The sequence below is a fragment of the Camelus bactrianus genome, chromosome 11 (genome assembly GCF_048773025.1).
Source record: "Camelus bactrianus isolate YW-2024 breed Bactrian camel chromosome 11, ASM4877302v1, whole genome shotgun sequence".
In the NCBI taxonomy this organism is placed as follows: Eukaryota; Metazoa; Chordata; class Mammalia; order Artiodactyla; family Camelidae; genus Camelus; species Camelus bactrianus.
In genome coordinates, this window is record NC_133549.1 from 28570904 (window position 1) to 28715082 (window position 144179).

Here is a 144179-nt window from a genome sequence, read left to right on the forward strand (position 1 = left end):
GTAGCTTTGTGACCTTCTGCATGTTGCTTAGCCTCTCTGTGCTTCCATTTCCTCTCTGTAAAATGAGAATTCTGTCTTTACCTCAGTTTTCATTTGAGCACCTAACCCATTGTAGGTACTTTTGTTTTTTTTTTTAAAAAAAAGGCTTTTAAAAGGCATTTATGAGTAATATATCTTAGTGATTTTTTTTCCTGACTTAAAAAAAATAGTGTTAGCATTTTCTGCAGATCAGTATCCTATCCTTCTTTCATTAGTTGTTTCATTTTGATGTATTTATCATTAAGTTACTTGTCAAAGTACTTCCTGAAACTCTACTATCAATCAGGAAATAAAGAATTAAGACATTTGATTGTTACATACTTTGTTATTGAACAACTGTGGTTCTACCATTGCTTAGCAAAAGCATGTAGCGTGCAGAGTCAGAATGAGGACACAGAGCTGAAGAACCCCATTCTTCTGATGCGTGGGGGTCAGTACGGGTCAGTGAGGGCACGAGGCACTGTACATCTCCTTGGCTCAAAATTTTCTTTTAAGGTCCTATTCATCCCAGGGAATCTCTGGGGGGTTAAGTAGAAGTCTTTGTTACAATGCAGATATTTCTGAGGCATCAACAGCACATGCACAGTAATGATTAAATTCAGTTGTCTTTGACATTTTGCCAGCTTTCAGTCAGGTTTTCGATTTTTTAAGAAGTTTTGCCATTGTGAAGCCATATTTGTCAATGTAGAGGGAGAAGAGAACTTTAACAGCTTGATGTATAATTTTCAAACATGTTAAGCATTTGCACTCTAGCCCTGACCCCACATTTTAAGGATGGGCCTGATTGCTTCAATCGAATAATCAGATTGTTCTTTTTCTAAAATTTACCTAATAAAACCTTATCAACAGTAAGTATGTGTCAGACTTCTTATAAAGTACTTTCTACATATTACCTTATTAAATCCTCCCATAGCCCCCATGTCATCTGTAATTTTATTATCCTTGTTTTACAGAGGGGACACTGAAGCTTGGAGAGTTTAAGTGACTTGTTCAAGGTTATGTAACCATGAAGTCCTGGAGCTGGGATCTGACCCCAGAAGGCCCGAGTAACTTTGGGAAAGGGCACTTAAGGAGGGCTCACTTTGACGCGCATCCCTGTGGGGAACTTGGACTTGAGGAAGGAGCTGCAGGAGCACCAGGGTGTTGGGAGAAGGGGCTGCGCGGGCAAGTTCCCGCCGACTCTGCAGTCAGACTGGAGCTTTGATGCCACCTCCAGGGAGCATCCCCAAGCACCAAAGGCCACCAGAGGCCTGAGCAGGTGCAGAGGAGTGCCAGTGCTGCCAGTTCTTCATGTCCTCCTGATCTAACAACACACTGGTGAGAAGAACGCCCTGTTTATTTTTGTTATTCTTGGATGCTCATTTAACAGGAAAATTCAGAGGACTGATTCCTTCTTTCCTTCCTTTCTCCTTCCATTCCGCTCTCCCTCTTTCTCTCTCCTCTTTTCCACCCATCCATCCCTCCCTCCTTTCTCTCTCTCTTCCCCTCTTTCTCTTTCTTCCAGGAAATACATACTGAGCAACTACTATGCACTAAGCACTATGCCAAGTACTGAACAAAACAGACAGGGCCTCAGCCTTATGCCTAGGAGGGAGACAGACAGCAAATTAACACAAAAAGACTGAAAATTACAACCAAGATACAAAATGCCATGAAAGAGGGGTAGGTGCACTAGGAAAGTGTGTACTAAGGGAATCTGGCCCGGTCTCCGGGTATCAGGGAAGACTTCCCCAAGGAAGTGACATCTGAGCAATGACCTAGGTGTTAGCAGGCATTAACTATACAAAGGTTCAAGAGAATGTATCAGGCTGGGAGCCCTGTGAGGGAGGGACCCTGCGGGTTGGATCATGAAGATTCTAAGAGGAGGCCAGTGAGGCTAGACTATGAATAGGGGGCAAGGTTCCAGACCTTCCAGATCTGGAAGTAGGCAAATTATGGCCCCCTGCCTATTTTCATAAATAAAGTTTTTTTGGAACATAGCCACACTTGTTTGTTTACCTACTGCCTGTGGCTGCATTTGGCTACAGTGGCAGAGTTGAGTACTTACAATAGAGAACTTACGGCCTGCAAAACCTAAAATATTTGCTCTCAGTCCTTTACAGAAAAAACCTGCAAAGCCCTGATGCAGACCATGGAGGTCAGGCCTTGCAGGACAGTTGAGGATCGTGGTCTTTATCCTAACAGCCATGGGGAGTCATCGAAGTGTTTTAAGAGGGAAGGGGGTGGGGAATAATATTTTTCCAAAGAACATTCAGGAACCAAATGTATACTTACATTTTCAGGGTGTCCCAGGCTATGCCCTCCAAAGCCCCTTCTGAGGGTATCTTGGCAATTATCCCTGAAGAATTGGGTTCTAAGAATCGGGGCAGGTGACCTCATCAGTTTCTTCCTACCTAAGTCCTGTGTTAGCCAGACTTCTTTGGGAACAAGTGACAGAAACACAACGTAAGCCTGCTATAAAGCAGGCAGGGAATGGATTGGTTCACCCAGCTGGGAAGGGCAGTAGGATGGCTCATATAAAGCAAGAGAGATTGACAGAAAACAGAGCCTGCAGCACATGAACCAGGGGCTCATCATTGCCAGGACCATCTCTCCATTCCCTCCTCATCTTTGCTTGATTCTTCTTAGCTTCCTACACAAACAAGCATCGTCCACTGGACAATTCCAGGTTTATGTTCTCCCAGCCTTAGCCACCCAGCAGAAAGAGAGCATTTCCTTTCTATAGCCTGTATATTCTTGGGGTTGGATTCTGATGGATCCTGCTTAAGTCCTATGTCCTCCCTTCCTAGAACAATCATTGTTGTCTAAGGGATTGCGTGTGTAAATTGTCCAGACATGGGTCATGTGCCTATCCTCGGGGCCAGGGGGTAGAGCCTGGAATTGAGAACTCCAGGAGAACAACCTAGAAGGGGGAGTTCCCAAATGAAAGTAATGGTATGCAGATCCCCTCAAAAGATCCAAACAACATAATAGACCTGCTATAGCTGCCAGGCTGGTACCCACAAGCTTTGCAGAGGAAGCCACCTCTGCTCTTGTGGCCAGAGTGGACCAGAGATCAGTCGCAGAGCAGCCTGGAACACCTGTCAGCTGGACACAAGGGAGGCTGATCAATGCTGAGGTGACTCAGCACAGATGTCAGGGTGGGGGCCCGGGGGGCTATTCACTGAGTGGAGCTAACCAGTCAGACCTTCTCTTTTGGAAATACAAATGCCTGGTTTCCAAAATGAGGAGGGCCGTTTGCACTCAGATTGACATTGCCAACAACACTCAGAAATGTGTCCTGGTTTCTGTGTAGCTCACTCTACGTCCCAGGGCATAAACAGGAATCCATACAGTAAACCCCCTTGGCTCAAGGAAAGCCAGCCCTGACTTTCCCCCTAAGGAATTTGCCTGTCTTGATCACTACAATCTGATGCCCTGGGAGTATCTTCCTCTGCCTTTTAAAGGGAAAATGTTTCTGTCCTTGAATTTCACACAGCAAGAAATGAGCTACTCTTCTGGCAAGGAATAATCTGGTCAAAAGAAAGATTCCCTCATTGGAAGAGAATTTAAACACTTCAGCAGGTGACTGGGGGAGGTGTAACCACCAGACTTTCTGGGGGAGGAAGCTGAAGTAAAAGCTCAACACCATGGATTTAACAACCTGCTGGTGGCTGGGCAGGAGTCCTGAGTTCAAGTTCCTCCTGGGGCACCAGGGGGAGTCACTTCTTTCTTCTGCAAAATGAAGTTTCTTTCATTCCTTTTACAAAGCTATAGATTAATGGCTGGATCAAGAGAGCAGTGTGGCTGAAGGGTGAGTGAGGTGGAAAGTGAGAGATGAGGCCCGCAAGGTCATAGAGGCCAGGTCATTCAGAACGTTGGACTTCACTTTTGAACTTCAGCTTTCACCTTGCACCAGATAGGGAACTGTATTAGTGCCTTGTTGCTGTAATTACAAATTACCATAAATTTAGTGGCTTAAAACAACACAAACTGATTATCTTACAGTTATGGAGGGCAAAAGCCCAACCTCCAGCTCATCTCATTGGGCTGAAATTAAAGTGTTGGCAGGGCTGTATTCCTTTCTGGAGGCTCTTTGCCTTTTCCAGCTCCTGGAAGCTGCCCATATTTCTTACTCCCAGCTCCCTTCCATCTTCAAAGCCAGTAGTAGTGGGTTGAGTCTTTCTTACAACACATCACTCTGATCTTTCTCCCTCTTCCGCTTTTAAGGACTCTTGGGATCACATTGGCACAACTGGATAACCCAAAATAATATCCCTTTCATAAGGTGAGCTGAGGAGCAACCTTAATTCCATCTGCAACGTTAATTCCCCTTTGTCATACAACACAGCATACTCATGGGTTCTGGCAATCAGGATATAGACATCTTTGGGGGCCACTGTCCTGCCCACCACAGGAACCGTTGGTGGTTTGGGGCAGATGAGTGGTAAATCAGACTTGGGCTTTAAGGCAGTCAAGGTGGCATCTGTGTTTAAACAGGCATCAAGGTGGCGAGGGAAGAAGCAGAAGGGCCAGTGAAGAGGCCAGTTAAGAGACCACTCCAAAAATCCAGGCCCAACGTGGTGCTTGAGCCGCGATGGTGGACGTGCTAAGAAGTGATTTAATTCCATATACATTCTGAAGATGGAGCCAACAGGATTTTCAACAGGTATGAGAAAAAAGAAGGAGGTGTCAAGGACAACAGAAGACTTGGGGTTAGACAGAGTTTGTTCAAATCTCCACTCCTCCACTTTCTAACTTAGTGACCATTGGCAAGTTATTTATCTGCATTAAGTATCTGTTTCCTCATCTATAAACAGGAGATGATAGTACCTACCCCAAAGGGCAAGTGTGAGACTGTGACTGCTTCTGCAGCGCTTAGCACGGTGGGCCCCCATTCCTGTGCTCTTGATCTATGATAGCCATTCTTATGAACAGGACTGCAGGGAGCCACTGAAGAATTTTTAGCAACAAAGTGACAAGATCATATTTGTACTGGAGAAAGATCATTATTGCGACAGTGTGGAGAATGATTATAGGAGGCAAGAAAGGCAGAGTGACTAGGTAGGAAGTAATGAAGAATTAAAACCATTGCAAGAGAAAAGAAGAGGGCCTGAAAAAAGGGCCAGGTAGGAGGGCTAGAGCAGTGGGGACACACTTGGGATATACTAAAGAGACAGAATTAAAAGAATGTGGGGGAGTATGGAGGGCTAGGAAAGTTTGGACAGGTGGCTGAATGGCAGGGAACATAGAGGATTAAGTTCAACCAAATATAACAGAAAATCCAGGGCTGCTATGGTACCTCCAAAATGTCATTAGGGATCCAGGCATCTATCTGTCTCTTCTGCCATCTTTAGCATATGGCTTCCATCATCAGAATTACCTCAAGGTCCAAAATAGCTGCTGGAGCTCCAGAAATCCTGACTGCATTTCAGACAGCTGGAGGTAGGAACAAACAGGGGAAAGCAAAATGGTGTAGCTTCCGGCTGAGTCAATTCCCTTTAAGAGACTTCCAGAAGGTCCTACACAACACTTCTTACATATCAGAAACCAGTCACATGGACACATCCAGGTGTAAGGGAGATTGGGAAATACGTGTCTTTTATCTCGATGCATTGACATTCATGAAAAATGGGAGTTCTGTTACTAGTGAAGAATGGAAGAATGGACACTGGGCAGGCAACCAGCACTGTTTGCCAGAAGGAAGACATTCAGTTTTGGTCAAGTCGAATTGGAGACATCTTAAGGATGGGCAGGGGAGGAGGTAGCTGGAGAGATGAGTGGAAGCCTTTGAAATGGATGTCATCATCCCAGGTAAATGATGTAGAGTAAAAATAGAGGAGGACCAAAAAGAGAATCATGGAGTCACTCAAAATTTTATGGGCTTGTATAGGAAGAGTAGCCATAAAAACCAAACCAAAACAAACCAAAACAGAGAAAGGAAAACAGGAGAAGAAATAATTTTAGTAATGTTTATTCACTTATGGGTACAAAATAATATAGAGGTTTTTTTTAGGGATCAATCAATAACACTCCTCTTCCTTACCTGCGTTCTGAACCAATTAAGAGCGAGTCATTGCCAGCTAGGATAATGGAGAAAAATGTCTGGGTTGCCTTAAGGACCTGATGAGAACAAAGACCATGAATTTATAGAAGCAAGAGGGGAGGATGGTTGGATTGATCCAGAGCTGAGGTTTTGCAGCCGGAAATGATGGAAGGAAAAGGATTAGTGCCACGCTCTTGGTTAAAAACCTTTGGAGACTTTATAAAGACTGCAAAATAGAAGCCAAACTTGTCCTGATAGTCACACCTTCCATGATTTGCTCATAATTTGTCTTACCTCCATCTCTCTTCCTCTTGGCACTGACCCTATTCATACCATCCTGCAACCATCCTGGTTCCAAGTGCCCTAAACTCTGTTAGATTCCTAACTTCTGAACTTTACCCTTCCAATCATAAAAGCCCAATACAAATTCCACTTGCTGCAAGAAGCTTCCTACCTTCCCCAGCTGGAATTAACCCTTCATATCCTATTAAACTAGAATTGCCCATCTATGCTCATTCTCAATCCTCTCTCTCCTTGGAGAAGTTGCCTCACCCACCAGCAGCCCAGAAGAGGCAAGCCTCTTGGGCATAAATAATAGGATTAGCAGAGCCCATCTGGAGTGTCTCTCCTAGCACTTGAAATTGAAATAGCAGGTCACATTAGGTACCAGAAACATAGGACCCTGTAGATGTGGATGCAGAACTGGTGCCTTCCAAAGCTGCCTGCATGCTGAGGTTATGCAGAAGTAGGAACCAAGAGCCCTTTAGGAGAGGGGAAAGGACAGAGACTTGCAGAGAGATGTAGAGACAAGATACTGGGTGGCAACAGGGCCAGAAGGAATGAGAGAAAGAGCCCTCTTACCTCCAGGTTTCTGAGAGAACCCCAGCTGAGCATCTTGGGGTTCCTGAAGCTATCCAATCTCAGTTAACTTGAGGCAGTTTCTGTTCCTTGTAATCAATTGTCCCTACCCCTGAACCAGAAGGCTCCGTTCCCACAAGGTGCTAGGTACTGTCTTTTAACATCAGTTATGCAGATGTGTTTCTGCTTCCACATGGGCCTGGCACCCCCAAGGGCAGGGACTCTGTCCTATTCATTCAGTATCTCTGGAGCCTGGCACACGTGGGATGCTCAAAAAAGTTGCTGGATTTGAATTCTGACAGTTCACAAAATGGTTTAATGTATCATTTTTAGGCAATCATTCTAAACTTCTCTATCTCTTCTCCATATTTTGTGATACTTGCATTATCGTAAATCATTTTTAATAAAATTGGTTTGCGCTACTCCTAAACTCTCCATATTCACATGCTTTGGCTTTCTCATCCTATTTGGTGGTCACCAGGAGGGATTCAGAATTTAACAGCAGAAGTGGTCCATGCCTCTCTCCACCTGGTAAGAATGCTAGTCTTATATGTACCCCATTTTCCAGTATTCAATTGCCTTTCCCCTTGAAATGGATACTTCCCATGAAGCCTGTTTGGGCAGCTTAATTTCAATGATGTCACTTAAGACTCATTTAAAGGTCAGCAGGTAAGCTAAGTATTTCTTCCTTCAAAAATTTACTCAGAATCATAAATGTTCAGAGCTGGGGGCCAAGGCTTCTCAGACTTCTGAATTTCTGTGAACTAGCATTAATATTTTTTAAAAGGTCGCTGAATTTATATAGTTCCAGGGAATGCTTTTATTAACACAGCATCATATTCTGCAATGCACAGGACAGCCCTCATAACAAAGAATTTTCCAGCCAAATGGCAATAGTGCTAATGTTCAGAAACCCTGAGTTAGCTGAATGACCTAGTGAAAGGCAAAATGGAAAGCCCCCAACCTGGCAGATATTTGCAGATTGAAATGTGGGGGTGGATTGGCTAGGTGGGCTGTGATGAGGTCAGCCAGCCAGGGGCTGGACTGGCTACCCACACCTGGGTAGGATGGAGGGACAGGGCCAACATTCATGGACATTTTGATTTTTAAATGGGATAAGGCACATAAAATGCCTAACATTGTGCCTGGCATGCAGTTGATTCCCTATAAATATAAAATAATTTTAATTATAAATATTAAATATAATAATAATTGTTATTGTAAGTGTTCAATAAATGTTGGACATTTTTAACACAAGGGGAAAATATTCACACCAAAAGGTATGCTGAGCTCCTTCATGGATTTGGAGTGCACTCCTCAGGGGACAAGTTTTGCTGGGGACCCGAATAACCCTGCGTAATAGATTGAGAAGATGTGGGATTCCCAGAGGTAATCTGAGGAGTAAGGAAGAGGCAGGAGAAGGGAAGAAGACGGAGGAACCTGCAAGATGGAGAGTGAGGCTGAGAACTCACTTCCAGGAAAATCACCAACTTCCCTTCTAGGGGAGGGAGGTGGTTGAAGAATATTTTAAGATGCAGAATGGATTAATATACAGTTTGAGGATTTGGTATCTCAGTAATGTTAAAGTTACTCAGATAATCTTCCACCCCACCTCCAGCTTCTGTGACATTTACTACAATGGTACAGGAGTGGTATGAGTAAGACTTTTGGTGGCTATTGAGGAAGAGTCTACATTTCCCATTTGCGTTGAAACAGTGTAGAACTGAGACAGCAGCCCAGAAGCAGAGGCCAGGAGCCAGAGGTGACCACAAGAAAAGAAGTTGCCTGGAGCTCCCAGATATCCCGGCAGGGCTCTGGACTTCCATAGGATGTGGAATATGGTTTTGAGCCTGGTTCCCTCAGCAGGCTTACATTTTCATAGCAAAGGAGCCATTTAGGTCTCACATCTGGGCATGAATAAGATTAGATTAGCCTAGTTGCAAAGTTCTATACCTGCTCCAGCTGGGTCAGAACAGGGCCGAACTCTGTTTTAGTTCTAGAATCACTCCGACTCAGGACAGTCACTGGCTTGGAGATCTTCCAAGGCTAGAGAGGAACACTGCCCTGGCCCCTTAAGACCAGCCAGAACCAGCCTAACTTTCAGGTATGGAATATCTGACCCCTGTGGGAGTAGGGATAGGTTGTTGTGGTGTCTGGTGGTTGGAGCACATAAGCATTTATGATGTAACCAGAGGGCAGGAGGAGTAACATTATTGCTGGGCAACCTGGCTTCATTAACTCTATGGCTTTGGTCAAGGTGCTGCCCTGTGCAAAATTTCCTGACGTCTTTCCTCACCGCACCTCCCCCCTCAACTCCCCTTTTCTGTGCACCATGGAACCAATAAGCTCCCTTCCAGCTCTAGCAACCTTGGCATCATAGTACAGAGTAGTGACCAAGGGTTAAGGGTTTAGTTTTAGAGAAACCAAGTTCCATTGCGTGACCTTAGGCAACCTAAGTTCCTACGCCAGTGTTTGCATCTGTAAAATGGATGACAGCTAACTATAAATGTCTCTTAAATGGACTAAATATAGTAATACACTCAGGGGGCTTAAAGCACTGCAAGAGCTTCGCAGTGAGTCACTATTCATCTTCCAATCATCTGGCAAATTCATCTCACACATCATTCCTCATACCGGCTCTTTTACGTTCTTCTGATTTAAATCTCGGATTATCTACCTAGGTGGTAAAGTTAGTCCGCATCTGACGCCTTTTTTCTGTCCCTCCTTCTCAGGGCCCACCCTCCGCGGACGCAGAGTCTGCTGGTCAGACTGATGGTGGGCGACGGCGGTTCTCTTAAGGCAGTCCAGTCTTGCCCTCGGCTTAGGAAGTCTCCGAACGGCCAGCTCAGATCCTCTGCGGCGCAGCCCTGCCGGGAAAGCCGCCAGACCATCCTCAGGGGCGCGAGTGGAAGAATCACACTGCAGCAGAGGTAACAGGGACCACGGCCAATGATGGGGGATGGGCGCATTAGAAGATAAGGGATCAAGAATGCGCCACGCCATCTCTGCTCGGCCTCCTTAGCCTCCAAGCAGTGGCTCCGGTTATCCTCCCAGATTCCAACAGACTTCAGAAGTGACAGCCACGTGGAACGCGGGGAACTGGAATGTTGGGCGTGGGAGGCGGGGCTGGAAGGGCGCCCGAGAGGTGAAGGACCCGCGTACGCGTGCCCGGGCGCCGGCTGCCAGGCGACGCCGCCGGGAGCGAGTACGTTCCTGACGTCACGCGACGTTCGTCCAATAAGCGGAGGCTGCAGATGGCGCCGTTCCGCCCCCTCCCGCCCCCTCCCGCCCCCGCCGCCGCCGCCACAGCGGCCGCCTCCGGGAGTGTCTGGGGAGGCGCGGGCCGCCGCAGGCTCAGGCGCTGCAGCGCTCCGGCTGGAGCCGGCGGACTAGGCCCAGGGATACGCTCGCCCCGACTCCGCCGCCCGATGTCCTCAAGATGGAGGCAGCGGGGAGGGCGGCGTGAAGAAAGCGGCGCTGTGGGCGCGGGAGCAGGGACCCGGGCGCCCAGGGCGGAGGCGGTGGCGGGATGGGGCTGCTGCTCATGATCCTTGCGTCGGCCGTGCTGGGCTCCTTCCTCACGCTCCTCACCCAGTTCCTGCTGCTTTACCGCAAACAGCCCGAACTGCCGCCGGACGAGGCCTCCCGCGCGGGCGACGGCTTCCGCTACATCAAGCCGGTGCCGGGCCTGGCCCTGCGCGAGTACCTTTATGGCGGCGGCGGGGCTGAGGAGCCCTCCGGCGGGCCCCCCGAGGGCGGCGCGACCCCGACCCCGGCCTCCGAGACCCCCGCTCCGCCGACGCGGGAGACCTGCTACTTTCTGAACGCCACTATCCTGTTCCTGTTCCGGGAGCTGCGGGACACCGCGCTGGCCCGCCGCTGGGTCACCAAGAAGATCAAGGTGGAGTTCGAGGAGCTGCTGCAGACCAAGACGGCCGGGCGCCTGCTGGAGGGGCTGAGCCTGCGGGATGTGTTTCTGGGCGAGACCGTGCCCTTCATCAAGACCATCCGGCTCCTCCGGCCCGTGGTACCCGCGGCCACCGGGGAGCCCGACGGCCCCGAGGGGGAGGCGCTGCCCGCCACCTCCCCCGAGGAGCTGGCCTTCGAAGCGGAGGTGGAGTACAACGGGGGCTTCCACCTGGCCATCGACGTGGACTTGGTCTTCGGCAAGTCCGCCTACCTGTTCGTCAAGCTGTCCCGGGTGGTGGGGAGGCTGCGCTTCGTCCTCACCCGCGTGCCCTTCACCCACTGGTTCTTCTCCTTCGTGGAAGACCCGCTGATCGACTTCGAGGTGCGCTCCCAGTTTGAAGGGCGGCCCATGCCCCAGCTCACCTCCATCATCGTCAACCAGCTCAAGAAAATCATCAAGCGCAAGCACACTCTTCCGAGTTACAAAATCAGGTGAGAGAGGTGCGGGGACAAGTCGCCCACCGGCACGGGGGCCTGGGGTGCTGGGAACCCGGGCCTGGCGGGACGCTGCCGCCGGCGTTGGGTGGAAGGGCGAAGACTTATTCCCAGCCCCTGCTTTCCGGGGCTCTTCCCAACCCTGGCAGAGCCCTAGATAGAGGCAAGTAGGGCCCACGTTCTTTGCTTCCGAAAGACATTAATAGGAGGTAGGAACCTTTTCTAAGGTGCTGTCAGCAGCATATTGAACATGGAAGGCAAGTCCACCCTCCTTCCCGGAGTCGGCCCTGGGGCTGTTGAGAAACTGTTCCTGTACGTGGTTGCTGCATCGAGGGCAGCTTTGCAGCATCACCTTAGCCACGTTGAGAAATTCTTCCTTGATACAAAGTACAGGCATGAGGAGTGCTGGTATCCCAGGGCTGTTATATTGTGCAACTTTGATGGTTTGGCAACTTTGAGGGCAGAGGGAGGATCTATTTGAAAGGAGTACTTTCCCATAGCAAGCTGGAAACGAGTTAGGAGCCTGTACATAGTGCAGTTCTCTGTACACTTTATGTTAATGTCATCTGCTCTTTTGGGGGAGGTTCTACAGCACCAACCCAGACTCTGTCCCTCGTGTGTCAACTCCATGACCGCAAGTTCCTCCCACAGTACCTGAAATTGCCCTGCAGGTAGTATTTTAAAGTATTTAATGTATTTTAAAGATAGGTAATGATTTTAACCTTTTAAAGAAGCCTTCCTATGTCTGGCAGCTTGTTTCTATGTAGGATACTATTTTGATTAACGTACAGGTTTCTTTTCTGTCTGTCTGTCTTTCTTTTAATATAGCCCTGGAAGGGGAAAGGAAGTTTTGCAGGGCTAGAAGTTTCATCCACTTTGTTCTAGGAAGGCTTGTCGGTGTTGAAGCAGAAAGGGTCATCTATGGCTATTTCTTCTGAAACAAGTGAATTTTAAATTCTACTTTCAGACCTTTAATTTTGTGTTCATTAAAATGTTTGACCCTTTTGGATTTTGTTCTTTATTATAAAATTATGTCAGTCTGGTATTTGCCTTACCTAGTTCCCTTTAGTGGAAGTTACATATTTGTAGATCACTAATTTTCTACCGCAGTTTCAAGCATCAGTGACCCAGATGATTAAGAAATAGTTTATGTTTGCATTTGGGGTGGAGTATTGACTTACGTATGTGGTGGATTTACCTTACTAACTGTGTTTTGTTTAGGCTGATAGCACAGACTGACAGCTTAAAACTGTCAGGTGGCAGGGGAAAATTTTAATGGAAATATTTCCCTAGATTTGCGGTCGTTGGTGAACTGGTCATTCACTATGTTTGATTTCCTGTTCTGTGAAGTAGAATATACCTTAAAAAAACCACTCTTTCAGTTCTGGAATATAAGTGACTAAATCATAAATGAGTTCTGGTGTTTAAGCAGTGAGATATTTATAGCAGTGTGTTGCTGAGAAAGTCATGAGAGAAGGTTGTCATGGATTTTGATAATCTATCACAACTTCAATACTGATGTTTTCTGGGCGACTTTCAGATAGTAAAACTTGATTAAGTTATTGTTTGGGGGTTATTTGCAGAATAGCCAGTGGTAGTGAGATTACATGTCATTTTGACATGTAGACTTAGAATTCAGTTAAATCTGAACGAAATTATGATTAGGAGTTATGGAGCCATTAATAGGTTTATTTTGTTGAAGGAACTTTATCATCTATATCACTGAACAGCATCATCATTTAAAATACAGCAAAATTGCTTTCACTTACTGTATCCAAAGGGATTTTTAAAAAACAGCATGCATTTTGTTATGTATGATTTTCAACTTTTAAACCTTAAACATTAAATGATCACCTCCAGAAATACACATATTTGTGCTCTTTATATTTGAAGGCATTTCAGTGGTCAGTCAGTAAATATTGCACAGAATGTATCACTCAGTCTGTAAATATTTATTGTACACCTGCTATGTGCTTGTTGTAGGTGGTGGGGCTTCAATGCTGAACAGCCTCAACCCTTATAGAGGTTAGAGTTTAGTGAGAATTGAATAACCTGTATGTAATAAGATTTAAACTAGAATGTGATTGATGGGGTTGAAGTAACTAGGAGGCTGATTTTATGTTAGTAAAAGAAAAAATAGAAGTGTAAGGATGAAAAGGGCTGCTTCAGGAAGTGTTGGGTTCTCTCATCTGTGTGTAGCTGTTCTTTCTGCCAGGAATCTTAAACTACTGATGTGGAGCGGATTCAAGTTTCAGCTAAGAGAATGAATTAAATACATTTAAGATGTATAACAGTTCTCATAATGAGAAATAAAGTAGCTAGTGTTTATCCTTTTTCATAGTTGAAGGAATAGTGCTCAGAATAGTTAAGTAACTTGCTTAAAGTCACACAGCTGTCAAGTGGTGAAATCCAGCTCTGGTAAAGCCAGGCTCCCTTTTTTCTTAAACTATACTAAGTTGTTCTTAGGGAATTTTTTTTTAAGTATGCTATCAATATAATATATGTGGAGGTATCCTTCCAGATTAACTGAGAACTCTGAGAAGAGTATGACTATAAAGCTTTTTTTCCCTTTAAATTGGGAATTTTGAAAAAGTATCCTTTTAAGATTAAATCATAAGATTAAATCTCTGGGTGCTGCCCCACATAGCATTTCTTCTTTAATCCAGCAGATTTTATTTCCAAATAGAAGGGCTTGCTAGTTTACCCTTTTTAGCTATTTAATCTACTTAGTAGAGCTAAAGCAGTAAAGAAAATTGTATTGAGTCTTAGGAGCCTTCAGCACTTTAAATTATTATATGACAGAAATATCTTGCCAATTAACTTTGTTGTCACTTCCTCCTCCCTCTTCATTTGTTTTTCCATTTTCACGTTGCTAAAGTAAAGGGTCCATCGGGACTGCCAGTTTCTGATGTCTCATCGAGAGATGAGAAGGGAGCTCAGGGTTGCTTTCTAAGGACCCAGCTGATAGACACTTCATTTTACCCAACTAACACAGTTGGTAAAGCATTATATTTAATGAGTTATAATATGTATACATATTTTCTACATATTATAATTCTAATTTTACTAATATTCTCATTTCACCAGCTCAGTGTTAATTGTGTTGGTTTTTTTTTCTTAAAATGTATACTTTAAAATAGTAAATTAAAGTTGTAGGTTTTTTTTTTTTTATTATTCTGAACGAAAAATTAGTCTTCGAGACAGAGATTACCGCTAATGTTCTTGACCACGTGGGAAGATCCATCTGCAGCATGAAATCTGAATACTAGTCCTGAGGAGCTGAGGGTTTGGAAGTAAGATGTTTGAGATTCTTACTGATGCTTCTGTTCCGAGAGCATTATTGCTGGGTCGTTAGCACTGGTTGTATACTGAAAGGTCAGGATTCAGTTTGCGGGTGCTTTTAATTTGGCCCGCACTGGAGGTTTTATGTTTCTCAATTACCGACATTTAAAAATGGAAGAATTTGTATGATTTGGATTTCTGACTTCTCAGGAAAATTTAGACGATCTCGTAGCCCCAGACCTGCATTCATCCTAGTAGTAAGTAGTAAGATGGAGAGATGGAGTCTAGAGCAGCTGCCAGAGGCTCTTACATGTAGTTTATAGTCCCCACCCACTTTCTCTGCTTACTGATGGTACCTGCCTGGCCTCACATCATATGAATTTGAGAGACTTACTAAATGAGGAGCGTTACTGACACTCTTCATTAAAAATGGGAAGAGTTAATAGCTGAATAGTAGAGGGTGATCATTTTTACCACTCCTTAAACAGTTTATCTTTGAAGAGACTTTCACTGAGAAATTTTATTTTATAAAGGACATTATCATCATAATGTTGAATTTTAAGAAATCATTCTATTAGAAATCTTTTTAAAATCTCTTGAAATATTTTTTTGTTTCTCTGCAGTACAGTGATAGTAAGTAGATAGTGCCTACTTTTCCCTTGAGTTTGGTGGACTTCTTTAGTGCAGGGTATGGGTCCCTAATTAATTATATGTAAGCATTTACTTTTCTGATCTATAAATAAGGGAACAGCTACTTAGAGATAAAATTTGAATTCAATGAATGAGAATGGAACAAATATTTGGGAAAGATTTCACTTTCCAAGCTCATGGAATATCTTCTGAACATGACTATTTTTGTTATAACTGTTGTTCTTTTACTCAAAAATATTCTAATATATATTTGTGGAAATTGTTCACATATTCTTAATGACGAAATTGAGGAGGTGAGGACAGGGATGTATTTAGTTAGATAGGGTCTTTTAGTATCTTTATATTTATCTGTGTTTTCTCTAAATATATCATTAATTTCAGAGAACTAAATTAGGGTTGGTCTGGAAAGCCTCATACTCTGTAATGTGGTTTGTAATTGTGTTATTTCTTCCTTGGTCTTATGAGATGAGGAAGAAAAACATTTATTCATACTGTTAGTTATTGCTTTTTTAATTTTACTGATTATTCAAGGTAAAGACATGAAGTAATCCATATCTTAAAAACTTTCAAAGTAAATTCACTGAAAGCTGACAATGTCATTTGTAAAGTTAAGCATAATGTACTGTGTTTATTTGCTTACTCTGTAATACTTTTTTTTCTATATATGGACAGCTTTTAAAAGGTGTCTTTGCCTAGGCTGGAAAATACTTTAAAATAGCTACTAAAATTCCTTAGTGATTGTAGAAATCATAGTTTTACTTACTAATAGTAGGAAAGATAACTCACCTTTGATACTTTGGAGAGTGGAGACAAGGACACTGGGATATTACTCTAGCTCTTCCAGAGTAATGATGCAGTAGCTAATTTTTTAATCTATTGTGCTTTTTTTCTTGTACTCCTCCTCAGATGACTATCTCTATATAAACGTAATTGTAAGATCATGGTCTTAGATAAATAACTAAGTCATTTTTAAAATGGCCACTTATTTTCAGTAACTACTTCCTGAAGAATTCCATACCTGGTGTTGTGAGAGTATGATGAAGGTGATAAAAATGGTTATAACATAGTTCATGCTCTCAGGCTGGCTAGTCTTCCTGGGAAAAACAAAAAATAATTAAAGCTCATTATTACATTATGACATTATTATGACATTTGGATATATTTAAGACCTTCAGTTTTGTGAGAAACAGAAAGAGGAGAGGTCATTGTCTCGACTTTGTGTTGTGTAGTATTTTGTGGCCTTAGGTTTCTTGGTACACCTAAGTATATTCCAATTGGTGCTGATTTTACTTCTTGTAGGTTGGATTTTGTTAAGCTATTTTTAATTATTGTGATTTAGGCACTTAAAACACGTTAGGTGGAAAATGATATGTTGAAAATTAAGTCTTTCCTCTAGAAATTCGCTTTATACATTGAAGAGAGAAGAGTAATTATGAAGGTCCTGTTGAGTTCTGATCAGTAGTGTATACAGGTCTGTTGGCTGTCTGGGAAAGCCCCACTTTGTTCCTGGGAATAGCCAAAGCAGATCATTATAAAGTAGACTGTAGTGGAGGAGCATGGCTGATCAAACACTTCATACAGACTTACTAATGTTATTAATCTGTCATGAGGCAGAGGCACAGGTAATAAAATCAGTTTGCTGACTATATTTGCCAGGCAATATGTGTACAGATGCAAACATTTGCTGTCTCACTTAATAGTTACAGCTACTGTGTAGGAAAGGTTGGTATCTCATTTTTACAGATGTGGAAACTTGAGACTTAGAGGGGGTTAGTGTGTTTTTCAAAGTTAAAAAGTCCTGGACTCCCAAAGACGTGAGATAAATCAGTGGTTACGCTAAGTAAACCAGGAGTGTGCAAACAAGTTGATGTTAGGCCCACAAATTGGGAATGATTTTTACATTTTTAAACTTTACATTTAAAATAACTCAAAAAGAAAAAAGAAGAAGAATGTACAACAGACCATGTGCACCTACCAATTCAAAATACTTACTATCAGGCCCTTTGTTAAAAAGGTTTGTGAATTCCTGCTCTAAACCCTTAAACAAAAAGCCTTAAAAACCAAAAAACTATGCTTACGTGCCTACGAAAAAGAAACATGTATGCATGTAAGTTGATAGGTACTTTTAAACCTTTTTTTGAGGGTCCTATCTTTTTAGAAAGTTAATGAAAACCATGGATACTCTGCAGAAAATAAATGAACAGTTTAATTTTATAAAGTTTTTTGTCCTCTGGAAACCTGTCTGGGGTCCTTACACTCTAGGTTGAGTGGTAAATGCAGATAGAAGGACCCAATTTTCTTCCCATAAATATAACTAAAACTAACAGGCTAAAATAAATATGAAGCACTTCATACTGGCCTTCTTGTATGGCTTGTATGGCTCAGGCATTTCTAAAAAACCTCTCTATGCAAGGAAGTATATAATCTGTCTCTTCTTTTTTTTTTTCCTCTTAGTAAGATTCCCTATAGCAGGCTGAAACTTTCCAAATCAGTTGTTCAAAGAATATCTGGCATTTCATGTTAGTTTCTACCAATAAATACCTCATTTAGACTCAGCATTTCTTCCCTTCACATTCTCCATTTTCTAAGAACTGGGTCACCAGGCAACAAGTCCTATTAAATCCCTTTATTCCTTTCTGGAGCCATAGGACCTACCAACACTTTTGGCGTGGCATCAGAGACCATCACACTTCATTGGAAAGTTGTAAAGCAACTACCTGGTCATTAGCAGAAGTTGTACAGAGTAGTTTCCAAGTCTCTCTTGCCAAATTGCTAGGACTCCCATAAAACCACATACTTACCGTATTTGTACTAGGGGAAATGATGTGTAAGTTTTAATTATTTACCTTCAAATGAGTAGAGCTGCAGGTGCTAAGTAAAGACAACCCGTACTATGGAATTATTTCATTCTTTTTGGGTTGAGGCTATAGAGAAATGCTTAAATTACTATTCCAGTAAATAGAGCTTTGGATTAATGTGTACCTGAATTTAGCATTCTTTTGAGCAACAACCCTTGGACAAAAGGCCTTAATCTTCTCTTAGTCTGAGTTTCCATTATCTGTAAAATAGAAATGGAAACGATATCTAATTGGAGATAATAAATGTCACATATGTCTACCAAATAAATGTATCTTTCCTTTAGTAACTAATTGAATATACGCATTTATTGATTATCCTACCTTGGTCAGACATTTTGCTAGAGATATGTCAGACGTTTGCTGGGTGATACATTAAAAAAATTTTCCCTTTTCAAATGAGTGATAAACTCATTGTAAAAATTCAGTTAGAAAAATATGAGATGTCAAAGTGAAAAATCTCCTGTGATACGTTTTCTTAAAGCAAAGTGTTAAATTTGGAGACTATTCTTACATATTTTTTCTAAATGTATTCTAATTTGTTATTAATTTATAAAAACAGGATCATAGGTGATACCCCACTGTTAGCATCTTGCTTTTTTTTTTTTTTTTGCTTGTTTTACTCACTATATTTTAGTTTTTCAAATATACCTACTTTATTTGCTTTGACAAGTGGTTAGAATTATACTGATTGGAAGTACCGTAACTTAACCAATTCCTTGATTTTTTTTTCAGTTTTTCACTAGTACAAATAATGGTACCATAAACATCCTGTTTATATCTTTGTGTAGATACTAGGTTTTTTCTTTTGATGTTTTTAAGTTTGGTTTTTTTGTTTGGGGATTTGTTTTCCAGTTTTTTTGCAAATGTTCAACTATTATTTAGGAGCATTAAGAAGTTAAAAATGTACTTCTCTCTCTTTTAATTTTATTTTCCTGATGTATACCCAGTGTTAAGTTTGAGGTGTACACCTAACTCAATCCTCAAACACACATATACAGACCTCTTATATACTAAGGAGGTACCTGTTTTTCCCTCTGCCCTTCCCTATCCATCTCCCTCTCCTTTTCTCCTTAATAATAAAATGGGGAGTATAATATAAATGTGACTCAGAGAATTGGTTTGTAGGTATAACATGGACATTCTCCTCTATGCAGTATATATGGGTCTAACTCATTCACTGATTTACTCCACTCCTGGCAGTACTCTCTCGCTCTGAGCTTATTATCTTCTATAACTTTTCCTTCCAGTCTATTCTGGCCTCCTGGCTATTCTTACACTCCAAGCTTGTTCCCATCACAAAGCCTTTGCTAGTCTTTCTCCAGCAATGTTCTTCCCACAGATAGCCAAAGAGCTCACCCTGTCACTTTTCTGGTCCCTGCTTCCAAATCACCTTTTCAACTATCCTGTATAAAAAAGTATGTTAGCCTTTTAAAAGCAGAATTTTTTTTTTGCACAACCTTTTTATTAACACATAATGTGTGTGTGTGTTATGTTACCATGCGTGTATATAGACACTGCCCAAAACCTAGGTATAATCTGTCTCTTCTTTTTTTTTTCTTTTTTTTTTTTCCCCTCTTACTAAGATTCTTACTTATACTTAATAAATTTTCACAGAGTGAACTCAGCAATGTAACTAAAGTGCTGGGATTTTGAATTTAGTCTGTCTCAAGAATACCTGTTCATTGAATTTCTTAAGCAGAATGCATGGAACATATTTTAAGCCTTTTTTTTTTAATGGTTGAAAGTTTTCATTATAAACACAGACTGATAATATGTAACTCAATTCTTCCTGATTGTAAAATCAGTATTGAAGAGAAGTGCCTCCTCCTCACACACACACGCGCACGTGCCCACAAGCATAAATGATGCTGACTGAGGTCTCCAGCAGTACACAGTGCTGACTTCAAGGTCTGTCAGGCACCTTATGGACACCATCTCTCCTCTTCTCACTTCCACGTACAAAGACAAAACACAACTGTGTTTGCAGCCTTCTCTGACACTCCAGAAGCCTTGGTTTTTAATTTCACATTCTTAGGAAAGGTCAGTATCAATAAACTAGATTATCATCCTTCCCTTGGACTAATACAGAATAACAATAAAACTTATTTTCACTCTTTTGGTGCATAAATACCAGTTTTCATGAAATCAGTGAAATGCATTAGAACATGTATTTCTTCTCTAATCAGCATGACTTTATGCCTGTGAATTCTTCATGTATTGTAGGGAGAATGGCTGATGATAATGTAGGTGGAGTACTAAAGTGTCTGTGCTTTGATTTGCATAACTTTGATAACAAAAAAAAATGCTACACAATTTTCCACTCCCCAGCATAATTCTTCTTGATATATACTTGCAACAGAAATGCTGACTAGCACAGTAAAGATGTTTTAGTTGGGTTTATTCTTTTGTATAAAGTACCTGTTGCATATACGTGGTTCATTGGTAAGGTATGTGCCAGCTGAATTTGTATTTCTAACCTCGGTCTATTTAGAAATGGTATTTCTGCTAGGATCAATTCCATATCCTACCTGTATCAATGTGCAATTATAAGTGACTTGTTTTTTACTATAAAATTTTAAGTAGCAATGATAGGGGGATAATATTTCTGTTTAGTAGCTGGCTATAAGAATCTCTGTTTTGAAAAATGACTGTGCTGTGTTCTTAGATACAGCTGTTTCATGACATCAGTATCTACTAAATAGTGCATCTGGTGTTCATGTTGTATGCTAACTCATTGTCCTTTCCACACAATAGCCTTTCATAAATATTAGATTATACTCATACTCATTACTAAGGATGAATGTGGTTGCTGACTACACAGTCTTGCTGCCTTAGTTATTTGGTCAAGCAAGTAAATAATTCAAAGCTTTTAGTTCTATGAAACTTGCCATGGCTGAAGTAAGAGCCATTCTTCTATAGCTAATTTCACTGTATAATTATTTTTATAATACATTGAAAATCTTACTGTGTTCTTACCATTATTAAGTGTAGTATTATTTTCTGTAAAACTTAGGAAGATGATGTCTGGTCTATTTTAATACTTGGAAAAGTTGTTAGTTCTCAGTATTTAGCTTTGGATTTTAATCAGGACTATAATTGCAAAATCTTGACATGGGAAGAATTTAAGCAAATGTTTGTAGCAAAATATAGTTCCTTCTGTTTGCTAATGCTGGAGTGGTAGATGGCTGAATTTAGTTCAGATGTTTTGAAATTAGTGAAGTGTGAGGAGAAAACTCATGACATTCTTAGTCTGTAGTAAAGCCCGTGAATACAGTTTATCTAAATTATAGGCCGTTTTAATTGCTCAGTTAAAATATTTGAGTAAATTATTCAAAATATGTTAATATTTAGTACTATAGACTTAGGGTTTGGACTCATTCTGAGATTCATGCCAGTCAACAAGCACTTATTAGATCAGAATCTGTGGAGCGTCTGTGCTCTTAAGGTTTCTCTTGGAAGTAATTCAGGCTCTTGCCCTAAAACAGTAGGATTAGGGGATGAGGAATGTCTGTTTACTATGGATGTTTACTAAATCATTTCTTGACTTAGTGTATCCTTGGGCAAGACATACAACTTCTAATTTTTGATACTGAATGAAATAAAAATCTAAAGATTTTAAAGTCCTTAGAGAAAAGAATTACATAAATGTTAATGTCGTATTATTATTCACTTCTGTTATTTCTGCATAGGTCTAATGTAGGAATTTTTCCTAAATATGCAGGTACAAATCATCTTTAAAAATATTTTCATTTAGTAAGTTCCAACTTTAGTTAGTGGTTGATTAAGCACTAAGAGTAGAGGAAGATAGGAATAATACTAAAATCGTTTATACTTCAGAAGATGCTTTGCTACTTTTACTTGGATAGAGAAGAATGAGGGGCGAGCTGGACAGTTACAACCTTAAAGTATTAACTTTCACCTCATTTCTCTTGTTCCGATCTTTTGCTGTTTCTTACTTCATATCTGAGGTGGAGTTTTTGTCTGATACATCTGAGTGGCTTAAGAAGATAGACCTCTGTGTTATATACTTCACTGTTCGTGTCTTTACCATAGTAGGGAGTTAACAATTTTGCCTTAAGGTGTTTTCCCTCATCCACTAGACTTCAGAAGAGATTCAGTTTACCCAGTAAATGTTTGATACTATCTTTGTTCAGGACACTATGCACTGCAAAGAGAATTAGTGCAGTGAGGAAACAAAACTGTCCTTCCTTCCTTCAAGATTTTTAAAAAATCTAGTAGTGAGAAACAGTGTACTTAAAGTAAGATAGTAAGTTACAACTTGGAACTTAAGAAGAATTGTCAGACTAAGAAGAATTGCTAAGACTAAGAATTGCCAGACTCAGTGATTTTCAAAGTGTGGTGTGGGGACCCCTTTGGATCCAAGAGGAGCCTCCCAAGTCAAAAACTATTCTTATAATAATACAAAAATGTCATTTGCCTTTTTCACTGTCTGTCTCATAAGTGTGCAGTGGAGTGGAATGTGAGCTTGTATATTCTTATGTTTAAAAGTATTATTTATAATTTCTAATGTGGTAAATATCAATAGATGTAACCCACATAAACAACAGCTTTTTGAAGTCCTTAATTTTTTTGAATGTATAGAGGTCCTGTGAACAGAATCTTTGAGAACCACTGGTCTAACCTGAAGTTTATTTATTTTTTCCGTATGTAAAGGAGGTACCCCTATTGCCTCACTTTCTGAGTCAGCTGTAATGAATATTAAATACATACATTATTTTCCGTTGCTTTAGTATTGCTTGTACATACTGGTGTTGTAAGGAGTACAGGGCTGGGATGTCTTGCAGTTTTGACTGTACCATTTACTGTGTGATCACAGAAAGCCACTTGAATTGCCCCATATTTAGTTTTTTTCACATGTAAAATAAGACTTATAATGTACATTGTTACGAGTTACGAGAATCAAGGATGTATATGAAAGTATTATGTAATTTATAGACATACTAGAATTGTATAAAGTAATTTTTATATTCTCTTATTCAAAGGCATGTGTTGGGGAATCTGGTAGAGAGAAATAGGAATTTGGATTTGAGGACAATTATCATGGTTCTGCCCACCCACCTCCCCCCCCCTTTTTTTTAAACCTTTGTGAAAGCTGAGAGTTGCGGTTCAATTGACCATAGGCTATGGTAATGGACCTTCACATTGTGGGTCGTGATGAACATAAAAAGGTAGACTTATCAGACACGGTCAAGAGAACTACTTGGTTCCCTGAGCAACTTATCTCATTTGATACTTTCTCTCTCGTGCAGATGATATCAGTTAACACTGACTCATCTTTGAGTCACCAGCTATTGAGTTCTATTATGAGGGACCTGCAGCCTCTATTATCACTCTTTTGTTCAGTGCTTCAGAAAATTGTGAAGGAGTTTAGATGTAGATAATTCTGTGCGGAATTAAGAGTTTGGATAAAAGTGAAACTTTTATATTAGGTAGAGGGTATATGGATGAGCAGGGGCGGGGTTTTTTTTTGTAACAATATTTATTATCTTTGTTCTTATTAGTTACATAACTGTTCAGGAATATTTTTTTCTCCCTAGGAGTACAGAAATTAAAATAATTTTCCCAGATACGGACTTTGTCAGCCCAATGCACACCAAGGAATTCCATAAATAGAATAGTTCTCTATGGGTTTCCTTAAGTCGGTTGCTTAATATATTCAGTTTAATATAAGCCTTAGTTAAAAAGCTTAATGACACAGAAGGTGATACGTAAGGTAGGGAGGCATACTGACTGTTACTAATTTGTTTTCTTGCACTTACAAGTTCATATCCTCACAAAGAACACAATTAAAAAAAAAAATCAACTAGTATGGTGACTGAAATCATGGCCACCTGAAGTCCAAGGAAGACAAACAGCTATAACCATGAACATCAAACGTGGTAATGTTGAGCCCTGAACTGGTTCCTTGTGGAAGGGAAGAAATTTGCTGTCTCACATGTCTGTAGGAGACCAGCCTTCAAATAGATAAGTAGAAAGTTTGATAGGAAATATTTCTAGAGCACCTTACTGTGCTGAATGCTTTATGTGAATTTTCTCATCCAGTCCTTACAGTAACCCTGTAAGATAGGTGCTAATTATTATCCTACTTTTACAATGAAGAGACTGAGGCTCTCAAAGTTTAATTAGCTTGCCCAAGGTCTCAAAGCTCCTAAGTGCTGGACCCACAATTCAGAACCAAGTCCTGACTGCTGTAAACTACCTTGTCAAAAAGAAGCTGAGAAGTGAGGGGCGGTAAGAACTTTTCATTATTTCATGTAGTCCTTATAACAGCACTGTGAGGTGGGTGCAGTTATTATCCGCCTTCTGCATATGAGGAAACTGAGGCTTAAAGTCAAGAAGTTTGCTCAAGGTCATATTGCTGGGAAGTGGCGAAGTGGGATCCCAAGCCAAGCTGTCTGGCTCCAGAGTCTGCTCTTAACCACTCTTCTGTCCTGCCTGTCAGATATGTTTCCTCCTCAGGCAACTCCTTGTTCAGTGGGAGGCAGGGGTGGTGTGGGAGAGCTGGAGAGAGACAGACACGTAAAGATGGTGATTAGAGGCATCACAGAAGTGTGCGTGAAGTGCTTTTAGAACCCAGATGAGGAAGCAATGACCAGATGGGGGGGGGGATGGGGGGAAGGTTAGAGAGGAGGTGACTTTGAAGGAGAACTTGAATAGTGAAAAGAAGCTTACCTTGTGGGGCTAAGTACGGGATCAGGGTGATTAGCAGGCAGACCAATCTCTCAGAAAAAATAATATAGCCGTACTTGCTAAGTGTGGAGGGGCTCGGTGTGTGAGTTGTCTTTTTCATGTAATATCAGTTGAACTGTTTAAGTAAATTGAAAATTTGAAATTTAGGTTCATGGTTTACCAATATAGAAAATTAAGAGTATTTCTAACCACTTGTACTTTTTCTTTCTAGTTTTATGTAGTTTTGTATTAGTGTGCTGTATTTTGCATAATAACGTGTACCATACAAGTTACGGCTAGTAGAGGTTTGTGATGAAATTTAAATAGAGCAGGAGAACTCATTATTTAAAGGACTGCTGGGGTGCCTCAGAAGAATAATAAATGGAAACACATTTTGAAAACGATCATCGCTGATTTATCTAGTTTATACATCTAGTTTGCTAGTTCGTAATGTGCGAGAGCCAAGACTGTCGGACTGAAAGGCAGAAATGACACAGAACTCTCAATTGCCTGTTTGTATCTGCTTGTTCTCTCTTCCTCAGGCAGAATGTAGTGCTGTTTGTATCCTTGAGTCTGAAATAAGACTAGTCTCTGAGTGTCTGCCTGATTGGTCTCTCTATTCTTAGGTAAGAATTTTGTTGCATATTTGTTGAAGGGATGAGATGACATTTAAGCTGACTTTAAAGGATAGTATAGCTTTAGGCACAGGAAGATGAGATGAAAGTACAGTGTAGGTAGAAGAAATAACAAAGGAACAGAATCAGGACATTTATGATGTCTTTAGGGATTCAGTGAAGAAGCCAGTTAGGTGAGACTCAAGTGCAGAGAAGGAAGAAAACCAGAATTTGTGTGCCTGTTACATGACAGGAACTCTAGGTGCTTCACATGTGTGAACTCCCTAAATCTTTGGTATAGTCCTGTGAGGTAGCTTTTTACTAAAGAAAATAAAAGAGGCTTTAGAAATTACAAAATTCTAAGTGATCATTGAAAACCTGAACCAAGCCATTGGGAACACAGAAGAATAGTAGAAGAGACATTTTAGCAACATGAATTTGGGGGAATGGAGGTGGAACTGATTGGTTGTGAGAAGGGGAGGAGTAAAAGGTAACTTCAGGTTTCTAAGTGTCTGAAATGCCAAAAAGAGAAAACAGGAGAGGAGGAACAAGTTTGAAAGAAAGTGTTCCATTTACTTTTAAGCATAAATGTATGGAACATATAGAAGCTGTGAGAGGAAATGATGTTGCTAAGGAAAGTATAAAAGAGAAAGGACACAGAAGGGGGGAACCAAAGTTGTTTGGTATACAAAACAACCTCTTCTAATTCTCCATTATGGGAAATTTCAAACTTATTCACAAGTTAAGAGAATCATTCAGTGAACCCCCATTATTTGCAGCCAGATAATCATTAACTTGTGGCCACTTTTGATCATCTGTATCTTCCCACACTCCCCTCTCCTGATTATTCTGAATCAAATCTATTATCAAATCTCAAATCTCTAAATTTGGTATGATTCTAAATTCTTTACACAACACCTTCCCTCCTTGACGAAGCCTCATCCAACCTCTGCTTGATTATTTCTAGAGGCAGAAGGCATGCCGTACACTGAGACAGCTGTGTCCTTTTCTGACTAGCTCTTACTGTTAGAAAGTTTTCCCTTTTATTGAGCTGAAAGCTCTAGCATATTTATTATTTTGGCAAGGACACAAGAACCCATGCTGAAGTCAAGAGTAGATTTAGACTTCAGAATATTTTTTTATTGGGTTTGTAGTGAACCCTTTTTCTCTAAAGATCTCAGTGTTTGCAAACAGTATTACTGTTGCCGTGTGATGGAGATGTCACCAGCTGGCATTCAGGGTGCTTATAGAGCAGTCTTGAAGAAACATCTCAGTCAGAGCAAAAACATATTTTAGATGTTAAAAAAGATTCTCTCAGATCCATATATAAGAAGAAGGCTTGGCTCCTCTTGTAGGTGTAAAATTTTAAATATGTATTTTTAAAATGTTACCAAAGTAATGCATATTTTTTAATTAAACATGTTTTTTCTTTTAAACTTTTACTGAAGTATAATTCATTGCTCAAAAAGTGAACAGAACAGCATTCAGAACAAGGAATCTAATATTACCAGCAATCAAAAAGTCCCTCATATGCCGCCTTCCCTGCTCTGTCTAAGAGTAACTACTATCCTGACTTCTACCACCGTAGCTTTGTATGTGTGTTGGGGAGAGGTGGGAGTTGCCTGTTTTTGAACTTCATAAAAATTGAGCCATAGTGTATGCATTCATTGTTTTTCTAGCTTCTTTGGCTCAATAGTATATTTGTGAGATTAATCCATGTTATTGTGTATAGATGTAGTTTTTTTTTTTTACTATATTTGCTATGATACATTCCACTGGAAAGTACCTCAGTTTATCCCTTCTATTGTTGATGGACAGTTGCTGTTACAAATATTCTTATGCATGTCTTGGTAAACATTTACGCACATTTTTATCAGATATGTAGGATTGATGGGTCATAGATTACACATCTATTCATAAGCATAGTAGATAGTGCCACACAGTTTTCAAAGCAGTTATAATAGCATGGTAGCAGTTTCACATCCTTTTCAGCATTTGATATTGTCTGTCTTTTCATTTGAGTTAATGTACATAACTTAAAAATCAAGTATAATATAGGACTTATGATTAAAATCAGCTGTTACTTCCCTAAACCCTCTTCTTTCCTCCCCTAAGTCACATTCTTTAGGAGCAACCATTTAAAACTACTATTTCTGTTTTTAACAACTTATAAGAGGCAGTGATTAATAACATGGGTTTTGGAGCTAGATTGCTTAGATTATTTTCTTGACTCCACCACTTACTGTGTAACTTTGAGCAAGTTATTTAACCTCTCTGTGTCTCAGTTTCCTCCTGTACAAAATGGGAATTAATTATAGTACCTACCTCATAGAATTATTGTGAGAATTAATAAATGTAATGCCTTTTACATAGTGAGTACTCAGTTAAATGTTAGCTATACTAATTAGTTTTAGTGTTACTCTGTATTACTCAAAAAAGTCATACAACTGTCTTGATTTTTTAATCAGATAAGTCTAATGAAACATTTACATATCAAAGCAATGACAAGAGCAATTATCTCTAGATAATTGGGTTAGATTTTTTTTAAAATAGCTTTATTTAAATATAATTCATATTCCATACAGTTCACTTGTTTAAAGCTTACAATTCAGTGATTTTTAGTATATTCACAGACATGTACAACCGTCACCATGGTCAATTTTAAAACATTTTTGTCACCTCAAAAACAAAATCCCATACCCTCACCCATCATCCTTCTTACCCACCTACCACCCCTAACCCTAAGCAACTATTAATTACTTTCTGTCTCTGCTGACTCCTCTATTCTGGATTTTCATATAAGTGAAATTATATAATTTGTGGCTTTGGGGGCTTATTAGCTGTATCTATTTGGAATATTTTTTCTGCTCCTCTCCCTCCCCTCCCCTTCCTACCCCTCTCTTTCTTTCCCCTCCCCCTGGCACTCCTGTTATGTGTATGTTGGTGTACTTAATAGTATCCCACATTTCTCTAAGGCTCAGTTCATTTTTCTTCATTTTTGTTCCTCTTACATAACCTCTGTTGCTCTGTCTTCAAATTCACAATTTTCTTTTTCTTCTGCCAGTTCACATCTACTGTTCATAGCCCTTTTGGTGGGTTTTAAAATTTCAATTATTGTACTTTTCAACTCCAGAATTCCCACTTAGTTTTTAAAATTATTTCTGTGTCTGTTGATATTATGTATTTGATGTGACATCATCATAATACTGCCCTTTACTTCTTCAATCATGCTTTAAAATTTGTGTGAACATATTTGTAAGAGCTGTTTTAAAGTCTTTTTCTGTTAAATCCAACACCTGATGACTCTAACTGGCAGTTTCTTTTGCCTGCTTTGTTTCTGCTTTATGGATCATGCTTTCCTGTTTCTTTGTATGCCTTATAATTTTTGTTGGGAACCAAATATTTTAGATAATATACTATAGCAACTCTGGATACTGGTCCTGCTGTCCCAGGGCTTGTTATTTGTTTGTTTTTTAGTCATTTGCCTGGATTATTTTAGTGGAGTGTTGAGTCTCTGACATTGTACCTATTGTTTTCAACAATGCCCTGAGGCACAAATTGTTCTAAAAATGAATCCAGTCAAATTGTGGCTCCTTTGAAGGAGTAGTTTCTGAAGTTAGTGTTTGATATTTGTTTTGACCCTAGGAAAGCTCCTCCCAGCTGTGTTAGTTCCTGGTTCTCTCCTGCAAGCTAGGCAGCCTTTATCGTAGGCTGTATCTTCATTAAATCCATGAATCTCTTCCCATTAGCCTTTCATCTCAACCTCCATTGTTCATGAGAACATTTTTAAATTTGAGCTTTTTCATATTCTATTGTAAACAGTTCCTTTGGGAAGAGTTTAGAAGCTGTTTCATGGCCTGCTTTCCCTCTCCTCCCTTGGCAAAATCTTTGAGCCAGGGCTCTGGAGTTAGGGATGGGGACAATGGCAAGTTTCTCTGTGAATGACACTCCCACTCTAACTATTGGGTGCTAGATGGAGATAGGATGAGAGGTGGTAGCAGCCTGAGGACATCTTGGCATAGAACCACTGTGACATGAGCCAGGTCAAGGACAGTCAAGGCCCCTGTTTTCTTAGTGTTTTTGGCCCAAGGTTGAGTCACTGTTCCACAGGTGGGGACTGTGTCAGTGAAAGGAGTTGCCAATCTCTTGACCACACTTGCCCCGAACTTAGCCTAGTAATAGGTAACTAAGGGCCAGATGAGAAACACTGATGCCTGCTCTTCCCTTTGGGAAGAAAGCCCTCTAACAGGGAGCTAGAGGGGGTGAGGCAGCCTGTGTTCTTGGCTTTAGCAGTCTATCTCTTCCGGGCTGAGCTTGTTGGAGGGAGCAGTCTTGGTTCAGACACCACAGACTCTCACCTTTCTTGCCATATTTTTGTGGATTTTCTTGAATAGAATTTTCTTTGTTTGCTGTTTGTTTTTAGGACCATTTGCAGAGGCTTTAATTTTTGTTTAAATAATTTTCACCAGGTTCATGGGGGAGCAGGTTGGTGGAGCTTCTCATACTATCATGATAGAAGTACATCTTCCCAAGTTGTTGTTTTTTTTTAATTGAAGTGTAGTGATTTACAATATTAGTTTCAGATGTACAACAAAGTGATTCAGTTTTATATATATATTTATGTGTGTGTGTGTGTGTATATGTATATCTATATACACACACATTCATACATATTTTTTCTTTTCAGATTCTTTTCCGTTATGGGTTATTACAAGAAATTAAATATAGTTCCCTGTGCTATTTAGTAGGCCCTTGTTGTTTATCTATCTTATATATACTAACATGTGTCTGTTAATCACCAACCCCTAATTTATCCCTCCAGCCTCTTTCCCCTTTGGTAATCATAGTTTGTTTTCTATGTCTGTGAGTCTGGTTAAATAGAATTTGTATCTTTTTAGATTTCACACAGAAGTGATATCATATGATACTTGTCTTTATCTGACGTAACTTCACTCAATATGATAATCTCTAGGTCCATCCATGTTGCTGTAAAGAGCATTATTTCATTCTTTTTATGGGTGAGTAATATACCACATCTTCTCTATCCAGTCATTTGTTGGTGGACATTTAGGTTGTTTCCATGACTTGCCTATTGTAAATAGTGCTGCTGTGAACATTGGGGTACATGTATCTTTTTGAATTACAGTTTTCTCTGGATGTATGCCCAGGAGTGAGGTTGCTGGATCATATGGTAACTCCATTTTTAGTTTTTTAAGGAACCTCCATACTGTCCTCCATAGTGGCTACACCAGTTTACATTCCCACCAACAGTGTAGGAGGGTTCCCTTTTCTCCATACCCTCCCCAGCGTTTGTTATTTGTAGACTTTTTAATGATGGCCATTCTGACTGGTGTGAGATGTTACCTCCTTGTACTTTTGATTTGCATTTCTCTAATAATTAGCAGTGTTAAGCAACTTTTCATGTGCCTGTTGGCCATCTGGATGTCTTTTTTGGAGAAATGTCTATTTAGGTCTTCTGCCCATTTTTGACTGGGTTTTTTGTTTTTCAGATATTGAGCTGTATGAGCTGTTTGTATGTTTTGGAAATTAGCCCTTGTCAGTCTCGTTGTTTGCAAATACTTTCTCCCGTTCTGTAGGTTGTCTTTTCGTTTTGTTGATGGTCTCTTTTGCGATGCAAAGCTTTTAAGTTTAATTAGGTTTCATTTGTGGGGTTTGTTCTGTTTTGTTTTGTTTTGCTTTTATTTCCATTACTCTAGAAGACAGATCCAAAAAATATTGTTGCAATTTACGTCAGAGAGTGTTCTGCCTATGTTTTCCCTCTAGGAATTTTATGGTATCCAGTCTTACATTTAGGTATTTAATCCATTTTGAGTTTATTTTTGTATATGGTATTAGAGAATGTTCTCATTTCATTCTTTGACTTGTAGCTTTCCAGTTTTCCCAGCACCACTTATTGAAGAGATTGTCTTTTCTCCATTGTATGTATATTCTTGCCTCCTCTGTCATAGATTAATTGACCATAAGTGCATGGATTTATTTCCAGGCTTCCTATCCTTTTCTGTTGATCTGTGCGGCTGTTTTTGTGCCAGTACCATACCATTTTGATTTGTAGCTTTGTAGTGTAGTCTGAAGTCAGGGAGTGGGATTCCTCCAGCTCTGTTCTTCTTTCTCAAGATTGGTTTGGCTGTTTGGGGTTTTTGTGTTTACATACAAATTTAAAAATTTTTTTGTTTCAGTTCTGTGAAAAATGTCATTGGCAATTTGATAGGGATGCATTAAATCTGTATATTGCCTTGGGTAGTATGGCCATTTTAACAATATTGAGTCTTCCAATCCAAAAATACAGTGTATCTTTCATCTGTTTGTGTCATCTTCAGTTTCTTTCATCAGTGTCTTCTACGGAGTACAGGTCCTATGCCTCCTTAGGTAGGTTTATTTCCAGATATTTTATTCTATTTGTTGCAGTGCTAAATGGGATTGTTTCCTTAATTTCTTTTTCTATTTTGTTGTTAGTGTATAGAAATGCAACGTATTTCTGTATATTAATTTTGTATCCTGCAACTTTATCAAATTCATTGATAAGCTCTAGTAGTTTTCTGGTAGCATCTTTAGGATTTTCTATGTATAGTATCATGTCATCTGCAAACAGTGGCAGTTTTACTTCTTTTCCAATTTGGATTCCTTTTCTTTCTTTTTCTTCTCTGATTGCTGTAGCTAGGACTTCCAAAACTATGTTGAATAAAAGTGGCAAGGGTGGATAGCCTTGTCTTGTTCCCGATCTTAGAAGAAATGCTTTCAGCTTTTCACCATTGGGAATGTTAGCTGCAGGTTTGTCATATATGACCTTTATTATGTTGAGTTATGTTCCCTCTGCACTCACCTTCTGGAGAGTTTTTTTATCATAAATGGATGTTGAATTTTATCATAGCTTTTTCTGCATCCATTGAGATGACCATATGGTTTTTATTCAATTTGTTAACATGGTATGTCACATTGATTGAATTCCAGGTTGGTTTTGAAAGTTTTCTACAAGAGGAAGTACAGGTAGCTTGTAAAAATCTAGTTTTCTGAAAACTAGAGAAAACATTGACATTTTTAAGTTGATAGTTCAACAGGAGATAAAGGCTAATGAATTTTGAAGGATTTTGTGATAAGATGGGTAGAAAGGGAGGGGGATAGAAGCCTCCTTCACTGTCAGGATTCCCTTATGGGTATGAGACACTTAAAGGCTTGGACTAAAGTTTTGAAAAACCAAGTGTTCTTAGAGAATGTGAATGTGTGGGTTCTGTTTATTAGCTTGTTGAACAAATAGATTTATCCCACTGTTTAGTGTGTTGTTTTTAAACATTTAATTTTAAACATTAAATGGAATACATTTTTCCGATTTTAGTTTATTTTTATGCATAAATTCTTTTAGGAGACCCCCCCCCCAAAGCATCACTAAATCCAAATTAGATTTTACTACATACAACATGGAAGTCACACCCAAAAAGATTTGTATTGAATTTCAGCTTTATGCTTGACAAGAAAAATTGATTAATAAAACAGCTGTGATTTAGCAAACTTGGGATTATTATATTCAAAGTTGCTAGTGTATATAGTGATATTTGTGATTTTTTTTATCCAATGACAGAGTTATATGTTCTTCAGGAGCCTTATGTGTTAAAAACACTCAACTACAACATTATATTAATATAATAGATATAGTTCTTAATTTTTTTCTTCTCAAAAATTTGGTGCCAGCCTGTGTGAATCAAATGATTTCAATGGAAATTAAAAACCAAAGGGGGCTTTCTTTTTTCCATCTAGTTCAGAAGCAGGAGAAAAGCACTGAGCATTATCTGTATACCTAATGAGCTTTCCCTAAAAAGTCTTTTCTTTGATCCTGTTCATTGGACACTGTAAAACAGTATTTCTCCCCCTCTGTTCATATCTTTCAGTATAAATTGTCATATTTTCTAAATGTTTATTTCACTTTTAATGTTAGATTTTTATAAATCAGCTCATCACATACTTCAGTCTTTAGAGTGTGTGTGAAAGGTACAGACAGTTTTGAGACCAGATTGCATTTGAGATTTCAAGACATAAATGCCCAGCAGTTTAAGTGACAGCAAGAATAAGAGAGTGAAATCAGTATATATGGTCTGCTGCGATCTGGGACCTAAAGCCAGTTATAGAACGTGTTTAGGGTTTGGATAAGCTTTGAGGAGTAGGGGGAAACCTGTTGGTACGAAATACTTGAAAACAGGGTATCCTCTGGATACATGAGGTGACTGCCTAGATTGGAAGGTTTCTAATGAGGAAAAATAGTATTGAAAAGATTAATTATGGTAGTCCTTGAAAGTGAGACCAAGAACTTTTGACTGTCTTTTTAGTGTGTGGTTAGTGAGAAGGCATTAAAGCTTTTTAAGCAGACAAATGTCATCTAGTGACAGTGTATGAAGTGAATTGAAAACTGCAGGCCCTCAAGCCCAGTTTTCTCTCATTTTCTTTGTCCTTTGCTTTCGTGGATGAGTACAGATTATGTTTCAAATTAAAGTTTTTTTAAGCCTATAGTTTGTAACTGAAACTTCTCCATAAAAACCAAGAGTATTAACAATGAGCACATAAAAGCCTGAATAATTTCATAGGTAACTGAAGTGTTACGTAGTTTGGGCTTTGAAGAAGTCATACTAGCTTGAATTCTGATTATGCCACTTACTGTATAATGCTGAACAAATTCCTTAACCTTTCTAACCCCTTTTTCATTTGGAGAGGGAGGCTAATAATATTGCCCCTCAGGATTGTGAGCATTGAATATGATAAAGCATGTAAAGCTTTTGGCACATTGACCAGCAAATAGTAAACATCTCTGATACATACCTTTGCTGCTGTTAATTGTTGTTGTTGTTATATTATTATTATTATTATTATTATTATTATTATTATTATTATTATTATTATTATTATTACTATTACTATTACTATTATTTTATAGTTATCATATACTAATCACTATACAATTAAATTGTTTCCTTGGAACAGTGCGTTCTGACTTTTAATATTTTACTGTAGGAAGACTCTTCCCATCTGGTCCAGAAAGAATACTGCCCTACCCAAGTTTCAGGACCTACTGATGGCCTTTAGATTTTCTTTTCCTTTGTTCTGGTGTCCTGCCTTGTCAATGAGGGCATGCCAAAAAAACAGGAGGTCTGGGTGCCATCTGCTGCTAGTTATGGGGAAGTGTGGGAAGCTTTGGTTCTGTAGGGCACATGCAGTATTAGGTGTTCATTTTGTTTTGTATTGCTTTCCTACAGGTAGGTTTTGTTATTATGTTTTAAACTGTGGTGTTTATTATTCAGAGATTTAGATTTATCTTTACTTTCGTCAGGTTTAAGCCGTTTTTCCCATTTCAAACCTCGCAAGGATTTGAAGAAGATGAAGAAGAGCATATCCATATACAACAATGGGCACTTACTGAAGGCCGCCTCAAAGTTACATTGTTAGAATGTAGCAGGTATGTTCTTTGCTTTGTCATCACTACATTATGGGAAAGAAAATGCAGTGAAAATTTACTTAAGCAGTCAGTATTTGTGTTTATTCCTCCTCTGTGTTAATTTATATTGTACTGTCTGAAAATTCTTTAATCATAAATTTCATAAAAGCAATCCGTTACAACTTTCAAAAAGTATAAACTATATTTTAGAAAGCATTCTAATGGGATCATTTATTCTGCAGTAATTTCCAGACTTTTAAAATGTGTAATGCTCTGTTGGCATATTTCTTACTAACTATTAGAAAGCTGTTCATAGCATAAACACTTTTGAGAATTGTTTGTGATAATTGGAAATATCCTGGAAAGTTGCAAAACAAGACTTGTAAACCCCTGATTCTTAAAATTTTAGAGTTGGAAGGGAATCTCAGAAATAATCTTGTTGCCCAGCCTCCTTAGTTTACTTTTCCATCCCCATAAGTCTAAGCTGTGTTCATATTTCGCTTAAATTACTTACTACACTAGCCTCTTAACTTATCTTCGAACACTGGTTACCAGTGTAACAACCAGAATGAGCTTTTCAAAGTATATATCTAATTGTCACTTTCCCACTTAAAAAATTTTAATGACTTCCCCTTAGAATATTCCTCTTAGAGTTTAGACCCAAATCTTTTCCATGGCCTGCATGCCCCTCTTACCTCTCGAGTTTCTTTCTCCACCCAGTCCCTCACTCACAAGTGCCTCAGCCACATAGGTCTTCCTAAAAGAAGAGGTTGTCAACTTTTTCTCTAAAGGGCCAGTTAGTAAATATTTTAGGCTTTATGAGTCACATGGTCTCTGTGCAAGTACTTAACTCTGCCTTGTAGTGTAAAAGCAGTCATAGACAGACTATAGGTAAATGAATAGATATAGCATGGCCATATGCTCATAAAAATTATTTATGAATTTCATAATTTTCATGTGTTATAAAATTCTCTTCTTTTGATTTTTTTCAACCATTTAAAAATGTGAAAACCATTGGTAATCCACAGGCCATACAGAAACAAACAGTGGAGTGGATTTGGCCCATAGACCATAGTTAACATTTCCTGCCTTAGATATTTTAAAATATCAAGCTCTTTGTGTTGACGCGCCACTGTTTTCCTGGCTGAAGGCCCTACACCATTTTCTGTTCCTTGAAACCAGCTTTTCTTGGTTCACCTTAAAAGCTACCCCCTTAATGTGTCTCCTGATCGTTCCAATACAGTGTCCTTATGCTACATTTCTGTGACCACTTACTTGACGCTTAATCACTCTATTTTTGTTTCCAGCTGATAATAAAAATAAGTGCTTGAGTGCAGAGGTTTTATTTATTTTATACCTAATGTATTTGTATCCTTGCTAATAGTGAGGTTATTTTTGAGTATACTAATAATATGCCAAAAAATTTTTAAGTCTTGGAGTGACTCAGTATTATGCACCATTATGTCAGAAAGTCTCATTTAAAAGGGATTACTGTATCAAAGAAAGACTAAATATGCTATAAATTGTATAAGAGGGACTGTGCATAGTAAAATGATACATACAATAAAAATATGGTTCTACATAAGGTCTCAATTTGAAGTACGTAAGCTAATATGCTCTGATAAACATGGGCATTAAATATCTAATTATAATTTGGGCTCATCATATTAACATTTGGAAGGACATTTTCAAGTCGCCTGTGTCTACAGAAATTTTGGACTGATACTTCCAGTGAATTTTCTTGTAGATTTATAGGCATTAAAATCATACCATTGATTACCTTTTCCAAAATAATCATAGCAACTTCTAAACATTTGAAGGGCAGCTTTGGACAAAAGTTCTTGACTCTCCTGCTGTTAATTCCTAGATAAATTCCTAGATACCTATTCACCCAACCATCTCCAAACCTGCTAAGATAGCCTTGAAGGTGACCGATTGATTCATTGGACAGGTATTTGCTTAATACAGTATATAAAATGTGTAATAGGTACTTTGCTAGGAACTTTCAAAAACTAGTTCTTTTGCCTTGGTGTTACGGGTGGGATTGCGGATTGATCATATGTCTGTTGCTCGTGGCTTTTTAAGCATTAGCTTTTGTTGTCACATTTGCTCCCCATTCTCTTGCTTTATCTGAGATACTGCTCACTTAAAGCCTCACTGTCAGCCTTGAACCCACGACTGCATGGATGCACTGAGAGAGTAATGTCAGGCGTTTATTTAGGTCATGTTGAATTGAAATAAATGACACAAAGAAAAGCATTACAATTTGTGAAGTATTTGTATCTTACTTTATTTTAATAAGGAACTGTATAATGAATCTCTGAAAGAATATACAAGAAACCAAAAAAAAAAAATGTTACAGGGAAAAAGGTGGAGGGAGCTAGGTTAATGATGATGATGAACAAGGGTGAAAGTGTGAGCCAGACTTTTCACTATAAGCTTTCATAATATTGTTTAATTTTTGTGACTATATCCCCTGGTGAGAAAATTTAAAAATAAAGACCAGTATTTCTAAAGAGTTGAACGGGAAAGCATGCTATGTTGCCGGCATCCTTCCCCAGGTGATAGCTTAATCTTGGGAACAAACACAATATTTGAATAGTTTTTTAGACACTGTCTTTATAAACTCGACCATGTAAAGTTACTTTGTATTATGGTGTTGTGTTATTATTCATACAGTTTAAGGATTACTTAAAATTGTTAATGAAGGAGAGAATAAATTACTCTTTTCAGCTCATCTCTGCTTTTTGTCTTCAAATTTAAGTCTAAACATTCTTTTCATATTCTCATTAAGATCTTATTTACATGTTGTTTTTCTTCTAAACTTTTTTCTTAGTATAAAAGTAGAACTCTCAGTTCAGATAGATTCCAAGTTTGTAGGATTCAAGCTAAAGAGGAGATATTACTATAGTCAAAGTATTCTTGTTTTTCCTGCTTCTGAATATAAATTTATCTTATGTGATTTATTGTAATCTCTAAAATAGAAAGAAAATGACAGTGTAGAGAAAATAACAGTTCGTCCCTTTTTGGAGACAGGACAAAAAATGCTTATCATTTATTTTAGTTTTGGAAACTTAAAGGCTTAAAACCTCTTGAGATATTTTTTATCATGACTGCTTAACTTAGAGATATGACAAGGTTTGAAAGAAATAGGAGAAAGTTTTAGAATGAACATGTTTTTGAGAGCACATAAACCAGTCATTTTTATAGACCATCTGTATGTATGTAGATAAAGTTGTTCTGAATTAGCGTGCTGTCATGAGTTGAAGTTTACTATTTTTAGCGGTTAGGCACGCGTGTTCACATTTCTCCTGCTTGAGCGAGACCTATTTAAACATGTCTAAGTTGTTATAATGTCATATGGTCATTTAGTGTTGTTATAGTTTTAGCTTAATATTCTTAGGAACGTTTATTTCTTAACTGTTTTAGAACTTGACCTTGAATCAGGTAAAAAGAATGTAACTTTAATTTTTTCCCCAAATCCATGAAATGGAACATCATACTCATTACCTACAGACAATCATAGTTTTGTGTGAGGACGTCTTTCTTTTTATTTTTTAAACTGTTTAATTTGAAATAATAAAGTAGTTTTCATGAGAACTTTTTTTAACTATTTATTTTGAAGTAATTTCAGACTTACAGAGAAATCTGAAGATTTTTTATCAGGCTTAGCTGGTATAAGGCTTTAAGAGTGAATTTTGCCAATGAGGAAACAAATTAGAAGTATTCATAGGAAACTATTTACTGAAAATTCTGGAGTTGTTGTACAACTGGAAGATTTATGCTTCAGAAGGCAACATGAAGTGGAAATAATACTGGCTTTTGAGTTAGAAAGTGCTGTGTTCACATCCTAGCTATGTGCCGTTATAGTTATATGTTCTCAGGCAAGTTACACATCTGTGAAACGGGCAAGGGTGCTACTTTGCTGGTAATGTGATTGGAGATAGGTAAATAAACCACAGTGCCTACCACATAGTAAGGTTTCAGTAGAGGTAACTTCTATTATTATGTCTCAGTATGATCATTATAGTATTTATCAATCTTTAAACAAAACTGTCTTTTTTATATATTTGGTTGTGAGAACTGGAATTTGAATTTTATTAATTTGAACGGGCTTCACACTCACTGTAAAGGGAAGTTCTTTTCTAATTATATGAAGTAATAGTTTTCAATTTCCCAAATAAAACTTGGGGGTAGAAACACAATTTTGTTTGTAAAAATTGGTTCTAACAATATTCTTTTATCAAATTTTTAAAATGCAGTCATTCTGAATAGTTGCTTTTTTTTCTTGCATTGACTAAAGCTGATTTTTTTAACCAGAGAACTCAATTGCTGTATTTGTAGTACTGCTATTAGAAGACTAAATTATTTCACATTACTGTTGCAATCATGTTAAGATCATTGTTTTTAAATTTATAATTTGTAGTCCATCTTCTATCTTAAAGGATTTTAGGTCTTTGCAAAGAAAACATATGCCCATGTGCAATTATGTAGAAGATAAATAAAAAACAATACTATATAGAGAAGAACAATTTTCTGGCAGCAAAGGAAACTTGATGGAGTTCTTACTTTTTATTTCTTGATAAACTGTGCATGTTCTTCAGGGGAAACGAAATTCAAATTCTAGAAATTCTAGGAGGGATTTGTCACCTACATCTTTATGTCAAAGGCATTGAATAATGTAATAAATACCATTTCTCTTCTCTTTTCTTGTTTTCCTTAGTTTTATCAACCAGTTACATTTTTGAAAAACAAAGATTATACTCAGTGAAGGCAAAGCCTATAAGGTTTTGTTGTGTGAGGGTTCTGTACTCTTAAGTAGTGTATTTAGGATAGTCTGTCCTAATTATAGACGGAAGTTCTAATTAAGGTCAGTTCTTCACTGAGTCACACTTACACTGTTCTAAAGCCTGTGTTTTCTCAGCAGCTTTTAGAGTGTTGTTTTGTTTTACTGGGTTCCAAAAATACATTTAAAAATTTTTTTGATGTTAACACAAATACAGAAAACCAAAGCAGTTGACATTCTACTATTATTACCAGGAGTCCTTCCATATTCTGAAAATATCTGTCAACAGCATGGACTCATGAATTCCCCCCCCCCCAATGGTTATAATTCTTTACCATCCTTAATTATTTTGGTGCCAGATCTGGCCACTAGGAGCCTCTTCAAACTGGCTCCTGTATGCTTGTGACATGACCCTGCCTTTTTCATTTGCTTTCTCCTCCTCCTTCTCCTCCTTCTCCTCCTTCTCTCTCTCTCCCTCTTCCTTTTTCTCTTTTCTTTTTTTCTTTTTATTTTTTGAGGTCTTCATTATTTTCTCATATATATAACAAGCTGTTCCAGGTTCATTTTGTATCTTCCCTGTCACAGCCCTAGACTCGCCTATTTTTGCAAAGAGTTCTGGTTCCTTTTAGTAGAGAATGATATTAGTAATCAACATTTGGGTATTGGGCATGTTCATTGTTACTTCGTATATTCTTTGGGCCTTTCAGTGGACAAAGTTAGGAAATAATGTGTATGTGTAGACATTTATAAATATATACATACATATGTACACATACACATATAGAAATCATGAGTTCACCTGATAACTTCCAATTCCAGTTCATCCTCTTAGAGTTGTTCCTTGCCTTGGTTCTTCCCCCTTTCATATTTTTATGCCCCTTAAACACTGGCTCCCAATAACATCAGCACTTTGACCCATTTGCTCAATCTTGTGCTGCGTCTCAAATGGTTTCAGAATTGCTTTGTCCATATATGTAGAGAGAACATACTTACTAAAAGGAATTCAGGATTTATTTATAGTTCTCCCCTACCCTACCCAAGATGGAGGGCATATGGTCAAGTACTATATTCATAAATTAGAATAATTTTCCCCCTTCAGTGTGATTATGTTCACATTGAAATATTGAAATATATAGTTGGATTTATTTGTTTCATTTTGCTTTCAATTTCAGTCTCCAGGTACCGCCCCTGCCTTTCTATCTTTGTTTCTTATTTATTAATATGTAGAGCACTAACATGCTTCCAAAACAAACTATACAAAAATATATATAGACTGTCCTTACTCAGAGTGACACTGTGTTAACCAAAACCTTGCCTGTCAGAACAGTGCAAAGCAGGGACACAATTCTGACATGCAGTTAACACAAAATGAAGATTGCCAGTACTGTCATTCAGATCTTCACTGATTTTTTTTTATCTAGTTCTGTCGATTACTGAATGAGTTTGTTTAAATCTTCAACCATGGCTATGAATTTATCTCTTTTTTTTAAAATAATTTGGTTATTAGGTACATATTTCTTCTTGACATAATGACTCTTTAATGAGTATAATTCTTTGTCTCATGATATTCCTTGTCTAAGTATTAATTTTATCTGATACTGACACAACTGCTACAACTTTCTTATGTTGTTTTCATGATATATATGTATTTTACAACCTTTTACTTTCAGTCTATTTGTGTCTTTATATTTAAAGTGTATTATATATTACAAACAGTTGGTTCTTGCTCTTATGTATATTCTTAACAATCTCTGCCTTTTCATTGAAGTGTTTAGTTCATTTACACGTAATGTAATTATTAATGAGGTTGTTATTAGGTCTGCCATTTTGCCATTTTTTTCTCATCTTTTTTTTTTTTTTTTTTGCTCCTCTGTCCCTTCTTTTCATCCTTCCTGTTTTGTTAATCAAATATTTTTTAATAGTCCATTTTGATTCCTTTGTTGGCTTGCTAACTATAGCTTTACACTGTGTTTGTTGTTGCTTAGGGATTAGAGTATGCATCTTTAACGTAAAACCAATCTACTTAGAGTTAACATTGTATTGCTTCCGGTAAACTACAAGGACCTCACAATAGTCTATTCCCATTTAGACCCACATCATTAGTGTTGTCATATACAGGTATCCCCCACTTTTCGAAAGTTTGCTTTATGCTGCTTCATTTTTATGAAGGACCTACATTGGCATCTGTTTTCCCTAACTGAAAAAAATCCAAAGATTTTCCCTTCTACAAAAAGTGAAAAGAGAACATGTCATACAGCCTTTGTTTTACAGCAAGCCTTTAGAGAGGCAGCTGTGAACCCTAGCAACAGTAAGAGTGGCACCACCAAGCTCCTTTCCTGTGAACTACACTCAGAATCTCAGCATCAAGCTGCCATAGCTTTGAACTTTGAGTGTCTGTGCTTTACCTTGATTTATTTTGTACATCTATTAGCAAGATGTGTCCTAAGGTAATTGCTTCTTCACTTTACACCATTTTTGCTTATAAAAGATTTCATAGAAATGCTCTAATTTTGGCTAGCAGGAGAAACCTGTACATTACATTTATATATGTTATTAACCCATCAGTACTGTTATTTTTAGCTTTACAAAGTCATGTGTCTTTTAAAGAAATTAAAAGAAGAAAAGAGAGAAACTTTTTAAACATCTATTGTATATTTAAGATTTTTTTGCTCTTCATTCCTTCCTTTAGATCAAAGTTGTCATCTAGTATCCCTTCCTTCCAGCCTAAAGAACTTGCTTTAGCATTTCTTGTTATTTAGATCTACTGGCAGCAAGTTCTCTCAGTTTTTGTTTATCTAGAAATTTATTTTCCTTTGGATTTTGAAGGATAGTTTTCTTGATATAGAAGTCTACGTTGACAATTATTTTCCTTCAATATTTTAATTATGTTAATCCCATATTCTGATGAGAAGTCAGCAATCAACCTTATGGTTCCTCTTCCATGTGTGTAACACATTTTTCTGTAGCTGCTTTCCAAGTTTTCACTTTTATCTTTGGCTTTCAGCCCTTTGACTATTTCTAGAGGTGATTTTTTTTTCCTGCTTCCCTTTCTGTGAGCTTCTTAGATATGTACATTAATGTTTTCAATCAAATTTGGGAAGTTTAAGGACATTGTTTTTTCAAATATTTTTTTCAACCTTTTTCTGTTTTACCTCTACTTACGGGATTTCAAATTACACGTTGGGCTGTGTCATTTTCCCTGTAGGTCCCTGAGGTTCAGTTTGTTTCTTTAAACTCTTGTTTTCTTTCCTCCATATGCTTGGATCGAATAATCTACCTTCAAGTTCACTGAGTCTTCTGCCATCTCCAGTCTGCTATTGAGCCCATCTAGTGAATTTTCAATTTCATTTATTATGCTATTCAGCTCTAAAAGATTAATTTTGTATCATTACCATTTCTCTGTTGAGATTCCCTATCTTTTCACTCATTATTATGTTTCCTTTAATTCTTTGAACAAGATGTTCATTTCTTTGAGTACTATTTTTTTCTTTTAAAAAATATGTATAAATGCTACATTGAAGTCTTAGTCTGTCAAATCTATCATCTGGGCCCACTGGGTGTCAATTTCTGTTCCACTACCTGTCCTGTCAACCATTGACTGTACTTTCCTATTTTCTTTGCTTGAAAACTGGACCATTGTAGACAATGAGTGGTAGCAACCCTGGATTCTATTATGTTCTGAGGGTGACTGATTTTTTATGTTCTGGTTGGCAGGTAACTTGCCTAGTCTCAATTGCAGACTTTGTCTTCTTACTCTTCCCACCCTCCCCGTCTTCCCAGTAGTAGCATATATTTATGTTCTTGTCTTTGTCTTCCCACTGCTGCCTTTTTAGACTGGTGCCCTGGGGGTCTCCTTTATTTAGCAGTCAGCCGTTTGAGCCTTTGAACAGCGATAGGACTTACCCTCTCTGTGGTTTCTTTGCCCCTAGGGATTTCCCCATAATTTCTAGCTGCTCTTCTGCCTTTGCACTCTGTCCTCTTAATATGTGCGACCCATAAGGCTTCAACTTTCTGCTGCTCGAATTACACCACCATTTTCCTACAGCCCTTGCCCTGAGCTAGGCTCAGGTTGGACAGTGCCCTTGTGCCAGAAAAATCGCTGGGGAGGATTCCAAGAATTATGCTTTCTCATTCCTGAATCCTGTATTATCTGTTGAGAATTTTGGAGTACTAGCCAGTGCATACAGTAAAGGAGTACTAGCTCTGCATGACAGTAAAGGCCTTTAGGTAGTTTTTCCTTTTGAACGGATGGTGGCAGCAGAGCTTTGATGAATGAAAATTCTCATTTAATTTAGTGTTTTATAATTATGAATCCTAATGTATTTGGTTAAGCAGTAAGTTTAAATTTCCTTTTAAGATTAAAAATTATTTAAATTTAGGGACTTTTTTTTTTTCGCCATGAGTTTATTCAGGCTTTTCAGTTTATGAAGCTGGTTTATGAGGGGTATGAACGTGATTTGCTTGAGTTCTCCATTCTTAGGACACAATTTTCTCTTGTTACTCTAATGTCTTTTATCTTTTATTTCATTATCTTACTCTTATCCTATGATCTTCATGTAGAGATGAAGTAATAGAGTAGCAATCAAAATATTGATTAATGCTAAAGTTATTCCCAAACTTACTCCTAAAAAATATTGGCAGACTTATGTTTTGCCTTAGAAGGTAGATAATGTAGAAGCTGAACATATGGGTAACATTTTCTTCCTTCAGTAAGGACTGCTTTATATCATCTCAAGATTGGACCCAAGATTTCCTTTTTAGATCTGAGTATTAAACAGTGAAATCAGGTAATACAACTATCCCTTGACAATTGTTTTCAAGATAATAGAAATAATGAACACTTAACTGAGTACTGACTGTTTGCTGGATACTATGCTAAATGCCTACATGCATCGTCTTTTATTCTCACAATAGCTTTAAGAGGTTAAGTACTTTATTTGCCCTGAATTTTCCAGAGAAAGAGATTGATTTAGAGAAGTTAAATAGTGTGTACAAGGCCACATTAGTAGACAGAGAAGTTTGTGTATGTGTGCGTGTGTTCATAAGCAACTATGTTGTACTATTTTGTGTGTGTTTAATGTTTACTGAGATGGTATCATACTATAAGCATCACTCTGCAACTTATTTTTTAAATTCAACAGCCTGATTTGAAAATCTGTAGCTCTTGTGTATAGATATCTGGTGGATTTGTTTATTTCATGGATAGATGGATAGATACTACTTTCTGTTTCTTTGATTTAGCTGCTGAAAACATTTGTCCTGGGATTTTACTAATTTTAGTTTTGCTTCACTTTTCCACTAGAGGGTGTACCAAGTGTTTGATTAATTTTTTTCTCTGTTAATGGAGTAATTTATTATATTTGGGTACAATGATCAGAAAGAAAAATTTTAATACATATAATTGGTGTTATAATCTCATGTTTTATTTTTATACTACAGGTTACTCATTTTGGGGTCCTATGACAGAGAGGCAAATATTCATTGCACACTTGAGCTGAGCAGTGGTGTTTGGGAAGAAAAACAAAGAAGTTCTATTAAGACGGTAAAATGGATTTGTGTTTTTTACATCTGTATAAAGTTTGTATTCGATACGTGTTTTATTAATATTTCTATGTCCTGAGTTATTTTTGGTCATGTTTTATTAACATTTCTATATCCTAGAGTTATTTTTGTGTAAATAATTATGAATAGCTCTTAACTTAGTCTTATTGCAAAATATCCATAATAAAATGAATCACATAAAACTGTACTATTAATTGCTTGTTTGCATAAGAAACCTTGTCTGACTAATTTTCATTTTAAAACTTTAAAATTGTTTCATAGTTATGGAATTAGAAGGAAACGATTCTAAACACCTTAGCATGTAAATTCAGAGCATTCATCAGATATTTTATGAACTCTTACTTTGTGCTAGGCACTGTGTTAGATGCTGGGGAAACAGTTCAAGACAAGAAAAGACCCTGTTTTTGTGGTGCTGTCACAGGAAAGAGGTTTGGTAATTGTCTGCCTATAGAGAGAAAGGGTTTTAGGAAGACAAGGGTAAACCTACAGAGATCAGATCAGTTAGGAGGCATTTAGGAGAGATGTTGGCTACTTTAAGTAGGTGCTAGCCAAGGAAATGGAAAGAAGAAGATGGATTTGGGACATACTTTTTGGTGTGTGAAGGACTTAGAGTTCAGGTTTCTTTTTTGATCTCTCTCAAAAGAGACTGTCATTAAATTGTTAAGACTTTGGAAAAAATGTAAGGGCTTTTAAAATATTTTAAGTGCTAAGATTAAAAATAAGTAAAAACAGTGCTTTACCCTCAGCATGTTTTAATTGGACTTGTTTGGATTCTTGGGTTTGAGTTCTTTTGTTCCTAAATGAGTAAAAATTGTCACTAGTTATTAGCTAATTTTTTTCCAAAGCTGAATTGGTGTTTTCTGAATATTCTGCATAGCAGTTTTAATAGTAAATTGACATGCTTCTTGGTTTGCATAAATTTAATAGTCTATTAAAGACTTTAGAGCATTTATCAGAATGTTGTGTACAGAATCTCTTTATTAAGCCCATAAAGTTTAACAATGAAAACAGAATCCCAGAATTTTATGGCTAAAATAGGAAAGAAAAAAAAAAGTGTGCCCTAAAGGAAGCTACAGGCTTTTAAAAATTTTTTTAAGAAAAGTTATTTCATTTACTAAGCATATACTGAAATATTAAAAGTTTGGTAATAATAAAATTCCAAGAGTGCTTCTTAGAACCTCAAACCTCTCTAGAGTTACTTTTAGTCTATTATGAGGTAAGATCTATTTAGTACATCAGTAGTCTTTTGCAGGAATAAATTATTGTTGTGTTCTTTAAAGGTGTATTTAATAAGTTAAATATTTAGCTGTTTCTATTACATTTAACTCTTGGTGGCAGTATAGCCAACCCTATGATTATTATTTATAGCCAATATTTGGGAAAACTATCTATTATGTCTTCATTATACTGGTGAATATGTACTTTTGAACTATACTACCTAGCTGTTTTATAGTAATTATAATGTGCTTTTTGGTATTTCTAAGATAGTCCGTTACTCTTCATAGCATTTTAAAAAATAGTCACAATTCTCAATTTCTAAAATAGATACATAAGCATATCGCCATGCTTTTGAAGAATATGACTTTTAATGGTTATATGGTATTTTATCGATATTCCTTTGAATTTTAAATTGTTTCCAATTTCTCTATGTAATAATTGTTGTAAACGTTCTTACATAAAAGTTGAGCAGTATGAAATCCTTTTGGAATACATAAAGTAATGTGATGAATGTGGGAAAGTAGGTAGAGGTAAGCTGGAGAGGGAGGATGGACTGATCCACACAGTTTGAATGCATGAAAGTAGTAGGGAGCATGGGATTTGGGGCATGGGAATGACAGGGCCAAAATAATGGTTTTTAGGAAAGTCTCCTCTTTCTTTCATGGTTGTTCATGCCCCTCCTTTCCTTTAAGATACATCTCAAGCAATTTGAAGCAACTCCTCAGAGAAATAAAATAACCAGCAGTAAAATTCGTTCTGAAATAAATACATGAAGAAGCAGTATTATTTTGTCTGGGTATGAAATGGTCATAACCTGCCATTGCTATTGGCATTTTCAGTTCCCTTTATTATACTTGCAAAGATATGAGATTAGACAGCTTTAATATTTTATAGCAAAGGTTAGTAAGATTTTAATCTTGAGTTATAATTTTAGATCTTAGCATATGTTAGTTTTGGAGAAAGAACTCTAGGTTACTGATTACATCTGGTGTCAGAAATGTCAGCAGCACTTAAGTGTCTCCAGGCATGAAATTATATATGTCTGTATTTAATAACTCTAGAGAGGAGAATTAGAGTGTTCTTCAAGACTATATAAAGCATTACAGAATAGTATTTGATAATTTGGGATATACTGCAAATTTGTCTAGAAAAAAGTACATCATTAAAAAATAAGTATACTAAAAAGTGATGTTTAGAAGCTATCTTTGTACAAATAAATTTTCAGGTTTAAATCTTTTTTTTAATTTTGAAATTTATCAAGCAAAATTAGCCACCAGGTTCAATGAATATACAGAATGAAAGAAACTTAATTTCATATTTTAAATATACCTTTGAGTTTTTTAAAGTATTTTAAAAGCATAATGTACCTTATCATGCTGTTAAATTGGAGAAGATCAATAATAGATGGAAAGTTTTAAATTTCTGGTATTTGCACAAATGTTGGAGGGCGGAGTGGAGAAAGAACAGTTGTAATGCATTAGCAGCAAGTACTAGCAAAATCTAACAAATAGTGGCTTAAGCAAGAAAAGGACTTATTTGTCTTGCATGAGAAGCCCTGGGTTAGTATGGCAGCTCAACAATATTGTAATCAAGGAGCATGTCTCTTATTGGCTGTCTCCTGCAGCATCTGTAGCATGGAGGTTTTGTCCCCATGGTTACAAGATGTCTAATGTACCCCTAGGTATCCACCTTTCAAGAAAAAGAGTGAGGTCTAAGGCATGACAGAGAGATACGTCAGTCAGGTTTTTTTGTTTTTTGTTTTTTATGTTTTCCTGGAAGCTCCATTTATACCTTACTGGCTACAACTAAAATCACATGGCCTTCCCCAGCAATAAGGAAGTATGGAGAATCATTTTAGTTTTTCAGCCATAGTAGAAGTAGAAGGCAAGGGAAAAGAGTTATGAATGCCTTTTAGGTAACCAGTCCACAATCGTGCCACAAGAAGAAATTCAAATCTATTTGATGACTTTTTTTATTTTTAGGGAATTTCTTTTTAATTGGAATGTCCAGGAATAATTGGAAAGAATAATTTAACAAATACCCTGCATAGAAGCTACTTTCTACCTTATTAGAAAGCCAACGATGGTTTGGATCAAAATTAGACACTTAGGTCAGTGCCCTGCTTATTAGCTCATTTGCAAAATAAAAGAGCTCATAGGATAAATCAGGTACTTTGTGGTAGTGTTTGTTCTTTAAAAATTATAAAGATTCCTTATGAAAATCCCATAAGATGTGACAGCAAATAAATTAGAAATTAGGCTTAAAACTTAGGATCATCTTGCAAGAAATGGTAGCGTCAATACTAAAAATATGTTTACCTACATCAAAGGAGACAAGGCAGTTTATGATTTATTTCATTCTGTTGCAGTATGCAGGTTTGGTGATGATAATTTGCTTCCCTTACACTGAGGAACAAATTTAAGGAGTTTTCAGATTTTAAAAAAGTTTCAGGCCATGATATTTTAGTAGGAAACTATGAAAACAATTGTGTAGCTCTGGAATTTATAGTACTTACCAAATAAAATTCACTACAAAATTAATCTGACATATATTAAATATACAAAGCACACATAATCATTATTGTGTGCATGATAAAGCAAAAAGGTCACATAAATGTCACATAGACACACATGGTTTTAAAGAGGGAGAGATGCTGAGTCTTACCCTCCCAGAACTGGAGCTCCCTCATCCTTGACCATCCACTTGCTTTACCCTTAGTTCCAGACATAAAATAGATTATCAGTAAATGTTGTCTCTCTTACCTCTCTCAGCTGTCCTGCCTGTGCCACCCATGTCTTCTGTCATGTATCCGTCCTGTCACTTGAGTCTTCAAACAGATTGTTTTATTCTTGGTGCAGCCTGGAATGCTGGAGACCATTTGGGGAGGAAAGAAGAGGGCACCGTGAAAATGAGCTGTGAAACCTCTGAATCTGGGAGTTCTGGGGTAGAGGAAAAAGGAGTGGGGACCAGTTGACACCTAGCTATTCAACCTACCTCTTCCTCTTGTTCTCCATTCTGAATAAAAAGATGAAAGGAGTTTTAATTTTAAAAACAAGGGTTTTTTTTAACATTTTTTATTGAATTATGATCATTTTACAATGTTGTGTCAAATTCCAGTGTAGAGCACAATTTTTCAGTTATATGTGAACATATATATATTCATTGTCACATTTTTTTCTCTGTAAGCTACCATAAGATCTTGTGTATATTTCCCTGTGCTATACAGTATAATCTTGTTTATCTATTCTACAATTTTGAAATCCCAGTCTATCTCTTCCCACCCCTGCCCCCTTGGCAACCACAAGTTTGTATTCTATGTCTGTGAGTCTGTTTCTGTTTTGTATTTATGCTTTGTTTATTTTTGTTTTTGTTTTTTTAGATTCCACATATGAGTGATCTCATATGGTATTTTTCTTTCTCTGTCTGACTTACTTCACTTAGAATGACATTCTCCAGGAGCATCCATGTTGCTGCAAATGGCGTTATGTTGTCGGTTTTTATGGCTGAGTAGTATTCCATTGTATAAATATACCACATCTTCTTTATCCAGTCATCCGTTGATGGACATTTAGGCTGTCTCCATGTCTTGGCTATTGTAAATAGTGCTGCTATGAACATTGGGGTGCAGGTGTCATCCTGAAGTAGGGTTCCTTCTGGATATATGCCCAGGAGCGGGATTCCTGGGTCATATGGTAAGTCTATTCCTAGTCTTTTGAGGAATTTCCATACTGTTTTCCATAGTGGCTGCACCAAACTGCATTCCCACCAGCAGTGAAGGAGGATTCCCTTTTCTCCACAGCCTCTCCAGCATTTGTCATTTGTGGATTTTTGAACGATGGCCATTCTGACTGGTTTGAGGTGATACCTCATTGTAGTTTTGATTTGCATTTCTCTGATAATTAGTGATATTGAGCATTTTTTATGTGCCTATTGATCATTTGTATGTCTTCCCACAAACTTTTGATCAACTATTAATCTTCAACAAAGGAGGCAAGAATATACAATGGAATAAAAACAGTCTCTTCAGCAAATGGTGTTGGGAAAACTGGACAGCAGCATGTAAAACAGTGAAGCTAGAACACTCCCTTACACCATACGCAAAAATAAACTCAAAATAGATCAAAGACTTAAACATAAGACAAGATAGAATAAACCTCCTAGAGGAAAATATAGGCAAAACATTATCTGACATACATCTCAAAAATTTTCTCCTAGAACAGCCTAGTCAAGCAATAAAAATAAAAGCAAGAATAAACAAATGGGACCTAATGAAACTTAAAAGCTTCTGCACAGCAAAGGAAACCATAAGTAAAACAAAAAGACAACCTACAGAATGGGAAAAAAATTTTGCAAATGAAACCAACAAAGGCTTGATCTCCAGCATATATAAGCAGCTCATAGGACTCAATAAGAAAAAAATAAACAACCCAATCCAAAAATGGGCAGAAGACCTAAACAAGCAATTCTCCAAGGAGAACAAGCTTTTTAATGTACTTTTTTTGATGCTGACCCTATTCCCTCTCCTTCCAGCCTACCGTACTATGCACTCAGACACTTGATAGCAATTGTCTTTTCATAAGGGTCAGATCCTTCCTTCTATAATTAGGGACAGAAGGTTAAAAATCTAAATAACTGTTAAGTCAGTTCGTAGGCATAAATAAGTCACTATCAAAGAGGAAGGGAGAATATGGGTTTCTCACTTTGAAATGGAGAATTAGAAAGGAATCTTTCCTGAGTATGTAGTAGATGGACAGAAGAGAGAGACTGGAACAGTCATGTGTTCAGTATAAAGAGAAGTGGAAGCACTTCATGTCTTGTGTAGCCCAATGTGCAGGTGTCAGAGGGAAGAGGAAATTGTGCTTAAAGACATTAGGAGATGGCATGACATTTCAGATCTGCCTGAAAAATAATAAAGAATAAATTCCTGAAGAGCATTCAGCTAACAACTGGGGAGAATCCACAAATGATGATATGGAGCTCTTAATCAGAATGAGTGTATTCCTTTCAGAGGATTATATGGTATCAGCTAGCAACTTGAAATTGGCAACTTCTATAAAAAGGGCTTTAGATAGAGTCAGCCACACCCAACATTGTAAAGTCAGAATTCATCTAGATTCTGGACTTTATCTTTTTGTTAACTTGATGGGTACTTTTCTTTCTCTCCATTGCTGCTTCCATATCAAAACCTCATTTTTTTGAAAGGATCTGATTCTGAGAGAGAAATAAATTATATCAGGTTCCCTTCAATTTTCTTTTAAACACACCCTTGCAATTAGACATTTGAAGAGATGATTCCTACTTTCTAAGAACTGACAGTGTAGGAAAAGAGACATATGAACCAAATATGTCACATAGGTAATGCTTTAGAGTCTATGAAATACTTTTAGCATATAGAAAGAGCCAAAGTCTCATGTGAATAGGATCTGTACTTGTTCCATTAAATATCACTACCTCTAACAAAAATTAGACTATGTATGGTATTCTGATAATTAGGAGACATTTGGTAGTGGTAATAGTGGAATCATTTTAGAGCAGAGGCAAGGAAAGCTCTGAAACGATGGAGAGATGGGATTTGAATGGAAGAGACTTCATAATGAGACCAGGCATGTTCAACCGCCAAAGACTGAGCATGATTCAGAGGCAATATGCCTTATTATAGAGCCCAGTGAGTCTCTCTTTGCTTCCAGAGTAAAAGTTAGGGCTACTGAATACAAGAAACATTTGGTAGAGACAGGGCAGTCAGTTGGGAGAAAATATAATAGGACTTTGATCAGTTTTCGCAAATGATCTTTAAAATAGCACTGTCCAATAGAAATAAAATGCATGCCACTTAGCTAATTTTAAGTTTTCTTGTAGTCACACTTTAAAAAGTAGAAATTAGTAAGTAAACAATTATAGTAATCCTTTATTTGAACCAGATACCTAAAACATTTGTCATTTCCACATGTAGTCAACATAAAAATTAAGGAGATTTTTTTAATACAGTCCTAGAAATCTGGTGCATACTTTACAATTGCAGCACATCATAGTTCATCCTAGCCCATTGTAAGCGCTCAGCCTCATGTGGCTAGTGACAACTGTATCGGACAGCACAGGTGTAGAGGAAGCCATGTACAATATAATATTCAGATTTTCACATGGCATTAAACTTTTCTAAGACACACCAAGAGGTACAAAATGGAGAAAGCTCTCAGGACAAATATGTAAGGAAGAATTCCAAACCATGCTTAAAATTCGAGGTCTAGGATCCTTAAACAAATAGACAATGTACCATTGTGCCTCCAAAACAAGACAACTTTTCATTAGAGTGGGTGTCACAAAATGAATACGCTTATTTTAAAACTATGAAATTCTCAGGATGAATTATTTGTGCATTTCTGATTTCTGTAATTCAAGAAATTTATAATAGCTAGATAAGGTGGGGAGAAAACTAAAATTAACATGGAAGTGAGATAGCCATATAAAGATAAATGGATGGGAAAAAATTAATGTTCTTCAGCTGTAAAAACAAAGGTGGGTGAATGATTAATGGAAGTGTATAAATACAAAAAGTGAAAAATAGAATGATCAATAAATTTTCTAAGCAAGGAACCAAGTCTGTGGGGCTATGAAGATAAATCTCATGGCCTTGATGATAGATAATCAGATGATAAATACTAAAAGAAGGATACTTAAGAGGTCTTTGATAATACTGCACGCCACATACTTACTGATAGACTTTGCAGGGTCACGAATATGCTATATTCTTTTTATGCTGTGTCCTGCACCTGGTAGAATTCCTAGCATGTTAACAGTTGTTCAGTGAATGTCCTGGGAGGAAGAGGGGAGAATAAGTGGCCTGAATGGCTCCGTGCTTCCAGCTTCTGCTTGATGCTCCAGCCCCTGACCTCTACTAATACCACTTCCTCCTTCTGTCCTCCCAGCCGAAGGGCAGTATTGATTGCTTCACAGTGTGCTATTTGGTTCTCAGTTCTTCATCACTGAGTAGCCATTCCCCTGTTTTAAATTCCCTCTGTTTCAAATATTTATGTGTGTCTGTATTATTATCAGTCCCTAGCTGATTCACCAACCAGTCATTTATCTGGGAAACTTTTCCTAAGAGCATGAAACTCTTTGGTAATATTTATCACAGTTGGGAGCTTTCATTTATATTTGTACAATAATTTGATTGGTATTATCTGTACCAATATCTTCCTTTATAGCAGACACCGTAATTGTTTTTGCTTTCAGCACTTGGCCTTTTGTAGGTATTCAGTAAATGTTTCTAGGAAGACTGAAGCTGTCTGTCTAGCTATGAACCTCTATTTACCCTCAACCCTTTTCCTTTCAGACTTTCAGCATGACTTAACATTTGTCTCTTTTCTCCCTTCAAGGCTACATCTGATGTATGTTTTAAGCAAATAAAAATGTTTAGGTTGAGGAAGTCCACAAAATGAGATTTACGGCTCAACATTCCCTCTGTTAAAAAGCCTGGTTTTTAGAGTAAGGATTTTAGTTTACAAATATGGTACATAATGGTATAGTGGCATTATAAAAAATGTCAGAAGAACTTATTCTATGTGTATAGTTTAGCATAGCCTAAATAAAATGATTGTAGGATCCAAAATTTTACTTGCCTGACTTCCCTTTTAGCTTTGGAGAGTTTGAGAAGTTCTTGCTGAATAATATCTGTCTACAGATTGTTGAATGTACATACAAAGAGTCTAAAAGACCTTCCTAAAGAACTGTGATTTCAAGTAAGAACATCAGAGACAGACAAATTTATAAATACTTTAGGCTGGATGCTTCAGGGTTGGCATTTTGGTGTGTTTGTTTAAGGCCAGATGCCTTGCAGATAGGGTTTTGGTGCTCCTGTTTAACCATTTGCCATTTACAGTCTTAATCTTGTCAAAAGAAAGAGAAAGATTAAAGCAAATAAAGCTTCTTTGAAAATGTCAGTTTTTATGAAAACTCTGGCTTAGTTCCATTTGATAATATTTGCAAATACAGTAGGGACTGAATGAAATTTTAACCATATATATTATAACGTTCTATAATTTGGCTTCTTAAATAAACTAAATGCCTTTGAGCTGCAGTAGTAAATCCTATGCAGCATTTCCACTCTTAAAGTTCATCTTGGTTAAAAATGAGGGATGCAGTTTTCTGTCTCATATTTTCTAAAGGTGTTTAATATGATTGTGAAATTCTGTGAAAAGAGTAGGAACTTAGGTTAAAATATAGGAATACTGTGTCTCCAAATCAAATCAGTATAAGGCACTGTGAGTATAAGAAAGAAACTGAGTATGAAGTGCACAGCGATGAGAGTTTGGTCTTTTCCTTCAAGGAAGATAAGCAGTGAGGAAATCAGATCCAACAGTACATGAGCATCAGTATCACTATTAGCATATGAATGCTCTAAGAGAGGTTCAGAATGAAGTACTGTGAGGTTTTGTTGAAGGAGAAAAAGCATTCTTTTGTAAAAACCAAGAAAGAGTATGATGAGGTGACATTTGAGCCAAACCTCACAGTATATTTAGGATTTTGAAATGATAGGAAGAGCATTTCAAGGTGCAAGATGAGGAATAAACCTGAATAAAGAGGGGGAATGTTTGAGTATGTTTAGGGTACATTGAGCTGTCCAGGTTGACTAGAGAATATGGTAATGTAGAAAGATCATGCAAAACAACAATGAAAGGGTTGGACCATGTTGTAGACGTGCTTTAAGTACCAGGCTAAGAAGTTTGGCTGTTACTCCAAGACAGAAGTTATAAGGCTTTTAGAATGAAAGTGATCTCATCAGAATCTTGCTTTAGGCAGACTTGGCTCTCACTTAGAGTCTTAGCTATTTCACTTATTGGCAGTAGGATCTTAAAGTCCCCAAACTCATCTTTTCCATTAGTATTTTATTCCTCTATAAAATGAGACAGATAGTGCTTCACATGGTTATATGAACGATAAATGTGATTCTGTACATTAAAATATCTAGCACAGTATCTGACATATAGTAGGTAGTAAGTAAGATGTTACTAAATCTGTCAGCAAATGGGTAAAGTCAAAGATGATTTGACAAGGGAAAGACTTGAAATAGAAGAGGTTAGGTAATGAAAGTCTAAGCCAGGATGTTGGTGAAAGTGGAAAGCAGAATCAGTGTGGCTCGGATACCACTGGTGGAAGTGGAGAAATTTTTGGAGAATGAGGAAACCAGAAAGTTGGAGCCATGAGGAGGGAGAAGGAAGAGGAGAAAGATCTCATTCTGGACATGTGGTTGAGGTGCCTTGATGATCAAAGGCCAGTCCAGAGATGGATTTTTTTTTATGTGCTGCTTTGATTTATGTTTGTTTGTTTTTAATATTTTCAGAGTTATTATTTAAAGTTCTAACATCTAGTAAGTTGAACACTTTATTTGGGGTATATACTCTGTTTAGATTTCTCTTTCAAGTAGGATAAAGAGAGGCAGAATGGTTTCACAAAAGAGTAGTAAGAATCTAAATTTTTTTTGAAAGAACTTTTGAGAACAAGTTAAAGAAGTAATATTAATGAAACTTAAACATTGTTTTGGGGTTCTATTTCTCAGAACCCTTCAGTTTACTGAAGTCCAAGTAAAACTGATTCACTCAGTCCATACTTTGTCATGAGCTAAAACATCTCATTCAGGGCACAGTAACACCTTCCCATAGAAACTCACTTAACCAAATAGCTAATTTTCTGAGTCATACTCTTAGATGTGGGATACAGAACTAGAAAATAGACAATTTAGAAAAGTGTTAGAGAGGTTTCGTCAAGAGATCCCACAGTGTATACAACTCCCTGGCTGCACGTATTCAGTCCAGTGGTAGTTAGGAGTGAAAAGCAAAGTATGAGCAATTTCTCTGTGCCTATCAGGATTTTGACTTCCGTTAACCATTTAATTCTCATAACCATTCCATGAGAATAGGCACTGTTATCATCTCCATTTTATATATGAGGAAACTGAGACACAGAGAAAGGAACTTTCCCCAGATCATCCAGCAACGCCGGTGATAAAGACAGTCTGCAAACCCAGGCCTGTGACTCCACAGCTGGCAGCCTTCACTGCTGTACCCTCTCCGTGAACGGGGCTGTCAGGTCCGCTTCTTCCGTTTTAGTTCTGTGCCTGTGAGCCAGTTATTTCATAATCTCTAGAACAGAGATAACAGCGACGGTTAGACACTTAGCCTAGTATCTGGCACATAGTAACTATAACAGTAACTATTATTATTGAACTTGACCTAAACGCCACCTCTTTTGTGCCACCTCTTATGTTTTTGGTGCTGTCTAATATTTTGTATATCCTTATAAATCCCCCACTTCCTTTTAAATCCTTCCTATAACGAGGTGAGGAGGACAGGGGAATAACTTCCTTGAGGGATAGTGTTGTTTTAAGACAAGAGTTTCCAATAGTAAGTTTTAAGAACACTAGCAAGTTTATCGAAGGCTATTGTAAGAAGGTTGGAGATCGACTTAGCTGTTGCCCATCTCAGCTGAAGGTAAGCATTCACAAACATTTAAATTTCAGGAAGGTTTGAGATAATTAAGAACTTCTTAGGAATAAAGAGTGTTAATGTCTATATCTGAAATGCGTATAGTTTACTGTACAGGAACCATACCACAATAAAGGTGTTAAAGTAGTTAAGGGTGGGGCCCTCCTTGTTAATAGTAGGTGATCTAGTCAGTCTGTACACACTGTATTATATCTACTATGGCAAGCATTTCACAGAGAACCAGTGTAGGCTATAAATATTTTATATTCAGTGTAATATGAAAACTGAAAACATGCTCTTCAGGTATAGGTACTTCAGTGCTGTGATTGCAGGAAAAAAAATTGTGTGTTTCACCTTTCATTTAAAGCATCCATCAGTTCTTGTGAAAATCATAGACATCAGCCAGATTTGTTGTCTGTTAGCATATTTTAACACATCGATAACATAAAGACAAACCTGTATGATTTCAGAATATCATTATTTATCCAGAGCTACTTGGTTCATTATCAGGTAGCATTGATACATATTGTAATAATTATATAGGATAACAGAAAAGGGTTATACCATACTTGTGGCAAAGATCTGACTATCCCAGAACCCAAGAGTATCCTTTATAAATATTCAGCAGCTCTTAGGAGGTTTAAGGCTGAAATACAAGGTCTGCTAAGTTTGCCACCTTCAAGCACGAGACCTCCCTGTCAGGAACTGAGCACTGACTGAACCTTGGAGCCTATTTATCATTAAGAGAAGTGGACATGTACTTCCTTTTTTTTTTTTATTGTGTATATATTTTTACTGAAGTATAGTCAGTTTACAATGTTATGTCAATTTCTGGTATACAGCATAATGCTTCAGTCATGCATAAACATACATATATTCGTCTTCATTTTCTTTTTCACCATAAGTTACCACAAGATATTGAATATAGTTCCCTATCCTATACAGTATGAACTTGTTTATCTATTCTTTATATATATTAGTCAGTATCTGCAAATCTCAAACTCCCAATTTATCGCTTCCCACCCCCTTTCCCCACAGTAACCGTAAGTTTGTTTTCTATGTCTGTGAGTCTGTTTCTGTTTTGTAAATAAGTTGATTTGCCTTTTTTTTTTTTTTTAAGATTCCACATATAAGTGATACAATATGGTATTTTTCTTTCTCTTTCTGGCTTGCTTCACTTAGAATGACAGTCTCCAGGTCCATCTGTGTTGCTGCAAATGGCATTATTTTATTCTTTTTTATGGCTGAGTAGTATTGCATGGTATAAATATACCACAGCTTCTTTATTCAGTCATCTATCAATGGACATTTAGGTTGTTTCCATATCTTGGCTATTGTAAACAGTGCTGCTATGAACATTGGGGTACATGTATCTTTTTGAATTAAATTTCCCTCTGGATACATGCCCAAGAGTGGGATTGCTGGATCATATGGTAAGTCTATTTTCAGTCTTTTGAGGAATCTCCATACTGTTTTCCATAACAGCTACACCAAACTACATTCCCACCAGCAGAGTAGGAGGATTCCCTTTTCTCCACACCCTCTCCAGCATTTATCGTTTGTGGACTTTTGAATGATGGCCATTCTGACTGGTGTGGAGTGATACCTCATTGTAGTTTTGCTTTGCATTTCTCTGATAATTAGCAATATTGAGCATTTTTCATGTACCTATTGGCCATTTGCCATTTGTATTTCTTCATTGGAGAATTGCTTGTTTAGATCTTCTGCCCATTTTTGGATTGGATTTTTTTTTAGTTATTACTAAGTTGTATGAGTTGGACATGTACTTTTCAGTTATAAGATGAATACGTTCTGAAGATCTAATGTATAGCATGGTACTATAATTGATAATACTGTATTATATAATTAAAATTTACTAAGAACCCTTTCTTAAGGGTTCTCATTCAAAAAGGGGGTAACTGTGAGGGGATGGATGTGTTAAATTACTTGATGGTGGGAATCTTTCACAGTATAAACGTATATAAAATCACCTTGTACACTTTAAACACATTATGATTTTCTTTGTCAATTATCTCTCAATAAAGCTGGGGGGAAAAAGAAAAAAGTATTAAAATCATAACAGAAAAAACAGTCTAGTTATGTATAATTAATAATATAGTTTTAGAACATTTAAAAGTAGCAGAGAGTAGGAGTAGAGCATTTAGGAAGTAGTAGAGCCCTCTAGCACTCACTTTGCATTTTACTATAAATGAGAAGTTCCATCATTTATTAATTGAAGGTAGTTTAAGATGAATAGGCTAAAGGAAAATCAGGTTGAAATTTGTGTTATCTTCTTCAAACAATCAAGTGGAAAGGGCAGGAACAACAGTGCTGAATTTATATGCCTTATTGCATCAGTATTTCCATAAGGTGTTGTGTATTTCTCCACATAAATACTGAACATGAATAGACTACAAAGTGGGTTTGGGGACAGCTGCGTTTCCCATTTGTAAGCATGTTGATTTACATTGATATTGTATTGTACTAGACAAATACATGGTTATATTTGAAAGCTGTGTATATATAAGCAGCATGCTCTATACTGGAAGAGATAAGGATGTTTTATTAATCACTGTAAATAAAAGACTACTGGGCAATTCATTATATTTAAGGTTATCAAGTGATTCTTAGAGTATGGACAGATGGCTTGTTTTTTAAATGAATGACGTGTGAATTATCTTTAGTAAATCAGTCAACACTGAGAATGTTGTCAGAAGTCTTAAGAAACCATTTAGCCTAAGGAAGTAGGTATCATGAAGCAGAGTTTTAATTTTTGTGATGAGACATTCATTTGTGAAATTTGAGGAAACTTGCATATTTTAGCAATAAAATTAGTACTTTTGTCAGATAAAAGTGATATATGTTTGGAAATTGGCATGAGTTTTGTTTTTTTTTTTCCATATTAAAAAAAAAATTCAGACAACTTTTAAAAAATCTGCAGAAGGCAGTCATAATCGTACTATCCAGAGAAACCACTAATGACTTTTCAGAAGAACTTTATGAATGTAAGTGTACACACACTATTCATGGGGTATGTTTATGGTTCCTTAAATAAGAATAAAATGAGATTCCTGCCTTTTTCTAACTTAGCGATATACTGGGAATATTTTTATCTCCATGTACATGTCATTGTTTTAATGTTTGCATGATATTCCACTGTGTGCCATATGAATCATTTATTGGTGAACACTTAGATTTTTTCCGATTTTTTGATGTAAAGAAATCTATAGTGGCAGTGTACGTATATTCACACATATTTATTCTTTAAGTCATAGTTTGGCACACTTTTTCTATAAAGGGCCAGATAGTAAATATTTTAGGCTTTGTGGGCCAGATAGTAACTGTCAAAACTACTCAACTCTGCTGTTTTAACTCAAAAGTAGCCAGAGGCAATACATAAACAAATGAGTGTTTTCAGTAAAACTTAAAAAAAAAAAAAAACAGCCCATAAGCCGTAGTTTGCTGACCCCTGATTGGAGTGATTCCTTGGTCAAAGATTATGCAAAATAAAAGTTATTGGTACATATTTCAAAATTGCCTCCCAGCTAGAATAAAGTGTATAGATTAGATAATAGTGTTGCATCAGTGTTAATTTTCTGACTTTGATAATTGTCCTGTGGTTATGTAAGAAAATGTCCTTGTTAGGAAATACACACTTAAACATTTAAGGGTAATGGGGCATCACGTCTGCAACTTATTTTCAAATGGTTCAGAAAAAAATAATGCAGAGAGAGAGAAAAAACACAGATGTGGGAAAATGTTAACAATTGGTAAATCTGAATTTAAGATAAATAGAAGTCCTTTGTGCTATTTTTGCAACTTTTCTGTAAATCAGAAATTATTTCAAGATAAAAAATAAGAAACAAACAACTGGCCATAAAACTCTCACACTCCCTTGGTGAGATGTAAATCACACTGCAGAAGGACAGTGATAATAAGTGAAGCTGAGGGTTGACTTGGCAATTCAGAATCAGAGCTGTTTCTATTTGACGAAGGAATTGAAAAGGGCAAGAGTTCCACTCTGTTGTTTCCATAACAACTTAGACTTCACATACCTTTCAGAGCTTTTTCTTTTTTTTTTTTTAACATTTTTTATTGATTTATAATCATTTTACAATGTTCTGTCAAATTCCAGTGTAGAGCACAATTTTTCAGTTATACATGAACATATATATATTCATTGTCACATTTTTTTCTCTGTGAGCTACCATAAGATCTTGTGTATATTTCCCTGTGCTATACAGTATAATCTTGTTTATCTATTCTACAATTTTGAAATCCCGTCTATCCCTTCCCACCCACCGCCCCCTTGGCAACCACAAGTTTGTATTCTATGTCTACGAGTCTGTTTCTGTTTTGTATTTATGCTTTGTTTATTTTTGTTTTTGTTTTTTTAGATTCCACATATGAGTGATCTCATATGGTATTTTTCTTTCTCTGTCTGACTTACTTCACTTAGAATGACATTCTCCAGGAGCATCCATGTAGCTGCAAGTGGCATTATATTGTCAGTTTTTATGGCTGAGTAGTATTCCATTGTATAAATATACCACATCTTCTTTATCCAGTCATCCGTTGATGGACATTTAGGCTGTCTCCATGTCTTGGCTATTGTAAATAGTGCTGCTATGAACATTGGGGTGCAGGTGTCATCCTGAAGTAGGGTTCCTTCTGGATATATGCCCAGGAGTGGGATTCCTGGGTCATATGGTAAGTCTATTCCTAGTCTTTTGAGGAATCTCCATACTGTTTTCTACAGTGGCTGCACCAAACTGCATTCCCACCAGCAGTGTAGGAGGGTTCCCCTTTCTCAGAGCTTTTTCTTTCACTGGAATGATTGTATAAAATTTAAATGATCCTCAGCCCAGGTTCAAAGACTGTTAGGACAGTAATCATATCCAAATGATTACCTTGCAGATACACTTAGGTTTCTTCTTTGTCTCTCTCTTTTTAAATCTGATTGAAGTCTCCATTAATATTCTGATTTGCACCTAATTTAAATTTTTTAATTCCTTTCCAATTTTCCAGAGGAAAGTGAAGGAAGGGAGAAAGGAGAATTAGGTTTCAATCCACCCAGATAGGTGGGAAAGAATTAGTCCAGAGACCTTTCCCCTTGGATCCTGGCTGGTCCTGGGGCTGGGCAGATATCAGGGAGGGCTGAGCTAGCCCAGGAACCTAGAGCTAGCACTCGTGCTGCCCAAGGCTGACCTGTGTCTGTACTCCACCATTTTGGCCATTGTTCGTAAGCCAAATTCAGAACTGTAGCATTGTATCTTTCTGCCCCTGAAGGGTCAATCTAAGCAGTCTCTCCAAGTGACAAGTATGCTCATCTCAACAGCAGATTTCCCTGAGAAAAGCAGGAAGAACTTTGTTTATGATTTTATTTTTAGGGCCTTAGCCTTCATTTAGCAATTTATGAAGTATGTCTTTCTCAACATTCAAATTTCGGTTAGGTAAACAAAATGTATCCATGGGAGAAGTCTGTTTTCCAGCTCCCTAGGGTTGTGGTTTATGGCCTTGAGAGTTCTTGAGTTTGGGGAATATGAATAATGTAGATGTGGCCTGTGAAAGGAGAAGCACTTAATGGTTTACAAATACATAGATCTTTATGATGCTTTTTTTGTAAGAGGTAGGTTTTACAGCAAGCAAACTTTTGAAACATATTTATAAGATTTGGGTTTTTTGTTTACTTAAGAGAAAAAAACCTTCCTCTTATGCTAATATTCATGAAATTTGAATTTTTTGTAAAGGCTTAGATGGATCCACGTTGGTTAAATATTATTTGCATTCAGGTTTTCAGCCACATTATAGTATTATTTAGCACATTTAAATGCTTTTTTTTATACCGGTACCATTTATTAACTTTGACCATCTTGGGCATGAAATTGGTAGTGGAATTGATGTTATGCTGCTTTCTTTTGAGAGATCTTTCAGTTGAATGAATAGGATTCCCTCCCTCTTCACATAGACTGAACTTGTCAAAGAGCTGTAATGTTGAACTTTTTTCGCTTCCGAAAGTGTATCATGCTGGTCCTCATCTCCTCCCTTCAAACTTGCCAGTCTGTTAGATATATTGCCTCCATTTTGACCTGGCCTAGCAAACTCCTACTAATCCTTCAAGTGTCAAATTACATTAGTTTTTTAGGAATACTTTCCCTGCTCTCTAAATATTCGTTCGGTGAGTCCTGTTAGATCACACAAGTATTGTAATTATTTGTTCATGCCTGCCTTTCCTGCTACCATGAGGCCAGGAACGCTCATCTGTATTGTTCTTGGCTGTACCTCCCAGACCCAGCACACAGTACTTAAGCATTTAAATGAGTGAATGAATCACTTAATGCATTTTTTTTTTCTGTTACTTTTCTTCCTCATTTGCTTTGCTATAGGTTATGTTAAGTGTGTGTTTCTTAGGTCAGTATTGGTTTTCTGAAAATATTACTTCCATTTCATTTTGGGAGAGGAGGTATAGGCAGCAGTGTGCCTGAAGATCATAGACATCTTTTTTTAATTTTAATATACTGAGAATTCTGGTAGGATAGGTACTGGTTTACATTATGGACCAGAAATGGTTATCCTGTTATGGAATGGGAATGATTATCTGCATTTAAAAGCTTGCTGTTAAAAAGTCCAGTTTTATACAGGTGTTGTGTAGTTTGTTGTGTCATCTCTTCCTTTCCTGCCTCACCACTCTACTGAAAAAGCTAAGAAACAGTAGTGATAGCTTTTTCAGAAACTTTTCTGATGACTGCCCGGAAGTATACCTGGTCACAGTAATTTAGGGTCTTTCACTTAGTGATCCTTTTACTCTTTCTTGCATCTTTGGGTTTTTTTGCTCAATGTTACAAGCTCAAGTAGGAGAGAACAGTTTGTAAAAGAGTTATATTGATGTGTTATTAAAATACATCCTTTTCTTATCCATTGTATAAAAATTATGTTCATGTTAGGAAGGGATTTTAAAAATCAATATGTTGTTTTTTCCCCGCAGGTGAAAATAAGGCGTCTCAGCTGGCTCCAGGATAGGCTGAAAGGATGTTAGTGTGTGAGAGCTCTTAAAGGCTATCTTGGTGTTTTTACTAAATTGCTCTCCACCAGATAGGTACACATACAGCTAGAATTTCATAACCTGTGTCTGACATTATTGGTGAAGTTAAATGCAGGCTGTCTGCAATCTTGTATGTATTGACTCATGAGTCAGCTCTTGTAATTGCTGTTTAGCTAGTGTCTGTAATTCTTGACAATTAATAGGCTTTTTTTTTTTTTGGTATGTCATACAAAAATACTAAAAACAGTATTTCTACTCTAGTAGAAATTTGTCTTTTGGTTTCAGCAAAACTCAGGCCGGTTGACACAGGCTAAGCCACAGAGAAAACACTTTTCCACCCTATATTTTTTTCTATTCCTATTATAGATTGGTTTACTGATTATTTACACTGACAACACAAAGTTTCTTCGTAACAGTTCAGGATATAATCAACTACTGAAATATGAGTTACAGATAATAAAGCCCATTTTCACTTAGCATGTAGAGGGTGCTCAAGGGCAGGGAGCAAGTTCATGCTCCTGGCCCAACAAGGATGACCTCCAGTAGTCTGCGCTCCTTCCAGACTCTCTGAAGCCCACCTCACTGCCCCTGGGGGTGGGCATTGCAGCTTAATCATCATGGAGACCCTAAAGATGCAACCTAGGAGTTTGGAGGTGCCTCACCCTGCACCCTTCGGAGACCCTCTCCCTCGCTGACGCTCCAGGACCTGGAGCTGCCCTTGCGCGCCTGGGGTCCTCTTGATATGGAGCAAGGGCTTATGCGCCCAAGGTGTTTGACAGCAGGTGTTTGAATCAAAGTAAGGGTTTATTTGCAGGGCGCCAGGCAAGGGAGTGGGATCCATTCCAATCTGGTCTTTGACTTAGGGACTTTTTTAAAGGGGAGGAACAAAGAGACTGGGCTTAATCATCATCTTGTGACATATCTGTGACATTTTAAAAATATGTGATTTTTTAAATTGAGGTATAGTTGATGTACAGTATTTAAGTTTTAGGTGTATAACATAGTGATTCACAATTTTGTACATTATATTCCATTTATAATTATTATAAAATATTGGCTATATTTCCTGTGTTGTGCAACACATCCTTGTAGCTTATTTATTTTGTACATAGTCGTTTGTACCTCCTAATCCCTTACCCAGCTTGTCCCCTTCCCTTTCCCTCACCCCACTGGTAACCACTAGTTTGTTCTATGTGACATTTCTTTTTTCTCTTTTTTAATTGAAATATAATTGATTTACAATATTGTGTTAGTTTCAGATGTATAGTGAAGTGATTCAGTTATATATTTTCAGAGTACTTCCATTATAGGTTATTACAAGATATTTAATATCTATATGCTGTTCCCTGTGCTATCAGTAAATCCTTGTTGCTTATCTATTTTAGGTACAGTAGTTTGTTAATCCCATAGTATATGTGATATTTCTTAGTCATAGTTCTGGGAGTCAAGATGGCTCTTGTTTATGATTCTCAGGCCACGTGGTCCATAGCTTTGGGGTCTGTTAGCTCATCTTGCCCTGAAACAACCTGAGTTTGTACGTTAATGATGATATCTACAACAGCAATTTTGGTACATTAATGGTGTTCCCAACAGCGATGTTAGCCAGCTGAGTCTAGGTGATTAGTGTTCAGTTAGCACAGGACTGGGGTCAGAAGTGACTAAGAAAGTGAGTAGTTTTAGATCAGATAACTATGAACTCAGTAAGGAAACTGTTTTAGGGGGACTTGGTTTCACTCCGTAGGAGGGTGGCGAGGACAGCACCACACTTCTGATGCCCCGAACCCCCATCAGCTCCTGGACAGGGCCCCCTGTCCGTGGAAGAGGCAGCCTCTGGGGTCAGGAGGAGCCGCTGGAGTAGCGCCGCTTCACTGGAGTAGTGCTCTTCCCCTTCTCTGACTCATCGTGCAGGTGCCACGTTCGCGCAAGGGGAGGTGGCAGAGGCCCTGGCCTAGGTGTAGGGGTGGTGAGCAGATTCCATCCTACCTACATGATGTATCTGTACCTTTCTGGTTAATAAATACAGCATTTTGAGTTTAATGAGCTACTGTGTATGACAGTCTCTAACACAGAGACTGGTAAGTTAGAACCTGTTTGAAACAGATACTCACTAAAATTCGCATAAGCAAAAAAGGGTTACTTATTTTGAGGATATCATGGTGTTTCATGGATACCACAGTCATGCGTCAGGGCCACTGTTCATGAGTGTGCAGGTTAGGCTCTCCATAGCTTTTAGTAAGAGTGCAGCCAGGCCTTAGAAACAAACTGGAACCAGATGCTAAAGCACTGTGAGGCCTCTCTTTCCTCTCTGCTCCTGGCTGTTTATGTGCTTTATTCTTCACTCCACAGACTGGCTTTCTCCCCTTCCCAGTCCCTATGAAGATACATAGATACCTTCAGCTACATTTATGTTTGTTCCATTCAAGGACTCTCTGAATCTGAATTCCCACCATCCAGGAAGGAACTCTGTTTGGTGCAGCTTGGGTCAGGTCTGAGCCCCTGGACCATCTAATGAGGCAAAGCAAGGGAACCATGTTATACAAGCATGGCTGCTCCCACTGTAACTATGCTAGGGACTGGAGGGCTGTAGAGATGGGCCGAGAGGGGGAGAGTTTGGCAAACATCAGTGTTTGTTTTGCTGAGCCTACAGTGAACATTAATTTCATTTCTTCTTTCTCTTATATCTGCTGTGCCACAAAGTACAGGTAAAGGAACGTGTTTACAGCAAATAGATATTAATAGCAAACTCTGTATACACTTACTGCAAAATAACATATTGCAGGACTTTTTAGGATAATCAGAATATGGAAGATTCTGTGGTATGTTCTATGAACTGTTCTCTGAAATGCTATTTCTTTTTCCTAGTAAAATGTTTTGTTATAATTAGGGTAGGAATTTTCTTTCCCATTATATTTCAACTGACTCCATCATGATGGTTCTAACTTTCTGATGTGTCCTGAACGCTTGTCTCCATCTCTTTGCTCTAACAATGTTTCCATGACCTAGAAAGATTGCCTCTCCCACTCCATCCCATACGCTCACCCCAGCTCAAGACTATCTGTTCAAATTCTAATGCATTAAGATATAACCTAAATGTCATCCCTTATATGAAGCCTTCCCCAGACTGCTCACCCAGAGGCAGTCTTCACCTCCCCCAAATTCCCGTCATACTGTATCCATACATATCTTGTGGCACGTTGTGCTACAGCCTTGGAATGTAATTTAGATACTCTCTAAAACAATGCTAACTAATATTTAGATATTGACCACAGTGCTTCCAACCCTCTGACAAAGGTAGACTCTTGTGGTCTGAGTTATCTCGTACAACTTACATCACCACAGATTTGGACTTGGAAGATTTGGCCTAAAACTTCCAGACAAATTCCATGGTTGTAAAACTGAGATATTGCTTCAAAGGAGAGAGGTGTTGTGACCCTGTTTATTACCTCACCTACAGCAGAAATTCTGATTCTCACTGGGACACTGAGGGACCAGGTGTTCTTTGTTCTTTAAAAGAAACACAGAAAGCAAATTTACACTTTCTACAAAGATTTTGACTGTGAAGTTCTATAGATGTTAACCTTTCCTTAACCATAGCTTATCTTTTGGAATAGTGGAATACCCATATTTTGGTGGAACTTAAAAACATCTAATTGGCTTCTTAGGAAAAAGGAAAAGTTATTGCATGATGATTGTTAGAACTGACTGAATGTTGGGGAAAAAATTTTTGCAGCTGTTTAACTGTTTATATAATTTTCTCCTTTCTTTTATTAATGTATTATATTGACTGACTCCTGGCTGCTTGAATCAACCTTGAATTCCTAGAATCAGTTCCACTTGATTATAATTATTACCCTTTCCATGTACTATTGGATTGAATTCCCTAAAATTTTGTTAAGGAATTTTGCATCCATATTTGAACATTAGAAATACTAGTTTGTAATTCTGCTTTCTTGCTTTGTGTTTGTCTGGGGTTGGGAGTCCCTTAACATGATTTGGGAAACGTGCCTTCCTTCTCTATTTCTAAAAGATTCCAAGTATCTTGTTAGTTCAAGGATTCACCAATGAAGCAATCTAGATTTGGAGGGGGTTTTTGTGTGTGTGAGGGTTTATGAATTTGATGTATTTGATTGATACAGGGTATTCAATTTCTCTATTTTTTTAGTCAATTTTTGTCATTTGGAAATTTTCCAGTTCATCTAGGTTGTCAGATGTTTTGACATAGATTGTGCATAATGTTGTCTTACTCTTTTAGTGTCCGTAGATTTTGTAGTGACACTCCCCTCTTACTTTGATTTTAGTAATGTGGTCTTGTCTTTATTAGTCTAGCCTAGAGGCCTATCAGTTTTATTGATCATTTCATTGCATCAGCTTTCATGATTTCTCTGTTTTATTTTCTATTTCATTGATTTCTGCTCTTTCCTTCTACTTTGGGGTTTCTAGTTTAAGGAAGGAACTAAGATCACTAATTTTAGATTTTTTTCCTGATACAAGCATTTAAAGCTACAAATTCCCTCTAAACTGTTTTAGCTGCATCCCACAGATTTTGATAGGTTATATTTTCATCATTCCATTCAGAATATTTTAAAATTTCCCTTCTGATTTCTTCTTTGACCATGAATTACTTAAAGAGTGTTGTTTTACTTTCCAAATGTTTGGGGTTTTCCTAGTTATGTTGTTGTTAATTGATTGCTGATTTAATTCCATTCACAGAACATACTTTGAATTTCAGTCTTTTTAAATTTATCAACACTTGTTTTATGACTTAGCACATCCTGATGAACTTACCATGTGCACTTGAAAAGAATGTGTATGCCGCCATAGTTAGGTATGGTGTTCTACAGATGTCATTTAAGTCACGGTTGATAATGTTCAGATAGTCTGGGTCTTTGCCTGTTTTTTCTAGTTATATTGGTTGCTGAGAGAAGAGTGGAGAAGCAGGTTATACCTCCGATGGCAGGTTTGGTAAAGTAATAAATTGCAAAGGGACATATATATTCAAGGATAGGAGAATTTATGACTACGTTTTATAACCTACCACACGGTTCATTTTAATTATTCTTTGTGCTTTGTATATATTTAAAATTTTCTATAATAAAACCTTAAAAACCAAATCCTTTCTGGTAATGATGTCATATTTCAGGGAGTGCATACCATATGCTAAACCAGATGTAGAAAAAATATTTAGAATTTCTATTTGTTTATTTTCCTCATTATTTAAAAAAGTTCTATTTTGGCATATTTTTTAATAGTATGTGATATATCCAATAATCTTAAATTAAATCTGAAAATATAGATAACGTGTTTGAGGGAGAATTATATAATTTAATATATTTTTTTGGCTATTCTTGTTTAAAAATGGTAGTTTTACCCCAATGGAGATGTCAGTTTTGTTCTAAAAGTTATGGTATCATTTGGATCATCTTATAAACTGTATCTTAAATAATACATTAAAATAAAATTTTGTGTGATAGTTATTTTTTAATATTTTATTTTAAATTTTTGTCAGATTTTTAATTGAAGTGTTTTATACCTTAAAATCACTGTCAAAACTTAATTGTAAGTTTTAAATTTCAGAGAAGGCTAAAACTATAATTCCAAAATTAGATGGGTCAGCAGTGTGAGCTTAAGAGAAAATGAAACAAGATTTTAATAAAGGAGAAGAGAGAAATAGTATCTTAAGTTCTGTACAACTATGAAGTTAAGAGCATTTACTAATAACCAGTAGTAAAAATTGGATGGGGAGTAATTGAGTATTTGCCCTTATTAATTATTCCTACTAAAAACCTTATTTCTTTTCCCATCTGGACTGTTTACTTCACGAATCATTTGAAATGCAAAGGGAATAATATGATTGGAAAGGAGAAAATAAATTAAGAAACTGAAGTACACAAAAGCCTTTACTAGCCTTGGTGACCTTCTCAATTCCATCACTCAAACCTCCATTCCATTTTAGGAATAAAGAATAAATAATAAAAAACACATTCCAAGTCTGAGTGTTAGTTTTTAAAATTTACAGTTCTCAGACTCATGCAGTGTAGTTTTTTAACCCCTCAACTACCATTAGCTTTCTGATATTAGAAAAATTTGCATTCTAAATTTTAGCTTTAGTACTCTGTTTATTAAGTATGTATTTATGTTCATGGATTTGAGAGAAAGTGTTTTTTAAGGGCTTTTGTTAACTGAAAAATACTTTGAACATTATTAGGTGATTACTGCATCATAAGACAAGAGATGAACAAACGTTTTTGGAGATTTAAACACAAATAATGTTTTATGGGAGGGTTTTTGTTGGTTTTTTGTAAACCTTTAAGTAATCAAAAACTTGACTGCATTTCCCATTTCTTGATCATAATATGATTAAGATTTTCCTTAATCTAAAAGCAACTATGTAATATCTATTAACACTTGTATTAAAGAACAACTTTTGGTAAGGGTTCTTTTACCAGCCAACATGATTAGGTAGGAGAATTGAATTTCTAGCTTTTAAGTAGGATTTGTAAATTAAAGCAAGACAGACAGTGATATATTTGGATATTAGCAGGTTATTTGGTAAAGTCCCTCATGAGGTATCTTGAAGAACAGGCATGACCTGAATGATAATTCAATTAGACTGATTTGTGATTTAGCTCAATAAACACAGATTGAATTCTTGTCATCTAGAGGGATGTGGCATTCTGTCCTTTTTTTTAAATCAGTGATTCAAATAAGGATAGATAGCATATATTGTTTTTTTTAATTCATGGATGATATGAATCTAAGATACATACCCCTGATAAATTGGATGACATTTCTTTAGAAAAAAGAATGATCTTGATGAGTTAGAACAGAGTATTTCATTAACAAGATAACTCTTAATAAAACATAAACTCTTTTCCTCCTCAACCCCAAAACATTTAGCAATACACCATAAAAAATGGAAATTCCAAAGCACATATAATGACATAGAAGATTATTTCCATTATATTTTAAAAAGCAAGATTCAGAATCATATTCATAATGGGATCTCGGTTTTCTCTGTGTGTGTGTGTGTGTGTGTGTGTGTGTGTGTATTAGAAAGTATGAATTATTAACAGTAGTTACAGTATACAGTGGTTTTCTTTTCATTTTGCCTTTCTGTTTCCAAATTTTCTACAGTGAGCATGGATGTTTAATAAGACACACTGAAGATAAAGTGTTTAATTTTGTTGATGGTCCAAATGTGCGGCCTGAGTGTATGTTAATTTATATTGCCACAATATAGATTTCCTCCCTCATTTATGAGTCTGTAATAATAATCACCTTGGTACAAAACTCAGCGTCAACTGTAGTGCTCTTGATACATTAATGTTTTCTCAGACTACTATGAACCTATTGAATCTGTTTTCATTTTTCTCTCCTTATCAAAGGTTGAATTAATAAAGGGAAATTTACAAAGTGTCGGACTTACACTTCGTCTTGTCCAGTCAACTGACGGGTATGCTGGGCACGTCATAATTGAGACTGTGGCCCCAAACTCGCCTGCTGCAATTGCAGATCTTCAGCGGGGAGATCGGCTGATTGCTATTGGAGGTAATTATGCTGATGTGCAATATACTTGACATTTACAGAGAAATCAGAAAATAGATGTGGGAGTTGTTCCTTTCTTCCCTCTTTATTTCTATAAGCCTGTTACTTTTATGATGGAAAGAAAGTAATAACAATACTATAAATAAAAATCTGAAAGAAGCCTTAAAAAATTTAAAATACGTATGCCATTTTAGTTCTGATGTATAAATCTTTAAAATGCTTCGTCTTTAGACCATTTTTCTGTAACCTCTCTAATTTTCCTGTCCTTCCCTTCTTCTACTTCTCTATTTTTTATTAAATGTCAAAGAAAGGGCAGGTCTACAGTTGTCTTTCTGTATGACCACCACCATTACTACTCCAAGCCTAAAACTGACGGTATTAGCGCTACTACCCCTATAACTTAGGATTAGATAATGAACAGGAGAGTGAGTCCTTGTCTAAGAAAGCACACCTGAACTGTCCTGTGGCCTCGTGTTGTTCCTTGATTGGTCAACCGTTTGTTAATAGACTGTCATTCAGAGTGCAGCCCAAATCACTATCACTGGTGGAAAGATGTGTCACCTGTATGCCTTCCTATCAGTTGGATCGATATCAACAAAAACTCTCTGTTGATAGGCAGATTATTTGCTTGAATGTTTATAAATAAGCAGTAATATTCACTGTGGACACCAATGGCGAAGAAGTCCGAACCTTTTCAGACCTTTTAGTACCTGGCCCACCCATTCTAGACTTGTCAAGAGATTTCTTGAACACATGGTTGGTTACAAATGAGCTTTTAAAGGCAATGTGGAATATTCCCTCATAGCTAATACAATAAATAACAAGGTATATGAGTTCCTAAATTAAGGAGCAATTGTCCTTGTTTATATGTCAAAGAAACTCTGCCTTTAATTCAAATCCATCATGATAATAAAATAATGAAAATTATTTAATTGTACACATGGGAGCCTAGCTAAGTTAGTATTTCATATGGAAATCCTTCTAATCATGTCATAAACAGTGCTTTTGAAAATCTCTTGTGTATTCCAACTACCCAGACATGGTGCTAAAATGTAGATTCTGATTTCAGTAGACCTGGGGTGGGGCTCCAGGCTCAGCATTTCTACTAAGCTCCCAGATGACCGTGCTGGTCCTTGGACACTTAGGATAGTAAGGCTATAAAGTAGACCTCATCCAGTACATAGTCATTTAACATAAACATAACGGTTACTCTCAGCTAAAAACCACAGTTCGGTATAATTTTTTTACATCAACACATACCCTGTTTTGGTTTTACTACAGCATAAAATTGTGTTTTTTCTCTTTTATGAAAGATTTTTGTTTTCAATTACACAAGTAGTAATTATCAAAAATAAATAAATCCAAGCAGTATAAATACATGCAAAGTGAAAAAGCAGAAGTCATCCCTTCATGTCTAACGTGTAAAAAAAAAAATAATACTCACTGAGGTAAGGGCCAGGTGTAATACACATTCATTTTTTATAGCTGTACTTCCTTTATATGGGTATACAATATTTTTTAAAATATTTAGTAATGAGATTGGTGATAATTGAAACAAGATTGGCAAAATGTTTGTTATATCTGAGCTCAATGATGGAGTTCATTTTACTTTTTATATTTGCTTATGTCTGAAATATTCTCAAAGAAAAGTAATCCAGATTTGGCTGACCAGTCCACAAAGCTCTTGGTAGTTGGGGAAGAGATGGGATGAGGGCAGATGTTACATCACAAAGAGTGAGTTTAGACTGAGTTGAAGTTTTTTTTTGCCTACTTCAGATCATTAGATGAACTTATTTTTCATTTATGACAAACTACAATTTTGCTGGGACATGGTATAGTTAGAGGGAAGCAGTAAAAGCTATGGCTGGATGAATCATGAAGAGTCATATTAGAAGCTCTGAATTTCAGTGGGATGAGTTTGGCGAAAGGTTTTTGAGCCAAAGCTTTAGGAAAATTAGGAAGCAGTATATGTTTGGAGATTAAAATAGGGAAGGTCTAAATGAGGGATTCCAGTAAAGAGCTGTTTATTACTGTAGTTGAAGCCAGTGATCAGGAGGATCTGAACCAGGAATGAAAATGGCCTGGAACTCTATCTAGTAAGATTGACAGCAGAATAGATCTAGGGAGTCAGCCATCTCCAGAATTCAAATCATGTGACTGGGAGGGTGGCAAGTTGATTCACATAGTAGTGAAGACAGGAGGATGAGAAGGTCAAAGAAGGGTTTTCACTACACTGAATTTGTAGTTTTAAAGAAACATCCAGGCGATGCTATCCAGAAGTGGCCCGGAATGTAGGACTAGAGCAAGGAAGAGGGGACACCAACCAAAGAAAAAGTTGATAGTTGAAACTACTGAAATGGGTGTAATCCAGGGAGAGAACAAAGAGGCAGAAAAAACTAAGGATAAAACCATGGGAACGTTTGCATACAAGGGGCAGATACAGGTGGGAAAAAAATAAAGCAAAGGAGAGATGATCAGAGCCATATTAATAGTGTTGTGAAAACCATGGAAAAGGAAGGCTCTAAAGGAGAAGAAGGAAGGGAATTAAACCATTAGCAAGGATGAATAATGGAGTAAAGTCCTGAAGGAGCTGGGGAGTAGGAACCAAAGTCAAGTAAAGGGATATTTTCTCCTCTGAGACAGCTTAATACTGAGAATGATTGACAGGGAGAAAAGGTGGCTTCTTGTTGATCTTTTGTAAATAAGGTGATGTCATCTACAGAATAAACGAGAGCAGGGAGAGTGGGATTCAGGGGAATAGGAAAGGTTTGAAGCTGGTGTTTGAAGACTTAGTTGTTTCAAGACCGGTCAAAAGAATGCTAAAGCAGCTCTGAACGCCTCACTGAAGATAGATCGCATAACCCAGTGCTGAATCCAGGCAGTAAGCTCAGGAGCTGGGCAGGGTGATAAGGGGGTAGCAAAGCTGGGGATCAGAAAGACAGATGGTAGAAGAGGAAAGGGCTAGGGCATAAAAGTAAAAAAGCTTGATGTGAACATCATTGAAGTCTTGAGACTGAGGTTTGGAAGGAAAGCAAGTAGTATCAGTCGACCAGCTGGACCATGAGAACAAAGGAGGAATGACTAGACATGGAAATCACCTCAAAACAGATTTTGTTAGCAGACAGGAATGTAAAAGGTGGAAAATAGAAGATTGTGATCAGACGTTAATTTCCTGGTGTATTACTTTGATTTGGAAAAGTTCTAAGTATGACCAGGTCTAAAGCATGGTCTTGCCTGGGCAGCCAAAGGAGAGGATAGAGGTTGAGGAACTCTGAAGTCAGGTTATTAGATGGGGCTGATGTTACTTTGATTTATTTAGAATGCCCTTAAGACCTTTGGAAAGCAAAGCCCCCCCCCCTTTCTCTAAGTCCTACAGAAAGGGATAGCTTGGGTAAGTACTTTTGGAGGGGAAGGTAGGGAGAGGGCAGGAAACAAATAGAGACCTTAAAAGATACTAGAATATCCCTAGAAGAACACATCAGAAGCTGCTAGCTCTGACTGCTCCGGGAAAGGGACAGTATGGCTGGCAGATAGAGGTAGAAGGGAGATTTTTTACTGTACATCCTTCTGTACCTTTTGAATTTTTAGCTATGTTAATGTAGCACCTATTAGAAAGTAAAATGAAAATTAAGCTGTCGTTGGTACAGATGCAGATAATAAACAACTTGTTTAACTTTAAAGCCTTCCTTTTATGCCTTCCTTATTCTTTCTGGTCCAGAAGAAGATTAATTTGATGAGTGGGGCTAATAAAAACAATCTGTAAAAGAGTCCACTAGTCATAGTATAGTATTTTACTGAGTTTATTTTAAGCATGGTCTCTTAATTTGAATCATTCACCGCATAGCTTGTAATTCCTGGTGCATTTTAGAATTTCCTTCAGTAGACTCAGAGATTCCCATCATTCTAAATCTGGTCTAACCACTGATAAAGTCCTTTCCAGTGGGTCTCACTCTACTCCCTTCCTTAATTCAAACTGAGAAAAAAATGTCATTTAAACCTAGGAAGGAATGGAAAGCAATTAGGAGTTAGCAACTTGGCACCCTTCTAAGAATTTTCATGTCATCATTTGGTTTGAAAAGGTAAATATTTCCAGGACATCAGAGCATTCAGCATTTGAGAATCAGTACACTGATGTATCCATAAGCCAGTAAGATATCTTAGAGGTTTCATTATTACTCTTCCAGTAGTTAAATAATCATGAGTTAATGGCAATTATATTTAGCAAATTAGGTAATTTTTATTGCAGTAATTTATACGCTTTCCCTTTTAAAAATCTTAAAACAGGTGTGAAAATCACATCTACACTGCAAGTGTTGAAACTTATCAAGCAGGCTGGTGACCGAGTCCTAGTGTATTACGAAAGGCCTGTTGGCCAGAGCAATCAGGGTGCAGTGCTGCAAGACAGCTTCGGGCAGTTAGAAGAAAACTTCTTGTCAAGCTCATGCCAACCAAACTATGAAGAGGAAACAACTGGGCTGGCAGTAGATGCTGAAAATAGAGACTTGGATTCTGAATTTGAAGACTTGGCGAGTGATGTCAGAGCACAAACTGAGGTCAGAGACGAGGCACAGTCATCAAGTCACAGTCCCAAACGTGCTCCAACAACACTTTCTGTTAAGCCCCTGGGAACCATATCACCAGTTTTAAACCGTAAATTAGTTGTAGGAAGTCACCCACCACCACCAAAACTTCCATCCAAAGAAGGAAATAAACCCTTAGCCCTAAAATCTTCTGAGATAACAGAACCAACACAAGTGTCAAAATCCGCCCAGGGATCCACTTTCAAACCACCTGTGCCACCACGACCGCAAGTCAAAGTTCCTTTGCCTTCTGCTGACGCCCCAAATCAGGCAGAACCAGATACTCTCATTGAAAAGCCGGAGAAGGTGCCGCCGCCGACTCCTGCAGATAAACCTGCTGAAAAGCAAGTGAAAAATCTGGAGCATGTAGAAGAAGCAGCTGCATCTAAGCAGTTTTTAGCAAAGCCAGAAGTGGCGAAAGATGTGACTTCAGAAAGTTCCTGCCCTCCTAAGGACTGTTCCGATGACCCTCAGGCGTGGGAATCATCAGAGATTCCTTATCGTAATAAGCTAGGAAAATGGACAAGAGCCAGAGCCAGCTGTCTCTTTGACATAGAAGCCTGCCACAGGTACTTAAACATTGCGCTGTGGTGCAAGGATCCCTTCAAGTTAGGGGGTCTCATCTGTTTGGGGCACGTTAGCTTAAAACTTGAAGAGGTGGCTTTAGGGTGCTTAGCTACATCAAACATGGAATACCTTTCTAAATTCAGACTGGAACCCCCATCACCTAAGGCCATGGTCACAAGAACCGCGCTGCGCAACTTGAGTATGCAGAAGGGGTTCAATGACAAATTTTGCTTTGGTGACATTACTGTTCACTTCAAGTATTTAAAAGAAGGAGAGCCAGACCACCATGTAGTCACTAACTTGGAGAAAGAAAAAGAGCTCCATTTGGTCGAAGAGGTTTCTGCCCTACCTAAGGAGGAACAGTTTGCTGGACAGATGGGTCTAACAGAAAATAAGCATAGTTTCCAGGATACTCAGTTCCAGAACCCAACTTGGTGTGATTACTGTAAGAAAAAAGTTTGGACTAAAGCTGCTTCCCAGTGTATGTTCTGTGCTTATGTTTGCCATAAAAAATGTCAGGAAAAGTGTCTAGCTGAGAGCTCTCTTTGTGGAGCAACTGATCGGCGGATAGACCGGGCCCTGAAAAACCTCAGGCTGGAAGGACAGGAAACCCTCCTAGGCCTGCCCCCTCGTGTTGATGCTGAAGCTGGCAAGTCAGTCAACAGAACAACAGGCTTGACAAGACATATCATCAATACGAGCTCTCGTTTGTTAAACCTGCGTCAAGTCTCTAAAACTCGCCTTTCTGAGCCAGGAACTGATCTAGTAGAACCTTCACCAAAACACACACCCAATACATCAGACAACGAAGGCAGTGACACGGAGGTCTGTGGTCCAAATAGTCCTTCTAAACGGGGCAACAACACAGGAATAAAGTTAGTGAGAAAGGAAGGTGGTCTGGATGACAGCGTCTTCATTGCCGTTAAAGAAATTGGTCGTGATCTGTACAGGGGCTTGCCTACAGAGGAAAGGATCCAGAAACTAGAGTTCATGCTGGATAAACTGCAGAATGAAATTGATCAGGAGTTGGAACATAATAATTCCCTTGTTAGAGAAGAAAAAGAGACAACTGATACAAGGAAAAAATCGCTTCTTTCTGCTGCTTTGGCTAAATCAGGTGAAAGACTGCAGGCCCTAACTCTTCTTATGATCCACTACAGAGCAGGCATTGAAGACATTGAATCTTTGGAAAGTCTGTCTTTAGACCAGCACTCCAAAAAAATAAGCAAGTACACAGATGATACAGAAGAAGACCTTGAGAGTGAAATAACCCAACTGATAGACTCTCAGCCGTTCAGTAGCTTGCCAGATGACTTATTTGGCCCATCTGAGTCTGTGTAACAGTCTATTTAAATTTTCAAGTAATTGAAGAAAAGTTGCATATAAAGTACCGCAGATACAACCACATTTAAACCCTCTTATTATGCACTTGGCCTGCTGCTCCACAGTTATTTGCTTCTGTAAGAACTAGAGTGGAAAAGATGGTTTTCCAGCAAAAACATGACCCGATCACTAAATTGGTTGTTTCAGATCGCATTTATAGCTGTGCTTTTTGGGTTTATACTGGGAATTTATTTTTAATAATTTATTTTTAACTTTTTCTAATTATGTAACTATGTAAGCTAACTTTTCATGTTTATTATGTGTGATGTCTCATTGTGTTATTTTTCCTTTCTCTTCCTAGTTTTTGAATTAGTGTTAAATAGGATACTGTCCAAATTCTTGAAATACTTTCTTTTCCATCACCGTTATAACAACAAATTTGCTGCATGCCCAAATTGACAACAGCAATCATTGAGGGAACAGGTTTTGAATCTTACTTTGTGTTACGAAGTTTATCATCTCTACCTGCTTGGGATTTTTGTTATTTGGGGGTTTTGGGGGTGCTTTTTGTTTTGATTTTGTCAAATGTAACATGAAAGCAGACGCTGCAGCTTTAGTCAGTTACGCGGATTGAGTAAAAAAACTTTTTACATATATTGCTTGCTTTCTATGCTTCTGTGAAATTTTTTTCTAAAGCTTCTGTGCAATTTAAGTATAGTAAGAATATGGTGATTAATTTGAAGAGCTTGCATTGAAAAAATATAATAGGGAGTAAATATAGAATGCAGTTGGTCAAGAATTTTTTGTGGAGAGGATGACAAGATTACTAAAAATCAGTAACCAGTTGGATTTTGAAATACAACCTTTCAAAATGTTGATGCTTTCTTTTCAGATGGAAGTTCTAAACATTTATGATTATTTCTCATCTTCACTTCTCCCCTAGGAAATAAAGCATGTGCAAGGATATTTGAAGTTTCAGAGGACTGTTCTTAAAGTGATCTTGCTGATAACTGGTTTTGGCTTTTTGTTTTAGAAACATTTTCATGCATGAGAATGTTGTGAGGGGGAGGAATCGTGCAAAATAGATTTACTGCTTTATCTGGCATCCTACAGGTTTAAAGGAATTGATCATCCTGAATGCTTCTGTAGTTCAGACTGTCATTTAAAAAAAAAAAAAGAAAAAGAAAATTAGACAGCATGGTACATAGGAATTGGGACCAGCTCTCTTAAAATGAAGATCTACTCTGATACTCAGTCCGTCATGTGGATCCCAGCAACACATGACTGAGGGAAAACGTGTGAGCATGATCTCTGTTGGTATACCATAAAAGTTTTGGCCTTTTATATGCCTATGAAATACGTATATGTTTTTCTGTTTTGTAGGTAACTACTGTCGTAATCAATGTATAGTGAAACTGACATGAATTTAAAACTAGATGGAACAGCTTTTATGGCTGGCAGGAAAAGGCAAAGTATAATAGTAAGGATTCTGGCCCAGGTCTATAACCCAGGACTCCATACAAGAGTTTAAGTAGCAGCTCTTCTGTTGGCCATTACTGAACTGTGCAACCATAGACAAGCCACAGAAGGGCTCTGCGCTACAGTCTCCCCAGGTCTAAAGTAGGAATAAACAAAACTTACGCTTAACTACCTCACAGGATTGTTGTGAGGAAAACAACAGCATAGCTGCAGAAGTTCTCTGAACAGTAAAGAGCTACTCAAATAAGAGATGACTTGTATGGATAAAACATTTTTATGGTTAGAAAATTAATCCACTTTTAAAATCAATAGCCAGTTCTCATTCTTGCTATTTCATTATTAAGTGAAATATTAGGAAACGAAATACCTTTCTTGGCCAAGTTGATAATAAAAATATATCTGTGTATGCCCTCCTTTTTTGTTTAAGCATGCTTGCATATAGAAGTCTTCATACACCAAATCCAGTGAAAGCTAAAAAGTTGTTCTGTAACATAGCTTGAAACAATTTACCCAATGTAATAACCAAATTTCATCTTATAAAAAATAACTTACCACTGATAACCTGGAAGGCAGAGTATCTGTAAGTGGCTGGTGGTTATGGATTATACCTTGGAAGTTTTAGTGACATCCAAGCATGCTGCTGAAACTGATGCATTTGAAAGAGCTGTAGAAATAATGCAAAACTGGTTTCATAAAAATCTACTCATGTTTTAAAAGTATTTGACTCTGTAGAACCACAATTATGGCAAGCTCAGTAATGCTGCTAATGATATTTGTAAAATATACCTTCAATGTAGCGCAATATTTTTATATTTACTGGGAGAGGCAGTAGAGGCATCACAGTTGTACGTTAGTGCAAGGGGGGACCACTCCAGACAGCCTAGGGAATAGTAAGGTGTTACTCCAGTGAAAACAGTTGTATTATATCACGGTCCTGATGTAATCATTCTGCCATGCTATGTTATCAATAGCTAAAAACTAATAATAAATAAAAACTACCACAGAAAACAAGAATATCTTCATTTGATACATCTCAAAAAGGTGATTGCTGCATCTCTATGGAATCATTGCCTGGTGTAATTGGGCCACGAAAACAAGCTTATTAACAAAGTCCACTTTGCTAACAAAAGTGCTGTTCTGCAAACTGCCTAAAAGCATTACTTTCTGGTTTTACTATTACTTCTTAATGCTGTGAAATATTAGATGTATGGATTTGCCTCTGCTGTCTAGCAGCAGTTAGACAAAAGTGTGTTTCCTACATTGGTATTTCGATGACTGACTGGGTTAGACAGTCAAGCAGAGCAACACTAGCATTACTTTAGAATCAATCAATATGCCACATTTCTTAATATCAAGCCTTATGTGTTTCAGTATCAGAACAAGCTGAAATACTGTGTGGCCATTTTGTGATTTTGAGAGGAGAAAACATGCTAAAAATTTGAAGGTACTGTCAATTCTAAATGTAAGTATATTTAAATTTTTTGAAAGGCAATTTGAAGACACTTGGCTCCTGCTAATGGTAAGATAATAAAATCTTAAGTCCTGTAAAAGTAAGTTTTAAATCACTTTAATTTAAAAATATATTGTCTTTATTTCTAAGTTGAGAGATAATAGCTTTCCTAATCCTTTTTACACACACACACACACGAACTTCAGGGGCCCGTGGACCTACTGTGTTAAATAGCTGCATCATTACATATAGTTACCTCTCACAGCAATCAGGAACACAGTGTAACTTTAGAGATGCAAGGATAACTTACTGGTTTGTTCCACACTCACACCATGTGGCTATTTACATATTTCAATTTAAAACAAATTTTGCAAAGCCAGAAAGTATGGTTCAAACCAGTCTGGAGTGGATTTTACCTGATGCCTGCAAGCAAAGAATAGTCTTCAATTGAATATCCACAGTTAATACCTTCTTACATATTTTATTCCAATGATAATGTCTAGTTAACAAAGGAATACAAACAGGCACAGTAGTGTTCAGAAGGTTTATTAAGTAAACTAGCTAAAACATGTTGTAGGTGGATACACTTAGCAGTCAAAAGAAAGAATTGAATATTCATTGCTACCTCATTAAGCATTTTGTATCTGTTTTGCCAGGTACAAACATAAAAACCACTTCTCAAAAAATGAGTGTTCAAAGAGCTGTGTGTTCTTTGTTCTAATAGACACATTAAAAAACAAACAAAAAACCTCTTCATAGTCTTGCCAACCCCAGAATATTAGTCATATAAAAGACCTTACAGTTTTTCCCCTTAAGATATAATATATCTTTTGCTCTCAAAACAGTTCTGAAAAACATGTATCTTTTATATGATCTCTGGGCATCCCCAGCAGACATGTCTGCCAGTCATTCTAGAAGAGACTGAAGCCTCCCACGCAAAACTAAAAGAGGAGTAAGTTACATGGTATTGGGAGTGGGGAGAACCACAGACCCTCTTAAGAATGGGTTTGTAACACATTCTTTTTTAAGGCTCTCCCCTACGGAAGCAGAGAACAATCCTTCCTTTTAACTTTGGCCATAGAAGTGCCTCCAGAGCCATCCTCCAAAGCAGCAGCCTTGTGTGAGTTGCCCAGTGCAAATACATGAGTAGGAAGCTTGTTTGCTCCCAATACATGCACTTGAAAATCAGACGTCAGATCAGTCAAAGCCCCACAAGAAAGCTTCATAAAGAAATGAGGAAGGAAGTATTAGCTACATTCTCAGAGAATGGCAAGGTTGAGGAGTCCTCCCAAGGTAATAGGAACAGTTTTAGCTTAGTGAAGACCTGACATCAGGTAATTTTACGATTACAGTACTACGGAACAAACAAGTACTACTTGAGACAGTCCACGCTATCTTCAATCATATCTCACACAATACTTGATGTAAGCTGACAATGTTCACTAACACGGTATTTGCTGTTACATCGAAAAGGCACATCAATGTCATGCTTAGAAAAGCTACATTGCACAGCACTAGATGACACACTAACACACATTTTTAGATGTTTGGGTTTTTTCCTGCCTGTGAAAGGGGGTGTGTCCTAACCACCCTGCTAATTTTTTACCTGTTTTCCTAACATGATTCAGATATAATTTTATTCCTCCTCCATCTTCATTTAAAATTTGTTTTCACATAGATGTGAACAACTTTCAGAAGTCTAAAAAAAAGTTTCAGGCAACTCAAAATTAATAGATCCCTAAAAAACACTTGGATGACTTCCAGGTCAAAGGTAATTATAGTCTGATTTTTTCATTTCGTAACAGCTATTAGCCTTTTAAATTTCTTTTCTAAAACTTGATCTAGATGTTGATTTATCTCATCATGCTTAAACAGCTTTGACAGGATAAGGGACAGCTATCCTCGGCGTTCTGTCATCTGGTAAGACAAGTATGTATCTGAAAGGAAAAGCTTCTCACTCATAACTGTACGTTTGGGTGCTTTTCTCTGCTTTCAGAGCATTTACTATTTTACCCTTATCGGCTTTAATGTCTGCTGCCAACCATATGACATGTAAACAATATAATTTACGACCATCTGTTTCCAGGTAGGTGGTTACATAGAACACTAATGCCAGCTGAGATTCACGGATCTCTCCTCAAGATGACTGACTCAAGTTCTTGTCCTCTACGTTTGAGATAACTAGCTTTTAACTCATGGGTATACTGGTAGTACAGTTGACCCTTGAAAAACACGGTTTGAACTGCACGAGTCCACTTACAGAGTTCTTTCGCTAAATATGGACTGCAGTACTACATGCTCTGTGGCTGGTTGAGTCCACAGATGTGTGGCGGTGGGTGTGGAGGGCCAACTGGAAAGCTGTATGCAGATTTTCAGTTGTATCAGGTGTCGGCACGCCCAAGCCCCATGTTGTTCAAGGTCAACTGTAATTACGAACTCAGTAACTCAACATTCAGTGTCACTACATAATATATGCTGTCTTATTTGATTCTGTTTTTCAGACTTCCTTCTGGCTTCTCATTGTTGGAAGTGTCTCGGAGATAATGTGTGCTTTAGTTTTAAACACTCATTACCAATATTCAGAAAAAATATAACTTTTTACCCAGGTGTTCGTGAATGTAAGTTAAAAAATTATATCTGATTTGGATTCAAATATTTATAGATTTACACTATATTTCGTCAAAATATACTGTATAATATTTAATAAAATCAAATACATAAAATAAAGTTTTCAACACTGTTTATACAAACCCCTAGAAAAGCTGCTTTTTCTTTATAAGGCTGTTGGCAATCGATCATAACCATGGAAAAGGAAGGACCTTTGGTGGTTCACTCTTTGACCAGGGAAGAAGGGTATGACGAAGACAGTTCTGGATGAGCCATTTCACTGGAAACACTGTTGCACACAGTTAGACACTTGGGTGACTTTGGAGGGTCTCAGTCACTTTCAGACTCTTCATCCTCACCTATCGGATACGCCTGGATATTATTCTGAGTGTACATTTTTGTTTTAATGGGGCAGTTGTGATCCATGAGAATAGCCTAAAAGAGAGCAAAGTGCAGATTTATTAACTTCTTGTTTCATCATGATACAATGGTTTTAACCTGATTTTAAGGACTAGTAGTTTGAAAACTAGATACAGTACCACCTACTATTAACCACGTAGGCGTCTGGTGCAATTGCTAGGTGCCTGGCCTGGAGGACCCGGGGTCCCGCGCTCTGAGGGCCCCGGGCAATCGGAGACAGCAGCAGCAGCCTGCGTGCTGTCTTCATTACACCCACAGGGGCTGTGAGTCAGCAGAGGGGGCGGGGGAATCTAAGCTGAAGAAGGGTATGCAGGTTCGGTTTAGGAAGAGTTATACTTAGAATGTTGGAATTAGGGTGGGGGGGACCCGGGAAGTCACACAACCCACCTTCATTGTAGCAGCACTCTTACTAAGGACGCGCTCTCCCCTTAATGCGACGAGCTCCTGTGTCAGAAACGTACCCGAGGCTGGACTAACACCTGGCTCCACATTTCTATTCACGGATCGAGTTCTGATTCCAGCCATCATCACAGACTCTCCTTACACTATTTCAGACCACTGCCTTAGATTTCCCCAGACTAAACGTCACAGAGCTCCCCGCACTGCAGTAGGGGGACAGGCACGTTCAACTCTCAACTGAAGGAAAAGTAAAAAGGAAGGGGTTGTCTCTGAACTCAGAGCAAAGCCCAGTTACTAAGAGTTGAGCCCTGGCCCCGCCAAAAGCCGGGTTTCTTCTCACACACAGCAGAGTCGGGATCTCTATCCAAAGTGATGAAAATGTGGGAACAAGTGAGTAAAAATGACACAGATAGGAAGCTGGGACAGTGAGACAGTTACAGCACTAATGTTCTAGGCCTCGAGACTGAAGACCCCAGGCCTATGTGCTAGAAAAGTTTTACTTACCAAGTATCTTAAATTAAAAAAAAAAAAAAAAAAAAGTGAGTTTTGCATCAGAGTCACCTAGTAAAAGAAAGTTGTAGTCCTCAAACCACCTACCTTCCTGGGCAACAGCTGGAAACTTCAAGAGAAAGATGTGAGAAAGGTGACCTATCTTCAAAAGTAACTCAACCTGAGAAAAATAAAACTCCCTTCCAGAACACGGCTTTTCTCACCGCGTATTCTGAGAGCTAGAGGCTGCAAGCAAGCAATGGTCTCACAACAGGAACAGTTTCCTCAAATGACAGAGTTGGTTTTCTTAGCCTTACAGAGGGACCTGAGTAACAGGCTTTTTTCTCTGCCTGTATTGGTTAACAGTGATTATTTAAAAAAAAAAAGTTAAAAAGCAGAAATCCAGTAAACCAAATGGAAGAAATACTCAAGCGCTCAGAAGCTGGTTCATGATTAGATGACCTGGGAGCCATGAAAACAGCATTCAATCTTTCCATTCAGAGTGTAAGTCCAAACACCACTCTATCAGAATGCTTCCTAATGAGAGAATGACTTGCTAAGGTCCGTATGTCTTATTCTTGGTCTCGCGTCCCCTGCGTGAGGTAACTGCTGATCCTGAATGCCAGCACTTGTCTGCATTGGATTTTCTCAAGTGGGCAGTAATCAGCTGTTTCTCCTCCAAGGCAGGCGGCTTCTTGCCCTCGCCCCCCTCGTCATTAGGTGCGATTGGTTTCCAGCCTGTTTCTTCCTGCTCTCCCGCACGGTAAGCGGCAGCTGCTGGCTGCCACCTTCCAACGCTGCCACTGTGCCAGTCAAACGGCATCTGACGCGATGCCTTCGATTACAGGCACCCATTATCAGCAGCAAGATGCACATTCTCTTGCGTTGTCAGTGGTTCATCCTGCTCGGTGCTGATTAAGGATTTTGACACTTTACAGGGAAAGCGGCTTTCTGGACGCCTGTCGTTCTTGTTGCCTCGCCTTTCAGGGTGATCTCTTCCACTTTCTTCGGCACTTTTCTTTTAAAATGAACTAGAGCCTCAGTTTAAACGGGGAAAGAGAAGATGTACTGAGGCCTGCCTCCTGCCAGTCCGGAGCACACCCCGCATCCTCTGACCTCATCCGTTTCCTCCGACACCCAGATAAGCCCTCCTGCTGCTGCCCACAAACGGACCACATGACAGCACCCACCTCGACTGCCGTCAGGAGGGCAGCCTGGGGTCTGGGGAGTAAAAGGAAGCAGCTCTTGCCCCACAGACGGACCACCGGGCTGACTGAGCGAGTCAGGTTAGGTCAGAGCAAGAAACGAGAGTGGGGTGATACTGGAACCAGGGACAATTTATTGAGCATTTACTATGTGCCAGACACGGGGGTGACACTCCACTGGGATTCCTCCCTTCAATCCTCATGACACCCTTGGTGACAGACAGCTCAGCTTTAGGGCCTGTGTGGACCTTCCCTTCCTCCCAAGAGTCTTAAAACAGTCTCCTGGGTGACAGAAGCATTTGTAGGTGATTTTTTTTTTTCTGGTCAAATAGGGATGGAAGTAATAATCTTCACTTAAGCCTTAATCAGATTGATATGGTGGCAACAGAACAAAAGTTTTCTTTTTTTGGTCTTTTTGGTTGGGGGGTGGGTTGTGGGGAAGCGAGAGGTAATTAGATTTTTTTTATTTTTTACTGGAGGTACTGGGGATTGAACCCAGGACCTCCTGCATGCGAAGCACACTACCACTGAGCTATAACCCACCCCCTCAAGAGTTGTTTTCTGCCGTTGCACAGAGAATTTCTGACCCTGCTTTGGACACGGTACCGGGCTGGGGTCAAACAAAGGTGGACAGGGAGCTTAGACAGCCAGGCTGGAAGAGAAGTGCCCCGGTTGTTCAGAGCTGGGGAGGCATCAGCGCAAGAGGGAGGAAGGGGGCGGACGTCGGAACGTTTCCACAGCCACTCTGCTTCTTTGAGTCAAACGAGGCATGAGTAATTCAACATTATCAAGTTAAATCCTATATAAGAAAGGGTACAAGACTAGTGCTCAGTGCTGAATGGGTTTTTTAAAATATATTGAGCTAACTGATGAATGCAAAAGATGCCCAAAACAAAGACTGCACATAACCTAACTTGGGGCTCTGTGTCTGTCTTTAAATCCACTCTTTGGGGAAAAGCGTAAAAGGGCAGTTCAAGAAACCCTGAAACATGAAGACCTATTTCAGTTCAACCGTCAGAAGGAACTTCCAACGTCCTCCCAAGAGAACATCACAGGTGAACCTCGCATCCATTCCTCAACACAAAACTACCATCTCCACTGGCCTTGTTTCTCATTCACTCTTAATCTCAAGCCCTCGTCTTTCAACTAGATGAGTGTTACCACCATTTGATATTTTAGAAAAACAGCAGCCACACCACCACCAGGTGTGAACATTTATCAGAAAAGGTAAAATGACTAATGCATTTCAAAATTCAAATTAGAATCGGTAAGTTAGAATTTGCTCAGAAGAGGAACACTTTATAGTCAATACCACATTAGCCTACAGCTATGTTTCTAGTCATGAAATTATGAATTTAAAGGTTAAACATGCTCACGTCTATGTGCATAAATGACAATTTTTCCATAAGGTTCATTAAAACCATCTCCAGAGTCTTATGCAGTGAAGACTAAGACACTATTACTGAAAGCTGTAAAGATTAGGAGAAAAGCAAACAGACCCAAAGGTGGCTGATCATAGGAATAAGCACAGGAGGCAAAAAAGTTATGTTTTAGATTTTCAAGAAGCATAGAAAATTAAACTGAACTACCCATGTTTATACCTGGCTGACAGAGCTCTACTGACTGCTAATCTATGTTCAAAAATAATTTCATTCTTTAAATGTCTAAACATGATACTTGATACAGTAAAAGCAGCAGCTTCCCTCTGTGGTATAAACTAAAGAGAAACTCTTACTACCATTTATGTTTGGGGAGTTCTATTCAGGAAGGAGCAGAAATATATTTTAGAACTATGCCTAAGACGTTACCCAGAAGACCAGGCTAAAATGACCAAGAAACACGTCATTGCATCCTAAAATTTTCTTACCATTTTTTCTTCCTTGGCAGGTGGACTTCGAAGAAAAACGCAGAGAGGAGCAAAAAGAATATCAATTACTCCAATAATTGTCATGAGCCACGGAAATCCAATTGCCTTTGCGATAGCCCCACCAGCGGAAGGACCTTTCAGGAAACAGAGAATTAGATAAAGCTCTCTCTAAATGTCTTGTAGGCAGAAATATGCAAAGGTTTAAGTAATTTTCAGCAGGCATTATCAATCACGCACTGAGAAAAAAAGGTTGTTTTGAAAAGCCAATGTCCTTACCTATCGCATATCCCATACAGAATGCCACATCCGCAATGGCATACACGCTCCCGTAGACCGACACGTGCCGCAGGTCCACCAGGTAGCCCATGATGGGCATCATCGACGAATCCACCATGCCTGTGGACAGTCAGGGAACACAGGCTACAGAAAACTGATGGAAATCCACAATGGGCTGAATGTCAGGGACCGTATCCAAGACTCAAAGCCCTGCCAAGAGTTCTTCCCCTCTCAGCACTGCTGCCACAAGACTTGAGGTAAACTCCCTAGAGCGTATCTTCCACCCAGGAGAGACTGAAGGTGCCTGAGGCTGGGACTGGAACCCAGACCACCATCTGCCTGTTCTTGGCCTCATCTCACCTTGTCCTCCACTGTCTGCTGGAGGGCACCTAGGACTCTGGTGACTCACTGGCCGTTCTTCAGATCCAGGGCATTGCTGGCTCCGGGCTGTGTGGACCCTGAGCCTGCTTCTTGCGGGTGGTTTCCTGATTTGCTCTTTTCTGGCCCACTTGTCCACTGCCCTCAAAGAGTGGGCGAACCTATGTGCCTCACCCAGCCTCGTCCCCAACCACACCCTGGCCTCACACTTAGATTAGGAGAGTTACAGCTGAAAAGTACTAGGCAGAATCAGAAAGAAACAGAACAGGAAGGAGAGTGAGGGCTCATCTGGCCCTACTTGGGGAACTAAAATCAATAGAGGTTGGCTCATTTAGCTGGCTGAAAACCAAAAACCACCACCAAGACCTGTATTAGAATCTCTGGTCTCTTGAATAGTCAGGGACAGGAAGCAGAAAGAAAGAGCACAACATATTCAGAGTTCAGGGTCCAAATTCCTGGCGGGCAAGCATCATCACGCCTCATCTCTCTGAACATCTGTCTCCCCACTGATAACATGGAGATGAAAATGGCTAAATGAGATGACAGCTGTGAACACGCCCAGCAGGGCATGCAAATGCTAGGTCCCTCACCCACACACCTAGCAGAGGCAAGAGGATAAGAGAAATTTCTTTCATTCAACTATTTTTTGCTGATCACCTGAAATGTGCAAGGTGCTGGGACATGGGGTGAACAAAACAAAGAGCTGAAAAATGAATGACGATTGTGACCGATGCTACGAAGGTGCCATGAGAGGTTATGTATGTGTATGTGTATGTGTATGTGTATGTATACATATGTCTATATGTATCTGTATGTTTATATACATGTATGTATATGTACGTGTATTTGTATGTGTGCACATATTGTGTATATGTGTGTACATGTAAATGTATGTGTATGTATACGTGTGTCACATGTATGTCTATATGTGTGTGCATATTATGTGTCTGTGTGTATGTCTGTATGTGTATATGTAAATGTGTGTATGTGTATGTATACGTGTCACATGTATGTCTATATATGTGTTTGTATGTACATGCATTTGTATATGTGTGTGTAAATGCCTGTGTAAATATATGCATGTGTATGTGTAAGAGTACGTATATATGTATACGACTACGTGTATATTTATACACTAGGAGAACCTAACCTGGTCTGAAGAGTCAGCAAAGCCTCTATTCTTTCTACTGGACCAAAGATTCAATTCCTGCCTTTACCCTGTGACAGATTTAGCTTTACTTCTATCACGATCAATCTGTATATTATAAATAAGAAATGAGCGTATGCTATTTATCTAAACTATTAACAAGATTTTCCCTAACATATTACTTACCTTCCTCACATTACTACAGACTCGTCCCCTTTGCCTGTGAAAATGCCCACGGTACAGCTGTTCATCAACACATCAGTCTACCTTTTCTGTACAAACCTTATTCAGAAAAAAAATACATATGAAGTTTTTGTCCCCCAGCCTCATATGAGAGGGTCTGTGCACAGATATGAGCCCAAACAAATGTGCTCTGAGTAAGCAGTTCGTCTGTTTGCCCAAGATCAGCAGTGGAGAGTCACTTTGCTTCTGTAAATATCAGGCTTTTTCAATACTGGTTTTCAGGAAATAAACGACTGTGTGGAAGCTGGTACCCTTCTGTAGATGATCTACAAGTTGTACTTGAGCTAAGCTGCCCACAGCCTCCTGCCAAGTGTCTAGAAATTTTAGATTGAGTAACTATAGTCTGCCTGAGTGAAAGGAACTCTTTCTTAGTAAAGGGAAAACAAAGTTTTAAGGCACAAGGCGCAAGTGACTTACCAATTGCAAAACCAACTCCAAAGTTGGGAGCTATGAGTCCATAAATGTTTTTTGCAAAAGGGATCTGTAAGAGGAAATAAATATTATACTAAAACAACATGATACACAGCTGTAAATCATCTTGCAAAGACATCTTAATGACCTGTTTTCTCTGGCCTGTTTTGCACGTTCCCTTCTGAAGGAAACAGAAGGAGGAAGAAGGATGGAGTTTGGGCAAAAGTGGACCCTCCAACGCTGTAACAGTCAGAGCTGAAATGGGTTTTGTGACCACCAAGAAAAAACAGTTCAGAGTCATAGGTGACCATTCGGCCTAGTCCATACTCCATTTTTGGAAAGAACTAGAAGGTCTCATTTGGGGTAGATACTGGCCTTTGGCAGAAGATGTTTTATTCTAGAAAAACATCTTGCTATTGTTTCTGGCTAGTTGCCCTGAAGTGTTTAAGACACTGTAATGTTTAAGATGATAGTGGAAGAAAGAGTGAAATAAAAACTAGGTAATAAAACATTCTAAATAACTTCCAACTGCCATACAATGAAAATAAACCCTTTGGAGAGTACTGTCCAAAGTTTTTAAGATGATTAAAAAAAAGAGAGAAGAAAATGGAAGATGTAATAAAACTAAATGTCAACAGACTTTAAACTGCTATAAAATATCTCCTGGCGATTCTTGCCCAAAGCAAACGTTTCATTCACAGATTATTCCCACTTGCCACATGTCCTCTTTTACTCACACATAAAATGCTGATTCCAACAATTATCATTCCTAGAAGAGCACAAAGCCACCTGCCAAAAAATAAATAGGGCATCATCGATAAACAATTCCACCCCCACTTCACCCCACCCCCACCCTGGTCCAAGCTTTACTGGAAATCAAAACAATTACTTGTAACAGCTAAGGTAGAAACATTCAGAATTTTTTTTGAAGAACTACTTATTATAACAGGGTGAGCATTGTTTCATTTCACCTTACCTCCCCATTTTGTGTGCAAGGATCCCAAAAACATTGGTTCCGATGAGATAAGAGACACTAGCTGGCAAGAAAGCAACGCCTGTAAATTTATGAAAAGGACACCTTATCAGGACTGCTATCAGTCAAGTGTGAGAAAACCTAATAATGCTTAGACACCACAACGGGGATCAGAGCAGATGAAATGAAGCCCCGGGGCCTGCACCCAAGCAGCTAATATCCGGTGGCTGACGGAGCCAGTCTGGACCCCACACGGCTCATCCGTCCGCACGAAGCTGCTGAGACACTCCAGAAATGAAATCCAGTCCTCTATCATTGCTTCATCTCGCCTCCTCCTCTGCCGGGTGGCGAGCTTTTCCCGGGACACCGACAGGCCCTACCTGTGGAGCTGTCAGCTGCCATCCCACCCAGGTGACAAGCAGTGGTGGCATCTCCTTCTGTCCCCTCCCCTGTCCTTCCTTCTCTGATAGAAGACACAGGCATTGACAAAATTGGGGCACAGTTAAGCACAAATTAAAAAAAGTTAAAATTATCCCACACCCCATCACTCAGATAACCACCACGGTTGCTTGCCCCTTTAAGTTTATATGTACTTAAATAAATGGGTGTCCACAGAATTTTCATGGGGTTTTTCCCCAAAAAATATATGGGATTGTATCTACAGTTCTCCATCCTGCTTTTTTCAATTAGCTTTATGAACATCTTTCCGTGCCAGAAAAATAAATAAGTAAATAAATGTTCATTTTTTGTGCCCAGGTCCTATGTGATTGACAATTTCACGTCCAAGGTTTAATGCTCTCCTAGGGGAGGAATCTTGCCAGCCCCAAGCCAAGACTGGTTTCCAGCTGCCGGTGCCAGTGATCATCTTGAAAGTACCCTCTGCCTTGAACAGAAAAGCTACTCAAGCCAGCTCAGGTGTGGCAGCCAGAGAACTTGTCCACAACAGCTCCATCTGGTCCCCATCCAGTATTGGGACAATAGGAAAATCTCTTCTTGAAAGATGGCTTTTCCAACTTTTAATAATTTTTAGTATTTTTTCTTGAAATCCAGAAATACCAGATTTGCTGCTAAGCTTTGCCCACATGGTAAAAGTTCCTTTGTTCTCAATCATACGACTGCATGAATTAGATATGCACTCAAAATGCACAGGGCCCGGGGTCCTCAACCAGGCAGCTCACCAGCACACAAGTGGCAGGTGTGATCCTGCCTCTCCAAGGACATGCGAGCTTCCACTGCCCCTCTGAAGGCACTAATGCAAGCCATCAAATCTCCAGAAAGGCTGAGCCTTCCAGCACAGAAGGGACTTCACAGTGATTGCTTGCAGGAGCTAAATACAAAAGCAAATCTTCCTAGACTTGATAATCTGGAAAGTAACAATAAAGTGCAACCTAGTTTCATGCTCCAGGAAACTGTTTCCCTCACCCTTAGCAACATAAGGCGGCCACATCATTGCTGGGTGTGATTGGACATGGCACACGTTACCAACAACACGTGTCCAGCTCAGGGCCAGACTGCAGCAAAGACAATGACCACAGCATGGCTCTGGTCACCACAAGAGCCCCTTCAAAGGAGGAGCCAGATGATGTGAACCACAACGTGGCTGCACTAGGGACGCACACAGGTATAAGGCAGCGCTCTGGGAACAAGAATCTGCGGCTGGCACAGCTCTCAAAGCAGCTGGCATTTAAGCCTGACCCTGGAGGGGCGGAGCAGAGAAGAACTAAGTTAGTCTGGAGACGTAAGAAATCATGAGGGCTTTTGTCACCGGATGGGTATCAGGGAGGCATAAATGAACGAAGCAAGAAAAGTATCAGAAAAGCAACAGCACAGGTAGCGGGTACCCTGATGAAGAGCCAGCGACATTCAGCCTCAGGGTCAGAGAAACAAAAGGAAAACGGAGGGGAGGGGCCCCGACTCCATCTAAGGAGGCAGCTGCCATCCTGCCCAGACAATTACTGCCCTGGAGGAGTGTGGTCCCAGATGGGAAGGTCTGGTTTTTCTAGAGAAGTTGGAAGTCTGGATTCTTACGTGAAATCTCTTGCTTTTTACATGTTGGCAATTAGTCTTTTAAAGACATAAACCTCATGCAGGCCAACACAGTACCAGCCGATCAAACCCTACCTATGGGCTGAATCTGGCCCACAGACACCCTATGTAACCACACGATGAAGGAAGTGGCTGGCAGAGAACCTGGCCGGAATGGCTTGCTGGAGAATCCTGACTGCAGGAGCGAACCATGGAAAGGATCTCTGAAGCCAAAACTTCAAAGCAGGGATGCAGACAAGCTCAGGGAAAGCCCTGGATCAGCTATGTCCCCCGGAACCAAGCGGAGAGCTGAGCTCACACGTGTGACCTGGGAGCCATCATATGTTATTTTCCACGGACAGCAAATACAGTTGGCCGTTGAATAACATGGGCTTGAACTGCGCAGGTCGACTTGTATGTGGATATTTTCAGTACACGCTCCGTGGTCAGTTGAATGCACAGATGAGGAAACTGCAGCTACAGAGGAACAGTGGATATCAAGGGCCGACTATAAATTTTTGCAGATTTTCCACTGTACAGAGGGTCAGCGTCACTAACCCCAGAGCTGTTCAAGGGTCAGTGTACTCTCAGACAGCAAACACCAACGTCCTGATTCTCAACCAAAAAGCATGGGACTAGGAGGCATGAAACAAGGTGTTCATTTCAGCTGGAAACTGACCAGCCAAGGCTTGGGTGGGTCACTTTAACCCCTTAGAGCCTGAGAGACAGCAACAGCTCCTGCCGCTCACACCTCACAGGGAGGCTTTGAGGATCACATGGAAACGTGCACAACAAGGGCCTTGGCACCAGCCCTCCTCCCAATCTGATCCCTGTGCCCCGTCACTCATGCAAACCCCTCCTTATCCACTGCTCACCCTGGCCTGCTCTCCTGACCTTCCGCAAATTGTAGTCAGCGCCTGAGGGCAGGGACCACTTCACCTGTCGTCCCCCCCACCACAGCCTGCCCCTTGGGGGTAACAGGCAGCGACATGGTCTGGAACCCACAGCTCTCCTTTCTCAACTTCCAAGCCGGGGACAGGGCCATGCACCCTTTGGACCTTGGGCTCCGAGTTCCCGAGTCCTATTCTGACAAGCCTCGGCATCCTCTGCCAGGACCTCAGCCACCTCCTGACAATCCGCAGAACCAGCCTCCCGGAACTCAAAGAAGCCTCAGGGTGCCTCGCGTAGGAGCCCATCTGCTGTCCCAAGAGGTGGCCATCTAGCTCTGCTCCGAGACCTGGAGCCAGGAGCCCCCGACTCTTCCAGACAGCCCTTTCAGGGGTGCCTCCTACTGCAGGGCGGGCATCCTAACACCAAGCCCTAAGCTTTTCCTTCACCTCCACCCACTGGCCCCGGTTCGCATTCTGGAGCCAAGAGAAGCTGTTTTCAACCCCCACCTCTAACCCAGCCACCAGAGTTGGAGGACGTATCCCACCCATGACTCGGCTTTGCCGGTGAAACACGGCCCAGGCTCTGGGCTGTTCCCCAGTGGCCCCACTGTCCAAGTTCAAGTTACTTCTCTACCTTGAAACCTGGTTCCCAGAACTGCCCCAACCCACGATGGGTCCACAGCATGGGACCACTAGCATGTGAGGAAGGAAACAAAGGCTGAATGAATCTGCAGGGCTCCTTCACTGTCCAGCATGGGCATCTCCCCGGGCTCGTAGTGCACAGACCTGGGCTTCCTCCAGGCGCCCCCACCTCGCCTTCACGGGGCATTTTCCACCCCAGGGCAGGACGTCACCCTCTCACCAGAGGAATTTCTGCCTGTCAAGATCTTTGAATCTGTGACTAATTGAACATCTTTATCCCTCCTACGTTTGTATCACCAAATGCAAACAAGACTACTTTCTAGGCCTTTTCCCAGCCCTGTGAGAAGTGTTGATGGGGCCGGGCTGCACCGGGGCCACGTGTGCGAGCCTGCTCTTCTCTGGGCCGCCGCCCTCCTTCCCAGCATGCGGGCGCCTCCTCGCTTACGTCTGCTTATAGGAGTTCACCAAGAGGGATCATCTGCCCACCCCTGTGTCCCCAGTGGCTTGCCTGGGAACCAGAATGGGGCAATGGTCCACTCCTTGGGGTGGGGGCTCAGGAGGCTTAAGTCCTCACATCCCATGACGACAGGATGTTGGCAATCTCCTTGTCTTTGCTACCCAGCCAGGCTGACGCAGGACGTGCACAAGTCACAGCTGGATGGGAGCAGGAAGGCTCCCCCCGCCAGCAGGTCAGTGTCCTTCCCTCCATCCCACACCACATCCCCATGCCTCATTAAAGGGCCAGAAGAAAGAATCTGGTGGCCCTGTTGTCTGAAGTCTGCTCTAAGCTTGCCTTTTAGGGTCATAGGCCTCATCATGACCATGAACTTTGATTCCCTAACCCTCAGGGTGTCAGGGACAGGTCACCTGACCCAGGACTTGAGGTAAAGCGATGCCATGATGGAATTCGACATTTGCAGATACTAACTACTATGTATAAAATAGATTGTGTGTGTAAAGCACGAGGAACTATATTCAATATCTTGCAGTAATCTATAATGAAAAAGAATATGAAAAGGAATATTAGGATGTATATGGATGACTGAAACATGATGCTGTACACCGGATACTGACACAACACTGCAAACTGACTACACTTCAGTTTAAAAAAACAAAAGAGAGGGGTGCCATGATGATTCTCCCTCCACCAACCCAAACCCGGGGCACACCCAAGGGCAGCGCAAGAAGACAGGGATGGGCTCTCGGGGAGCCCCCTGGAATAGGGGTGGGATGTGTCCTCACCTCCCTAAAAATTATGGCCAAACCCACACTGTTCAATAACAGTGTCACCCACACAGCTCAAAGATTGTTTTGCTCTGACTTCACATCTTACGGTCTTTCTCCAGAAATAATCAGGGAAGCAAAAGGTAGAACGGTCTCTCCCTTTTCACACTGGACGGAAGAGAGTTCACGTGAGACCCTGAACAGGGAGGGGCTGGCAGCCAGGGCCTCCAGGCCTGCGTCCTTGCCTCGCAGACAGGTCCCCTCCTCGAGCCTTCTCACCAAGGCTCGGAGGGGCCTGAGGGGCTCGGAGAGGTGGGCCAAGAGCTGCCAAGGCCCACAGGTTCCCTCACCCTGGAGATGACTCTGCAAACGGACACAAATTTGATTCTCTGGAGGAAACGCAAGTCTATCTCTGAGGCAAGGAAGGAGCCATCTCATTGGGGGGAAGGTACGGGGTTGAGGAACATCTGGCCATGGTGATAAGCCCCACGAGAGGACCTCCTGATGCAATCTGGGCCGCCTGCGACCTGCTATCTGACCCAGATGGCCCCGGGTCTCTGCCTGACGTGGAAGACTTTATAAGGAAAGCCTCAGGCTGTGTCTGGAGAGGAAGAGGGCACAGCCGCTGATGAGCCCTGCACATGGCCAGGCCGTTCAATTAGGGTGATAAGTAGGTTAAGTAGAGAAAGCAGAAAAGCATCCCTGCCCAGGAGCACGTGCAAAGCCAGCCACGTACCACCCACCCGGGGTGCCTCCCGAGACACCGAGAGGCCCCAGTCACTGCCGGCACCAGAGGGAGAGAAACCCCAGAGAAACAGCTCCCACGGTGTAATCCACCAGTATCAGCGACAAGACGTGACAGAAGTCCGTCTCTCCTGCAGAGCGGTGGGGTCTCCTTAGGACCTTTGAGAGCCTCTGGGTTTCTTCTGCTGTCTCTGTGGCCAGGAAGTTCAGAGCTAAACTTCTGCCTAAGAACTAGCCTTAGTTTAGCTCCCAGAATCTTTCCTCCTTCACTGAATGACTCTTGTTGTTGGAGGCTTGGTTTTGGTCTTGTTTTGCGGCCTGATCCACATACCATAAAATTCACCCTTCTAAAGTGTACGGTTCACCGGTGTTTCATATATTCCCAGGGCTGTGCCACCATCACCAGTATTTAATTCCGGAACACTTTCATCATCCCAAAAAGAAACCTCCCACTCACCAGCAGTCCCTCCCTATTCAGCCCAACTTCTCAGCATTTGGGGCTTTTTCATGAAGGAATTTTTTTTTTTTTTTTTTGATGAAAGAACACAGAAGTTCAATGCAGAACCCAAAAGGACTAGTGCCCAGACGAGGCCGACTGGAGTGAGGCAGGAGGAACAGGGACCAGCCCAAACAGGAGGCAGAGCCAACATGCCTCTGCAGAGGGAAAGTTTAAGTTCCGCTGAGGAAGGCCGGGGGCACTAAAAATGTCAGCTTCTTCAGAACTGAGAGTCTCCATCTGAAGATATCAGTATGTAAGTTGAAAGAACTATGAAAAGAAAATAAATCTCTAGGAAGGACAACTGATAAATTCTTAAAGAAATGTGTGTCTGCAGGGACTAGCCTTCCAAATATTAAGCAATATTCTGAAGCTACAGTAATTAAATAGGAGGGTACTGACACAGGGAGACAAGCAGACAAACTGAACAGAAGAGCAAAATCCAGAAACAGACCCAAGAACACACGGTCATTTCGAGCATGAAGGATGTGGGGGAAATTCAGAGAGACTCCTAGGACTCCCGGCTGTAGGGCTGGACAGAAAACAGAACAGTAACGCCAGATCCCTGCCACACACCTTATAGCAAAATGAATTCCATGTAAATTCAAGATTTTAATGTAAAAAACAGATCAGAAATTTACTGGAGAGAAACGAGGGTGAAAAAATAACCTTAGCAGAGGAAAGGCCATCCTGAGCTTGAGCTGAAATGACAATGACTTGAAGGGGAAGGCTGCTGAATCTCACTCGTAGCATTTTTAAATGTTCTGAAATGTTTTGGAAAATCAAAAAATAGGAGTGTACACATATTATTTAGAGACATAAAGGAAATTAGCAGAAGAAACAACTAAAAGAGTTGAAGGTGATCAAACATAAAGAAGAGATTTGGAGATGAGGAGGCATGGGACAGAGACTGCTGCTTTTTCATCATGGTTTTTATAGTGCTATTTAACTTTAAAATTATGTACATGTGCAACTTGGATAAAAATTAAAAATTAATTGTGAAAATTAAATCTACCTATTGTGACCCAGAAACATGGAAAAACAAGAGGTCACACAGTGATGAAAATGGTTAAGATTCCACCTGGGTTAGGTTTTCAAACATTTCACACACATGGTTGATAAATGCAGAACCATCTGGAAAAAGACACACAGAACTATTAACAATTAAAAACTAAGTCTGTTGTTATTCCCTTTCACTTAAATCTTATTGCTGTCTACATACATTTAATATAACTAGTCCAGTTCAGAAACATGGGGAGATGCTGAATGTATTTTTCCTCTCTCATCTCTGCCCAAGTCTGACACCTTTATACTAATCATGGATGACACAAAACTGAAGCCGAAATAAACCCCAAAGCTCACTGCTAACCTAAGCACCGGCCCCATTAAGTGTTAAACAGAAACAATCACATTATTATCCTGCTACCGGCAGCTCAGAGAGGCTACCATATGAGACCCGCCCTGGAGACAAAAGTCCTAGAATCAGAAGCACCCGCCCCAAGTCTTACCCAGTTGCCACTTGTGGGAACACATGGTCTCCATCATCCAGATGGGCAGGGCCGGCTCCAGCATGGCGATCCCCATGTTTGCAAAGCAGATGGACCCTTTAAGGGAGAAGGGGGTTAGTGTGCTTCTGTTTTGGGTCTCGAGTGTCCCCTACCATTTCCAAACACAGTTCCATCCCTTGTGCCCAAAGCCAGAACAGTCAGCTCAGATACCCAAAACTTCTCCTACTTTTGGAAGAAAGAGATAAATAACAGCTCAAGGTGGTTAATAGGGAGGGCTGTGTTTTAAATTATTATTATTACTTAAAACAACCAGAATAATCCCAGAATCATAAAGTTTGGAACTGGATGGAGGCTTAGAGATCATTTGGCTTAACCATCCCAATTTATTAATGAAAAAAGGGAGTTCCAATTTATTAAAGTAACTTGCCTGAGGCTACCTAGCAGCTCAGGCCACTTCCAGGCCACACACAGACTCAGGTAAACTGAGGCTCCTACACCTGTTTCACTGTGCAACGAACACAGGTTATTTCTAATGAGGCCCTTGGTTACCTGATAATCCAGTGCATTCAGTGCAAATATGCTGCTGAGGGATTTTTTTTTTAATCAACTATACCTACAGGGTATCCATGCAAATATCCATTATCACTGTGTTAACCAGAAGCCTCTGCAAATGCAGGACCATCTGGGGAAGAAAACACACGAAACTACTGCCCCCATCGTTTTGAGAGCATCCTGTGCTGTGCACCGTGGAACCTTTAATTTGCTAGAATCTTGCTTCAAAGAACATTGTGCGATCGTGATTAAGGTGCTCACATTACGGAGAAAACTTTTTTCACTCTTCGTAATCATTTAAAGACAGAACACAAAAACGATGCTGAAATGGTTGGACTCCCCTCATCCACCTGTTCCGTGTTTTCTTAGATTCTGTATGTGTCTTTTTGACATTAATTACAGGGCCAAACAACCAGAGTTGTTCCCATCTCCCCTGTGATCCGGGGAGCCATACCCTGACACCTCCTTATCTAACTCTGACCCACCAAACCAGTATCCTCCACCCAGACAACTGGAGAGGGCACCCAGATGGGAATTATTTAAACTAGCCAGTCCTAAGCTGCTCACCCCAACCTGCCTTTCCCATGGAAACTCCTAGGCTCTGGCCTGGGCCTTCCCCTCACCCCTTTCTGCCTCCCGCCCTAACCTGGTGATTCCCCATGTGGTCCTGAGAGACATGGCGTGCCCTCTTTTCTCAAGAAACATAAGTAATAAAATGTACCATCAATGGTATTGATCCCTCCATGTCATCACTTGGTCACCTCCATAAACTAATTCTCACTGGTATAAATGAGACACTGTCTGGCCCCCAACTCCCACAGTCCAGGCTGCCTGGACCTGCTGATGACCTGACATTCAGTGCTGGCTGGATCTCTGCATCTCCTCCCGGGGGAGGGGAGTCACAGTGAGAGTCCAGGCAGCACAGCCTGTCCACGTGTCTGCCCCAAGGTGCAGGGACTCGCATCTCTGGGCCCTCATCTCTCATCACCTATGTCCTCGTCCCCATCTCGGACAGCCAGGGCTCCAAGGCAACCTTAGTTCGGGGATGTCCCCTGCATCTTGCCGGGGGCACAGAGAGGGCCCTGCGTGAGGAGGTCACCACACAAGGTTTATAACCCTCTGGCCAACAAGTGTGACAGACAAGGTCTAGACCAGGGTCACACGCGTGCTGCCCTGACCAATTGCAACAGCCTAACGATACCAGCCTGCGGTTTTGAAAATGGCTGAATCTGAAAGCCCTCGGGCTCCCCCAGCCCTGCTAGTGTCTGTGACCCCTGCTCAGATAAATGTAGCCAGAACTGAAGGGAACCCTAACAGCCTAATGCCACACTGCACGGCTGCCCTCTCCAGCCTGACCACTGTTGACGACTGTGTCCAGGCCCGGGCCGCATAAGGCTGGTCCCTCATTAGGCAGCCCAGGCCTGTGCAGCTGGGATGGTCGTGGGAGGACAGTCGCTTGGACGGATGCAGCCCATTATCCTCCCCAAGAGCCACACAACCCCAGGGCTTCCTTTGAGCCCATCGAGGCCAAGAACCCAAAGGGCGTCTTCCAGCGGCCAGTCCACCGCTGCACAGGATGCCCCCTCTGCAGAGAGGGAGGTGCCCCTTGGCGACCCTGCTGTCAGTCTCTATTCAAAGATGCCAAGGTGAATCAGACCACCCACCTAAGACGCCTGTGGTGAGGACAGGGACTCATCCCAGAGGTTCAAGGCCAAACAATTATGGCCTCTGACACAAACACAATGAGTAAGTTTGGCCCCAAACAATCCTCCCTGGAGAGCACCTCTGTGACTCAGACATCTTCGCCCCAAATGAAAAATAACAAAGAAGCTCAGCTGTGTCCGAAATTAATGAGAAACATTTAGCTAATAAGAAATTAAAGAAAAACATTTCTTGTGACCTCCTTGTGCCTTTTCTGTTTTACTACAGCCCAACGTTTCCAGCCACAAAATGGACATCGGTCCTCGGCATCCACCCCACCCCTTGGCTGAGAAGAACCGGGGTGCAGGGGAGCCCCACCTGCAGCAATGAGGATGTACGGGTCCTTCAGCAGGGTGGTAAGCGGCGTCCCCTTCTGGCTCTGTCAGGGAAAACAGGGTTAGGAGAGGCTACGTGGCCACCACCGTGCCCACCTTTTCCTGCTGCTCACCTCCGGCTGCACCCGGGACGGCTGGAGCACAAAGAGCTGAATAGCTACGAGAGAAAAAGAAGAAAAGTGTGGCCCTGGGCACCTGACCACAGGGAGGCCGAGCTCACAGCCCCCGAGGTCACGGCCAAGGGGCCAATGGACCAGACTCACCTCCATCCAAGAGCACCAGGGCAGCCAGCACCAGGAACGGGGCTGTCTTCCCCACAAACTCGTACAGCACACTCCCAAAGGGGGGGCCCACTGCAAGGAAGAGAAAGAGGGGCCGGGCCAGGCTGATGCCCTCCCCCAGACTAGGACCATCCACTGTTTCTTGTTTCTCCCTCCACTTCGCTCCCAAAACTATGCAGGGTGGCCACCCTCCATTCTGTTCAAGAGTGTTAAGTTGTCCTGGCAACTTCCACCAAGTGGTTTTACACAATCTGTAAGGGTCAGTCCAAAAGCAAAGATCATAGAGAAACAAGATCCAGGCCAGAAGTGCACAGGAAAACGGACCAGTGAGGACCTCGTGGTCCTTATAAAGCAGCACAGACAGGGACTGTGGGCTCCCAGATGAAGGCCAGGAGTGTAACAGAGGCAGGGGGCCCAGATGTCTCAGGGAAGAGGTTTGCACCTGGCCTGGGAGCTCAGCCAGGGCAGGTGGGGGAGGCAGGCTCAGAAAGGGGGAAGGTCCTCAGGTGGGACGGTAACTCGGAGAATTTGAGTGGAAGGACCTTGGTAGACCATTTTCCCCACCATTTTTCAAAGGCCCCATGGAAGCTGGGACTAAAAAGGGGACAGCAGTGTGAAAGGGGGCTCCCTGTCCAATACCAGACAGGCCCTCCTCCCAGTCCGGCTCCACAGTGGACATCACCCACCTAAGACCCCCAAGGCCAGGCCTCCCAGGGCAATCCCCATGGCGTTGCCTCTCTCTTCATCATCTGTGTACACACTGGCCAGCATGCCCATCCCTAAACAGGAACAGAAACGGTGACAGCTAAGCTCTGGGAGCAACAGAATAATCATCACAACTCGCTCTCCCCATCTGGCCCAGACGGCAGTCTTCCCACGCCTGTCAGGCCAACAAAAACAGAAGGCCAAGCAGAATCCAAGAAGAAGGCGGTACCTTCTCTGAGAACCCACCACCAACCACAACCACCAATACTTTGATTCCCTGAATTATTCCGGCTTATTCTGTAAAGGGCTGCCAGCCCAGGCAACGCTGGTGGACCCTCCGACAGATGGAAGCCCTCCCAGGGCACTGACTTGGGCATTTCCACACCTACCAGCTACAGATGAGCAGGAGGAGCCGACGCCTTGCAGGGACCTGGCAACCAGCAGGAAGCCGTAACTGCTGGAGAAGGCGAACACTGCGGAGAGAATGGCCCAGCCGAGCATCAGCGCAGCCCCTGCTGATGCTACGACCAAATCATCTCAAACAGGGGCTTCTGAAGGCTTCCCTTAACCCGATGGGCTATTTCCATATCACCCACATCATGCTTCTGCTCTCTGAAGACCTCTCCTATCCACTCCTTTCTACAGTTGCTATCAACACTGTCCCCCTCACCCCAAGGCTGTGTCCCCAGCTGGTGGTAGTCAGAGCCCACCCGTGACCCCCACTCAGAAGGCAAACATCAGACACTTACTAACTGTTGAGACAAACATGATGCAGAATCCCGTGAACATTGGAATTGGATAGCCGATTCTGCAAAACAGAACCAAGACGAAAACCTGGTGACTGCTTTGTATTTTTTTAAGCCTCTCCGTTGAGTCTCCCCTGCTTACCCTTTGGGATCAGGAGGATCAGCGCTTGGTCAACTTTTCTAAAAATTCATATAGTTGGTGCTTCCTACATGACCTTTTTGTGTTTGACTGTCTTGGAACGGGAATACATTTATGGATTTCCACGCTGTACAGAAACTTCTCTGGAATAAATGCTAATAAAACATTGGCAAGTAACCGAGAACACATCCAAATACACAGCCCCTGTTTCCATCCTATTTTTTTTTTAATTTCTTTAATTATCATCTTTGCTAAAGCTTCCCCGAAGGGACAACTGCAGTCAAACGATTCTAGTAAAAGGTCATCAAGTGAGTCAACAGGCAGCAGGGACAACCGCACTGCATCCCAGAGGCATTAGGAAGCAGGAGATTTTCAGCTCTGTCTTCACATTGACCCCGATGAGGCCAGCTGAGAGAGATAGGCCTTGTTTTCTGTGCAAAAATTCAACATCCTAATTGCTCTGTAGGACTGTTGTCCATACAGGGCTCTGCAACCAGGTGGGCAGGGGAGATGGGAAGACCCTGGCCTTCTGGTATCACCCTCCTGGCTGGACACCTGGCCTGGCCGCTCAACCCAAGCCAATTTCCCTTTGGCCCCACTGAGAGACCACCCCCCACCCCCCAGAGCTGCAGTGAGTATAAAATAAGAAGTGGATGTTAAACTGCTAGCAGGACACCTGGAACATAAAAAGTGCTTCAGAAATTTGGTTTCCTCCCTCATGCTCTTCCTGTTTTCCTTCTCTGTTTCCTTTTTGTTTCTCTAAGCAAGCAGGTTGGTTCCTGCCGTATGGATGGGGCATGAGAGCGAAGGCCACGTCCTAGTCCCCCGTCCTGAGAGGGGCCCACACTTGCTGAGCTGTTGTCCTACAGGAGATCTGGGTCAACCCAGAACCGCCCTGAGCATCTCCAGGCCTCATGTCCCTCCAGCCCCAGACCCTCCAGACCCTGGAGAGAAACCAGATGAGGGACAAGGAACCCTGAGTCCCAATCACACAGCCTGGGAGGGCTCTCTATTTCAGGCTTGAATTTTTTAAAATCATAATAATACCTTCAGGTTACACTCAGTTCTCCGGGCACTTACACCCATGAGCTCAATGCTCTGACAAGGGCAGACAACCACCTCTGTTTTACAGATGAGGAAACTGAGGTACGAAAAATTAACTTCTCAAATGCCCTCAGGATAATTTCACTCAGGGCCATTCCATCCAGTCCAGGACTTTTTCTTGTAAACTTTACTTACCTTCTCAGGTAGCCAAAAGGCGTATGTGGCTTTAAATAGACCCCTTCTAAAAGTTCTAGTCACATTCATATGTATTTTTATCTGATTCATGTGCATCCAGAAACCAAAGAGCATCCAAAATCACAACAGATTCCCAGGCAGTCCCCTCCTACAAACCCAGGCAAAGATTCCTCTACTCTGACCGGAAATGAGCTTGTAACTCACAAAGCGGGGCTTAAAGCCAATCCCATGAACTAGGAAAGATACCAGGGTTCTGAACTGCAGTCCAGATCTATCAAATGGCAGCTTATCTTGTCTCAACTAGCTCCGAGCTGACTGCTCACCATGCTCTTATTCCGGTAGGCAGAAGAAACCCACGCTAGGTCCAACATGGCACTGCTGGATGCCGACTAAGAAAACTTCCAGGAAGCTCAGAGAGAACTCACAGGCAGTTTATTTTTCTCAGCAACTGCTGCATGTCTGGGGGAAGAACGGACGTACGGCTGCCTTGGAGTAAACAAATGCTTCTCACCCCTTTCAACATCTTACTTGGAAAACCATATGTGTGTCAAAGCTAGTAGAATACCAGCGATATTATATTTAGTCCCACCACTGGCCAAGGTCACCTGGCAGGACACAGCTGGGGGGGGCTTCCTCTTACCAGGAGGCTCCAGCGTTCCCAGAGACCATAAGCAGGGAACCAGCGTGCAGGGTCATCTCTGATACTCACCGCAATTCCGTGAGGTAGCTGGCTTTATCTCTGCTTTCAGATGGCCACATTGAGGCTCAAGGAATTTAAGTAATTTGCCTCAAATTCAGGGCAACAAGCATACCTCGAGCGTCTAAGGTGTGCCAGGTCCTGCTGGCACACACTGCAGTGGGAACAGCAGTCGCAGGAGCAGAGTTCACACGGGGTGAATGGCATGCAGGGTCCACAGTATCTTTTAAAACCAGGTGGCTCTGTCCCCACAGGGCTGTGTGCTTATGGAGAATACGTTTTACCAAGGCCAGGTGCTGTGTCTCTCTTTTAAAATGCTACAGCTACTGTCTTTTTTTTTTTGTTTTAATTCTTTTGGGATTTTAACAAAGCACGAATAGAATAAGCAAATGGCAAAGCCAGAAGGAAACTCAAAGGCTGGCCAGTTCAAACCCTCAAGCTGGATGAGAAAGCTGAGATTCAGAGGCAGAGTGGTTCAGCCATGATCACAGAGCAAGTCAAGCGCTTCTGATACCACTGAGTTCGCAATGCTTCCTTTTTGTCCCCAGACACGTGTGTCCTAGACTTTCCACCCGCCACACCCCTGACAGGCTGCCCGGTGGAAAGTGCTGGGCAGCGTCCTCCACTGAGCTCAGCCCCGAGGCACATACTGCACAACGGGCAGCTCCTGGCCCCCTGAACACCCACCTCCGGAGAGTTGCCCAAGACCCCAGGGTCACTGCCTGGTGGGCAGATCGCCACTGTCCTTTCTCCTTCCCCACAATGTCTCCTAAATGGACAGAACCTCAGCTGACGTTAGTCATAAACGTCTGATCCAGCCTCTTGTCCCAATTCAATGCCATCTCCAATAAAGCACTGTCAAGCAGACCTACAACTGATGTGGCCAACCTTTAACCAAATATGCCGTTATCACCCCCTTGTGAGTCATCCTGGCCCACAGTCTTCCTCCATAGAGCATCAGCGAGCAGTTAATCCAATTGGAATAAGGATGAAAATCACATATTTGAATCCTAGGAAAAAGCACCAAGCAAGAAAAGTTATATTCATCACAGATCCTTACATAGTCAGTGGAGAAACCCCCTTATGTCCCTAAATTGTCACTGACAATCAATACATCTTCTCTAGTGCTTCTAACCAGTTTATCTTTACTACAGAGATTAATGCAAGCTCTCATCTCAGGCTTGCTAGGACCTTGGTCCCCTCTGCTGTGGTAAGTGACAAAAGCAAGGACACAGAGGAGGGGACCGGGCAGGGTAGAAACCATGATCAGATGAAACAAGAGGTGATGTCTCTCTCTGTAACGATCTTGACACACTCCTAAAAGGTGAGCATCAGTCAGCAGAAAGGTATTTTTACATTTGCTCAGATATACTGGGAAGCTTATGGTCAACTATTTCATAAATAAAACAAAATTCCTAGGTTCAGCCCTTGGGTCTGTCTTTTTTAGCTACTAGATGTGTGTGGGGAGGAACGGGAGCCCCGGACATCATGCTCTCCCCAGGGGTTCCCGGACACATGGCTCACGTGAGGGCTTTGCGCCCACGAGAAGGACCCAATTCTACGGCCAGCTTCTGATTTTGAAGCAAAGACTCCGTCACGCCATCCCCCCAACCCCAACAAGGTCTAGGCTGGGAGATCCCTTTCCAGAATAGCTGGTTTCCCTGTCCACGGAGAAGCTTTTTGAAAAGGTCACTGCTTATGCCTACAAAGCCCACTTCAGACCAACAGGCTGAAGCTGGAAGGGAAAAAAATACATATCAACAGTCGATTTTGTAGAGATTTCGTGCCCTGTGGCTTTCTGCCTGTCAGATGTCAGCTAAGATTTGTGAGGGAAAGTAACTGGCTTTCAAACATACTAGGTAACTATGGAAATAAATTAAGCCACTGACGCTGGCTTGATAAAAAGCAGACCACTGAGACAATGACAAGCTGAGGCGGGAGCCCGGGAGCAGCCCCGTCCCTGCCTCCGTCTGCCTCCGTCCCCGCCTCCGCCCCCCAACTTAACCCTTTCCCAAGCCGCCAGGTTCCTTTGCAGCATCTTGGGTCAAAGATGCAACTGCTATGTGAGCCTTACTTTAAGTAAGTGAGGACCATGATGCCACGTTCTTAACCTGACTGATGGACTTAAGGTGGTTTTCACATTGTTTACCTGCCTGGAACATTCCTTGTGTGTCTGTCCGTCTGTCAGTCTGTCTAAAATCCACCTACTGGGCCAAATAATAAAAGGTGTTGCTCATACAAGTCCTTCTCCCCGCTTTACACACAACCGCAATCATAAAATGAATACACTGGAATCAGAAAGTAAGTCCCACAAGCCTCAAAGATGGGAATCAAGTCAACCAAGGCACCCCCAGGTTTTGCAGAGTGTGTGATTGGATGTGCGATCACTACACTCGCCAAAATCAAAGGCCTTTTGCTCCCTTTCTGGTCACATATTATTCAGTAAAAAATATAGTACCTAAAGAGTAAATGAAACAGGAATTATTTGTCTCATATTATCAGCCAAACGAGCACTTAAGTGCTTTCCAAGAATTATCTTTTTTTTATATATTTTCAGGGTTTAGCATGATCTTATCCAATATTTAAAACCAAAGACAGGCAGCCTGCCTCTTGTATCACCCACCCACAAAAGGCAATCACAGAACAGCATCAGGACCATGAATAACGGGGCCCCAGCTTATAACATGGGGGTTCAGGTTATGACGTGTGTGATGTAGGGTGTCTCATTTCAGAGTGGGTCCCACTTACGGCAAAAGGCTCTAGAAAGGAGTGCCTCCAACCAGCTTGTCTCTAGGATGCTCCCCTGACCCCTGTGGGGATGCAGGATGCCTTTCTTTTCCCCATTGTTAGAAGCACTGCAGAGACGTTAGGAAGCTGGACCAGCTCACATCAGAGGCTAGAAAAGGGTATTTTTCTAGGGCCAGGGAGTGAAAGATGCTTCCTTCTCCTGGGTGGCAAACCCCTTTGCCTATAAAATACTAAGGCTGACCCAAAAACTTCTGCTAAAGTCTCCTCAAGACCTGATGCTTTCACTACTCTTTAATCAGAAACATATTAACCAAGTGCAAAGTGCCATTTTAAACTCACTTCTTCACAACGCTGAGAACGTTCAGTCACACATCTTGTTGTAATTGCGGATGTGACTGGTGCAAATTACATCAAAAGACTATTTGCAATGGCTCACAAGGGAAGGTTCTGTAAAAGGAAATGTTATCTATCATTTCTCTGAGCAGAGCCGTGGAGTCCCCGGAAGTGCTGCAGCTCCCCCAGATTCACAGCTACTGGGGTTGGACAATATAAGAAAATATTACTTATTGCTATCATTTTGGAGGGACAACAGAGTTGGTTCAATTGTTTTGCCTACATCGGTATTAAAATTTGTTTGCATTTCCACACTACAAGGCAATGCTAGAAGATGGAGATTATTCTGAAATGTGCTGGAGAGCTGGGAGAGTCAGCTAGGGATTAAATTTTTGCTCTCGATGTAAGTTCCAAAGTGGATTACTCACCACACAAAGAGACTAAATTTCACAGGTCACTAAACAAAATTTGTTTTCTCTTGGAAGACATTTTTTTTGGAGCCCCAAACATGAGCCTTAGGTGGCTGCAATGTCAAAGCATTTGGAGCACCTAATAGGGAAACGGTCTTGCTGGTTTTAAACAGGCTACTTCCCCGTACCATAAGCAAAACATTAAAATCAAGAATGGGACTTTTTTTTTTTAAGCTTTTCATTTGCCATTTGCATTCGGAAGACTGGCACCCTCACATCATTTCAGCCGAGTTCCTGAGTATTACACTGTACAGCTAGTAACGTTCCCGCCCAAGTGATTGGCAAGGCGTTATTACAATAATGTCCTCAATTTTCCCATAGGGTATCTGAGCTGTTTGCTTTCTCAGAATACAAAACCCTGAGCTGTTTTCTGTAATTATACCAGATGCATTTTAAGAAGGACTCGTAGTCTTGAAAAAAGAATGAAAACCCTGCAACTCCCGAGGTCTGCTTGGTTTTCCTTCTGAAGAACAGAGGAACTGCTGAATGTCACCTGGATAATGGCACCTCTTGACTGGCTCCCAATCAGCCCCTCGTCCTGTGTTAATTTGCTTAGCATTTTCTGCAGTCTGATAACTGCACAACGGACTGGAAGCTAGATGTGGTTTCAGATGGTTAGGACTGATTCAACGTCACTACTCAGTCCAGAAAATCAGATCACAAAATGTGCTTCTATGCGACTCACCATGGGTACATTATCAGCAACCTGTGCGTCAGAGGACAGCTCCTGATGGAGGAGGCAGATCTGCCACCCCCTCTGAGCCCCTGACAGTCCCCCAGCCTCATCACCTCACCGACCACCACCCCTAGAGCTGCCCCAATCCCTCAGTCTCACAGAGCCCCACTCTGAGAAGGGCCCTGAGCCCAGTTTAATGCTTCTGCTGTCGCTACCTTGAAATGTTTAATAGTAGTTTCAGAACAGGCCTGCCAGCCCCCCTCCACCTTTCCCTGGGCCAAAGCCTGGTAAATGGAAAGCCCTCCCTGCTGCCCAGCTGCAGGCATGCTGGGCTCCCTGGCTCCTCAACGCAGCTTTGGAACCTCTGGTGGCTCCCAAATGCCCCTGCAACAAACCCCACTCCTCGCTCACCTAGCATGTGGGGCCTCTTACAGCCCAGCCCGCCTGGTCCCACTGCCCTGCCCTCCTCCGTTCACCCAGCCCCACTCTTTTGTTCCCTTTTCCATCTCTAGTTTTTGTCTTTGTTCATGCTTCTTGGCCTGGTTTACAGGGAGGACTCTGGGCACCACCCCCCGGCAACCATTTTTCACATTTCTGCCTTTGGGGTTACACTGCTCTCACAGTGGCCGGCCACTGCCACTCACACTGTCCCAGCTCCTCTCTTTGCAGCTGATAACCTCCTCCTCGCTCTGCAAGCCGCCGTGCTGGGCCTTGAGGCCCCACATACCAGGCAGAGCTGGGCCACCTCAGCTGCAGAACAGCAGATACTTGCTGGCTGGCTGCCCGCCCACGATGGAGATGTGAACAAGTATTCAAAATAATGCGGGTCTCGACAAGAGTCCAGAACACCTAGGTTCATATAAAGCTAGTTTGGCCAGCTTGGATTATCCATAAAAAAAAAAAAAAATCTCTTCCCTTTGTGCACGTGGACCCAGCTCACTCGGTGGGAGATCTGTCTGTTACGCTGCCCGGGACCTCAGGGTCAGCTCCGAGTTTCATACACGCAGCAGGACTGCAGATCATGTCCCACGTTCCCTGCCTGGCCAGCCACACCAGCCTTTACCACGCCTGGTCTGAAGGAAACCACCCCCCTATCTACTATGAAGTGCATGACCAGAGGTGGAAGAGAAGAGAACGGCACACACGACCCCACGATGATGCCCATGGTGGCAATGAAAAGGCAGAACACATGGGAAATCGTGAGTGACTCACGACAGAAACCTAAGGCCAAGGAGACAGGATTTTTCCCCAGCTCACCCAACCCTGTTTCTCCAGGTTCTGATAAATGAGTGAGAAACAGAATCCCCAGGGCAAGTGATCTGGAACAGTATAAATCTCAAACTCTTTGAGCAAAATTAATACAACCCACCTGTTGGTGAGCAGTCCTACGAACGGGTTGGTGAGGAGCTGGACAGTGGCTTTCGAGGCAAACAACAGGCCAACCTGCACGTTCTCATTCAGGAGGTCTTTGTCTTCACTGGGACAGTCAGCAGGGGCAGTGGACCCGTTAGTCACTGTGCGCTGTGTGGTGGTGGCCTTATGCAGCAGCCCCCCGGGAAGGTCGCCGGTGTTGTTTCCGGTGACCATGGTGGAGTTGTCATAATAGGAGAAGATGTTCTGGAAACTGCCTGAGGCGGAGGCCGTGAGCACTGGCTTGGCAGTCTGGATTTCTACGGCCTCTTTCTCATGCTCAATGCTGTACAAGTAACTTGGGATGATGGGGACTGAGGACAAGAGCAGAACAGTGGTGATTACACTGAAACCCTCCCCAGGACAAAAGCCAGCCCAACTGTGGTCATGTCAAATGCCAAAGGAGACCCTCGCTCCGACACTGGAACCGTTTCACGTTGCTAAGCTCACTAGGAAAACAAAGCCCCCGAGGCTGTGAGCACGCCGTCTGCTCGCAGGGCCAGCTGACCGGCCCCAGAGACGCCTGTCCATTGTGGGCTCCTTCACAGGAATATTTTAGGAAAGAAAGATGTGATCTGAAGTCTAGACAGTGCTGACCTGGGGTCAACCAGTGCTTCTCGGAAAGAACTTTAAGTGAGTGAATCAAGGAAATAGAAACCTAAATTTCATTATGTGTCCTACAAAAAAATATAAATAAACCTGCAGGAAGTAATAACTGGGAAATTCTGCAACAGGCCCACTTCATCTTTCTATTGCTTGAGTGGGAAGCTGCAATGTTTCATACAACCCCAAAGCTTTCCTGAGACTTTCATAAAGGAAAGAAAAATCGATGTAACTGAAGCTTTGGGCACGTGTGTAGCAGAGCATTCAGGGCAAAGGAGGACTTAGGCCCTTGTTACTGAACTTGGATGAGCCCCACAGCTCTGATATTCCTGGAAGTAAAAACCTGGCTATTTGATGCTCTGGAAACTGTCAAGAGAGCGCCTGACATTGAAAGAAGGAAAATAACCCACCCCTGAGAGTCCGGAGAAAAAGTTATTTCTTCCTCCATTAGAAAAAAAGGGAGGAATATTTTTAAGGAAAAACATGCCAAATACTTTGCTGTTAATGGGGCTAATTAAGAGGTCTGGATGTCAATTATTTAGTTTTTCAAAAACCCATTATAGGAAAAAGATTAAAGCCAACATTGTTCAAATTGCTTTTGTATGGGTCCCAAAACGTCTTCATCTCAAATCATTCGTGAAATCAATACGTTTAAATGTGCCTTCCTTTTCTGGAGGGAGGGATGTTGACCTGTTCCTTTAGGTGGTACAGCGAATTATTAACCCACATTTTCAGTGGCATAATAATTATTATAACATTATTTTGAATTCCGAGAAAGGCTCCTCCTTAATAAAAAAAAAAAAATTATCGCGGTGAAAGTGACAAGAGGAAGCAGGAAATTATCAGGAGGAAACATAAGTTCTGGGTCTTATCAGATGTCACATTTTCCGACCAGACTACCAGGAAAACGAAGCCACAAACGCGGCTACCAGCCTAGGCGCCGCAGTCTTGGGGGATGTATTTTTACGAAGCCTATTCTCCAACTTTCCCGAACCGCGCTCGGGTAAGTGTGGCGCCCAGGGAAGAGGTGCCCGGGGAGGGGGGACGCCCGGTCCATACGTACCCACGACGGTGAGCAGCATGTTGTCCAGCAGCAGCGCGAGGAACACGATGAACAGGATGAGCTTCCGCGAGTGGCGGCTCTCCTGCAGCCAGCGGAGCAGCGCCAGCTCGCTCAGGGCCATGGCTCCGGGGCTCGGCTGCGGGCGCGGCGCGCGGTCAGGGACCGTAGCGGGCCAAGGGCTGCCCCACCCCCAGGGCTCAGACTTCGTCCGGCCCTTCAGCCGCAGGGGCCCTCGGGGAGACGCGTGCACCGGGCGGCTCCGGACGGCCCCGGGCGTCCCACCCTCGGTTCACCTGCGGAAAGCGCGTCCTCCCCGGCACCTGAGCTCCTCGTTAATAACGCCGGCAAGCGCCCTCGGGGCCCGACTGTGGGCGCCGCCTGGCTTTCCGCCGCCCCCGCAGGTTCCACTTCTCCTCCTGTGCGCTCAGAAAGCGCCGCGGGACCCCCGCGCACCGTGCGTCCTGCGCCCCGCTTTCCCCGGGACGCCCTGGAGCCCCGCGCGCAGCGCCTGGGGTCGGGGTGGGGGACTTCCCCTGCCCTCGGCTGGGCCCTGCTCTTCCCCGCGCCCCGGCGGCGATCTGTCCCCAGCGCCGAGCCTCGAGGACAGACAGCGGGGTCAGCGTTACCTCGGGTGGTCTGCGGCTGGCTGCCTGCCCTGGCCGCCGTGGGCTCCGTCCGTCCGGGCGGCTCCGGATTGCAGCCTCCGCCCCAGCGCCCGGCCGCCGCCGCTCAGTTTACCGGGTCCAGCTCTGACGTCACGGCCGGCGCGGAGCAGGGGCGGGGGGCTGGGGCGCCCCGGCCTCCGCCCTCCCCGCTCCGTCGCTGCCCGGGAGTGGCCGCCCCCTCCCTGTCCCCGCACCGATCCGGACCCGCGCTGCCCTACCGGGCTGTGCGCCCCGGACCCCGAGGCCGCTCAGTCCTAAGTCGCCCGGGGCGCAGACCCTCGCCCTCCGCTATATGTAGCCGCGAGCCTTGGAGACCCAGGCCCAGGTGAAGCGGCTGGGGCGCAGAGGGAAGAAGTCATGAGCCTCGAGGGGTCAAGGGTCTCGGGTGAAGGGTCAGGGATTAGTGCTTTCATCTGGCCTCAGTTAGGGGCTGAAGCTCTGTTTGAGCCTCCCTGTTGCTGAAATTGGCCGAGGACATGAAGGCTAGTGAGTGTGCCAGGCAAAGACGTCTTAGAGTGTTGGGAGCCAGGGACACATCTCTTTCCTGCGGAAGCCACTCTGCACCCCACAGCCCCTCTCCTCTCCCACCTCCAGAGCATGATGCAGGAGTCTTTGGCCATCAGGGTCCTTGGGTTCCTCCGGATGGTGATGTAGAAATGGGGTAAGAGGTCACCTCTCAGTGTCAGCCCACAGTGAGAGTGGGGATGTGAGGGCCCCAGGCTCTTGAGTCCAGGTGCCAGAAAGTAGGTGCCTTGTCACCCTAGTCAGGGGACACTGGAGAATTACGTGAGTGCCTGGCTCCTTAGTAAAAGGGTTCAGGGGGCAGCTGCCTCCGGCCCCTGTGCTGTAGTCCTCGCACCTTCGTGTTTTCCCCAGGGATTCTGGTTAAGAGATGGTTAAAACAGGCAAAGTGCCTGTTTGTGGCTGATCTGGAGCTGTCATCCCCACTACCAAGGAGTAAGAGCCCAGCTTTGATTTCCAAGTCCCTCCATTGCATAAAGAGAAGAGAAGCAAACAGACGTCCCTCTGACATAGCTGGAGCCCTGGGGACCCTCATAGGGGGCTGGAGGAGCAGGAGCTGTTTTCCTGGAAAGCCATTTAGAATAAATGTTATCTGCTGCAGTTTCGGCAGTAGAGTGTGGCTGTGTTTTATTAATGTTTGCTTGTCATCTGGAAACTACTTAGAGCAGCAGGGTGATGTGTGGTGATTCCCACTCTCTGCACCTCCTTACTTTCTTCCAGACACCCCCCTGCACGTCCCATTGCTGTCCCGATGTGAGAAAAATGGTTGGATAAGTAAGTAGGCCAGTAACGTGGGGACTCCAGGCTGTCCCAGGATGTGTGCAACTTAAATATTAAACAGGGAGGAGAGAAGGAAATCCACTTAGGAGGAGAGAACAGATGGCAGGGAGCTGTTTGAGATGGCTGTGAAGGACATCACATTCACGGGGTGTCCCCAAAGTGCCTGGAGTTTCAGAAGCCAAAGATGCAGGCCACGCCCCTGTGCTCCCTGGGACAGAGACATTATGGTTAAGGGCTCTTGTCAGGATACCTGGGGCCCAGTCCTGCTTCCTTGATTGGTGACTTTGGGCAGATTATGTATCTTCCCTATGCCCTAGTTCCCCTATATCTGAAATGGTGATGCTCACTGGACGTACTGCAGGGTTGTTTTTCGGATTAAGTGGGAATCCACAGGCATCCCTTAAGACAGTGTCCGGCACAAAGTGAGGGTGTCAGCTATTCGTTCATCCAACACATGTTTGTTGAGTGTTTACTACATGCCAGGCACTGTGGTTGATACTGGAGAGACATTAATGGCCGAAAGGACAAAAATCCCCGTCCTCAGAGTGATTATACATTCTGGTAGCAACGCTACACCAGGGAACACAGGAAGCCACACCAACTCCAGCCCAGCCAGCTGGAGGAATATGGCGCCAGGGAAAAAGCCAATCTCTGTGCTCCCTCCTCCTGATCCGTGCCACCGCCCCTGGAGCACCATGGCCTATAACAGTGTCTTCTTTTTGTTGACATCCCCAAAAGAGTTTTTCAAAAATAGATATGCCTCACACATTTTTCAGTTGGCATCTAAAATGGGTTTTTTTAAATCGTAAATTTAAATAGTTTTGGATATGTCATATATTCACTTTTATATGTAAAGCCATTATAACTCTGTTTTAAGTGTACCCAATGGAATATAATTAAGAATGGAAAAGCACCATATTATATTTAAAAATACAAACAAGTTTTTCTTTAACAGTCAAAAAATTTAGTGTTTCCTTTTGCCTTCGAAGTGTATTTTCATTCCACTTCCAACTGAATTTTATCCAACTGTAAGGTTTTTATTATTTAAATCCTGTGTTTATCACCTTATCTACTACATGAACTGTGTATATGAATATGCATTAGCTCTTTAAATTTTTCTTATGGCCATAGGGTTCTAAGTTTTAGAATTCCCTCTAAGATTGTGTGATTAAAATAATTATTAGTAATCTATAAATGATAAAGCCTCAGACATATAATATGAATGTTGATAAATCTTTAACACAAAAAGAGAAATTGCATTACTTAATGAGATGGATGGGGAGACGATTTTTGGAGTCTTGATAAAAGAGAAACCATATTGTCTCTGGATGTTTTTATGCCTCAGAACAATGTTAACACAGTAAAATGGTAAGAGTCAGGTTGAGTGGGCTTTAGGCTTCCCTTCGTCCAGGGGGAGGCAGGAGATTGTTGAAAGGGGAGTTGATAAAAGAGAATCCTCATGTCTCTACCTGGGTCTGTCTCAGCCAGGTCAATTTTTAAATACAGGTCACATGGAAATTGAGGGTCTCCTTTGCTTCATTACACACCCAGTGTCCCGGAATAGAGGTTGAAGAGCCAATCCGGGAGGCCTGCCTGATCTGGGACTTTGGGACTCTATAGCCTCCTCTTAATCCCTGCCTTCGCTCTCCAGCCACACTGGTTCCTCTCAGTGTTTCTCTGCCTCAGGGCCTTTGCATATTCTCTTCCCTCCTCTTCTTCTTCTAGTTATCACCTTCTCATTCTTCATTACCAGCCCTAATGTCACATCTTAAGGGAGTCATCCTTTCATGGACATGCCCCCCATCCCTCCACCCCCATATCAGACAAGTCCTTCTGTCATAAATCCTCATGGAACTGTTACTTCCTCCAGAATATGTCTGTCCACAAGGAAGAATCCTCCCATACATGTGATCAGTTGTCTCTGTCTCCCCAGGTATCAGGACTGGGGACACTTTTTGCTTATCACCAAGGTTCCAGAACATGGTTGCTGGTTATTAAAATACCTGCGAAGAGGAAGTGTACTGGGCAGGCTGGGTTCCCTTCTGAAGCAGAACTGCGGGAACCAGAGGGAAAAAGCAACTTTGCCTGAAGCAAAGGTTACATTCCGGTCTCTCTCTCCCCCACCAGAGGCCACTCCTCCAGGACCAGGCTTTGAGGAAGCCCCTGAGCGAACACAACATTTATTTGCTCTTCCTGGGAACTCAGACTGGTGAGCTTGGCCACCCAGCCCTCTGCCCCCACCCACTCCCACCCTTTTCAAACACTAGGGATGAAGAAGGTACATAGGTACCACCGGAGCTGATTTTTCACTGAATTTCAATATTTAGGAAAGATAAGGTATGGAGCTTTCCGGAACATAGCAGTTATTTGAAATAGGCATTATTGAGATAAACTAACATGAGTTTAAGCCACAGATGGCATCCTGATTTGGTCACTTTTACAATTCTGTGAATTGGGGCATGCTACTAAACTTCTATGCACCTCAGTTTCCCATCTGACACGTGAGCATGGTAAGAGGCCCCCCTAACAGAGCTGTTTCGGGGATCAAGGAAGATGATCCTTGCTCAGCGCCTGGCACACAGCAGACGCTCATACGCTCCGTATTGCCTGGCCTCGGGAAAGTGAAAGTGCTTACAGGTGGACGATGCAGGTGGTCCATGGGGAAAATAGCCTCAGATGCTCCAGAGGACTTGGAAATAAGGAAAACAAATGTATCCCCTGGGCACTAAGGCAAATAATGGATCAGAGCAGAAATGAACAGTGGCATCCTGAAGGGACACATTGGCTCCTTGGCCAACAACACCAACAGGCTGTGCACAGAAGGGGCGCCCAAATGGCTACCAAGCTCATGAAGAGACAACCAGACACATCAGTGACCAGAGGAATGCCAATTAAAACGAGAGTGAGATGCAGTGCTACACCCAGCCAACTGGTAACAGTGAGGAAGTTGGGTAAATGCCACTGGCTGATGAAGATGGGGTCCCTTTCCTTGGGGGTGAAGTGTGGACTGGTGCAGCCTGTCTGGAGAGCAGTCGGGAGTGCTTGGTGGAATTAAGTCAGCCTGCACCCTCTGATCCAGTAATCTCTCTCCCTCTCTATGTCTCAGGGAAATCCCTAAGGGGAGTCAGTGCAGTGTTGGTGGCAGTGGGAGTTGCAGGCAACCTCAGACTAGGGAATAAATAACTGAAACGTGGAGGATGCTCACGGTGGAGCGCCATGGAGTTGGGACAAGCAAGATTGCCCGCATGTCTGTGTGCAGGTTTTACAAAGTCTTGAGTGGGAAGGAAGGAGGAGAGAAAGCTCTGTAGCACGATCCCATGTTGCTTCAGTGAAAGCACACAGAGCACCTCTTACTTTGAAGGCTTCATGTCTGTTCCAGGGTCTGTAGTAAGCCCATCGGAGTGAGTGCCTTTGTAGGGAAGGGGCCCAGGAGTGGGCATCTGGGATGAAGTGGGAAAGTGGAAAAAAGTGGAAATAAACCAAGAAACGGGACTTGAAAGGGCCAATGATGATAGGGTGCTCAGCACTGAGACAGGTGATCAACTCAGCTCTTGTGCGTGTGATTCCCCCCAAAGGAATCCATGTGCCTGGAGAAGGCAGAGCCTTTCAGTATGGAGTTGGCTGTTCTGAGCGCATAGGCTGCACGTGGCTCATATTCCCCCGGCAGCAGAGCTGGGCTGTGTCTCAAGCCAGACTGACGGGAAATGAGAGCAGTTGGAAACCCAGGTCCAGGAAAGAGGGAAGAACGTTGGAAAAAGTAGACTATCTGGCTAAATGCAAGAGACTCAGGGGAGGTTTTTTGTCTTGTTTTGTTTTGGGCCTTTTCCCTTTTATTTTCTTTATAAACCTTTGTTTAAAATTATAACACTGTCTTGAGGGATTTACGACATGGGCAGATATATTACTTGTAACAACTAGAACTTAAAGGATGAGGGTGGTTGTGGGGCTATAAAGTGGCCAGATTTCTATATTTTATGTCAAGTGGTATATTATTAACCGTAAATGGACTGTAAAAAGTTGAGGATGTGTATTGTAATCTTGAGAGCAACCACTGTGAAAGTAATACAAAAAAGAATGGTTAAATAGTGAACTGGAAAATTACAATTAAATGGAATCCTATAAAGTATTCAAATAATTGTAAACGGCAGGAAAGGAAGAATAGGTGAGCAAAAAAAAAAAAAAAGTCAAGTAGAAAACAAAAAAGTAAAATGATAGATGAAATCCAGCTAGCTTTATTAACAATTACACTGTGTTTGGGTACAATTAAAACACAGACATTGTAAGAATGGATTAAAAAAAATTTGTGGCACCCCTATGCTGTCTAGAAGAGACACTCAAAAACACACAGGTAGGTTGAAGGTAAATGGATTTACCATGCAAACTGTAAGCATAAGAGGGCTGAGGTGACTACATAAATATCAGATAAAATAGATTTCAAAACAAAACTTTAAACAGTGATATAAAGAAACAGCTTTCAAAACGATAAAAAGCGATCAATTCAATAGAAGACATAAGAATCATAATGTGTATACACCCAATGGTAGAGCTTCAAAATGTATGAAGAAAACTAGACAGAATTAAAGGGGGAAAAAAAGACAATTTCACAATCCAAATTGGGGAATCTAACACCTGGACAAAAAAAATCAGCAGACATAGAAGATCAAAACAATGCCATCAACCACCTTGGCCTGACTGATATATTTCTACCCTGAACAAATAGCACACTTCACAACTTTTCAGGTGCTCATGGAAGGTCTCAGCCAAGATCTGTCCTACCCAGAGAGGTGTTTGGTTTTGGGGGTTTTTTTTCCCATGAAGCCAGCTCTATCCATTGTTGAATATACATATAAAGAGTGAAGCTACAATTAGAAAAAAATGCATTTTATTTTCACTATTTTCTGAGTTCTTCTGTATACTGCAAAAGCACATTTTCTGTATAAAATTTAACCAAATCTACTGTTCTGGTTTTAAGACAGAATGGTAAAGCAAACATCAATTTACTTGAAGGAGGCCTTGCTGACTGCCAATGAAATTAAGTCATAGATGCTCTAACTTAATAATCCAATCACTGAATTAACTGGCTTCATGCAGCATTATCTGTAAAATGTGGGTCTCCAGGTTTGGCCACTTTAATAGAATCACTAACCTGTCTGAGGACATTTGCTGTAATTGAAGGCTGCAGAAGAGCCAGCCAGCTGTGAAGGGCAGCGTTTCATCAGCTTTATGCCTTGATTCTCCACTCTCACCTGGACTGTCGCAGTCACCCCTAGTGGCTACCTGGATGGCCACTCAGGCCTCCCACAGTCCACTCTCCTCATTAGCTCCAGAGAGCGCCAAGACACCAGTGTGGTCACACCACTCCGTGGTCCAAACCTTCAATGGCCTTGCACTTGGGATAGAGTCAAACGTCTTCCATGTGGACCAATGGGATGTATCTGGTCCAGCCTCAATAACTCCTCCATCTCCATTCACCACATTGCTCTTGCCTCTGATCTAAAATTGGATCCCCTTATAATTATCTGGGCTTTCGCATGGCTTCAGATGTCTTTGTACATCACGAGGGTCCCAGCATTGCAGCCGGAGGAGCCCTGGCCCTGGAGGACCTTCCCAGCCTGGGTTATGCAGCCTCACACATCTCCCACCACTCAGTGCCTGGCTTCCCCCTCCAGCCACAAAGGGCTCCTTTCAGTAGGGCTGTCTGCCTCAGGGCCTTTGCACTCTCTGTTCCTTCTGCCTGCAAAGCTTTGTCCCCCTCTTCACCTGATTATCTTTCTCATTCCTAGTCTCCCCCCACCCCACCCCCCGTTCATACATCCTGTGCGCCTTCTCACCCAGAGCCTTTGCTCAGGCCATTTCTGCTGCCTACAATGTCCTTCCCTCTTTCCCCTTTTATTTAGTTCATTCTCCCTCAGCCTTTCTGTCTCAGATCAAGACACAGGTAGGTTGAAAGTAAATGGATGGAAAAGTATTTCTTCTCAGGGAAGTCCTCCCTGATCCCTGTGCAGTTGTCCCCTGTGCAATATTAATAGGTCCCTAACCCTTTCGTTCCTAGCACTTGTAATCACAACTTCACTGATGTGACTTTACCAATGTCTGACTTCTGTGCCCCTCCCCCACTCGAGCCGAGGGCAGGGCAGGGCCTTGGTGTCTTGTTCGGCACATCATCCCCGAGGGCCTCACGCTGCCTAGGGCAGAGTATCAATAAATGGCAGTGGTTGACTGAGGTTCCCTGGCCACTTGAGCAGTGCGTGCGCCCTCTGACGGTAACTCACTGATTTGACCTCTGCTCTCCCAAGCTGTCTATAGACAACAGAGTGCAATGCCCAGTCCATGTGCCTTTGCAAAAGTGATGTCCTCCCCTTCCTTCTGCCTATGCACACCCCTGCCTCCTCCTACCTTTTTTGGTTTGAAAAACCTTTTCCCCGCCATCCCAGCAACTCACCCCGAAACCCACTGAACTTGGGATGCCATGAGGAATTGCTGTCTCTGCTCGTTCAGCCTCAGCAGTTGAATCACTCACGCCCCTCCCTCCGCAGCAGTTACCTGCAGCCATTCCGCCCCCTCTCACACCCCTCCAACCTCTGTTCCTTCCGGACTCTGAGTCTTTGCTAAGGCAGATCCTTCCCCACCCAGAATGACCTTCCTGCCCTTGGGATGGGGAGCCCAGCAGGAAGCAAAATGCCCAGATGGCATCACATGGTCACGTTTTTATCATCAAAGTTGAAGGCCCATGGGCACGGCCCAGGCTTTCTCTAAGTCTGGAGAATGGCGCCTCTTTGCTCTGACCCCCTCCCCAGTCCCAGTCACTACCTCCTGCTCCAGCAGCCCCCTTACCAGCTCCCGGGCACCAGCTGCTGCCTCCAATCCATTAGTGACTCAGCGGATCTCAAGGAACCACTGCTCCCAACGAGCCCCTCATCAGCTCAAGAACCTAAGGTGGCTCCCTAATACTCCTGTCTAAACCCTTCCGCTTACCTCTGAGGGTCTTCTGCAGTCCACCCCACCTCACCTTCTCTGCTGTAACCTGACTGGCCCTGTCAGTGCCCCAGCAACAGACATTATTCATATTGTCCTCATCCCTCTGACTTTCTGATCTTATTCCTAGCCCCAGAGCCCAACTCAAGTCCTCTCTCCACACAAAGCCAAGCCTGGGATGGCGGCTGCAGGCTGCGCTGGGTGTCTACCCCCAAGAACACACAAAGCCCTGAGAGCCTGCTCCCCGCTAAAGCACTGAGAAGCCAGCACTGTTCCCCAGGAGGTTAATCTGAGCTCATTTTTTTCTTTTTTCCAACTGGACTATCAGCTCCTTGATGGCAAAGGAAGAAATCACTTCCTCCTTTGTCTTCCCCAGAGCGGCTTGCACAGGGCTCTGGACAGAACAGATAACCCAAGACTGGCATCGGGTGCACAGTGAGGAGCCTGGGGCCAGAGCCGAGTCTGCCCAGCCAGCAAGGCTCCCGCAGTGTCCTCATCTGTCCAGACAGTGGGCGGACCGAGTAGACCTGCGCCGTCCAGTCCAGTAGTCACTGCCCACCCTTGGCCATGGAGCACTTGAAATGTGACAAGACCAAACTGAGATGTGCTGTAAGTATAAAATACACGCCAAATTTCAAAGACTTAGTATGAAAAAAAAAAAGTAAAGTATTTCATTAATAAGTTTTGTCTTGTTACATGCTGAAACAATAGTGTCTTAGATACAGTGGGTTAAATAAAATATATTATTAAACTAATTTCACCTGTTGCTCTTTACTTTTTTTTTTAACATGGCTGCTAGAAATGAAATTATCTATGTGGCTGGAGTTTGTACTTTCTGTTTCTATTGGCCAGCACTGGGACAGAACATCAGTCCTGGAAGGAGTCTTGGAGGTTATAGAGTCTAAAGTTTGCCTTTTCCACATGAGAAAGCAGACCCAGAGAGGGACAGAGCCTTGCCTGAGGTCACACAGGTGTGAGGTCAGGGCAATGAATGAGGACTGGAATTCCGCTTCCTGGGTCTTCGTGGTTTGGGAACAGGTGATGTGCAACACTGGAGGTACCTACAGGTGGGTGCCCACAGTTGGTTCTCAGCAGCAGAGGATGCCGAGAAGATGCATGAACTCAGAACATAGCTCTGTGGAGGCTCCCACCCATACCCCCTGCTCAAAGCTGTCTTTGCCCACTTGCTATGCTGACCACACACCCAGACACCTGCAGGGCAGATTTTAGTGGATAATCAATAGTCCAATAGGGCAGGCTGCAAAGCCCCAAACCTAATTATTTTGTTCAGAAACTTGTCTGTAACTAAAAGGCGTCTGAGAAATCACTGTCACCATCTCTGAAGGGGGGAGAGAAATCCAGTCATTATGACCAAATTGGATTTATATTGACTGTTGTCTTGTAGAAGGTGTCATCTCTCTGCAAAACCAGTGTTTGGGTGCCTCAGGGACATAACACACACACACACAGGAGGGCCATCCCTTTTCTGGGAGGCTTTGGGAAGGTTCTGGTCCACCCTTGTCCCACAAGTGGCCAGAGCTGCTGTTACCTGGGTGACTTTCTGGGTCTTAATTTTGAAGTGCCAGATTTTGCCACCCTAATTCCTCTGAGGAGAGCAGAAAATGAATCCCTTTCAATGGCAGCATGGAGGGACTGAATGTCTTCTGCAACCCCAGGCATTCTCCAAATCCCGCAAAGGAGAGAAAATACTTAAGGATGAGAAGTCTTTTGAAAATTAGTTAAGACATTTGTATGTCAAGTCACTTGTGTGACTTCAGAATTGCAATAGGAAAAATCTGGAAATCTCTCTGTAAAATTAAGTGGTGGTCATGCTTACAGTGAAATCCCCAGGGACCACTTAGGAAAAATGAGGTAGTGGAGTGTTTGCCATGGAAAACTATCCAAGGCATTCTTCAGTGAAATCAAAGCTCACGAGACAGAGTGTCACCTATGGTCCATTTAGGAAAACAAGTGAACTTATCAGAAAGTCTACACACACGCGTGCTCATGCAAAATGCAGCCAGCTCCGTTCTGGATGGACGTGGTCAAGCCACAAGGGTGTTGACCATAATTAGTTCCAGGGACTGAAAATAGTGGGGGAAGGGGAGTTTGGAGGGGGGAGATTTTTACTTTCCACAGGTGATTTTACGCCCTTCCACATTTTTTGAAGTGTTATTTACCACAAATTTTTATTGCTTCTTTCTCATATTTTTATCAAGGGATATAGCTTATGTACAGAAGAGAGCACATATGTTCACAGTGTGAAAAATAATTGTTTGGTGAGCTCGAAGCAGGCTCGGCCAGAAGGCCAGAGCTCCTGGGGGCCTCTCCTCAGTCACAATCACCTCCTTTCCCCTTGACTTCCTGACTTGTTTATCTGTTCCTTGCTCTTTATAATTTTACCACCTGTGGCATTTCCTTAAACTACAATTGAGATTTACCTAAATTTTTTAAAAAGTTTTTAAGTGGAATAATCCTGTAGATGTTCTCTATCTGGTTCCTTTTCAATATTACCAATATCACCGGTGAGATTCATCCTTACCGTGTATACCTGAAGTGCACCAATGTTCACTGCTGTATAGTATTCCGCTGCATGACCGTATCGCAATTTCTTTGTGCATGGACAAAGGGGTGTCCCACACTTGGGGCTGTTATTAGCAACGTTGCTGTGGTGATGTGTGGCTCGGTCCCCGGTGCACTCTGGCATGTTTCTCCTCCCTGGGAGGGGAACTGCTGAATCACGGCAAACCCACAGCTTCACCTCCCCAGGAAATGTCAAACACTTTCCAAAATAGTTGCAGAGATACATTTGCTAATTTTTAAAGTTTTTTTTCTTAAGGTCTCTATGCAAATGGAATGATGAGGAGGTGAAAGGGTTGTAAATTGTGTGCCGGCCTGCTTCAGACCTTTCCCTGTGCTCCCCACGGCTCGTATCTCCCTGGAAGATGAGGGGACAGGTTGGCAGGAATGCTGGTGACACTGAACCCCACACGTCCCCAGAAGGAAGGGATTCTCCAAAGTGGTGAAGCCAAAAGCCCTCTGAGCCTACATGCCCAGCAGCAGACGCCCATCCTTCTATCTCTACTGCGGGCAGCTGTGCCCGAGACTGTGCAGAGTGACATGGGGGCCTCTGATCTCCAGATGGACCCCGCGAAGATGAAGACAGAGAGCAAGAGGTCAACAGGACCACAGGCAACATCACCAAGTTCAGGGTGTTTAGATAGAAGCTGTTCTTCCATTCAAAAACTCTTTGCTTTTTGCATCCATTTGGCCTCGGGGAGTGGGGGAGGTAACATGCATCCAAAAGAAACCGATATGAGAAGACTCAGCCTGGGGTAAGAATGCCAGCCTGAACCTCCAGGGGGTCCAGGCAGAACAATGGCCCTACATGGGACTGGCTGGACCGTGTGATTGGCTTTGGGGAAAGACTCAGGTCGCCTTTGTAACAGGCCTCGTGTCCCTTGGTCACCGGTCACCCACCGGTCATGGTCACCGTTGGGAAGGAGAGAGGGAGGGGACTGCGGAGGGCTGGAAGGAAGGCCACAGAGGGCTGCTCTGTGTGCAGCCATGGGGCCCTCCTGCATTGCAGGAGAAAATCCAGGAAAGGCACAGGGTGAGGTCAGGGCCCAGAGAGTAAATAGCACCAGCCTCATCTAATAACATTTCTTCCACAAACATCCTGCTCTGAGAATGCAGAGTCCAGCTGGGCAGACTCGCAGGCCCACTCATCACACAGTGGGCGTGTCGGGGCCAGCACGAGGCGGGCAAGGGAGGAAAGGCGGGCAAGGGGGTGGGTCTTGAGGCCTTCAGGTGGGACACAGAGCCCGGAGGCCTTGGAGTGAAGCCCTGGGTCCACTCGGAAGGGAACAAAATGGGATTTGCTCTCTTTCCAACACTATCCGAGCGAGGTTCCCTACTTGTTTAAAAGGAACGCAGGATGTTGTCGTCCCAGGTGGGTTTGCACCCTAAATGCATGTCCATCTGTGTGTCAGTCTCTACATGGCCAAATGGCCCGGAGAGCCTGCAGTCTCCTTGGCCGTCTACATCACAGAACTTTCCATCTGGAGGAAGCCTCCGGGAATCCTTGGCTGGTGGTTTTCATTCCTAACCTACCCTTTCTCTCTTTCTTTCTTTTTTTTTTTTAAGTTATGGACGTCTTGCTTCAAACAAAATGTCATAGGGAAGCAGAATATATAAAGCAGAGCAAAGCAGAGCTACTCAGGCCAAAATGGGGATAAGTGGCTGGGATCTTTGCCTGGCTTTGCCTGGCTTTCAGAAAACTCCCTATGAAAACCCCTAGGCTACTTCGGGCCCCTTACTCTGGAGACCCTGAGGCCTGGAGAGGCGGTCCTGACCACAAGCTCTGGGAAAGCAGAGGCCTGGTTGGTCTTGTACCAGACTGAATCCCAGCACCCCCTCGGGCCCGGGGCCTGGCACATAGTAGGTGCTCAGTAAATATTTATCGGATAGTGACATATGAGCAAGGCTAACCTCCTTTGCTTTTCTACACATGAAATTGCTTTCCTCAGGTCTAAAGGGGGCCTTGAACCTCACAGAGGCCCCTTAATTGCCTATGTCTTACATTTATGGCATATGAAAGGGTTTTATTCTCTGATCTAAACGGCAAGAATAAAAGAAGAGCAGGAGGATGAAAAGAAGTCATAATTTGCATCCAAGATGGAGGAGCCCTTTGTTGTCCCGCATTCACGTAACTTCAAAGTTCTCTGCTGAACCGATAGATGCACGTCAGTCACCATGGCAACCACCTAGCTGCCCAGGCTGCCCAACCCTGACAGCCCACTGCCAACCACGGTGTGTGCCTGGCTTACGGGGAGCTGGGGGTCGGGGAGGGGGAAGACACAGGGGCTACGGTGGGTGGGGAGTCTGAGCACACAGTCAGCCTGGCCCCTCTGTCCTCCAAATGTCTTATTGCTTCTCTGTTGGGGGAGGGGGGTCTGAGTCACCACTTCCACCTCAAACACCTGCTCCGTACCTGAGCAAAAGAAGTGCTCTCCTGAAGGGCTATACCTCAGTGCCGGACACAACATCATTAAACAAAAGCTTGTGAATGAGTAAATGAAGTAGCAGCCAGAGTTACCTAAGAGCTTCTAAAGTACTCACATACCGGGCCCCACCTGAAATCAGCTGCATCAGAATTGCTGGGAGGTACACTTAAGACTGGGGGGCTTCGTAAATGCTACCCACGCACCTCTCAAGTCAGAGAGGGAGCGAGAAGAAAGTGGAGCCAAAAGAGCCTCCTGGGGCATCAGCTTGAGCAACTGGCAGGCGGGGTGGAGTGGGACCCCGGGCAAGGTCAGAGCCCAGTCCTGGACTTGCTGGGGAGGGATACTGGGGAAGCAGTCATGAGCCTGCCGTTCTAGGGGGAAGCCAGGACTGGAGATGGTGCTTATATCCACCAGAGTGGATGAGGCCAAAGAGAGGGGATGGAGACTGGGAAGGAATGAAGGGTCCAAGCTGTAAGCCCTGGAGCCCAGTGAGGAGGGCCCAGCAAAAATCACGAGCCTCAGAGACAGAACAGCAGACAACGTGGTATTGTGGAAGCCAAGAGGAAGAGCCAAACGCAGGCTGGGGACGAAGGATGCAGTCATGCCAGGGGACCCCAGGGTACCAAGTGGGGAGCCGGGGAAGGATGCCCCTACCCCATGTGTGCTGGGGTGCTGGCCACTGCAGGTGCCCCACCTGGGTGGGGGCTGCCCTTGCTGCCTGGGTCCACAAGATCGGGACCACCCCCAGAATCTGCGGGGCTCACTGAGTGTCCTGCAAGCTGACTAAATGCACCCTTTTCCCCAATCACAGTGAGAGGGGCTGGAGAAAGCAGAAACAGCTAGGAAGTTTTTAGGAGCTCACGAAGCTGGGCACTGGGCTACAGCACCTCACATGGATCATCTTGTTCGATCCTCACAGTAACCCTTTGAGGTCAGTACTGTCTCTGTGTTGACTGGCCAGCCAGCCCATGTCCACAGGCAAAGGCCTTAACCACTAGGCTGCATTGTTGCTTCCTGGTCTGCACAATGAGGGAGCTCTGGGGAAGTTTCTGGGCTGGTGTCCAAGTGCCTTCCTCTTGACTCTATCCTCCTTCTGGGCGTCTCTGGACAGTGGGCAGTCTTACCGCCTAGCAGAAACCAGGGCACAAATATTGTTAGTTTGTGACCTCACCTAAGGTTATTCACTGTGTGCACACAGGCCGGTGTGGCTGGAGGGGACCCGGTGGCCAATGGGAATGTGGCTGGACCTCTGTCTGGGGAGGACATTGGAAAGGCCAGCAGGAGGCTGGCTTAAGCGGATGTCCCCCTGGACAGCATTTCCTTCTGTTGAGTACCTATCAGCTAGGGGCATGTTTGGGACATTTATTCAATTTAAAGGGCCCTCTTTATGAAAAACATACAAAATTACCAATTCAAAACTAGATTTGAATACGAATATTTCTTTAGAATGAGAAAAAAACTAACAAATCAAAATGCTGACAAATACAAACACATACAACTGTGTAGCACATTGTCAGGGTGTGTTCTGGCTAAGGGAGTCCCGGGTGAGCCAAAAACCATGACCTTAAACTTTATCAGTTTCCGGATAAATCACTTCTGCCTTTGACACACGGACCTTGATCAGAGTCAGTGAAAGGCTCTGATCCTTTGTTTCAAGCACCACCTTCTAGGGCTCAGCCTGACCCACCCAAATTGGGGAGGGGTTAGTGTTAGGGAAAGTTCCAGCAGTTCTAAGCGGAGCCCACCCCCGTGGTCTGGCACAAGCATTCAGGGTAAAGGCTCTGACCTGAGCACCAGCATTCATCTTCTCTGTAGGTCAGTCATAGGGATTTAGTCACACCACAGACATATACTGAGTACCTACTGCACTCCAGCCCCATGCGGGGGCCACATACCATGAACCACGTAGATGGAGCCTAAAAGGTTTAAATGTGTAACACGGGCTGAGAGCCTGGCACATATTAGTTGCTCATTAAAACTCATTAAACCTCCTGCCCATTTGCCAGGCACCCTCCCAGTTCAGAGCAAGGCATCCAGTAGCCCACAGACCAGTGCCCTAGGAGAACAGGTCACTTCAACTTCCCACCCATCAAAGCAGCAGCCACTCAAACCCAGGAGGTCAGCAGGACCACAGGCGCTGCACAGGCCCATGCTCTCCTTTCTGGAGAGACCCAGAAGCAGGGCCACAGCCAGAACTGGCACTCCAGCCAGGTCTTCTGAGTCCTAGTCCCTCTGTCCCTACAGTCTTACTAGGCCTCCCCAAGCCCCCTTTGGTCAGAGCTTGCCTGGCCCTGGGCGCCCCCCCCCCCCACCAACTCCCACTTAGGACAGTGGTTCTCAGTGAGAATCACCAGGCAGCAGCTTAGAAACAAAAAGTGAGCCGCAGCGCCAGGACACAGCCACTTGAGGGCATCACTCCCAGGGCCTCCCACCCAGCAGACTGCAGACGGGGCAGGTCATCTGCATATTGTGGAAGCTTCCAGGTGTCTTTCTTGCAAGCTCCAAACCACTGGGAAGGCCCTGCTCTCCTGAGCAAGGCTGGTGGGTCTGAGAAGGACACATCCAGGGTGAAAGGGAGGTAATGGTGGCGTTACTGACAGGACATCACCCATCAAATGGCTGAGACTCAAGCGGTAACATTTCTGGCACTGACCTGAGCTTGGCAGGACATGTGATTTGAGGGTCCCAAGACAGCCGTCCAAGGCAGCTGCTCCGAGGACATGGCTCCGAGGACATGGGTCCGAGGTGTTGCTTCACTGGATGTCTGTGGCGAGGACAGAAGTCCGAGGCATCCCCTCTCAGGGCCAGGGAGGAAAACGGGTCGGAGGCCCCCCTTTCCAAAGGACCAGGAAGGAAACAACCGCTCCCAGAGGCCCTTTCCTCTGAGGCTCTGGGTGGCGGATGCGCCACCTGCTGGCGCCAGAGAGCGGGCCCCGCGCGGTCTGGTGGCGCCACCTGGCGGTCACTTAGGGACGGACTCGGCTTGGGGTCTGGGTGAGTTGGGTGTGTAGTAAGTGATGGCTGCTCTCCTGGGCATCTGTGCACCTAAATTCTGCCCTGAGTTCTCCCATGTGTGGCAGACACTGCGAAGTACAGATGAGAGGATTAAAAGAAAGAGAAAAATAATAATGAAAAAGACATATTATTTTATTCTTGCAGCTCAGAGTTTGGAGAGGACCTAGTTACAATCCTGTAACAGAGGAAGGGGTTACAGTGAATGCAGTGGGAGCATGGAGGAGACCAGGGTGACCACTTCCAGGAGTCAGAGGACACTATCCAGAGGAGGGGACATGTGGGCTGAAGCATGAAGTTAAATCTTCATCGATTCTAGAAAGGAGGAGGGCATTCATGCTGAGAGCAGCTCATGCAAGGTTCTCAACTCTGACCACACACTGGGATCAACTGGGGACCTTTTAAAAAGCCCAGGTGGCACCCCCGACCAATGACGTCCGAGTCTCAAGGGGAGGGGGAAACACGGGCACTCTTTGAAGCCCCCAGGTATCAGTGGACAGGCAAGGTTGAGAACCACAAAGCAAAGGCCTGGAGGAATGAACATACATTCCTGCCCAAGGGTGCAGGAGTGAAAAGCTCAAAGTGGAGGGAATACGGGGTGCATGGGGCAGAGAGGCGAGAAATGAGGAGCAGGGAGGTATGGCTGGCCACCTCCCCAGAACCACAGGAGAATACCCACTAGCAAATGAAATAAGCAAACGATGTGACCCTTAATTTGCATAATATGTATCCCTGACAAACTCCATGTTTGCCTTTGAACAGGACTTTCTACTGCCTCGAGGAGGGAGTGTCTGTGTCTGAGAGATTCAACACCACCTGTAATTACCTCCATAGTTCTCAGGATGTACCTGATTGTCTTTAGGATCCTCTCTGAGCCTGGAAAACAGCAAGCACTCCATGAATGTTTGCTTAGCGAAACTTTGAATAGCCCTTCCTTCTGATCATGTGCTGTCATCTGAGTGGCCAGTCTTGATTACCTTTGGGTCTGAGGGGCTTTGCTGCACATAAACTGGGCTACTGTGACTTCAAGGATGTCACCTAGGCACCTGTGGCTCTGCCACACATGCCAGCTCAGGAGCGTACCCACGGAATGAGTGCCAGCTCTTTCTCGTACCAACCCATTCACATAGGTATCAACACTTTCACAGGCCGACTCAGTCAGGAGGTGCCGATCAGTGCTGCTTGCTGAGATCCCTGGTCTACGCCGAACCTGGCAATCAGGAAATATGCAGGCCCCCTGTGAACACAGGTGACTATTCCACTCAGTGTTGTCAGTGTAATTTACAAGGGCGGGGACTGGACTGACCTTGCCCCATTCGTGCAGGCGTTCAAGAAAAGGAAGTGGCTCAGAGTAGTTCTGTTCCATCAAAGATAAATGGGGAGCAGCTCGGGAAGATTTTAATTTAGCTGAAAAAGTACAAATTGCAAAAACAAAGGTATTTTTTTTTTTACATTGCAGGAAATCCAGTGACATCTATAAGGTGTTTTATCTACATTTGGAGGGGCTTTTGAAAAATGAAGACAGGGCAATTAAGTGGAGTATGGAGGATGGTGATCATGTTTGTTTAATGTCCCAGTAGGAAGGACATTGGCCACACTTCTGCAGGGCTGAAATCAGTCATCATACAGGATTTGTTTCTGAGGTCCCAGGTGACAGGCTGCAGTGCCACCAACTCTAACTACACTGCCCCCAAAGACAAGGCAAGATAACCAGCGTGGCCGGTGTTGTCACACAGGAGATGGTGGAGTCTTCACTTTTTAAAAGGGTGGCAAAACTTCCCTTTTGCAAAGAACAGCATGAGATTTTTGTACATGTGAATCAACCTGTTTTGCACCAACTTGAAAGCAATGTACACAATCTCCATCCCAACAATAATATAGATGGAGAAGAATAAGAAGAAGTGCGGGTGTTCTAACACAGTGTCCCCAAACCCAATGGTGGTCAGCGTGACAAAGCAGAAATAGAAGGCGTTCTCAAAGTCCATCCGCGTCTCCCAGACAGGGAGGATGGCGGCCGCACAGGAAATGTAGGCGAAGACAACGAGGACAATGATGGGGAGCGGGAGGTCCAGACTCTCCACCTGCCGCCCCACCTCGTCCAGGTTGCTGATGATGGAGGAGGAAAGCATCCCGGACATCAGCTCGGGACACGAGCTGCTCTTCCCCATGGCCCCAGGAGGCACTTGCAGCCTGTTCTCTTTCTCTCGAGCTAGAAGTCTCTCAAACAGTTCCATGTTGCTGCTGGAGGCTGAGGGACGCCTGCCAGCTTTGGGGCCCGGGACCTCTGGGGCATTGATGACAATCCGTGGGACGGCTTCATCCTCGGGCTTGGCGTCAGACCTTCTTTTGCAGGGCAGTCGGGGGCACCATTTGGGGCGGGGAGCAGGGAGGAAAGAGAGTTTTCGGAATTGATTGTAAGAGGTGGATAAGATGGTTGCCAGGATGTCGCCCATGTCCGTGAGGACCAAGAACATCAAGGGGATGCCAAAGAGTGCATAGAGCATGCACAGGTACCTGCCGAGCCTGGTGACAGGGTAGACGTGGCTGTAACCTGAAAAAGAGGACAGAGCCCGGGACTGTTTGCTCTTCCTGCTGAGCCCCACCCCCCCCCCAAAAAAAAAGCTTTAAAGAGACCTTCTGCCATTTCCCTTTCTTGGCATGACATTTTTACACAATGAGTTTTAAAATAATCATCTTAAGACAATCGTATGCTTGTCTGACGTTAGGTCTGCTTTGGTGGCGGAGGAGCAGGAGGTGAAACCAGGCTTCTCTTTAGGATAAGGAACAAGTCATGTCCAGATCTTTGACCTGAAATGTCCTTGGCAGGGACAAGCTCATGTTTGGGAGTGAGCTGTCTGCCTCTCATTTTACATTTTCATTTCTGAGCATCTGGGAGAGGATGGGCCCGCTCACCTGGAGGAACACGCTGAGCGCAGGTGGGAGGGTGTGATGGCTCTGCCTCCATCATCCTCCATGAAGGCACTGGTTTTGAAGAAGCCACCCTTGTCCTCCCTGGGAAGTCTGGGCTTCTATGTTCATTTCTACTTGTAGGCAAGTATTATGTGCCAGTGGCCTGTACAGCAACGTACATGGCATTTGGGATGGTAGAAAGATGGAAGGTGAGCAAAATTCAATCACCCTCAGAGCTGTTTGTGGTTTAGTGAATGAGAAAACATGTTCAGAAATGAGTGAAGTGGTGAGGACCCCAGCACCTGAGGTCTTTGGTTCCAGTCCCAGCTCTGCCATTTACTAGGAAGTTACTCAACTGCTCACATCTTCAGGTTTCTTATTGGGAAACTGGGGATGACAATCCCTGCTTTGTATGTTGACCAGCGCCTCCCACACAGGGGGCGTGTCCTTCGGGGGGTCGTGTCCTCATTCTAACAATAGCTGTGGATACTGGGGGCTGGGTATCAACCACCTTCACAGGTAGGCATTGTTATCATCACAGATGGGGAAACTGAGGCTCAGAGAAGCAAAGAGACATAGCCAAGAGCATATGTGTGGAGTTAGGGGTCAACCCCCTGGAGCCATCCCGCTACCAAGCCAGCTCCCTCCACTGGGTCAGGAGCACTGAGCGGGTGGGACCCCCCCAACCATCTAGAACAGGTCAGCCGAGCAAAGGTGCGAGGGGAGGTGCTGAGGCCTCCATATTCTTCAGGAGCCCCCTCCTTCCATCACCCGAGCCCCACCCTCGTGTCTCCAGAGGGGCAGGAGCAAAGGACTGTCAACCCCTCCAGCGCAACTCATTGGATCTTCTGGAGTGGGCAAGCTTAGCACCTTCAACAAAGAGGGAGGCACTTTTGTATTTAATGCCTGTGTTTAATTTTTGGTGTCTTAGAGGATGATTAACACAGAAAACCCCAGCCCAATTATGTAAATTAACTGGAAGGCAATTCCTGGGCTGGCTGGGCCCCAACCTCCTCCAGGGCTGCAGCTTCCTTGGCAAACTCTGGCCTCAGGCTCTACCTTCCAGGCCTGTGCAGGAGGTCAGGCCACCCACCCTCACCAGGCCACCCACCCTCACCAGTGGCCTCCATGGGTCACTTCAGTTTGCATCCATCCCAGAGAACTCCATGCCTCCTGGGCTGCTTCTATGAGGCACCATGTGATGGCTGGGGCGGTGAAGTCTATGTGCATTATTGTCTGTGCATTTGAGCGCTTACTGCATGCACTGAGGCACAGTGGTGAGCAGAGTAATTATGGGATCCAACCTCACTGAGCTTCTGGTTTCCTGGGGGAGGCAGAGAGGAATCAAATAAGCACCCTAATGAGAATGCAATTATAGATGGAGATGCAAAATTAACAGGACTGTCCCATTAATGATTAGAACAAAGGCATCCACCTGGATTCGCATTTATTCAGCAACTACTCTCTGGCAGGCTCTCGTGGGTGGGGTTGTGGTACAATGAGGAACAGGCAGAGGTCAGGCCCCACCTGGGAGCCCCTAGTCGAGAGGGAAGCAAAGCCTTGAACTCAGCTCCCCACCTGTCCAGCAGGACCCAACAGCACAAGAGTCAGGAGTGAGCCCACCATGACTAAACCTCCCGTCAGAAACCCGGGTGTGTTCCATGGGGCAGGCTTGCAAGGAGGATGCCCAGCCTTTCCGCTGCCTTGGTTTCCCTTCCCTGTCCCCTGACAGTCTCCAGCAGCTCCTGCCCTCAGCTCAGGGAGAGGACGTTGCAGAAGTGACCTCTGACAGCTTCTCAGCTAGGCTTCAGTGAAACCCCAGAACCACAGATAGGGGTGGGGCCTCAGGGAGAGGGAGGAGGTGGGGGGCAGAGGGGGGCCCTGGATAAGGTGACCAAGTGCCCGATGTGCCCAGGACTGAAGCGTTTCCCAGACCATGAGACCTGAAGTGCTAAAACCACGGCTTCCCCAGACACACCAGGGAGTGGGTCAGTTTAGCCAAGGAGTCTCAAAGGAGTCCAGCCCCAGGTGTCAGCAAAGGTGGCCATGCCCAAGCTGGCCATGGGCCCCCCCAGGGCCGGCAGTCCTTAGGGATGTCAGTAGTAGCCACAAGGCCCCCCAGCTTTCCAGATGTTGCATAAGCCCCCAGTTCTCATGCACCCCTAGGAAAGTCAGGAGAAGTTCCCCAGTGGAAACCCCCCAGCCTCCAGGACAGGGTTCCAGGGTAAGATTTATTTTATTTAAAGAAAAGAGTATTATATTTCTTACAGGATTTATGGAGCAAAGTGCCCTTTAGAGTCAGAATTCCCTGCAGAGCAGAACCTCTCATGCTGACAACCACCATTATTACTGTGTTTAATGGACAAGGAACAGTAAGTCAGGTGACTCGTCTGGGGTCACACAGCTCACAGCTGACAAGGGTGCGCGCCTCTCGCCCAGTCCCCCCCCCCCACGCACGCTCTCCTTGGCAAAGGTGGGTTTAGTGGACTATAAGCAAAGTTTTGGGGGCTGCCTCTGGGTGGAACATGTTTACAATCCAAAAGATATGCCACATTCTCGAAAACGCATCAAGGAAGCAAGTCTCTGAGAGGACACGGTCCCTACCAAGGAAATGCATTGACTATCCCAATTACTGAATGCTGAAACGCATAATGGAGAATCCTGTTATTTCTTATAACCCACGCATATATTCCAAGTCCATTAGTCCACTCCACTTAGCCCATGCACTTCACTTCCTAGTGCCAGCAGGCTGACCTGATGGGAAGTGCCTGGGCATTGACTAACCTCACACCCATTGGGAGTCCCTTTTTCAGCATCAAGGTCAGGTGCATTTCAGGTGACCCAGAGCTGCAGGGCAGGAAGCAGCATTACCAGCAGGACCACGACTGATGACAGGCAGTTCAGAACCTTCCCTACATCCTCTTCCAGTTGTAATTACTGGATGGCATGTCCTAATAGACTTATAACATGAGGAGCAGCATCATTTTCTTGAAATTTAAACCAAGCTGATGCATTTCCATTAGATCAATGGTTCCTAGCCTGGACTCCCATTAGAATCACCTGGAGGGCTCTGAAAAATACAGATGCCTGGGCCTGTCCCTAGCAAGTCTGACTTGATTGGTGTGGGGTCCAGGCATGAGGGGAGGTAAAAGATATCCAGGTGATTCTGATGTACGGCCGGGCCTGAGAATCCTTATCCCAGGTCAGTGCTTCTCAGACATCCGTGTGCATCAGAATCACCTGGAGAACTGGTGAAAACACAAATTGCAGGCCCCACATCCATAGTTTCTGACCCAGTAGGTCTAGGGTGTGGTCTGAGAATTATTTCGCATTTCTAACAAGTTCTCAGGTGATGTTCACACCACTGGTCCAGGGACCACACTTTGATAACCGTTGCATTAGATCAGTGACTCTCAACAGGGGCAATTTTGCTCCCCCAAAGGACAGTGGGCAACGTCTAGAGACATTTTTGGCCGTTGCAACCGGAGCAGGCAACAGGGGAAAAGGCAGGTGTATCTGGGGGTGGAGCCAGGGAATGATTCTAAACATCCTACAATCCGCACAAGACAGCCCCCACCACCAAGAATCATCTAGTCCAAGACGCTGCCTTAGATCAGTCTCCTCTCATTCTTGAGAAAAAACAAATTAACCCCCATACCCTCAGCCCCTTTGCTTCCAGTCTCTTCCCTACAGTTGCTGCTCCCCTGTAATGGTTGCTCCCTCAAAGCGTTCCCTCGAGCTGTGAGGTCCCTGAAAAGGCCAGCTGTGCCCTGCTTCTGCTTTGCTGGCAACGACGTCTGTCCCAGAGCCCAAGCTCGCTGCTGAATGGGACAGTCACAGAACCCATCTTTAAACAAGCAGATAGTCCCTGCAGTGGGGCGGCTCTGCCCCTCACCCTCCCCGCTGCCCCGGGCCCTGGAAGCGCCCGCCTGCCCTAGGATGATGGCTCACAGGGAAGGAGTCTTTCCTTTGCTTGGAGCTAGAGACACAAATTAAAGCACATGCAGGGATCAGGGGGAGGCCAGCTCCTTCCTCTGTCCAAGTGCCTTCCTTCCTGGGCACTGCCGTCCACTCCAACTGGACACAGGTATCTGAGTGGCCCCTGCTTCCCAGGCACAGCCAGGCTTTCCTTGCAGGGGTGGGCAGGGACACCACAGCACCCCAAGCCCCTGAAAAGCTGGCAGCCTACTTTGGGGAGAGAGCACTGGACTCAGAGCCTCCATGTCTATCGTGGGCACCAGTTCCACTCACAGCATGACCTTTGACCCTGACATCCCCTCTCTGGGCTCGGGCCCCCTGACCCGATTCACTCTGGCCAGTAAAGGAGGCAGCTTAGCAAGGTATCTGCAGACAACGGTTAGCTCTTGTTACCACTGCAGCTCCCCCTCCTCCCTTGCCTCATTGCTGGTGCTCCCGGCTCCAGTTAGCATCCTCCCTCTCTACACCACGCCTTCCTCCACTCCCGCAGAGTCGATTGCCATTAACATGCTGAGTCTGAAACCCACTCCCTAGCTCCACCCAGAGCCCCACACCCACATTTCCAACAAGGCTGGGTGTTTCCAGTTAAAGGCACATGACCATCTCAACTTTGACCTGAATCATCACCTCCATCTCCAGATCCAGCATCCTCACCACCCTCCCCTAAACTGGCCAGTCCCACCCACCCCAGCTCTTCAAATCTACCTGCTGCAGACCTGCTGCCTCCAAAGTCCTCCCTCAATCCACCCCTCTTCTCCATCCTTATGACCATTTCCTGTTTTAGGCCATCATCATCTCCCACTAGACCCTTGCAGAAATCTCCCTACTGGTCTTTCTGCTGCCAGTCTTACCCTCTCTGGTCCACCTCCACACTGCGGCTGGAGGGATCTTTCTGGAGTGATGAGCTTAAAACCCTTTGGATGCCCCGCCCGCCCTCAGTATGAACCCAACTGCTTTAGCCTGGCTCACAGGGCCTGCCCGTGGTCCAGCCCCTCCTCTCTCACCCCTCTTCACCCAAACTTCACCTCCTTACAAAGCCTGGCATTCCTTTTGCTATTGGGCCCTTGCCATGCTGTCCTCTCAGTCCCAAGCGGCCCCCTTCCCCCAGCCTGGTGACTTCTCTCCTTCTCCGACACAGCATGGCTTCATTCCCTAAGGGACCCTTTCAAATGCGCTCACCACTTAAGTCCTGCCTCTGGGACCATCCCTAAGCCTGGAGCAGCTGTGCTCCCGTAACACCCTGAGCACATCACACTGACCACATTTGGTTGCTGCCCAGTCCAGAAACACAGGCAGGCAGGTACAAGGCAGGTTGTGTTTTGTACACGAGCACTACTCGCCAGGGGACAAGAAGAATCTGAAACACAGCCCACACCCTGTTCGCTCCGGCCTCCCTCCGCCCAGACGCAGGGCTGCACCCACCCGAAGGAAGAGCATTCTTTCCTAATTGGCACAAATGTGCCAGTGGCAGCCCTGCTCGCTGCTGTCTCCCTGAGCACAGGGTAGGCACTCCACAAATGTTTCTTACACAAAATGAATTGAACATTCTAGCATCCTCACCAAGGGCCCCCATCCCCCATTCCCAGCTCTCTCTGGCAGGCCTGCCCTTGGCCTTGGACTTACCCACTGTGCTGATCACTGTGCAGCAGAAAAAGAGTGAGCTCAGGAAGGACCAGTCTGCAGACCTGCTAAACCACTGGGGCTTCGCCTTCTGCAGCAGTTTCCCAAGATCCCGTTTCCTGCTTTCCTCAACTCAAGAAAGAGACGACCAGTGTGAGAGGGAAGTTTCCACTCTTTAAAATAGGTCCCTCCCGCCCAGGTGAAGGAGTCTTCCTCAGGGACTGGCATGCCCACTGCCTTGTGGTCCTCATCAACACAAAGTGAAGGCTCTCAGAGCCCTCTTAAATGTCTCTGTAGTTTAGGTCCTGCTCCAGTACCTGCAGAGATTAGGAGGCCACTACAGCAAACTACGAGTGATGAGCCCCCAAGAAAGAGGTCCTCGGGGGTCCAGCCTGAGCTCAGCCATAGAATTGCTATGCAGCCTTTCTGAACTTGCTGAGCCTTGCAAAAGGGCCTACTAACTTCTGCTCTGTCTCTTTCCCTGGGATCTTGAAAACAGAAAGAATAAAATCTTTAATAAAATGCAAGTAGTTGCATGATTGCAAACTGTACCCACTCCTGGAGACCATTCAGCCTGATGGAGCTTGGTGATCATACTGGGGCGGCTCCCTGACGATGTCTGGAAAGCCTTGGCAGAGGCAGGTCTGCAGGCCCTGGTTTCTCAGGGAGGTTCCCAAATGGTTCCTCGGCCTAGCAGTCAGTGGATCTGGGGATCCTAGAAGCCACCAGCCAGTGGGTTCAGTTGTAAGAGGATGTCATAGAGCCTGGCACACACCAGGACGTCACATTCATTTGAATGGGCACCAACCTGGGAGTCCAGACACCTGCACTCTAGACTCAGCTCTGACCCTGACTAGGAGCTGTGGACAAGAGGCTTCTTTCTGAGCCTCAGTTTCCCCATCAGGGAGGCAGCATGACATGGTAGTGAAAAGCTCTGGCTTTGGAATCTAAATGCCTGGGGTTGAATCCCTGGCTCCACTTTCTAGTGGGTGACCTTGGACAAGTCACTTAACTCTCAGGGCCTCAGTTTCCTAATCTGTAAAAGGGAGACATTCATACCCACCCCGTTGGGTTGGTATGAGGATTAAGTGAGATGGTGTGTGAAAAGCATTTGGCACAGGGTCTGCATTTTAATCTCCAGCGAAAATTGGTACAAAATAGACATTTTGCTCTGTTTTCCCATACTATTCTGAGCATCAGAATCACCCAGGAAACTTTTTAAAAATAAGGTTCCCAGCCCAGCCTCAGAGATCTTAGTTAAGTGGTTTGGGGGAAGAGCCTGGGAACGTGCATTTCAGACAAGCTCCTTGGGCAATTCTGATACGTGGCCAGGTTTGGAAAACAGTGTCCAGTGGCAGGTGGCATCTGCTGGGTCAGATGAGTCGGTGTGTGTCTGTCTGGCATAGATGCAGAGAGAAGGAGTAGGACCCCCCACCAAGGGGAGACTCTGTCGCCTGTCACCAGCCTCTGGTCAGCCCCTACTAAAAGGACCTCCCACAGTAAGCTCAGAGGAGTTATTAACAGCCTGGCTGAGGACCTGTCATACCAAGGGAGGGACCCTGCTCTTCCCCTGACTTTTAGAGTCTGTCTTTCTGTTATCTTTTATTCATTTATTTAATCTCTAGTATGTTATCTTGCTCTGTTGAGGACATCTTTGCAAGATTAGGGGACACAACAGAATAAAGTGACAAATACAAATGAAAAGCAATAAGGACATTTATAAAAATCCTTCCTAGAGGCTTCATGTCTATTATGCCCACAGGGTCCCTGTGATTGGCAGGCCTGAGATGGTGGGACTTCTGCTCGCTGACAGACTGAGACCCAGAGAGGGCAACTGCTCTGCCCCAGATCACAAACTGGGAGAGTAACTGGGACTAGAACAAGGACCCAGGTTCTTCTCTGAGTCCCACGACAAAAAAAAGACTTAAAAACAAGAAGTGGAAGAACAAGCTGCTATCTTGGGGGTCCTAGCTCAATCTGGATTGTTCCTTGAATTCTGGTCTCTGTGAACGAAATCATGGGGGTGGTGCAGTAAGTTTTGAGGACCAGCCTAAGAACCCCTAGCCCCAGATCTGGTCACCCATCGAACCCACCCCACCTCATCAAATCTCCAGCAACACTTCCTCCCCAGACCCTGCTGGGCTGGGTGGGGCTGGGAGCTGAGGCAAAAGGAGAGGAAGCTGGTCTTTCCAGAGACCTACTGGGTGCCCAGTGCTTTTCCTACATTCTTTACAGCAACCCGGAATGGCCATACATTATTCTCCCCCATTTTACAGAGGGGAAAATGGAGGCTCAGAGAGAAATCACTTGCCTAAGGTCACTCAGGAATGGGGAGGATTCAAGCAGAGGGCTCCTAGACCAGAGCCCTGCAAGGCAGTCCTGCTCTAGGGGGGCTGCCTCCATCCACAGAGAAAGGGCCTGTCCTGCCCAGGTGAGCCACCTACCTGTTCTGTTGCATTTCAAGATGTCACAGAGCTTCTCCAAGAACTCCTCAAACTCCGGGTCTTCTGCCCCCAGGTCCTGGCTGCCTTCAATGACTGAGAAGAGCACGGCACCCAGCAGTGCATAGGTCACCAGAGAGCAGAGGAAGCAGAGGTGAGGCAAGAGCTTCTCCAGGGCCTCCCAGCAGCACCTCCTAGTCTGGGGTGGCCCCGCAGCCTCCATCCTCCCAGGAGTGGGCAAGGCAGGAGCTGCTGGAAGAGGTGGGAGCATCGAGGCCCCACCAGCAGGAGGAGAGGGAGTGCCCGAGAATGGCTGGGCTCCAGTGCTAAGTGGATAGTGCCTGCCCTTCCCTGCCCTTCTCCCAAGGACTTGAGAAGCAGCCGGCACTCTCTGCGTTCATTTCCTGCAAGTTTCTCAGACAGTGCCCCGACTAGTACCCCAAATTGCTATTGATCCACCAGACTGATGGGTGCCCAGCAGCCGGGCCAGCCTGGGAGCTGCCCTGCGAGTGCTTTGGGAGGACCATGTGGTGGTTTGTGCTTTGGCCTTTCCCATCCCGAAGCTGCACTTTCGACTTCCAGATACCAAATGTGACTTTCGGTTTTAGCCAAGTGATTATCCTTCTTGGGGGTGTCTGTGGTACCCAGGCTCTTAGACAGGTAGAAATAATAGTAACTAGTGTGGCCAGAAAGCCACAGTTTACAAAGGGCCTTTATCGTGTGTGAATCTAATTATTGGTCTCAATTCTTCACTTGCCTGTAGCATAACCAGCCTTGCCTTGGCTTCAAGGTGGGCAGAACATACTCCCCTGCGCCTTGCAATTGGACTGGGCCGCGTGACTTGCTCCAGCCAATCAGGTGTTAGCAGACATGATGTAAACAAGAGGCTTGAAGTCCTTTTGCAGTTTTTGCAGTTGGACTTGCTCCCCACTGCCCTGTCTCTGCCACAGGGGATAAAAGGACAAAACAAGAAAAAAAAACGTGCCCCAGATGGCAGATGTGGAGATGCGTGCATGTTCAGATCCCCCTTTATGAAAGAATTTTCTGTGCAGCTTCCAGGAGCATGATTTCTAACAGTCACCAGCTATTCAGGGTTTGCTCTATTTCCCGCTCTGTTCCCCAGAAAGCCCCGGTCCAATGACTGAGCAAGGTGAGAGTAAAATCGCTTACCCATGTCGGCCACCTGCAGGACTCATCCAACCTGAAATCTTTGGTCCAGAGCATCCCGTTGGTCTGCCAGAGATTTTTGTCAGAGCTGCATCGTGACCTGAAGGCTTCCCCTGACCCATCTTGCTTCCTCTCGTCTCCTTTACTTCGCAATAAATAAAGCTTTGGCATTCCCTACTCTACTTGTGTCTGCTTCACAGAGGACCCAACCAGCAATAGTCAGCACCAGGAGTGGTTTGAGAGAGCAGGATCTTAAATGGGGTTTCAGCACTAGGTCACTCAATACCCACAGGTAAGAAGATGGTGTACAGACAGCTCTTGGCTCAAGGTGGCAAAAGTTCAACAATTGGATGGTTACCTGGTTGCATGTGACTCAATGTGCCTGTTCCTCAGTTTGGGTTTTTATCAGTGTACAGGACTCTTCACCACACTTGGGCCTGTGTGATGGTGGGAGCAGGAATGGAGAAGAACCTGCAAGAAAAGGGGACATTTGCGGCTAATTGAGGGCCATGAAATCCAGTCACCCCTCCTACTACAAGCAACTCCTTTGAGGTGATCTGAGTTTCTTTGGTCTTTAGGAGGGGGAAATGTTCCTATAATCCTGTAGGTTATCCAGCCCCTTTTCCTAAGGAGGAAGGGAGAGAAGTTAGCTAGAGGCCTGCCTCTTCTTGAAGAGTAAATCTTTCTCCTAATAAGGCATCAGGGGGGCATCAGTCAACCAGCCAACAAGGACTTTCTGAGGGCCTGCTAAGACTAGACGATGTGAGGGCAGTTAAAGTCCCTGATGTCCATGGAAGGATCTACATGGGGGATGTAGGTACACGGGCTTATGCACTTAAATACAGTGAGGGACAAGTTACAGGGTGAGATGCAAACACTGTGTGGCTTATGGAGTCAGAAGAAAGAGGGATGTTCTGAGCTAGAGAGACCCTGGCAGCCCTTGCAAAAGAAAAGAGTTCAAAAGATATCAAAGGAGAAGTTGAATAATGGCCAGATGAGAGCAGATTAGATGTAACAGGTTGGACTGAGGTCCGATTTTCTAGTTCTGGAGGTGGAGGTAAGGGTAGATAGAAACAGTAAGGATTTTTTCCCCTTCTAAACAAGGGGCTATTTTGCAGAGAAGACAGGTGCGCAAGATGCAGGTTAAACAAAATCAAGCTTTGAGGCCACCTCCTTGTCCCTTGGGGCCCAATGGGGTACTTGACTCCAGACAGGTGTGGTGTACACAGACGGTGGAGGAGGGGGTGGTGGGGGCTCCAGCCACCAGGGATGAGTTCTTCTAATCCAAGCAGGAGAGGAAGAGCGCCCCTGGGCACCCTGCCCACACCTTCCCTGCAGGATGCTGCTGGAGTTGCACTGGCCCTTGTAAGCTCTCTTTCCACAGGCTGCCCTGGAGGGAGACGTCACCACCATGTTCTCTCCTCTGTGTGTGTGTGTGTGTGTGTGTGTGTGTGTGTGTGTGTGTGTGTGTGTGTGTTTCTCACTCTTAAGAGAGGATGAGCAATCAAGGAGTGGGCTTCACAATCACAAAGAACCCACTGGTTCTTTTAAAAATAATAAGTAGCCAATTACACTCCTACATTAAACATGGCACTGGTCCCTAACGTCAAATTGCTGTTTTATAAACAAGTCATATTGTCCCTTTCATATTTATGGCCTGCAGGCTTAACCACTTAGGGGAGATTGCAGGAATTAAAGTAAGAAAATCTTAATAAAAAAAGATTAATGAGGAGAAGGTAAGAGTTTGAGAGGGGCCCCCAGGCATCCAAAACTTGTTTGCTGGAGCCGGCCCATACCTGTAGCTTCCAGCGGGCACCCTTTGGGTTAGGGCTCCACCTCTGGTCCAGTTGGCTTTGCCCTGGAAACAGGGACACGTGTCCTGCTGTCCACACAGTAAGGCCTATGGGGAAATGACGATTCCTTCAGTGGAAGATGGATACGCAGGACCAAAGAGGAAATTGAACCTTAGAGCCCATCACTGACCAAAAACCTGCCCGTGGGTCGTCATTCCCTGCTCGGCAATCACCCTATGTCCTAGACGGTGTAAAGGCGCATTTGCTTTAATAAGAGGACCCCAAAATATACACAGTGGCTTAAAAGAAAAGAAGCATATTAATCTCTTATATAACAGTCGGGGAGCAAGAGTTCCATGTTGTTGGAGAAGCTCTGCTCCAGCCAGTCATTCAGTACCCAGAGTCTGTCCGTCCTGTTGTCCCCTCATATCCTAGGGCAGTGGTGCTCAAGGTGTGGTCCTTGGACAAATGGCATGTCCATCATTTGGGAACTTGCAAGAAATGGAAGTTCTTGGGCCCCACCCCAGACCTACTGAATTCAAAACTCTGGGGGTGGGACCCAGCATTCTGAGCAAGCCCCCAGGTGATTCTAAAGCACACAAAAGTTTAAGAAGCAGTGCCCTAAGGTATTGCCCCCAGCTGCATGCTTATAACTGAACTCTTAGATTCACCCCTGTTCTAGCTCAAGGGAAGGGAAAGAGGAAGTCAGTATAATCAATTTTATTTGAAGCCAGTGAGGTGGAAATTGCACGCATCACTTCTGCTCACATGGATGAGAGGA

General features: G+C 42.6%; 3 protein-coding genes across 3 annotated transcripts; 1 reads left to right on the forward strand and 2 right to left on the reverse strand.

Moving 5' to 3' along the window:
• Positions 1–10185: 10185 nt before the first annotated feature.
• Positions 10186–78924, forward strand: PDZD8 (PDZ domain containing 8). The gene is made up of 5 exons (XM_045506567.2): positions 10186–11323; positions 34753–34878; positions 45083–45185; positions 71329–71491; positions 75773–78924. The coding sequence occupies exons 1-5, from the start codon at positions 10452–10454 to the stop codon at positions 77974–77976; spliced, it is 3468 nt and encodes a 1155-aa protein (XP_045362523.2). The 5' UTR covers positions 10186–10451; the 3' UTR covers positions 77977–78924.
• A 2493-nt stretch (positions 78925–81417) lies between these two features.
• SLC18A2 (solute carrier family 18 member A2) lies at positions 81418–115328 on the reverse strand. The gene is made up of 16 exons (XM_074373547.1): positions 113156–115328; positions 112530–112665; positions 110823–111177; positions 103155–103213; positions 102795–102878; positions 102387–102479; positions 101683–101772; positions 101533–101576; positions 101403–101463; positions 98832–98927; positions 91306–91384; positions 91067–91118; positions 90336–90399; positions 88151–88270; positions 87875–88008; positions 81418–83929 (listed from the first exon to the last, which is right to left on the reverse strand). The coding sequence occupies exons 2-16, from the start codon at positions 112648–112650 to the stop codon at positions 83825–83827; spliced, it is 1557 nt and encodes a 518-aa protein (XP_074229648.1). The 5' UTR covers positions 112651–112665; positions 113156–115328; the 3' UTR covers positions 81418–83824.
• Positions 115329–131240: 15912 nt separating this feature from the next.
• Positions 131241–140799, reverse strand: KCNK18 (potassium two pore domain channel subfamily K member 18). Its single transcript, XM_010969919.3, has 3 exons — positions 140442–140799; positions 138001–138129; positions 131241–132040 (listed from the first exon to the last, which is right to left on the reverse strand). The coding sequence occupies exons 1-3, from the start codon at positions 140707–140709 to the stop codon at positions 131241–131243; spliced, it is 1197 nt and encodes a 398-aa protein (XP_010968221.2). The 5' UTR covers positions 140710–140799.
• Between the last annotated feature and the right edge of the window lie 3380 nt (positions 140800–144179).

Excerpts from the sequence above, each read along its gene's own strand:
- PDZD8 (XM_045506567.2), top strand. The coding sequence starts at position 10,452 with ATGGGGCTGCTGCTCATGATCCTTGCGTCGGCCGTGCTGGGCTCCTTC. Across the intron at positions 34,879-45,082 it reads ACATTGTTAGAATGTAGCAG|GTTACTCATTTTGGGGTCCT; the intron begins GTATGTTCTTTG and ends TTTATACTACAG. Across the intron at positions 71,492-75,772 it reads TCGGCTGATTGCTATTGGAG|GTGTGAAAATCACATCTACA; the intron begins GTAATTATGCTG and ends ATCTTAAAACAG.
- SLC18A2 (XM_074373547.1), bottom strand. The coding sequence starts at position 112,650 with ATGGCCCTGAGCGAGCTGGCGCTGCTCCGCTGGCTGCAGGAGAGCCGC. Across the intron at positions 101,773-102,386 it reads CCTGGCCTTGGGGGTCTTAG|TGGGCCCCCCCTTTGGGAGT; the intron begins GTGGGTGATGTC and ends TCTTCCTTGCAG. Across the intron at positions 90,400-91,066 it reads TTGGAATCAGCATTTTATGT|ATCCCTTTTGCAAAAAACAT; the intron begins GTGAGTAAAAGA and ends TTCCTCTTACAG.
- KCNK18 (XM_010969919.3), bottom strand. The coding sequence starts at position 140,709 with ATGCTCCCACCTCTTCCAGCAGCTCCTGCCTTGCCCACTCCTGGGAGG. Across the intron at positions 138,130-140,441 it reads CTTGAAATGCAACAGAACAG|TTGAGGAAAGCAGGAAACGG; the intron begins GTAGGTGGCTCA and ends CTCTTTCTTGAG. Across the intron at positions 132,041-138,000 it reads CACAGTGATCAGCACAGTGG|GTTACAGCCACGTCTACCCT; the intron begins GTAAGTCCAAGG and ends CCTCTTTTTCAG.